The sequence below is a fragment of the Camelus bactrianus genome, chromosome 20 (genome assembly GCF_048773025.1).
Source record: "Camelus bactrianus isolate YW-2024 breed Bactrian camel chromosome 20, ASM4877302v1, whole genome shotgun sequence".
Taxonomy (NCBI): domain Eukaryota; kingdom Metazoa; phylum Chordata; class Mammalia; order Artiodactyla; family Camelidae; genus Camelus; species Camelus bactrianus.
Genome location: NC_133558.1, coordinates 35,443,241 through 35,570,792, shown reverse-complemented (window position 1 = coordinate 35,570,792; position 127,552 = coordinate 35,443,241). Strand labels below are relative to the sequence as shown.

General features: G+C 47.2%; 2 protein-coding genes, 1 long non-coding RNA gene and 1 pseudogene across 4 annotated transcripts; 2 read left to right on the top strand and 2 right to left on the bottom strand.

Moving 5' to 3' along the window:
- Nucleotides 1-10,004: 10,004 nt before the first annotated feature.
- Nucleotides 10,005-10,933, top strand: LOC105083876 (large ribosomal subunit protein uL23 pseudogene; annotated as a pseudogene).
- Nucleotides 10,934-23,209: 12,276 nt separating this feature from the next.
- Nucleotides 23,210-116,835, bottom strand: LRRC1 (leucine rich repeat containing 1). 2 transcript variants are annotated; one of them, XM_074348922.1, is made up of 14 exons: nt 116,797-116,835; nt 75,778-75,895; nt 53,812-53,890; nt 52,491-52,580; nt 49,598-49,654; nt 49,253-49,316; nt 48,494-48,568; nt 46,958-47,102; nt 44,606-44,724; nt 42,748-42,831; nt 34,403-34,518; nt 27,454-27,626; nt 26,501-26,637; nt 23,210-24,704 (listed from the first exon to the last, which is right to left on the bottom strand). In XM_074348922.1, exons 1-14 carry the CDS (start codon nt 116,818-116,820, stop codon nt 24,546-24,548), a joined length of 1,440 nt encoding a protein of 479 aa, XP_074205023.1. In that variant the 5' UTR covers nt 116,821-116,835; the 3' UTR covers nt 23,210-24,545. The 2 variants fall into 2 exon arrangements, with proteins under 2 accessions (XP_074205023.1, XP_074205022.1); XM_074348921.1 differs by lacking the exon at nt 116,797-116,835 and adding an exon at nt 113,983-114,276.
- Nucleotides 89,078-112,986, bottom strand: LOC141574252 (uncharacterized). The gene is made up of 2 exons (XR_012501165.1): nt 90,244-112,986; nt 89,078-90,009 (listed from the first exon to the last, which is right to left on the bottom strand). It is a non-coding gene; the product is annotated as an uncharacterized LOC141574252 (long non-coding RNA).
- LOC123613928 (uncharacterized) lies at nt 114,305-117,774 on the top strand. Its single transcript, XM_074348923.1, has 2 exons — nt 114,305-116,131; nt 117,480-117,774. Exon 1 carries the CDS (start codon nt 114,440-114,442, stop codon nt 115,505-115,507), a length of 1,068 nt encoding a protein of 355 aa, XP_074205024.1. The 5' UTR covers nt 114,305-114,439; the 3' UTR covers nt 115,508-116,131; nt 117,480-117,774.
- Nucleotides 117,775-127,552: the final 9,778 nt, after the last annotated feature.

Sequence of the window (127,552 nt, the reverse complement as noted above, 5' to 3'; positions counted from 1 at the left end):
GGGTCGCCTGACCAGTGCAGAACACATGTTCTCCAAAATCCAAAAGCCCATCATATGTTAAAAAATGAAAAACAAAAACCTTCTTCTACAGAGACAACTCTATGAAATTGGGACAAAAATGAAACTATATTCGTCTAATAAAATCAGGACTTTTTCCCCTTGTTTGGGTTTTTTTTTTAATGAGTTTCTTTTTTTAAACTCAGTTCTTCCTGTTTTATTTGGCATGAGCCTCCACCACTAATCAATCATTTATATCCAATTTTTTTTGTTTGCTTTGTTTGTTGTAACATTTCAAAGTTTTTAAGCTCTTTGATTTTTAAACAACAAAATACATAACAGAAAAAATTCCATAGCACTTAGTCTGCTATTTTAACTCATTTATGATTCTGATGTATTAGACCAAATCCGGTTTAAAGTGGAAAATTATAAAGATCTCTAAGGAATCAAGTCTTGACCTTTTCTCATTTTGGTCTTTAATTTCAATGTTTTAAATGGATTGTCATGTAACTGCAATGCCTATTTTAATACTCATCTGCAGTAAAATGTTTTTTTATTTTCATTTTCACTATAGGTTATTATACGTTATTAAATGCAGTTCCCTCTCATCTTCATGAAGTTAAAAATCATGAAATAGACCCATGGTCTTCAAAGCAGGGTGCACATACCCCCAAAAAAAATCCACCACGGTGCTGGAAAGATGCTAGAGATTCAATTTATTGTCATCATAGCATTTTATACTACAGTTTTTCTATATGTGTGTCTTACGATGGGCAGAGTGCATCAGTGCAGTATGAGGTATATCCTTTATAAATAAATAGACACATATCTATCAGGTCTGCATGCTCAAAAATGATAGAAGCAGTCTTGAAAACTTTAGGCTGCTGACCGCCAAATCACTTTTCCTGGCCAGCCAGCTTTTCAATCCTGGAGCATAGTGCCATCTAGTGGTGTCTGATATAATACAGTCAGGCTATTGGTAATTTTTCTAAGAAAAAAATATTGCTGTTATTCAGATTGCGAGACAAATAATAACGTTCTAAATAAGTGACACACAATTTTAAACTATTAGGGGAAACTATGAAGACAGGGTTTCTATATTTTCCTGCTGCTGCCCCAAGGCTTTGTCCTCTGTCCCCCTAAAGGGAGACGCTTTCCTAAAGCCGCCAGGCTGTCTTCCGTGCCCCATGCATTCTTCTCTCTTCCTGTCCTGCTCTCCTTCCCTCTTTAAATCTCTTCCTGAACACACCAGTGAAACAATGCACCCTCCTCTGTAGTTCATACCTCCATCCCTTAAAGCGCTTGCCCCACTCACCTCTAATGATCTGCTTCCATGCCCCTCCCTGGTCTATTAATTTCTAAAGCACCACCGTCCAACAGAAAGATACCAGGAGACAAAGTTGTGAGTCACACTTAGAATTGTAAATTTTCTAGTATCCACATTTAAAAAAATAAAAAGAAACAGGTAAAATTGATCTTAATATATTATACTTGATGTATTCAAATTACTATCTTTTCAGCATGTGGTCAATATGAAGAATTACTAATGAGATATTTTCCATTTTTTCCTATTAGGTCTTCTAAACCCAGAGTGTGTTTTACATTTACATCACATCTCAATTTGAACTAGCCCCATTTCAACGATGTAATAGCTGCTTGTGTCTAGTGGACTGTATTGAACAGTGATTTCTAAAGGCAGGGTCTGGTACCTCCTTACATTTAGTAAATGCTCAATAACAGTTCATTTGTGTCTTTTTAGTTTCCACGTGTAAGCAATATCATAATACTTGTGTTTCTCTGTCTGACTTTCTTCACTTAGTATGATAATCTCTTGGTCCATCCATGTTGCTGCAAATGGCATTATTTTATTCTTTTTTTATGGCTGAGTCATATTCCATTGTGTATATATATCACATCTTCCTTATCCAGTCATCTGTCGCTAGACATTTAGGTTGCCTCCACGTCTTGGCTATTGTAAATAGTGCTGCTGTGAACATTGGGGTGCATTTATCTTTTTGCTTTGGACCTTTCTCCAGATATATGCCCAAGAGTGGGATTGCTGGATCATATACTAACTCTATTTTTAGTTTTTTAAGGAAACTCCAATCTGTTTTCCATAGAAGTCAAATATTCTAACCCTTAGATCATGTTTCCACTGTTATGACTCCACCTCTGAAGTGTGAGAATGCATCTTCCAAGTCATCTAACCTGTAATTGATTACAGTCTTGTATTTAAAATTCTGCTTTTTGTTTTCCTTTAATTTGTATCTTATAGGATTGGTACCTGGGAATAAAAGCAAGGCAACCTCCTCCAGAATTCTGAGTATGAAACCAGTGATCCCAACAGAGAACAGATAAGGTTGGCATTTTGCAAAAATCATGTGGACACAGTGTTCAGGGCCGTCATGTGCTGACATGCAGGCTGGGCACTGCACAACCACAGCTTGCAGACCTTCCAGAACTGGCAGCCTTGTGGGTTATTACCTCCTAGGTCAAGATAGGGCAAACAACACTGGAAACCAAATCTAGGCCCGGTAGAGTGGGAACAAAGGCTGAATTTAAGGGTGCTGAGATTCCTAAGGAAAAATGTGTGGCTGACACAGGTGGGCCTCAGCCTCAGTCTGGCCTTCGCAACCAGAGGGCAAACAGGTCCAGGGCAGGAACCAGGCCCAGGTTTTTCTTTTTTAGGAAGGTGGGAGTGGGCAGGGGGAAAGGGCTAACTTATTCTGATTTAATTTTCTTTACTTTTTTTTGATGCTTTAGGTGAATTTTATTGGTTTTCTTTCTTTACTTTATTATTGAAGTATAGTTGATTTACAATGTGTGTTTGTTTCTGATGTACAGAATAGTGATTCAGAGATATATATATATTTTATACACACACACACACACACACACACACACACATATTCCTTTTCATAGTCTTTTCCACACATCTAGGTCCTTTCCATAAATTCTAAAAATACTCGGAGTCTTCATTTATCGAGCCAGTCAGTGGATACTGAATGCACTGGGGAGCACATTGGTAAGGAAACATAAAGCACACATACCCTCTCTGCACAGAGCAGTGGTGGCTTTTCCCCCTTTGGCACCATCCCCTTCCTTCCCTGCTGCCCCACACAAGTGGGTCGTGTATATTGACCTACTGAAGACTTGGGACAGAGGTTGGTATGTCACGACATAGAAAAGTTACATCAGAGCATCACCCGCCGCCCCTCCTAAGAGTTCTTCTGTCATCCCTACTACCCCTTGGAAATTTCTACCAACCCTCTTCCCCCTCAGACCCTCGCCTTGTGCCGCGTGGCTGGGCTCCTCCCCCTCTGCAAACCCTTCCCTCCACCTGCCCCTCACAGGGACCGCGAGCTGCTTTCCCCACCTGCTGATGGAGAACTGACAAGTCCTGGGCCTTCAGGCCGCTGTGCCACGCGGTTCTGCGGCTCCCTCCCAGACGTGTATGAACGTGCATCCTCTCCACCTGTGGCTCTCAGCTGGCAGGCATGTTGGCCTCTCCTGGAGGGCTTGTTCAGACAGAGGGTGCGGGGGCCTCACCCACAGAGTTTCGGGTTCAGCCGGTCTGGGGTGGGGTCTGGGAATTTGCATTGGTTAATTCCCAGGAGACGCTGCCGCTGCTGGGGCCCTGCCGCTCTCAGAAAAGCACCGCTTTGAAGGCTTCTGAGCACATTTTCCAAGCAATGGGATCACCTCTGAACCCCTGGCCCTGGCATCAGCCACACAAAGGGAGAAGTGGACTTTGAAAGAAGTCGTTCTCTGTCTTGGACCCAGGCAAGACAGTCTCCCCGGGTAACATTTTCCATACCATCCATCTGCCCCCTGTTCAGGGCATTTCTGTAACAAGGGTCCTGACTCCACTTCTGGATGGCTGACTGCTGGCAGCTCTCACGCCTCCCCCCTCCCTCGCCCCCTTTGGCATCTGAGGAAGCTGAGAAGCAGCCCTGGTGCTCCCTGCCTTGCTGTGGATGGGAGACTCAAACCACAGCATCCTCTCTGCCCCTGAACCCTCCCCCCAACCCAGCCCACTGACCACAATGGAAACCCAGGCCAGGCCCCTGTCCTTGCTATCCCCAGCCATTCTGGACCTGTGCAAGAGGCCTGCCTTGCCCTCCCTCAGAAACCCCGGTTATGTAACTCATAAATGGCCTCTCAGCCCTTCGATGTGTTTATGATGTCGTCAGTCTCAACACCTGACCCAAACTCTGAGCGAGGGTAAGTGAGGGTACATCCCGCTGCTGCAGGATGACCATAAAAATTCCCCCAGGGCATGGGAAAGGCTTTTTCCTTTTCTCTTTATATTTAAAGAACTCAGGAAAAAAGTATCCTCAGGAAAATGTAACTGTGTAGGTAGAATTAAATAAAAGTTAACATACGGAATCTGAGACACCTCCCCTCTCTCAGGCTACTGGAAACTGGGAATGGACATTCCAGGAAAATAACCAGAGGAAATTACTCTGGAAATTCATTCCAGTCAAATAGAAAAGTGCTAAAGATACGGACACCACCAGACTGCCTTACAGGACAGACCACAGCAACCAGCCCCACTCACAGGCACGGAACTTCCAGTCAGTGTAATGCCCTGCTTAAACATGAGCAGGCAAATAAAGATCATCAGACATTTGAGGAAATCATCTGATGTGAAAGACAGAGACCAGAGCAAATAACAAGAAAAAATTAGGAGACAGATACAATGTAGGAGGGAAAAACAGTCTTCACAAAATATCATTAATAGCCTCAAAAAGATGAGAGAATATATTGTATCCATGAAGCAATATGATGGCAGAAATGAAAAACTTACTAGAAGAACGAAATCTTCCAGAAAGTAAAACAAAAAGACAAAAAGATAGAAAATAGGAATAATTAAAAAAAACAAAAAACCTAGAAAAGTCCAGTAGGTCAAAGATCCAAATAACAGAAAATCCAGAAAACAAGAACAGGGGGAAAAAAGAGTTAAAAATGGAGATAATATTTTTTTTAATTCCCCATTAGTTTTCACCTTGACAGGTGCACACAGCTCTAATATAATAGATGAATGTAGATGAAGCTACGTCATTATGAAATTTCAAAGCAACATGAAGGAAGAGAAGGTCCGAAAAACTTCGATTTTTTTTTTTTTTCTGCAAAAGATCAAGAATCAGAATGGTATTGGAACACCCATCAGAAACCCTGGAAACCAGAAGTCAAAAATTACAGGGAAAGCAATTTGAAATGTAGGATTATACACCCCAAACTATTGATTAAAAGTTCCAGTGAAATAAAAAATATTTTCTGATAATGTGAGTCTGTCAAACCTTTTCCCAGGTCCACCCTTCTCACAAAACTACCAAAAGATAGATTCCTTTGGTTTAAGATTTAGAGACTGATGCCCAGAGCAGTGAAGCCACCTAGCTGGGGACACACAGCCAGTCCGTAATAGACCTCAGGCCAAGACAGAGCCACCATCCTCTGAGCCAGCGCCACCCTTGCCATCTCAACTTTAGGCAGATGCACGCGAAGTGATCAACAAATACAGGTGTGTTTCTGTGTATAAATGGAGACAAAACTCCAATAATGTCACCTCCAATGTTAGAGAGCAAGGTGAACTTCTCTATGTTATGCTATCAGACTAAGAAGATTTTAGTTTTGAAACCTGAAAAGAATTAGTAGTTTCTAAATATCTGAGTCCAAAGAAGTCAACTGCAGTGGATAAACTGCGGATCCGAACACACACCACAGCACACGTGTGTGCGTGCCTACACACATGTGCATGCAGACACATGCATCAACCCCCGATAAGGCCACTTGCCATCTACAGTGATGCTTCTAAGTGGCAAGACAGCAACATATTCCTGAATGGATAGCTTTACCTTAAAGGGCTGCTGTACCTGCTTGTCACTCGTCGGGCGGGAGTACCCTGGAGTGTCTCCCGAGACGTGGCTGGAACCTGATCCAAAAGTGCTATACACTTTTCAATCAAAGAGGCCAGCCACAGCCAAAATCCTCACTGTGCCTGTAGCGTCATCAATTTCTCATGAGAACTTTCCAGGGATTTCTTTGCTCACTGCTGTGGACTCTAACAGCCAAGAGATCGTTAAAGGACTGGCTCCTGCTTTGGGTTTTAGGAGGAATAATAAGTGCTTCGACAGCCTCTAAAAAAAGTGAGAAAGGAGGGTGGTAACATTCATCTAAAAATATATTGCTCACCCTGGAGGTGGACAATATTTGAAGGCAAGAGAACAGCTTTAATAGATTACTTTCACTCTTTGCCATATTTTATTCCTGCCCTTTCTTCAGACATTCTAAAGCTGTCAACACATAACCCTCACAAATGGTCCTCCTCTCCATGTCTTCACCTTGTCTTAAGAAAGATGTCTTGCAGTAACCTATAATGAAAAAGAATATGAAAAGGAATCTATGTATGTACGTGTATGACTGAAACATGATGCTGGACACCAGAAATTGACACAGCATTGTAACTGACTATACTAATAAAAAAAAAAAGAATGCTAAAAAAGAGAGAGAGATGTCTGGGTGAAGCTATTTCTTTAGTACATTCAAGTTTAAAGGCTTAACGGTTTTTTTTTTTCTTCTGATATCAAATACAGAGGGGAAAAAAAGTAAAGTGCTTAGAAATAGGATTAATCATTTCAGTAAGCCATTCAAAGAGATGGTGATTTGGAAAGATGTTGCTGACTCTATAAAATTTTTAATCCTGGAGTTACCAGAAAGAGAGGCAATCTACTAAAACAATCAGTAAACAACCTTAAAACCAGGCAATGATGATGATAATAAATAATCATAGCAAAAAAACCTTTTAGGATACCCGGAAAAAATTTTAAATCGCTATTACGAAAGCACTTTTACTTGCAAAAGCGATGTTCTGTAAGAAACAACACAATGTCAACTGACAGTTTAAGACTGAATAAGAAGATAATCTTCTGACTAAATCCTCTGAGGCAAATGCATTGGAAAGTTCAAACTGAACTTTAAAAAAAAAATAGATAATTTTTAAATGCACAATTGGAGCACGCTGTGCATGAATAGTATTTTATCAAGGGATCATTTTTAAATCCTCTGCCTACAAATACTTTTGCCATCATTTGACTCACATTCATGGGGCTTAGTCAATTAATTTAAGTAGTTAAATGGTATTCTCCTCCCTCTCCACTCCCTTCCTGACACCGAGAATAGAAAAGTCCATTAACAGGTCCACCTGCAGGAAAGGGCTTCTTCTTTTTTTTTTTTTTCAATTTGTGCTTTTTTATTTTATTTTTTTATTGAAGTATACTCAGTCACAATGTGTCAGTATCTGGTGCACATGCACGACAGGGAAGTGCTCCTGATGGTACCATGGCAACAGCTTATCAAACACAAAGGGGACCAGTCCTGAGAGAATTAGAAGCAATGCAACCCACACTAGCCCAGGAGAAGAGTAACCCAGCATTGTAACTAGAGGCAGTATTACCATCTCCATAGCACACTTTTTTTGGACTAGAAGAAGCTCATTTCTTTAGTTAATATTTAACTTTATAGCAAAGAGAAAGGCTTAATACTATTTTTTAAAAAACAGTTCTCAGGTGGGAACTCTTATCTCCTCGGCTTCTGGCTTCTGTACTGATTCTTCCTTCCGGTTTGCATTAGCTGAGCTGAGCGTGTCCAAAAAAACAAACCACCGTGAACATTTTCCTTTCCTTGTAATGAGCCCCAGTAGGAACCTGACAAGTGAGCACTTAGGATATTTCAGAAGCTTCTTCCCCACATCCTGGGAGGAAAGCAGGGCAAGGTGACTGACTTTCCCACTCACACGGTCTTACGTGGAGAGTACCGATGCCAGCCTGGGCTGGAAGAGGTTAGGGTGCCCACAAAGGAGTGCCTAATAACATACAAGTGCAGGTATCTGGTGCCCAACACTCTGAGGAGAACGCATCGATCATTCACACACACAAACACACACACACACACGTCATTCTGCCATTTTTCAGATGCCATCTCTTAGAAAGTGTCCTTCAAGGCCATTAAATCACTCGATGACATTTATAAAATGCCTGAAATTACATGGTGTCAGAGAGGACCAGAGAACGTCTCCCCAGACCTTAGAAGGGATAGTGGCATTTCTTCACTCGGCTGGGGTGGCTGGGCACTACCTGTGCGCAAAGCCCTGCCAAGGCTGGGTGACTCAGCAGTGCCAAGGCAGAGCAGGAAGGCTGTGTGGGCCAGGGTCCTCCCACGCCCCCCCACCCCATCAAGGCCCTCCTACCAGCAGACACCCCTCTTTTTACACAAAAACAGTGACGCCAGGGCTCCCTCCAATAGTAAACGCTCAGAGTCCCACCCACAGAGTCATTAACGTAAACTAACGCAAAGGAGGCCTGGCCTTCAGCAACAGACTGGCGATCTTCAGCAAAACAAGAGGAGCCCCAAGCCACAGGCTCAGAGTCGTCATTACAAGAGATTGTCAGCGAGTTAGAAGGACTTAGCACTTCGCCCTCGGCTGTCGCGCATCCCAGGGGCAGTTCTCGCGAGATCGTGCCGTCCTCAGGGCCCGCGCTGGGTCTCTGCGCGCCCACGTGCGCTTCAGCCTCGCAAGGACTTCCGGTCTGTAAGACGTACCCCAGCCCAGTGGTTTTTCAACTGAAGGCCATAGACCCCTATGAATAGGTTTTTAAGAGATTACATTTTTTCAGGACATTTAAAGTTGAATTTCTATCACAAAGGTAATTAAACATGGGTGGTAATTAGGTTTATTTCTTTACTTTGATGGAGGTGCTGGGCATTGAACCCAGGACCTCCTGCATGCTAAGCATGTGCTCTACCACTGAGCTATACCCACCGCCACCCTAAACGTTTTTAACAGAAGCAAGTTTTGGAGAATCTGTGCAGAAACCTAACCACCCAGCATGTCCCAGGCTGGGCCTGTCCCACACTGCAGTTATGATTGTGACCACGACCAGGGAAGGCCAAACAACAACACAGATCTTACTGGGGCTTCTAATCACTGTGATGTACTTCCCCGTGTCTGAACTGTCTCGTGGGGTAAAGCACGGCCACTGGAGTGATGGGTGGACTCTCACGGAAGAGATGCATGCATGTACTTCCTGTCCTGAATCTGGAGCCAGCACACCTATGCAGGTAGTTACTGTCTAACTGGTCAACCATTATATATATATGTGTATGTATATATATATGTATATATGTATATATATACGTATATATATGTGTGTGTATATATGTGATATATGTGTGTATATATATGTATATATATATATATAAAATGTGTGTGTGCATGTGCACGTGCATGCACACGCACATGTGTGTGGAAATTGAAATTGTTAAGAAATTGAAGTGTTAAAGGCAATTTTTTTTAAACTTTTAGAAGAGAATCAATTTATGATCTCAGAGTAAGGAAGGCTCTTAAGGCAAACCATGAAAAAAGAAAAAGCATTGGTATATTTGACTACATTAAATTTTTTAAACTTCCGTTCATCCCGTTCATCAAAGACACCAAAGAAGAGTGAAAAGATAAGCTACAAACTGGGAGGCAACACACTTAACAGAAGATTACAAATAAAGAATAGCTATGACATAATCAGAAAAATAAACCCTATAAAATAGAGCAAAAGTTAGGAACAGGCATTTCACAGAGGAGCAAAAAAAAAAAAAAAAATGCCTGTAATTCCTGAAGAGATGCCCAACTGTATTCAATCAGGAATTGCACTAGCCGTGGAAATTCAAATTCAATACCAGGTGTCATTTCATACCCACCAGATAGAAAAAACTGTAAGTTCTGGTAGTACCAACACTAACCAAGGATGTGGAGGACTGAGAACTCACGCACTGTAGGCATGAGTATAAACTGGAACAATTACTTTGGAAAATATCATGGCACCACCTCGTAAAACTGGACATGCATGTGCTTGACCATTTAGTAATCCTATTCCAAGAACTGTAACCAGAGAGAAACCACTGCAGAGGCCACGGTCAAGACCGATCATAGGAGCCGTATTCATAATAGGGAAAAAATGTCAATGTCTTGATATAAATCAAGAATAGAGCTAATATATAAACAGTGATATATTCATACCATGGAACGTTACATAGTGATGAAGAGACAGCTACGCATATCACCGTGACCGAATCTCAAAAATAAAATTGTGTAAAAGAATAAGATACAAAAGAATACACCCCCTAGTTCCATTTCTATAAAGCTTAAAAATAGGGAAACCTAAATGACGTATTGATTAGTAATATATGCATGTGTGGTCAAATATAAAAGAGAAGCAAGGGATTGAAAAAAGTTCTGGGGAGGGCTTCCCTGCGGAGTGCCGGGAGGAAAAGGCACAAAGGAAATCCAAAATGCTGGTGATGCTCTGTTTCTTGAGCTGGATGGAATGTGGGGCTGAACATTTTATTTCTATTATTATTATTATTCTAAATGAACACCTAGCCTTTTCACGAAGATGGCGGCGAAAGCGAAGGAAGGCCCTGCCCCTCCCAAAGCCGAAGCCAAAGCAAAGGCTTTGAAGGCCAAGAAAGAACTGCTGAAAGGCGTCCACAGCCACAAAAAAAAAAAAAAAAAAAAAAAAAAAGATCCGGACGCCTCCCACGTTCCGACGGCCCAAAACACCGCGGCTCAGGAGGGAGCCCAAATGTCCTCGGAAGAGCGCCCCCTGGAGGAACAAGCTTGACCACTACGCCATCATCACGTTTTCCCCGAGCACCGAGTCAGCCATGAAGAAGAGAGAAGACAACAACACAGTTGTGTTCATTGTGGATGTCAAGGCCAACAAGCTCCAGATCAAACAGGCTGTGCAGAAGCTCTGTGACATGGACGTGGCTAAAGTCAATACCCTGATCAGGCCTGATGGAGAGAAGAAGGCCCGTGCACGCCTGGCTCCTGACTCTGATTCTTTGGGTGTTGCCAACAAAATTGGAATCATCTAAACTCAGTCCAACTGACTAATTCTAAATATAAAAATTTTCACTATTAAAAAAAAATTAATGAACAACTAGATAAACTTTGTGTGCATGACATGTTTATTGAAATGTCCCATCGCTGATGTAAAGGACGCCTTGTGAAGCATCCGGCCCGGGAGGGGCCGGCCCCAAGGGAGCCGCAGCACAGGGCTGCTCCTCTCAGGCTCACTCCGCAGAGCCGCCCTCTGAAGTCAGGACCTCAGTCCCTGGGACCAGGGCTTGCCTATTTGTAACTCCATGCAACAGGAGGACTTACTCCACACACACCTTGTTGTGGAAGGAAGCCGTTCCGCGGGTGCTTTGCACAAATCCAAGGGGATGCCACGGCCGCCATGTGGCCGCCCTCCTGCGTCCCCTGCTGCCCGGATCCCTGGTCCCTCCACCGGCTCCTCGCAGCATCCCGGCTACCGCTGACTCAGAGCGCTTGATCCTCCGCGGCGTTTGCCTGTAAAAGGATTTCAAATCCAGATACTTCCCTAAAGAGATGGTAACATTCAAAGCCAACCTCCTGGGGAGCTCAAGTTCTTTCTGGATGTCCACAGGGTTCTCACAAGCAGGCGGACTCGCAGTCATTACGCTGGCTTTCCTCTCCGAGGGCTGCAGATCCTGAGCCCAGAGAGAGCTGCTGGGGGAAAAGCCTTTCAGGGAGCACGATGAAACATGCGAGAACGTAGTTAGCGAGGAAACAGCCTCCTTCTGTCCTTGTGTTGTATCTTTTTTCACTTTTAGCGAATGCACCCTCATTCCCCAGTTCCTAAAGCCCACCGTTTTGCCTCTCAATTTTCTTTCCTTTAAGTTTGGCAGAAATCGCTAGGAATAATACCTATTTCACACTCTTCACAAGTTAAAAAAATAGGTAGGAAAATTTTCATTGATGTATTAAGACTGATGTGGCAAAACACAAGTCGAAAACCGTTTTTGTCCCCTGCTTCCCCAGGCCCTTTGAAAATCCGGGCTGTCCCTATGATTTTTCTAGTCACTTGGAACCAGCGTGGACAGAGGCGCTAGTTCCTGGAGGAGTAGAAACCAGGAACATACGAGCCCTGGTCACAAGCAGCCCCTTCTTAGTTGGGGTTGGGGGAGGGGGGCAGTAGGGCTGGTCGAAAAGGACTCCCTGGACCCAAGCCAAGTTAGGTGACTGCCATGCACAGGAGATCCACGTTGCAAAGGTCATTCCAGCCAGAAGGAGCCAGAAAAACCTCTCCGAAGGCTGACAGTCCCAGCAGCAGAAGCTGAAGACCGAGGCAGGGGGCCGCTGCATCGGAGTCCACTGTGGTGGCTTAAATTACTTTACGTTTCTCTCTGTCACGAAGGACAACAAACGTGCATGATCCAGGACAGGGGGCAGCAGACTACAGCCTGGCGGCCGAGTCTGGACTGCTGCCCAGCTTGCAAATAAAATTTTAGCAAAGCATACTTCTGTCACCCCAAATCCTCCCAGAGCCCCACGTAATAAGCCGGGTCCTGTTCAGGACGCAGATGCCGCAATGCAGCTCAGAATCCTAAAGCAGACAAGGATGCTCTGCGGGGCTGACGCTAACTGTCACTCAGTCAAGTAGTCTCTGATTCTCCTGTCATGCCCTCCGTTTCTCCGATGCCACGAGGCAGGAGTCCTGTCTTGGTCGATGTTTCTTCCGGCATCTCACAGCCTAGGCCACAACAGGAACTCAGTGACAATCAGGGGGCCGACTGATAAACTTGAGCTGATAAACTCGAGGAGTGAAGCCCGGATTGAAACCTTCACTGGATTCTTTCCGCCAACCAGACCCCTCACCTGCCGTGTTTTCATCACTGTTCCTCGTGGTCTCCCAAGGGTCTCCTCACTGCTTAGACCCTCTCATGTTTCTCCATCCTTTCCTTCCACATCTCCGCTTCCCCCCCATCCTTCCATCACCCTTTCTTGACCTACGGCATCTTCTCCTCTTCCAAACGACCTAAAATCCACGTCGAAAGGTTGGCACGGTCTTTTTAGACTAAAGCATCAAAACAAAATCAAACAAAAAATCCCAAGCCTTTAAAATCAAGATGTTGCTTTTTTTTTTTTTTTTGGAGAGATGTAGCCCCCAAATTCATATACTTCAAAACTCGCATTGTTCAGTTCTTCCATAGAAATGGTTAAAATGGGGAGATGTGTAAACATACAAGCACGGTCCACGTGGGGCCTCCTTAGGGTGGGGTGGATGCTACAGTCATCTCTCCAACGTTTTTCCATTATCGTTTGCTGGTTATACAAATTTTTTTTGCTGATTGAAGAGTGGACCTGTTTTGCATTTTCTAAGCATCTAAGAAAATTGGCAGAGCATTTTTCTCGTCAATTATGATGTCAGATAACTTCAGCTCTGCACTTGGGCTAAAGGACTTTTTTTTTAGCATGAGCACCAGCATGTAGTAAATGCTTGCGTAATGTTGTTATAGGATGTTAAAAAAAAAAAAAAAAAAAAAAAAAAAAAGATGTTTAATTCTTCTTCCGCGGAAAGTCCTTCCAAAAGTAGCGAAGCTCACAGACAGCCGTGTGGTGCACGCGACTGTGACGCCGGGAACGGCTATCTCTGTTTGCAAGATAACTTTTGCCGTGAAGTGAAAATGGCACGAAACAGCTCTACGATTTACTCTGTAAAGAAACAGAAAGCTGAAGGCAAACACTGGGACTGTCAGAAAGTACAGGGACCGAGGAGGGTGGTAAGAGATGTGTGGGGAGAAGCAGGGGAAAGCATGTCCAGGAGAGCAAAGGTGTGCGGTTCCAGCAATGGGATCTGACCCATTAGTGAATCGTCAAATCAACCATTTGGTTGTGACCAGCACTGAAAAGATTGAGACTGGAAATCGTTTCCTGCATATCGTGAAGGATGAGAACTGTATGGGGAATGTTAATTCCAGCTGAGTGTAGGTACCTGTTTGTTGGGTTATTGTGTGAAATGAAAGTTTCCTTCTTAAGCTGCCCACCCAAATGCAGCCGATAGGTCTAGAAAAGGCAAGAACTGAATCAACATGTCCACCGGGGCGTGAGCTGCTGGGGGTAGTTATTTTTGCAAATTTAAACGTATCACATCAACACTTGGAACGCTCTGCCTACAGGACGCTGAACAAGTTCAATTACGGAGACTACAAGTCACATAATGACACTGCTCAGCCAGGCCTAGGATGGTAAAGGGGCCCAGGAGGGACACGGAGGGTGTGCCCCAGCCCCTGAGCAGTCTGAGAGGCTGTGTCCCAGAGCATCCCCAGTTGGTAGAACCAGGGGCAGGGCGGTGTGGGGACCAAGGTGCAGGGTCTCTGAGTTCAGCCCCTGCGTGAAGCCTGGGGGTCCAGAAGGGCAACTGGCTGTAATAAGCGGGCAGACACTTAGCGCCCTCTGGTGGCTAAAGTACCAGCTGAGCCCTATTGACTAGAAGCAGAAACCCCTTTTAACTTCATCAGTTAAAGAGCCGAAGAGTATTTTAAGTTAGGCTTGGAGGGCCAGTCTCCGTACATAAACAAATAAGCACAGCCGTGTGCCAACAAAATCTTCTTTACAAAAACAGGCAGTGAGCCATAGCTTAAGGACCCCGCCCTTAAATATCTTAGTAGAAATATTGTCCAAAAAAAGTTTGATGCTGTTTCCAAATCAAACCAGGGCTCAGAGAAGCACGTCACTGAGATAGTGAGCATACATTAAACAAGTCTAAAATGCACAACTATTTAGAAAGCGTGTGATAAATGATTCGCACCACTCATCAGATCTCTAGGAAAGTAGCGTTTAACGATGTATGTCATTTTGCTTTAGACCACAAGGGATACAATTTAACATTTACGTATTGATGTATGTTTTTTCCCATACCAGTAACCCATTTTGGGGATCTCTGCAGTAACAAGGAGGGAGGTCATGGATTTGGGGAGAACAGAGAGAACTTGGGACAAGGTGACTAAAGCAACTTGACTTTAGCTTCTTGAGACACTGAAATGAGCTGAGCTTCATGAAGGACAGGGATGAGGTTCAGGTTCCTGAAATGTTCAGAGACATCACGGTTGGGAGATTTCCTCCAACAGTCCTGGTGTAACAGCAGATTGTGGGTTTGGAGATGCGGGGCTTCAGTGAGCGTCAGGAACAGACACACAAATGAGTAAGACACGGTTCCTCCACGGGCAAGTCCAGACGTGCTAATACAGTCCCACCACGGGCCCATCAGCACTTCCGGGCTTCCCCTGGGGTGGCAAGCAGAGCTCTCAGTTCTCTGAGCACCTCCTCTGCTCCCACTAACTCGAATCCATTAACAGAGGAGCCTCAAGTCCAGCTAAAGAGACCAGATGCTCCTCCAGCCACCTGTGGGACCCCTGTGCACACACTTCAGGATGGCCAAGGAGCTGGCAATTCCGGAGAGCCTTCCAGGGGCCACCTTTATCCCCTCATTCTGTTAAAAAAAGAGAAGAGAATCTTTTTTTTTTTTTTTAGCATCGATCTCTGAGCTTTATTTATTTTTATTATTTTAAACTTTTTTTATTGATTTATAATCATTTTACAATGTTGTGTCAAATTCCAGTGTAGAGCACAATTTTTCAGTTATACACGAACATATATATATTCATTGTCACATTTCTTTCTCTGTGAGCTACCATAAGATCTTGTGTATATTTCCCTGTGCTATACAGTACAGTCTTGTTTATCTATTCTACAATTTTGAAATCCCAGTCTAGAAAAGAATCTTTGAAGGGAGATTATTCCCACTTTAAAAATGGGTTAACTAAGATGGGGAAATCAAGAAAAACCTCTCAAGGTCTCAAAATTAATTAAGTGCTAGGTTTAAACCTCGCTCTGCTTAACTCTAAACTTTTGACTCCTTACAATACACAGAGCAGTGGTTCTCTAAGTCTAGTCACTGGGCCAGCAGCAGCTGCACCCAGGAACTTGTTAGAAATGCAGATTTTCAGGGGTGGGGGCAGGCAGAGCTCAGTGGTAGAGCCCGTGCTTAGCATGCATGAGGTCCTGGGTTCAGTCCCCAGTCCCTCCATTTAAAAAATGCAGATTATTGGGCCCCAGACCAGCCCCTCCGAATCAGACTCCTGGGGTGGGACCCAGGGATCTCTTTAACACGGCCACCAAGGGGCTCTCGTCCCTGCCGCCTCCAGGAAGGAGAGAACACGGTAGTGGTCTCAGGTCCCAGGACAGTGAGCAGGAATGGGCTCAGCACCCTCAGAGCCACCCCGCGCCACCCCAGGCTCTGCCGGAGGAGACGTGCCGGAGCGACATCCTGTCTGCTGCACGGAGCTGCACGCTAAGACTGGGGGGAAGGGGAGGCTGCGTGTCCCACTTAGGGTGGAGCCACCACAGGTGACCAGCTCTGGGTCGCCAAAGGTCTGCTTCTGCCCGGGTCCTGGGCACACCACCTTCATCTGCTGGTGACATCAACACGGCAGGGGTTGGGGGAAGACAGGCAGTCAGTGATGTGCAGGAATCAGCCCCATCCAGCGGGGACCTCACTCGACAGGTGACTTTCCAGGGGTCCAGGGGAGACCACCACCTGGATGACGGTTACCTCCCATCTGTCAGGCCCCCAGAAGTGCCTCCCCAGGGGCATCTGCCCTCATGCGACACAGCGGCAGCCCTACGGTCTCCTCTATGGTGATGCCCCTGACCCTCAGACATTCCAGAATGATGAAAATCAAGGGCAACCCCCACGGAGCCAACCCAGCCCGCAGCCCATTCCCGAAACTCCTCAAACCAGCGCCGAAACTCACCCCACCCATGATGCCTCGGGGCCACTGGGCAGGACCATACTTCAGGAAGATCATCCAATGCCCAGACAAGTGAGTGTGTTGTTTTGTTTTTCCAAGCAGTGCTCAGCGAGGTTTAAACAAACAAGCCCTCACACCTACGGCTGGGAGGCGGCAGCCAGGTGTGTGCGAAGGGGAACAGGGGACACTGGGCAAGGAGCAAACTGTCCCCCAGGGAGCCCGGTTCCCTCCGATGCTCAGTCGGTGCAGCCCCCAGTGGTCCTTGGGCGCCTCTGTGAGCATCAAGCCTGCACGTGTGACTTAGCTTGAGAAACCCCCTTCCCCAGAGAAGCATCTGTCAACTCTGTAAATCGCGGTGTCCGGTGCGGGGTCGCTCCATCAGACCCTGTGCTCCGGGGTACAGACAGCACCGGGGCTTTTGTTCCCCAGCCCCGCGTGGCGGAGCCAGTCCTGAGCAGAGTGAAACGCTGCTTAGTCACATGGGTTTTCTCTTCTGGCTTTCTGCGTCTCTGATTAAACGATAGTCCCTAAACAGGAGCAACCCTTATTTGTCCAATCTCTGCCAACTACCCTTTCACAGGGAGGATCTTAAGTAATAAATCATGAGTCACCCTCCTCACTCCCCCCCGCCTCACCTTCTGCAACACGGCCAAGTTGCAGCACCACTGATTTCCAAGCCTTCCTTATCTGTCCTTTCTCCAAGGGGAGGCTGTGAAAGGGAGGGTGAAGATCGGTCCTGACTAATGAGCTCAGCCCAGGGCTCCCTGCCAATTTTAGAAACACAGTGCAGCTCTCTCAAGAGCGGGTTATCCAACTGTCCCTTTAGTCAGTGTTTTTTTTTAAAAAAAAAAAAAAGTAATTTTTATCTGGTCACACCCACTAACCAAGTACTTTTTCTCCCAAGTCTATTGAGGATTGCACACAGTTTGAGATAATAGAACAAAGATCCCATGAACACTTTCTTACAGCACTTCCTGTAGGGTGCCATGTGGCTTGGGCACCCGAGATGGGGGTTGCATGGGGGTGGGGGCACAGCATTTGCTACCACAACTGGGTCCCACTCTGCCCAGACGGTGCTAAATTTCACTCAATTCTGTGTCCGTCTTTGTCCATAACCTAGACCTAAATAATCCCAATAAGTTAAAACAGAACCATCACCTCTACAATAAATAGAACTCTAAGTACAATGGCAGCTTCACAGCATTTTGGCTGAGGGTGGTGGGGGCGGGGGGCAGGCAAAGCCAAATAAAGGAGTAATGGAGATCAGACTCTAGTCAACGAAGCTGTGACTCGAATTCCAAATTTGTCGCTTGCTGTTTGATCTTGGAACAAGTAAAGAAAACTGTCTGAATCTTAATTCGCTCCTTGGCAAAATGGAAATGCCAATACCGACCTCATGGGTTGCTCTGGAAAACTGAGACTGTTCAGCTAGCTCACGGTGGGGCACATAGTGAGCGCTCAGTAGACAGGAACCACCATAAGTCCTATTTCACTAAGAGGCAGCCCATCATCTGCTCAGAAATTAAATGCTGGTGCCTCCCAAGGACCTTGGAGGATGGACCCAATCAGATTCTTGCCCAGCCTGAGCTCAAGAGCCTGGGCCTGTCACGGTGACGGCCCTCCCCCACAGTTTAGGACTGCACCGTCTGCAGGAGGGGCATAGCTCAGAGGCAGAGCGTGCGCTTAGCGTGCACGAAGTCCTGGGTTCAACCCCCAGAACCTCTATTAAAACAAACAAACAAAAAATCTGCTGTCCCGGTCTCTCTGACAAGTGGCCTTAGGAAGGCTGGACAGCCACATGTAACGCAATAAAGTTAGAAGACTCCCTCACATCATACACAAAAATAAACCCTCAATGGCTTAAAGATTTAAACATAAGACAGGAAACCATAAACCTCCAGAAGAGGACACAGGCACAGCATTCTCTGATATAAATCTAAGAACATTCTCTTAGGGCAGTCCACCGAGGTGACAGAAATAAAAGCAAAAAAAAAAAAAAAAAAAAAGGGGGGGGGGGACCTAATCAAACTTACAAGCTTTTGCACAGCAAAAGAAACCATAAACAAAATGAAAAGGCAACCTACAGGCTGGGAGAAAATATTTGCAAAAGATGTGACTGACAAGGGCCTTTTTTTCCAGAATATTATAAACAGCTCATATAACTCAATAACAACAGCAGCTAAAAAGCCAACCCGATCAAAAATGGGCAGAAGGCCTACAGACAGCTTTCTCCCAAGAAGACATCCAGATGGCCAACAAGCACATGAAAAGATGCTCAACGTCATTAATTATCACAGAAATGCAAATCAAAACTACAATGAGGTATCACCTCACACGGGTCAGAATGGCCATTGTTAAAAAGTCCACAAACAATAAATGCTGGAGAGGGTGTGGAGAAAAGGGAACCCTCCTACAATGTTGGTGGGAATGTAATTTAGTGCAGCCACTATAGAGAACAGTATGGAGGTTCCTTAAAAAAACAAAAATAGACTTACTGTATGATCCAGCAATCCCATTCCTGGGCATCTATCTGGAGGGAACTCTAATTTGAAAAGATACATTCACCCCAGTATTCATAGCAGCACTATTTACAGTAGCCAAGACATGGAAGCAACCTAAATGTCCATCAGCAGATGACTGGATAAAGAAGATGTGGTATATTTACACAATGGAATACTATTCAGCCATAAAAAATAATAAAGTAATGCCATTTGCAGCAACATGGATGGACCTAGAGATCATCATTCTAAGTGAAGTAAGCCAGAAAGAGAAAGAAAAATACCATATGATATCACTCATATATGGAATCCAAAAAAAAAAAAAAAAAGACACAAATGAACTTACTTACAAAACAGAAACAGACTCATAGACATAGAAAATAAACTTACGGTTACCAGGGGGGAAAGGGAGTGGGAAGGGATAAATTAGGAGTTTGGGATTTGCAGATACTAACTGCTGTATATAAAATAGATAAACAACAGCACAGCACAGGGAATTATATTCAATATCTTGTAATAAACTATAATGAAAAAGAATATTTATATATGCACAACTGAAACACTATGCTATACACCAGAAATTAACACAACATTGTAAACTGGCTGGAGTTCAATTTAAAAAAAAAAAAAAAAAAACTGAGAGACACGAAATCGCATCTCCAGCCCTTCGCACAGCCTGCTGAACGAAGGTCACCGGATCAGGTTCTTCTGGTTGGTCCCCCATCCTGCCAGCTGTCAGCTTTTTAAAAATAAAATCCTGCAGAGAGATGGGAGTGGACTGCACACTCACCAGCTCAGGCTGCACCCATTCCTTTGATCCAGTAGGCTTTTTCCCACCAGTGATCCAGGTCTTCAGTCTACCTGCCCCTCCTTCTAAGCCTCAGAGGTCTCCCTTTGAGAGAGAAGAGACAGAACACAGCAAGAGAGCTGGAAAAGGAGGGAGTTACGGAAATCAGAGGTGAAATAAAGTAGAGATAAGACGGGAAATAAGCCCAATAGACCAAAACCTGGACAACGGAGGACTTGGCAGAGGGGGGACGTTGTGTGGGAACCCAGAGACCTTTTTCTCAATGAGGCAATTAATGGTTTCTTGGTAGAAAGTAGCTTCCCCTTGAGGATAGCCGGTGAGTCCAGTGATGGGACCGAGACCATCGCTAACCTGATTAAGTGAGCTGACCCAACAAATTAAAATTTCCCTCGCCCATTACATACCACACGGGTCTCTAGATAGTAACGCAGGTGAGAGAGTGTTCAGGTGACGTTTGCTCTGCTGGAGAACCTCATTCCTGGAGAACATGACCCTGGAGGTCACACAGTGCTAGCTCCGGGCTAGGAAGTGATGCTAAAAACATCACTGTACCAACAGCAAGACCCTTAATAACAGTAACGACTCACTCCCTGAGAGTGGGAGTCTCCTGTATCCCACTGCATCCTCACTCTCAGCCGGTCAGAGGCATATCACGGCCCCATTTTAGAGATGAAGGACCGGGAGGTTAAGTAGCTTACCCAAAGCCACATGGCAGGACTGGGGTTCACACCTACGTCCATGTGCTTCCAACGGCTGGGCTGTGCTGGCTTTTGGGATTTTCAACTCCAAAGGGCTACTTAAAGGGGATATTCACTCTCTGCTTTTCCAGAGTTTTCTAATTACTTCATTGTGCAGTCTTCTCCTTATGGATGTATTTTACTTTATTTTATTTTATTTTATTTTATTTTATTATTTTATTTTATTTTATTTTATTTTATTTTATTTTATTTTATTTTATTTTATTTTTTATTGGGGGGAGGTAATTAGGTTTATTTGATTTTTTTTTTTTAATGGAGGTACTGGGGGTTGAACCCAGGACCTCATGCGGGCTTAGCACATGCCCTACCACTGAGCTATACCCTCCCCCTGGATATATTTTAAAATACAACTTGGTTCCTTTAAAATGGCTGAGTGCTGATCTTATGTTACCAATTGTTGGTGCTGGGTGATGGGGATATGGGGAGCCACTACACAATTCTGCTTTTGTGTGTGTGTTGCGTTTTTTAATTGAAGGATAGTCAGTTCACAATATTGTGTCAGTTTCTGGCATACAGCCGCATGTTTCAATCATACGTATGACTTCTGTATGTTTTTGATGATCCATATTTAAGTTTGGATTTTTTTTCTTGAATTGGTTCTTTGGAAAGTGGTGTGAAGTCAACACTAAATGCTGAAATGAGATCGCAACTCTCATTGAGCTGCCAGCCCTCCATTAATAAGCAGCTTTGGTGCCGTTCCTGGTCAGACGGTGTTTGGCCCGCGAGCCCGTGGCTGGGGTGCCGGCCGCCTCACCAGGTGAGAACTGGCTGCTCAGGGAAACTCTCTGAGCAGGAAGGGATTTTTCCCAGCCCCCACCCAGTCCACTAAACCTTGGCGGGGGTGGCAGATCTCACCAGAGATGGGGGACCATAGGGAGAGGCTGGTGGGAACCACGTCCTCTGTGCTTCCTGACTTGATGACATCGAACTGCAAAGTTTTTAGATAAAAGATGAGGTTGATTGGGACCATTCCTCCCAACTCTCCAGAAGAAAGCAGAGCATCCAGGCAAACAGTTCTCGTTTCCTTACCTGTCCCTCGTTCAATTATCAATGGCTTCAGTATTTCATCCCCTCTAAATTGTTCAGTACTATTTCATCCACTTAGGTGTCATTTCCTTGCTAAAACGAAGACTACGGGGGCTACAAAGAAGTGAGTGAACCGGTCATACTAATCTTTCCTGCTTTTACCTATCACTCCCCCAAGATAAACAGTTGAGCTGTACAGAGTTCTCCTCCCTTCCCTAAAGGAAGGGACAGACACGGGGCGGGAGGAGCTGACACCTCTGTGGGACAGGATTCCCTAGGAAAAAGTCGGGAACTTTTGGCACTGGCCTCACAAGGGAAAGGCATCCTTTCCCGTCATTAAATTTTCCTTATGACGACAAGAAACCCTGCTCCTTAATCTGTGGGTACCCATTTCCTTTCCTGCATCTGAAGATCCTGGCAGACTCTGTTTTGTTTGTGGAGGTGATGCCACTGACTTACAGGCTGACAGAGGAACAAATTGGTTTTCTCCAAGGAGAAACCTTGACCCTGAAGAACAGAGAGAACTTCTATAGTGGTTTTCGGTTGTTTGTTTTTATATAAAGCCCTCCCTCGGGTTCATCATGGCTCTGGTGGAACAGAGGTAGACAGAACAGTGTGTGTTTACATTTTTCTAGGCAATTCTATGTGCCTAATTATTTGTTTCCCTTTCCGTGGAAAAGGCCAGCAAGTTCTCCAGTTGGGTCTGATAGGTTGATGCTGTTTCCATCATGAAGTCTAAGTCTGTCCCAGCAACCTGAGCGGAAAAAGCATCGTAGTGTCACCCAGAATAAATGACTAAGAGGAAAGTGACTTTTCCCGCTCGAGGAAGTGGCAGATCAACTAATCCCCAAACTGAAAACAGCAAAACAAAACCCAAAAAACTCAGAAACAGAGGGGAGAGGGCCTCTCACAAACACACAAAAGCCAAACCAGTCGACTTCTCTATCAGCCCACGAGCTGGTGGCACCACCTTTATACAGTGAAACAGAATATGCTGGAAACATAGAGATGGAGAAGAGAAAGTAGGTGCCCACGGAGGAGGCACCAGGGGAGAAAACGGACTCGCCAAAACCACCAAGGCGTAGTGTGCTCTCAACTCAATAAAAAGTCCTAGAAATACACACACACAGACCAATGGCCAAAACAGCAAAGGGAACTCAGTAAGTAAACGCATGTTCATAAAAGAAGGTACCGTATTTCGTCAGTTGAAAGCAGGTTTCTAAGGAGTCTGATTGGCCAGTCAGCCCCAACCCAAGGTCACAAACCAGAGTGCAAGGTGATTCTGCCCTGTGTGGGAGGAGGGGGGCAGTCAAGTCCCACAGGACGTTAATGCGAAACTGACTGGTGGTTCAGATGTTTGAGGAAAGGGAGCGTGTTGGTCAAGGACTCGGTGGTCTGCCATCGTGTGAACGTACAAGGTGATAATTCACTTTAAAAAGCAGTATTGCTAATGTCCAGGGTGACTTTATTTCATGGAAAAAATTTTAAAAAGACATCAACGTGATTTTCCTAAACACAGTGGGCACTTTTCATTCTTCTTTTATCACATCATACACACACACAAAAGAGAAAAAAATCAACAGAAATACACCAAAACATACCTCTAGACCCCTTAAATTAGCAGATTTACAATTAAAACTTGAAGCAATATTTTGTTATACTTTGACCCCAAACTCTATTTACAAATTAAATTGCACTTATAAAGACAGCAATGTTTCTAATAGGGTTGTAGGTTATTCTGCTTTATTGTGGTTTTATATCGCGATATAAAACTTTTAAAGCTTTCTTCAATTAAAAAAAAATCATACTTTCTTTTGCAGTACATAATTTATTTACCCACTGCGTTTCTGAGCCAGCTTTCTCTTTTTGTGCTTTTCTGTTTATTTTATTTTACAAATGGCACACGCTTTCTGAATAATTACAGTCAGACGCCACATTCATCATTAAGGGACTCATTCATGAAAAATCAGAGTTTAAGAAGTGAGATACTAGCAGTTAAATCCTTTGGTTCATCTATTTTTTAAAAAAATCAACCAATATAATTTATAAATTGGTGGTAACTCTTCTTTTTGGTTAAAAATAAATCCACTTGGTCGATCACGGATTAAAAGCCAACACTGCTTTAACCGTACCACGTTCCAAGTGTCACCTCACTGCTCAGAGAGGCTGCCGTGTGCAACGGTTTGACAGAACACAGGATACAGTAAGGCACAAGGGAGTGGTACAGATAAAAACAAACACTTCAGGATTGGTTTGGTTAATTATTCTTTTTTCCTGCACAAATGCTAAAATGTGTACCGTTTTCCGGATAAAATAACAAAAAGAAATACATAAATTTTTTTGTTACGAAATACCTATACAAAAATTTTTAATTTACACCATCTGAGCTGCCAAAAAAGGTTTAAAAAAGTATCCATTCCCCGCCCCCCCCCCCCAGACATAAAACTCTCTCTCGTCAGTAGGTCCAAGAGAACTTGGGTTTACAACGCCCCAGCACTTGATGGATGGGAGGGAGGAGGATAGAAATCCCGCTTCCTGCTCTCCCTTAGCCCAACATAAGACAAAAACAAGGGTCAGATGTTTTCAGTAGTGTATTCTACTTATTACAAACAACTGAAGTTTAAGGGAAAAAAAAAGAGGCGAGAGCCCACGGGCGCGGGTTGGAGTAAGGCACTTCCCGGGGGAGCAGCACCCCGACCCGCGGCGGGGAGGTGCGCGCGGTGCGGGCGGACGAAGGAGCGCGGCGGGGAGGGCGCGGGAGGCCGCACGCGGGGCAGGCGCCGCCTACACGGACGTGGTCACCCGGTCCACGGCGTGGTTGACCTCGTTCTTGTTGGAATCCAGTCCTTTAGCAGCGTGCCTGTCATTTCGCAAGTTCTCCACTGTCTTTTTCAGGTTCTTCAGCTCGCCCGGGTGCGGCGTGGCCCGCCTCTGAAGCGTTCTCTGCAAACAGAGAGCGGAGCGGGCGGCTGGGTTTCAGGGCATCCCGGGGCTGGCCTTCCAACGCGGTCTCAACCTCCCCGGGGCTCAGGGCTCAGGGCTCAGGGCGGGGCGGAAAGGCAGGCCTTGCGGGGGCTACCTGCGTTTCAACGGCTCACCAGTGGTTAACCGAGGATGGAGGATCAAAGTGTGTGTAACTTACCTGGTCCAGATGGAAGGGTTACTTTCGGAATAAAGGATCTTTTGTAAAATAGGAGATGAGTGTTGAGATGAAAACAAAGCTCCGTGAACGGTCAGAAGGAAAGAAAAGACTTAAGCGAGACAGAACTGTGGGGGCAAAGATGAAGGGGTAAACAAAATTCTAAAATTAAAATCGCTGGAATGTTCTACTATTATCTGAAGTGGTTCTGGCTTCCTTCAACCCACGAGGCATGGGAGGTGAAGGAACAAGGGAAATGGGAAAGCACTTCTTTTCTGATTTTGCTGCTGTGTTGTATTTATGTGACCTACCAAAGACAGTCTGAGTTCTTCTAAAAGACCGCAGTGCTGGGCATGAAGTAACGGGCGTGGGCAACATTTTAAATATTATGTTATTTAACACGACTTGCTCTTTCACTCCTGAAACAGTGTTTACATTTTTTAAATGGCCTCTCCAGGAGCTTCAGAAGGTTAAAAAAAGGAAGGGCATTGCCGAGGCCACGAGTAAGGGGTGAAACAACCCTGCTCTAAGTTGTGGGGTGAGCAGTAGAGGGTCACAAATGCGGACTTCATTCTGTCATGCCTGATTCCTGCCATGCACTGTACTCCTGCAAATGGATAAAGTCCCATCTGTGGAACAGCTGGGATAACAAAGACTCCAGGCAGTAATTTAAAAATCCACTCTTCGGTTCGGGGGCTGGAAGCACTCCCTCTCTTCTAGGTTATGCTTATGAAAATCTCAATTAGTGCAAGGAGTTTTAAGACGCCAAAGTCAACTTGTAGGAAGGCTCCAAGAGTTGTCGCTGACCCCTGGAGATGCTGGGGGTCTGAGACACACTGTCAGGGACAGATGAAAGGAGGGCTGACTAGTCCTTTCCCACCTGCCCCCGATTTCTGAGTGAAGACCTGTAGGGTCATCCTACTGAGGCCACAAGCTCTCTGCATGAAGGTGAAGGCCCCCGGCTACACGAAGGAGGACAGAGGTCCAGGAGGACAGCAGGCGGGTTAAGTCACATCATGAAACGAGGATGAGTCCACATGGGACAGCTGTAAGCCGGGGGTGGAGGGCGGGAAGAGACTTTGTTCACCCGGGACAACACAAAAGAAAAAATTCCCAACCAATTTTAAGAAAACAGTGGGGGAAGGAGGGGACATTATCGCAAAGAAAAAAAAAGACGCACCCACAAACTATTCAAACAAACAAAAAAAAAACCGAAATCCCATTTGCCCGACAAACATTTGGTGAATCAGGATCAAGAAATACCTAGTTTTCTCTCTAAAATAAATTTCTTTTAAGTTGTGTTTTGTTTTGAATTAATTAATTAATTTTTATTACGGGGGGAGGTAATTGGGTTTATTTATTTATTTATCTTAACAGAGGTACTGGGGATTGAACCCGGGACCTCATGCATGCTAAGCATGCACTTTACCACTGAGCTATATACTCTCCCCCTAAAAAAAATTTCTTAAATGCTGAAGGCAAAACAGAGAAAAGACTATTTGAAAATAAAAGTGATCTTTATCGGATGTGACTCTCCGTCCACCTCGGAAGGCTTTCACATTGTGAACTTCCGCGGGGGCAAAAGTCTCCGTTTCCATACCGTTTCGTTGTCGTCCTCATCCTTCTCATCTTCCACGAATCGGATTGCGCTGACTCTGTTTACCGCACGCTCGTTCCAGGCCTCATCAGAGACGTCGTTCACCAAGCTCTCCAAGGCAGCACAACGGGCCAGGTTCTCTGTCGGACAAAGAACACGTCAGCAGGGATCTCGGGGTCCTGTGACCCGCAAGGCTGCCCTTCCTTTTCAATGATGCATAATGCTATTTGCGATCATAAAATAGCCACTAAATCAACGTTTACTATTTCACTGCAGGATGACGTCGTAAGGATGGAGTTCTTTTTCATGGTTCTTTTTTATACACTCGCTTCAAAAACTCCCTCTTGACAGCTGTATGGCCACGCGTGTTGGATCTAGCACTGTCCTTAGTAACACAATCTGCCGCGTTGTTCCCTTGGGGTCTTAAACGCTTCTCTGACTGGGATCGGCAAGGTGGCTGTGTTCACCCAGAACCTTCTAGCGCCCCTCCATCAAAACCAGCTCTCAGCAAAGGGTTTACGACAGTAACGCGACGTTGAAGTGAATGCTTTTTTAAACCACACTGATTTACAAAACACAGACACAATCACTCCAAACAGCTCCCTGGCTTAAAACCAGTTTGCTGAAGATGTTCAGTACTAACCCTCCAAACCATCAGTTTGGATTTTAAGTGACTCTAGTCTCTTTTAGGAGTATGTATTTTGTATTTTCAGCCTTCGCTCTGAGTCAAAGCCAAAACACTAAAGAATTTCAGACGTTGGTAACAGGTGTGAGCAGCCCATTTTCTGCACAGATGCAGGGAGACCTTCCCAGAAAAGACCCAGCACGACCTCACAGCCGGGCTGGCTCTACGGGCAGACAGACAAAACGCAGCCTCACACAGGTGTGAGAGGTCTTACGGACAGGCATGAGGGCCGCCGGCCTCGCGGCCAAGTGAACACGGTCCTTAAACTCACCTTGGCAAGCAGGTTCGGAAGGCAGCTGAGGCAGTAAGACACAGGTGAGAATCTTCTCCCCTGTGGCGTGGTCCATGTCCTTCTGGAACGTGAGCAGGGGCTGGGACTGGTTGTCCGACAACCACAGAGCCTTCAGCTTCAGCGTGGTCAGGGACAGAGGCAGGTGCAACAACCTAATGTAAAACAAAAGGAGGCATCGGGATCTCAAAATTCGTAATCACCTCAATTCTTGTCCAAATCCAGAAAAAAAAAATTAAAAAGAGCTTCCTGGGATTGGGTTCAATATGTATGAAGACGTCATGTTTACAATAAGACACTTGATTGACTTCACATAGAGATCCTTCAGTCGGTCACTGGGCTTCCCTTCTCTGCCATCAACCGTCCCATTAGCACCTCCAGGCCACAGGGCAAAAAAAAGAGGAAATCACAAAACACACTATTTACTCTCATACTAGGATGTTTCGATTTAAAGAGTAGGGGAGGGAAAGACAGTGTAATTGTGGAAGGACCCAGAAGCCAGAGTTGTTACCAAGTCAGTGGCGACAGCCTCACCAGCAGGGCTAGTGTGAAGCAGAGATGACTCTGAGCAGAGGATCTCAACAGGGGGCCCCCCGGGGGACCCCTGGCAATGTCTGCAGACATTTTAGGGGATGCTGTTGCTATGGAGGGGGTCGAGGCCAGGCAGGATGCTAAATATCCTACAGTGAATGCTTAAGACGGCCTCACAACAAGGGCTTATCCAACCCCAAATCTCACAGCGCCAAGGGCGAAACTGTAGTAAAAACCCGATGTTTCTATACAGGTCTACTCATTCACTCTGCAAACCGCCCAACCTCTGCAGACACCAGGGATTTAAGGTTTAAAGAAACTAAGGCTTTCATTGATCAAGTATTTTCACTCTAAGGATGGCTCCGAGGATTAAGTCAGTCTCAGAAGTGACTCCATCAGTTAAAGAGTAATAAACTAATCACATTCTGTGAATGACAACAGGAGGCACACTTTCTTAAAAGAAATCTCTGGCCCCTTAATTCGATAAGAAGTTATATGACAGCGTGCATTCCTCGGGTTCCTTCTTCTATGATATGGTACATCCGCCACGAGTTAACACGCATGGGAGATCTACCTGTACGCCTCACCAACAGATTCGCACCGCCCTTTCAGACACATGCACCACTGCGAACTGACAGACGTAAGGAAAAATAAACTAGAACCCTACACAGAGCTATGAAGAGAAGCTAGACTCCGAGACTGTAAAACCAGTCTAAGCGGAATGCAAGCACAAGCCAGCGAAGCCGCTTCAACAAACGAAGCTCAGAATGATCAAAGAATGCGTAGGGAGCATTTACAACAAATGCGCTAACAAATGTTTTGTAAGGATAATTAATAGGTTTTGCAAAAGACCTCCAATGCGCTAATGATCGAGATGAAAAAATATTTTCTTTTCCTAACGCTTAGTCCAGTAAAGGCAGACCCACCCCACGCGCAGGCGCTGGGTGCAATGCTGAGCACACACTGCAGTACCTCAGTTAGGTTCTCAAGTCAGTGTATCCACGAGAACTGCGCTTGTTAAAGGACCCTGGAAGAGACTCCACGTCTTAGAAATACTACAGTATTTCACTAATGTGAGCCAAATGGAGGGACAAATAGGTATTTTTAAATCCCAGAATCAGGCCAGTGCAGTGACTTGCTTCTACTATGAGGATGCCCGGGGGGGAGCCGAGGGAGCAGTGACTCACAGCCCCACCTCCCGCACTTGAGGTACTGGTTCTTTGCAGGGACAGAAAGACTAAGTCTGTAATGCTCATACAAATCACTTCGCCCTCTGCCCAAAGGCTGTCACGCACATACTCGAAGGCAAGGAAGTTAAAGACACAAGGCAAGTATCTGCCCGAGGCTGTGACAGAGATTTTTTTTTAAGAACATACTAATACGTGGTGGACGCGTAAAGTACATCAAACTCTTTTATCATTTTACTGAACAAAAGGGCAATTTCTTTAGAAAGTTTGTTCCTGTTTTTTGTTTGCTTGTTTGGTTTTGTTTTTTTAAGGGAGTTAAGCTAACAATCCTCCAGAATGTTTTAAGTTTCAAAGTCTGGGGCAGGAAATCTGTTGTCAGCACATCTACCCCCGGGAACATGAAGGAAAGATAAATCAGGGTCTGAAAGCTGGCACGACACACGGATACTAACACATCGTCGTCACACTCCTCAGACTATTCAACCGGCTTCCCACCTAAACACCAAAGCAAAGGTATCACTAAAAGGCTAAACCGAGCATCAATAATAACAGCTTCTATGAACGACACATCACACAGTAAAAGCTGAAATAAATTACTAGACTCCACAGTGACACATCTTAAAATCACATTCAACCAAGCCGTGTAAGCCTGACGCGCTGTCTCCAACACTGGTTTTCCTGCCAAGCGCTGGTGTCCAGCCTGGGTACGGCTGTTACTGACCAAGCACACACCACACACGAGCTCGTTCACCAGTGCCTTGTGGACAGAGGTGTTCCCTGTGGTGTCCAAGAGGGAAACAGTGTGCAAACAGAGACTCTGCGGGCTGGGCCGGCCCTCCCGCTGACTCACTGTGGCCTGGGGAGAAAAGACACAGACACACACTCCTCTGTTCCTCTGGGGTGAACCATCCCAGACATAAGCCAGCAAACAGATTACAAAATAAAATTTAAAACATATATACACACACACACACACATACACATTCTTGCCTTCCAGCAAGTTAATAATACATTTTTGGTTTTACCCTGGTACCTTCTGTGTTCTACAGAGTCAACCCAAGAAGCCACAGCCCCAACTGAAGACATCTCTGTGTTCCATTTGGAACCACATTCCCTCCAGAAATAAAAAGCCTGTGGTTACTACTGACATCAACAGTACAAAGACTAAAGCAAATGAGCAAGCAAACCATGACCCTCTAGTTTCCAGTTCTATCTGTGACCCACCTGGCCTGCAGTGACCTTCCCCACCTCTGACTCTGAATGACAGCAACCGCTCTGTCCAACGTACTTAGCACTAAACGTGGCCTGCGGGTGAACGTAACACTCACTCGGCCATGGCTGGATGCGTCTTACTGTTGAATGCTTCGTCTGTTCACTGCCTCCTTCTAGAATTTTTAGTTTTAACCAAAGTTTTCAAAAATGTTTAAAGATGTTTAAAAAAAAGATAAAAATAAAAATAAATATACTTGTTAAAAAAATGTTTAAAGATATACAGAGAAAGAGAACATAATAAGTGAAAAATGTAAAAAAGTGTGAAACACTAGGAGTTTGGGATTAACAGATACACATGACTGTACATAAAATGCATAAACAACAAGGACCTACTGTAGAGCACAGGGAACTACATTCAATATCTTGTAATAATCTGTAAGGAAAAAGAATCTGAAAATAGATGTAAACATATATGTATGTACATGTATAACTGAGTTGCTTTGCTGTACACCTGAAACCAACATCGTAAATCAATGACATGTCAATAAAAAATAAGAATTAAAAGCAGATATATATATAGCGAGAGAACATAATCAGTGAAAAAGCATAAACGGTACCAAAATATCTAAAGGGAAAGCCCCCAGTAACCTCAAGTTTCTACTCCTTCTCTCGGGGAGTTACTTTAACATTTCGGTGCTCCGTATAGGTAAGGCTTTCTAAAACCAAAAACTAGAGGTCTGCGGATAGCTCTACACTTGCTCCTTGTCCTGTGCATCATGGAGTGTCTTCCAGGTCCCTGTGCAGAGACATATCTCATTCCGTAGCTGCTTCGAATTCCACCGTCTACTGTTGTGTTGCGTTTTGTCTTTTAATGTTTTTTCCCACTGTACTGACATATAACTGACATATAACACCGTGTAAGTTTAAGGTGGACAACGTGACGATTTGTTACACTTACGTATACAGTCGGCTCTCAGGTCCGAGGATGCAGGACCCGTGGATATGGAAGACTGACTGTACTACGGCATCTTATGTAAGGGATGGGGCGTCCGCCCACTTTGGTAACCTTGGGGGTCCTGGAACCAGTCCTCGTGGATACGGAGGGACCACTACATTGTGACTCGAGGACGTCAGCAGGCTTAGCAGCACCTCTGTGACCTCACTTAATCACCATCGTGTGTGTGCGTGTGTGTGCGCGCGCCACCGTGTTGTACTGTAGATTCCCGGAGCTAATTCACCTTACAGCTGGAAGTTTGCACCCTTTGATCACCATCTTCTCATTTTCCCCACCCTCTGGCCCCTGCAGCCACCACTCTACTCCCTGTTTCTGTGAGGTTGGCTTGTTTAGATTCCACATATCAGTGAGATCATACAGTATTTGGCTTTCCCTGTCTAACTTATTTCACTGAGCAAAATGCCCCAAGGTCTATCCATGTTGTCGTAAAATGGCAGGATTTCCAACTTTCTCAGAGCTGAATAATATTCCACTCCACACAGTCACACACACCCCTTCTTTATCCATTCATCTGCCTTCGGTTGCTCATGCAGTTTCTGTATCTTGGCTACTGTGAATGACAACATTGTGAGCATGGGCGCGCAGACATCTCTTTGCTCTCCCATTTTCTTTTCCTCTCGGTATATACCCGGAGTAGGACCGCTGGATCATATGGCAGTTCTATCCACCCTATCTTCCATGGTGGCAGCACCAATTTACATTTCCCACCAACAGCGCACGAAGGTTCCCTTCTCCCCACATCCTGCCTGACACTTGTTAAATCTCCTGTCTTTCTGATAAAAAGCCATTCTAACAGGTCTGAGGCGATATCTGGTAATCTTTTTAATTTAATTTAATTCAATTTCTTGGATTATAAAATTCCAAGGTGCAAACGATTTCCCTAACGACCACCACGGTTTGTAGTATTTGGTCTTGGTAACACTGCGAGAAGATGCCCTGATAGCTGACTGGGTGCCCTTGGTGGGAGTTCACCTGGGGAAGCATCTGCGAGCGAAGGGCACTGCAGACTGGGCCTGTAGGTAGCTGCTGATACAAGACACCTTCTCTGTTACTGTACCAGGAGGCGTGACGCTCAGTTTCCAAGTGGCATTTTAGAGTTACCTTTGCTATAATCATTCCTATCAAATGTGTCAAGAAGGTTCCCAGAAACCAACGCACCGTCTCCCCGTGCCACCTGCTATTCCTGTATGCTTGAGAGGAGGGGCAGAAACTCGTGCATTTGGTGTGATTTCCCATGGTGTGACATTTCTGTAAGCAAAGAAGCTGACATGGTAAGCCTTTTTTTTTTTTATTAGTTTCTATACTGATACTTTCAATTAGCAGTCATTAAATATTTTAATAAGCTTAAAATCTATACGTACACAGACTAAATGACACACTTAACTGACTCGGACGACAGCACCCGAGCCCAAGCACAGTAAAACCTGAACCTTGGCTGCTTCTGTGAGCGGGAGAACGGGACTTTCATTCAAGTAAAACAGTGTTTACACATCAGAGCCACGCTTCGGCTCCGGAATGAGTGATGCAAAGCCATTCTCCCCAGAGAGGCGAGAACCAGGACCGGTTTGGTGTCACTGAGTTTCTCCTGCTGGCAGGGAGAGCTCAGGGCAGAACTTGCCCTCCTCGAGCTGTATGTCTCCTGTTAGACTTGGTCCAACAAGAATTTCAGCGGCCAATGCCCATCAATCCTGACCTTCTGGTCAACCAAGATGTCCCACAAGCATTAACTTTAAAGAGGTGAGCGTTCCCTGAGGCCACGACTCAGCACCAGAGTCCAGACCTGCTGTCCACAATCCATGAGCAGGAGTGAAAAATCATGGCTTGTGCTGGACCTAAGTGAGCGGCCAGCCAGACTTCGGACACCATCCCCCAAACACTCTTCAGATCACCGGCATTTACCACTTAGAACCCCTGAATCTAGCACCTTGCCCCCCTCCCCCCATCTAACTATATAATGCCTACAAGCCTTTTTTAAATTCCTTTTGGCAATGAAGCCGATGAGACCAGGCACCTTGCAGTGGTCTGCTGGTCATTCTGCAAAACGAACATTTTTTTGCATTTTCAGTCAACAACTATTTGCCTGGCATCTGTTATGTGCCAGGCACCGGGAAGGGACAAATCCCTCGAGGACACAGCAACCAGAACATCTAACTTTAGGGAACTTAGGCTGTCGGAGGGTCACATGCAGGTAAACAGGCAGTTATCACGGAGAGAAGGCTCCCTGGCGAAAAGAGAAGCATGAGTGATGAGACCAGAGGTAGGAGGAAGACTGCGGGTAGGCTCAGCGGGGAGGAAAGTGTAGTGACATCCAAGGTGAAGGAAGGAGTTCGGGACGGCGGAAACACCCCGACCCCCCACGCAGGTGAAGAGCAGGCCTCTTCCAGAGACGGCCGGCGAGCAGCGCATGGTCCTCCGACCCAGGACGCGGGGTGACCTTGGGGACACAGGCTGGCAGCTCTTCAGTTTTTTAGACTATGAACCGCTTGGCGATTCTCACATCAGCCGTAGATCTGTTCACCAGAGAAGCGTCCCCGGATACAATTTTGTTCACAACATCAGGGCGCTCAGAGTCCAGGGATGAGCACCTCAAGATCTCGGGTTGGAATCTAGTTTAAATTCATTTCAGAGGAGGAAACTCCGAGGCCCACGATCACACGCAGAAGCCAGTTCTAAAAGCCAAGGTCAAGCCTAGACTCCCGATTCCCAGGCAGCGCCCTCCCCTCCCATTGCGGGGCTGCCGTCCGGGAAGCCCTTCTCCAGACGTGCTCACCTCAACTGGAAAGGACCCCGTGCGCTGGCCGTCCCTGACCTTCTCCACTCCCTCGGCTCCGTCACTCCAGCTCCCAGAACCAGGACCTCCCAGGGCCGGGGTCCTGTGACCAACCAGCATCTAGTCTCCGAGGGGAGCGGAGGCGAGGCGGCCAAGGCTGGAGGGGGTGGACGTCGGTTTCTCTGTCTCAAGCAGAGCAGCGCAGAACACGCCTACCTGTTGCCCGCCACGTCCAGGACGTGTAGCTCGCTGGCCTGCGACACCTCTGCGGGTATTCGGCTCAGTCTGTTGTCACGCACGCAGAACACGGTGAGGCTGCAGCACCCGCCGATCTACGATGGGAAAGAAAACACGGCTTTTTTCCAGGTTGTCCTGAGAAGTAGGGTTGGGACTGGAGCATCTTTTCATCAAATGGTGAGAAAAGGATGCAGGAAATTATATTAGATGATTCTAAGTCTCACTGATGACCCACGATGATCCACGTAAAGCATACAGAGCACCGAGTGGTCCAGGGAGTTCATAAAAATCTCTGCAACACATTCATTCAACATTCATGTTCTAAATTAAAACCAGAAGATCGACAGTGCAGTTCCACAATTTCATTCTGAAAAGAAAATAATTTTCTCGTGTTGTCTGATGCAACTGCACCTTTTAAATACGTTAACCAGGAGACACAGGTCCAAGCAAATATTGTTTGGAAATAATAATTTGGAGTTTCAGAAGTCTAGGTTTCCAAAGTTAAGCCAAGGATACAAACACACCAAATACACACACACACACACACACACACACACACACACACACGCACACCTTGGAAGACCTGCCCACGACAGTAAAAAAAAAAAAAAAGAGAGAGAGAGAAGCATCTGATAGATGATACAATGCATTAATTTCTACCGTACGTTTTTTACCAGCCTTTGTTCATTCACAACTTAATTGGGTAAATTCATTTTCCCTTTGACAAATGCAAAATCAACCATCTTTCAGCAAAAAGTGAATTTGGTGGGCTGTGACCCACTGCTAAAAGCAAACGTCAACATCTGTACCCACACCAGATCTGATTACCATTTTTTTTTAAGTAAACAATTCAAAGTAAATTGAGCTTTGTATGAGTCTGGTCTTCCCAAAAAAAGCACCTAATCACAAAAGAATTCAATGATTCTCTTGCATAAACTGGCTGTGGGTTCTACAGTCGGGAAAGCTGACCCAAGAGGGTGGAGAAACGGCTCGCTCCCAGACACAACGTCCCGCAGGCCGGGTCCAGCCCCACACCCGCCGCGCACGCGCTGGCCGGAGAGCCACTGCTGGAAAAGGCTCATGAATGGAGCTATGGATGCCTCTCTGACCCGTGGAAAAATACTCCAGGGCCTCCCACCTGAGGAGGCAGAGAGACCTGGGCCTTCAACAAAATCTGAACAGAGCTTCACATCACAGAAGGAAAGGAACCAAAACCCTGGACACCCTGGATCGTGTGGGGACCAACAGGACCAGATTCTCTGTGATGAACGTAGACGGTCCCAACAAAGATCTACCCCCGGGGGGGAGCCAAGATCCCGGGGTAGGGTGAGCATCTGGGTCTGCGAGCCATGAAGATGGCCCTCCTGACCAGCGCACGGCTGAGGCTGGACACGCCTCGTCCTGCCATCCTGGCCCAGCTTTGGGGACAGAGTTTATCTGGACTCCAGGGAGGCAAAGCGGGTGTCAGTCACTCACATACTTGATCCCCTGATGGACAGCGAGGCCCCGGGGGTGGGGGTACACAGCTGAGGCTGCACCATGATTCAGGGCTTCACTTTGTCATGAAGCTGCCCAGCTGACTGTGGGGGGGACCCTGCTGGTATGTATACCATCTCCTCAAAAATCTTAATGAATTAAAGTGGGTCGGGGGGGGGTCTGAAAGGGGTCACTGCGATGAAAGTCCTGGACCCATTAACACCCCTGAAGTCCTTTGAGGGAAACGGCAAGGACTCCCTGGGGAGTGGGTGCGCTGCCTACTGTGTTTACGGCTGGTTATTTATTTTTCCTTTTTCCTTTCCGTTCCAATCTCACACCATTTGAGACATCAGGGGAGGAAGGCAGTTGCATTCAGGGGCCTCCAGGCTCTCTGGGCTGTCAGGGGAGGGAGAGGGACCCTCCTGAGCTGATGCCACTGGCCATGTTTGGAAACAAGGCTGACAGAGAGCCAGTCTGGGCCCTGGCGCTCAGACCACTCACACCACTCAACGGGGCCCGTTCCCAAGCCAGCCAGGAGGGGAGGGCGCAAAGCTCGGGCTTCTGGAAAAGACGATCAGGCGGCCGAAACCATGGTTCAGTGGATCGAGTTCTTTACAGACGTCAGAGGGGAGAGCGGGGCGATGGAAGGAGGGGGGCTTTGGGACGTCACAGACCTGGGGTGGAATTCAGGCTCCGTCCTAGGTTCGGTGGGTTCGGGTTCGGATATGTCACTTCCACAAAAGTCACAATGAGCATTAGATGGAAAGAAACTACATATGTAATTAGCACCCATCACAGAACCTGGCTCATTGCTGCTGCCAGATAAACGCAGCTGCTGTTTTGTGAGAAGTGCGAGTCCCAGGTCCGAGGGATGGACAGTCAACCTGAGCCCGGGCTGTGTTGCCGAAACGTGCTGGGGCCCGGCTCTGCCCCGGACGCACCAGAACTTCCTGGAACGCTGTCTCCCCGACGGTGCATCGCAGGGATATTCTGTGTTCATGGTCGTGAAGGCTGCCGTGAGCTCTGCGCTGCATTTCATGTCAGTCACTTGGCTGTCTCTCTGGGGTTTAGGAGGCAGCGTTTACACGTTCCTTAGGGGTCAGCAGGATAACACGTTTCCATCACTACAAACTTCCAGGCAGCAGAGTCACTGTTGAACAACTTACTGGCAGTTATGTAGGAAGCTGACATTTTTAAACTCCCTTAAACCCCAGGATAATAGCTTAGAGGAGATGATCAGACAGAGTCCATGATTCAGAGAGAAAGCCTGGACCAGGACCAGCACCTCTGCCCATGCTCCGCTCCGCGACGTCCGCCCGGAGCGCAAAGGAACTTTCATTCTCCCTCCGTCTCTTCCTTTCGGTGTCATTCGTAACAGCACTGAACCCACATCTCGTAGGCAGAAAGGAAAATGTACAATAAAGCAAAATCTGGTCGCGATCCAATTTGAACAGAAAGACCATGATGTGCAATTTTAGAAACCAGAGACTAATTTTGTCTTTCCCATCCCTGGCTGTGGTGTATTACTCAAAGGCTCCCTGCTTCAGAAACATTTGGGAAACCGTGCGGCTTTGGGACTCCCCAAATTGCTGGGCCACTGACATCAAAATATCCACTAACAGCTACAGCATTCTTCTTTCCAAATGATTTAAAAAAAATAATTTAGTTGACTGGAAAATAAAAATCACAGAGACACACACACACACACAAGCATGATGAAAAAATAACTCAAACCAAATCCTACCACAAAGGGATAATCAGTATTGACATTCGGAGGGATAAATGCTGTGCATCTGTGGTTATACATCCGCACTTCCACAAAATCGGGCCCAATACTATGATCTCGGCACCTTTGTTCACGCAGAACGTCAAGAATGTCTTCCCACGTCATTATGTTTCTAACAGGATTTTTACTGACCCCATAGTTATTTCATTCTTTCAGCTGTACCACAGATTACTTAGCACATCACCAGTTTAGACACTTCTCATTAGTTGTGCCATTTCTTTGATGTGTGTTCCTGGGCAGGTTGCTTGACCTCTCTGAGTGTGAGTTTCAAAATCTGTTGGATGTTGATAATGAGTGACCTACACCTCCTAGAATTATTGTGACCAACAGACACGAACAAGCACATTATATGTTACTCTTATAACACCTGGGATAAGACAGTACCTGGCACGGGTTCACCATCCCTGTACACGCTCAGCACAGTGCCTGGAACGAGAGATGCTCCTATGCACACTGTGAGAAGTAACCGTGCGCGTGAGTCTTAGTGTATACCCATAATTGTTTTTTCGTGGGATAAATTCCTACAAGTGGAATTACAGAATCCAAGGGTATGTACATTTTCAAAGGGTTTAATAACATTACCACACTCCCTTCCAGAGAAGCCAGAATAATTTATACTTCCCAGATAATATGCACTTCCCTGTACGCTCACCAGTCTTTGCTATATGACTACACTTTTTAAATCTTGAAAATCTGATAGGCAAAAATGCTTTAATTAACATTTTGTAAGTAATGATTTCACGTTCATCGCCATTTCTCTCTCTTCTCCTGTGAATCACTTACTGGCTCTTGGGAGGGTCTTTGCTTGAATTTTTGCCCATTTGTCCAGAGTGGGCACATCTCTTTTCTCAATGGGATGAAAGAATTTCTAACAGAGTGAGGAAAGACATCCATCACGTGTTACACAAATGTGCTCCTCTCCCCAGGCTGTCTATTGTCTTGAAGATCAGAAACCTTATTTTCAACTAGACAAACCCATCAACTGTTTCTTTTATGACTTATTTCCTCTTTCAAGTTTAGGGATAACTTCTCCATCTTGAAACCCAGGCTTTTTTTTTTCTTTCTAGCATTTTTAGGTTTTTAGCTTACATGATCTCTTTTATTGATCAATAATTCACTGTAGGACACCATGGGAACTTACTCCAGAGAATTCTAAATTGTGCTAATAGGAAGGCAGAAAGCTCTCCACAAAAAGAGTACTCTAACCCCGTGGGCATTTCTGAATGTCCTGAATATCTGTGTGTGTTTGATGTTTGCAGATTGCTTGACAAAGAGAAGCTTTGATGACTGACCTGCAAATCGTACCCTGTCTCATTTGGCTGGATAGGTGTGATGTAGTTAGGGTTCCTTTTGTTTTGACTTAATGGAGACAAAAGACTGAACTCCAAACTTGGACACATGCTCCATTTCTTCCAGCCAGCAACTCTTTGTGGTCCAGACTGGTAAGGTCAGATGCGGCTGGGAGGTGTCAGGAAGTTCCTGGCTCTCTTTCGTCTCACCCATGAGCACAGATGCCCACTTCCTGTCTATCCATGAAGAATGATGCCACAGCCCAGCCTCTTCCCCTTAATTCTTCCCTCCACCCAAAGTAGGATTTGGGGAGGGGACCTCCTTATCCCAGAAACATACATAACTTGAGCAACAGGATGACAAACAAAAGACACAAGTCCGTTGTTTGGAAAATCAGAAGCATGCCACAAGTAGCGAATACAGCGAATCTAGCCTTCCCACCGGAGACAGAATTGTGCCAACAAACCAGAATTTAACAAAGGCGGGTGAGCTGCCAAGTTATGCCATTCAGAATTTCTGAATAACTTAAGATGTAATTCTCAGAAAGGCATTCTTTAGAGAGAGAATCATCTGAACAAATCTGAAAAGACAGAACATAATCAAGTTCCAGGCCATGCAGTCAAATTAAAAAACAAACAAAAAAAACACAACACTGAGTTTAGAGGAAAACGTCCAATGTTTTCCGGTGAAGCACATACGAAGCGGCCAGCCGATGGGACTCCGCATGCGTCTGACAGGCAGGATGGGAGTCAGCGGTGCCACTGCGGGCGGAATGATACTTACAAGGCGGCAAGTTTACCTGACTTTTCTAAAGTTCCAAGCGGCTAACAATTAAGAAAACAAGAGACATTCATTGATTTGCAAACGTTCACTACACTTAACGCCTCACAGCACACACAGAATCTGTTATTGTGACCCACACGGCACAAACATTTCCCCCTCAACCATTTGGGGGAGCAAAAACGCAAATAAATGCTGCTCTGGACTACAGAGCTGTGCTATACAACTGACAGTATATGATACTACCAAATGGGGGGGAAAAGACAGAAAAGAACCAACACAGCAAGCAGACTAATGGCCACTAACACGACTATGGATTCAGGGAGGAGAAATGCAACAGGTCAGCGCTTCAGTTCAGGTGGGTCATGTGTGCAACTTAACCGTTGCAGAGAAAGTTATAACGTTTTGAAAGAACAGCATCCAAGCAGGAGCGGGCGGGGTTCGACAGCATGGGTTCGGGCTTGGGGGCAGAGTGCGCACACATGCACGCGCACTCACGTTCACACACACACTCACAGCGCCTGCCACTCTCGCTGCACAGAGACTCCAGACACGACGTGCTGTCTGGACCATCGCCTGAGACGCACTTCAAGGTCAGGAGACCCTCAAGAGGTCTGGCTGCTGCGCCCGGACGATCAGGGGCCCGGACGGTCAGGGGCCCGCGCTGGCCCGTCCTACTGGGCTTCCGCGCTCAGACCTGCGGTGGGACTGGCCATGCTTCCCGGTCTGGGAGGCACGTGTGTGTGAGTGGGAGTGAGACGTCCTGAGTGATCCTGCCTCAGCGGGCAGCAGAGGGAAAGGGCACAGACTTGCTGCCTTTATAACACTATCTAGGTGCCAGGAAACCTGCCATAGTTTCGTGTAAAATGGATACAACATGAGAGCTGATGGATGAACGTGCTTGGAAGCCAGACAGGTCCACACAGGCCTTCCCACGTCAGAAGCTGGAGTAGCGGTCCGTGCGGACGCACCGCGCGCAAAAGACGTGACCTCTCTGATCGGAAACTGAGCCCGCGCTTCCGTCCCCAGGGTAACAGAGGACCGATGCTCGTGTTACAGCGATGGCCTGACAAAAGTTAACTCCTCCAGCTCTCGTCCAGAACGCGTTCCTTCCAGAGACAGGCTGCAGAGGGAGGGATGGTGTGGGGCCGCGGGGCCGCGGGGCCGGGGGACCGTAATGGGGACTCACGTCACACCCAAAGCGCTCTCTCCAGCCTTCACTGAAAATGTTCCTCAAATGCATTCATTTCTAAAGGGGCTAAACTGAAGATGATCTGACCTGTCTCTACTCAGTCAAGGTCCTGACTCACCTCCAGGCCACAGGGACGAAAAGGCTGGGGTCAACCTGTGTCAGCTGAGTGGCCAGGTTGCCTGGCTTAACCATCAAGGGACGCATCTGGAGCCCATTCTACCAACCCCACACCCCCCAGCCACGTGAGTCCCGGGAAGGAAAGCATCTCGTGGGCCTCAGTTTCCTCATCTGTAAAATGAGGACAACCTCGTGACCTCAACAGCTGCCGGGACGATTCAAGAACCTAACGTGCATGACAGCACCAAGTCCCACGCAGGGCTCGGAGGCAGGAGCAATGAGCCTGTCTGACTTCTCCCTGCAGGTGCAGGTGTCCAGGCCGCACCGGTCCATGCGTGCTCTCCAACAAGAATAAAATCAGCCTTCGGGATAGCATGTGTTTTAGTACATCACTTGGAGGCTGGAACCGAAATGTTCTGATGGGCGGAGTCTCTTCCTTGTGTCCCAGTTTAGCCGAGGGGGAGCTTAAGTCTTTCTGCTGGAAACGGTCTTACTGCAACGCCACTGTGCAGATGATGGCAGTGTCAGGACACGGTCACATTTATAACAAACGTCCTTAGGCCTCCGTTCAGGGACACTGGCCTCTCACCTGGGAGAAGCCTGGGTGACCAGGGGTAGAACACCAAGATGAGGGGAGGAGACAGCAGGCCCAGCCAGACACCCTGAGATGCGGCTCTGGGAACAGAAAAGTCCCTCCCATTCCGGCGGCTGGCCGGAGGGCAGCTTGGAAATCACTCGAGGACAGATGCTGGAAAGGGTCGGACAGAGAGATACGAAGGAAAGTGCGCCTGGCCAGTGACCACATCACTGGGGACCACACCTTTCTAGGTGAGGCCTTGGCCGAGGGGAGGGGCTCCCCTGCAGCTCATGTGATGGTGGGGCGGGGTGGAGGGGACTTCAACTTTGTTTTAGGCCATCTTGCTAATAAAAAAGCAAGCTCGGTACTCCCCATCGCCTGGTTCCAAACAGAGAGAGCGCCTTCTTTACAAACAACACAGCCGACGCCTCCCTATTTGCTCTGTCGTGGGTTTCCTCCCCCTCCCCAGTATCTGCACAGTTTCTGCCAAAACCCAGATGCCCCTGAGCCCCACAGCTGCGCCCCCAGGGGGTGGTGACTGTCTCTCCCCTCCTGCCGGGAGCACTGACCGAAAAATCCTAAGAGCCTGGCTCTCCCTTCCGACACCGTCCTCCACCTGCAGGGTAGACACCCTTCTCCCGGAGCTGAGCTCCGCCCGCATGCCTCCTCCCATGAAGAGGCTGCATCAAGGGCTGCTTCTATAACTCCCATGACTCATGGGACAGTTTAACTCCTCATCCAAGTCAATCAAAGCAAAAGCCATCCTCTTCCTCTGCCCGACTCCCAAACCACCCCTTTCTGTCCACAGCGCCACCCTTCTAGTAGGTCAGCCGCAAACGTCCTTCTCTCCCTCTTTCTCCCAAGCACAGTCCGACCAGTCCACCCTTTCCAGCTCCGCTCACAGCCATCCGGACCCACCAACGCTCCTCACTTTCCTGACGATCACCTCCGATGAACGCCTCCCACCACCTCTGCACTCACAGACGGGAGCTCATACCTTGGCCTTCCCCCACGTCAGTCTCGCAAGGTCTTTGACCTTTCTGATCCCTTGTGTGTCATTATTATCTCCTTATGATTATTATTAGATGTATTTTTAAAGCACGTACCTCCTTTGGTAAAGACACTATTTTATTTCTGTCTGCATTCAAGTTGTTCAACTTCTTGAGTTTCCCAATGCTCTTGGGTAAAGTCTGTAAAAATAACATTTTTATTATTAACTTAACACATACTGTGAACATGGCTCCGAGTGAAATGGGTCTTTCCAAGGACGGAGATAATCCAGTCTCATCCAGCAAGGGAAGGCATGGCTCTTCCTGAACATGGGTGTTTGTAAGGCTCACTTAGGGGATGTGGAACCTAAGAGTTTTGCATTTGTGTTAAAACGAGAGTATGTTTGGACGAAATGAAGGCACAGGCCCCGGGAACAGAGAGACACCTAGTGAAAGAGGTAAGGGAGGCTCCTCAGCTCAAGGAAGTGCCATTTGCACCCTCAGGGTTCACCTGTCCCCTGCACTTCCAAGAACCTGCGGATGGTGGCATGGAAGCCTGCAGGGGCCAGAGAGCTGGGCAGGGGGTCAGGGCCGGGGCAGGGCTGCCGTGAGGCCAGGGGGAGAGAGGGAGGGCGCCAGGGCTGGTGCGGGAACCCGGTCCCTGCAGGAACCAGGCTAGGCCCGACACGGACGGGGGCTCTTCAATCCAGATGGAACCCAGGGGTGAAGGTTATTTTTCCAACCGTTGTGACGACTGCCTGTAATTCTACAACCAGCAATGAGGAAGGAGGGCTTGGGCACTCCCACCCCACCTGCCCGGGGGCCGCTGTGCCACCCGAGGGGAGATGCTGCTGGGGGGGCCCCCCTCCACGCCCCTCCACCACCCCCTGTGCCCTTGATCGACTCCTGCTGTCTTTTTCTGCTCTTTTCACCTAAAGAGCATTGCTCGTTCCTTTATAAAGAAAGGAGAAAACAGAAGAAAAAGGAAAAAGGAAAAGTAGGGTAAGAACTAATGTGACACTATATATTAAAAAAAAGGTTTTAAAAAAATCTTCTGTACAGCACAGGAACTATATACAATATCTTGTAATAAACTTTGGTGAAAAAGACATGGAAAGGAATGTATGTATGTACGTGCATGACTGGGACACTGTGCTGTGCACAAGAAATGGACACATTGTAACTGACTGTACTTTAGAAAAAAAAAAACACTAACATGACAAATGAAGATGGAGACGAGAGGATGGAAAGGCAGGAGAGTAGACTGGAGCAAAAACTCGGCTACGGGACAGTTTAAAAAGGAGAAGCAGCAGAGGAAGTGCAGATGGAGGATGAAGGACTGGATGCAGAGGAGCAGCAGGGAGTGGGGGGCAACTCAGACCTGTCACCCCGGAAACCCCACCTGCGCCACCCCATCAGCAGGTGGTACCCACGAGGTCCTCCCAGAGAACGGGGAGGCTGGTCCAAGGGTGGGGCACCTGCAGCTGCCTCACCCAACTTCTGAGACGGGGTGAGGTCAAGGTCGAAGCCATGGTCTGGCTGCCCCTCAAAGAGCAGTCCTCCCCTCAGTGTTCCCACCTGCCCAATTCTATTTCCTTCCCTGCTCTGCTCTCTCATTTGCTCCAGGAACCCAGACAGAATGACGTTCCCTCTGGCCGTCCTCCTCGCATGCCTGGCAGAGACGTCAGCACCTCCCCCGACAGGGCCAGCTGTCCCCGCGCCTCCCTGGACACGCACTGCCTGCCAGTTCCGTCCCGGTACAGTGAGCACCGCTGGGACACACACGCCGACAGGGGAGCCTGCACTCGTAAAAAGGGGTCATCTTTATGTTCCCGTGTTTGCTCCTCAAGTCCCTTTTTCACTTATAACATAAGCCAATGCCCATCCAGCCTTCACAAATTACAAATAAGTCGCACCGACCCCAACCGGCCCTTCTGATGCAGAAACCAGCCCGCACGTCTGACACCACACTCACCAGGAGCCGGTTTTCCGTCAGAACCAATTCGGTGAGGCTTTCACAGTCCCCGACCGCCTCAGGCAACTGGGTGAGTCTGTTCTGATCCACCTTCAAGATGGACAGTTTCTTCAGCTTTCCTGTAAAAGCGTCAGTTAAACTCATTAGTTGTCACTGTTTTCCGATCACCGCTCGGTGTTTCCTCTCCGCATTCTGACTCATTTGATTTCCTCACCCAGCTCTTCACATGACGAAACTCCTCCATTCTCACTGAGATCACGAAAGGTTTGAGAGCTCAAATAATTGGCCAGGAACATCAGAAACAGTTGGCAATTAGTAGCAAGTCCTCTAAAATGTCACTACCTAAAAATATCATCGCAGAGCCAAAAAAATTAAAGAAAAACCAACAGCTGGCTCTTGGTGGGGCTTTAAGAACAGGGGATGATTCCTGCACCGAGAAGAGACAGCTCATCTTACTCTAGGAATCACCCTGGCTCAAAACAAAAGACAGTGCAGTGCAGTTTACTGTATCATGTCACCTACGAGTGACAATGACTCAGTGAGGACCCCTGAGATGAGGTCGTTCCTTCTGTGCGCAGTAAGATCTTACAAAGTCCTATTGAAACTGATCTATTTCCCTCAAAGCAGGAAGAATGGACTCACTGGAGATGCCCTCGGGCTGTGGAGAAGGAGCCTGGGCCTCCCCAGGGCCCCCGCTGAGGGGGCAGAGGAGAACCTGCACCCTCAGATTCTCATTTTCAGCTCCGCTCCTCAGGAGGCTGAGCCAAATGGGCAGCCGCCCTCCTATCCACTGCGCGTGGCTTTCCCAGCAAAATCAGGAAACAGTCTCGATCATACAAGACAACAGAAAGCTAGAGAAAGATTAACCGGCTTTGTGTGCAGTCGCGGGGCATTGCAGGAGAACTAACCCGTTCCCAGGCTCCTTACTTGGCAGAATCGGCACCTACTAACACTGCCCCGGGAGGGGGCCACCAGCGAGGGGGGCCGGGAGCCCGACGGCTGACAGAGCTCGTCCCGACTGAGCTTTTCAATGATATCACGTGGCCTTGCAGCCTCTCCTTGAATACGTCTAGTGACGGGAGACTCACCCCTTCCCTAGGCAGCCCAAACTGATTTAGAACAAGTCTCTTTTAAGCTCTTTCTTCCTTTTTTTTTTTTTCAAATGAGGCGGTGGTAATTGGGTTTATTCATTTATTTCTACTTGGAGGAGGTGCTGGGGATTGAACCTGGGACCTCATGCATGTCAAGCATGTGCTCCACCTCTTGAGCTATACCCTCCGCCCCCTAAGTGCTTTCTTAAATCAGGAGTCATGACCATTTCCTTGCACTTGCCTGAGGTGATCAGTCTGCTCCTCCTCCTACCTGACGGCCTGTCAAACGCTTGCAGCCGGCCAGCCCACGCCTCCTACTCCTCCCCCAGTCCCAACAACGGGACACCCCCAGTTCCCACCACTGCTTTCAGATGCCGTGGACGATTCACAGTGAACATTTCTACCGAGAGTCAAAATCCTCATCCACTTCCACCCAGCCTGGACCCAAAGGCAGTGTCTGCGTCCCTGCCGAGGCGCTGTGATCAGCGACCACATTCATCTGGGCCAAACACACCGGAACGGGAGTGGTGCTTTGTCACACGGCTGCTCCAAGCCCTGAGCATCTTTCAGACGCTCCCTTTGATGTCGTGAATAAAGGTTAAATGAAGGCCAGAGTCTGCAATCCTGTGACAACTTACAGGGTTCAGCACAGTTTCTGACAATTTTCCGGCAGCTCTGTGACAGTGGAGCTGACAGTCCATGTCTGTATCTTCTCTGTGTTTATTTTCTCACCCCGGACTGAGTTCCTTGATGGTAAAGGAAATGTCCGGACTGCTTTGTAAAGGAAACAGCATCGGATGCTTCCAGGAAAAGATGATTCTCAATGTACCAGGGAAGGCTCAAGTCAACACCCCGACTCCCTTTCACAGCCCTTCCCTGGTCGCACGATAAGATCAAAGCTAGTTTCTCATAAGCCGTTTACGATGCTCAGTTGGAGATGTCTTAGTGGCTGTTCACATGCCTGAAACACATTCTCTGATTTGGGCTAATTCCTCCCGAGATCAGGGAGACAGAATGCGGACAGAGGAGACGGGGCGGCGGAAGAGGGGCAGCACCTGAGCAGAATAACACTCATAACTGCTGCCAGACCAGCACGGCAGAAGCACCTGCGTGCAGAGACACCGACCCTGTGTCACACGCTCCTGGCACTCCTTTAAGAACACACGACCAGGAGACGAAAGGGGCTGCGAGCCCAGCTCCCGTGAGGGCCAGCATGGGTTCGCAGCACGCCAGACGACAGCCAGCACAGAGCGATACTCACCAATGCCGTCCGGGAGCACTTCTAGCAAGTTCTGGGAAATGACAAAATCTGTCAGTGAAGTCAGGCCACTGATCTCTTCAGGGAGTCTCTCCAACCTGTTTTCAGAGACATCTAAGCACAGCAGGTTCTTCAGATTTCCTATTTCCTACATCAACGACACAGAAAAGGAGACCTAAGGGCATCTAAACCCGCCACAGCACAGAGGGATGTGTTCACAGGGCTTTTTCGCCATTGAATCCCAAAGCGGTTCTATGGATGTTTCCTCGGTGTCACATGAACAACGTGACCCCTGGCGTGTGCATTTCTCTGTGTCCACGACGTGGCATTTTGCACATAGTCATTTACGGACGTCTGTCCACACATACACTCTTCCCCCTGCATGTCTAACAGCTGACAGTTTATTACGTTCTCAGTAACTGCCTGGCACACCCCTCCCCCCCACCCTTTGACTCTTAAGTAACTAAAAATCTCTCGCTCAGGATTTCTCATAGTTTCCTAGGGAAATCTCAGTGCTCATCGAATCCTTGCCCACATCAGTTGCTGATCTGTCCTTCCCTTTTCCCAAATGCAGCCAAGACCTCAGAAACAGACTCAGATTAGCTCCCTAGCCGCATTAGTCACAGGGGACGTCACAGTCATTCCAGCGCCACAACTGCAACAATTAGAATTTTACTGAAGGATTTTTTTCTGCCATTAGGCTTCCCTGCACCGATATGCACTCCCCTCCGAGGTGCACAGCAGAGCAGAGACAGCCTCTGAAAGCCTGCAACACATGAGCCCCGGAGCCATAGTGAAATATACTCCAACTTCAAACACTGGCTCTAAGAGACACCAAAAAGCAAAATTCAGTCCCACCTGGAGAAAGATAAAATAAGGGGAAAACGCCCCTTTGTGGTTGTCATTGTTTGTTTGTTCAAGTTTCTCTCTCAACTGACCAGAAGGTGGGCCTGTTGGCTGGGACCCCAAAGGTGACCAGGGACTCAGAAGTCCACACGAGACCGCATTTCATTTGGAACCTGGTTCTCATGCTTGGTACCAGTAGGAAAAATGTGAACACTGTGACCTTCCAGCGTAACCGTGAGCAACATTTAGAGAAAATATGAAACAAGAGCTTTGGACACGGTTTTCATGTCAACTCTTACAGGGCAAGACGTGGTCAGATTATCCCAGAGCATTTGGGCACGTCACCAACAGCGGCAGAAACTGATACCATCTGAATCGGGCGTCCCGGTAATTTCCAAATTTTCTGGGCCGACAGCAAGCAACCCAAGCGTAAAGCAAGGACGAAATAAAATGCAGACTTTACAGATTCGGGACATTATCACTATCTTTAGAAACGGTGGGTTGAGGCTTTCGATTTTACTATGGTAATGTGGCATGGGTGAATGCTTGATATATTTTTCCAAATCTGCTTTTGCTACCGATGTTTCGGCTTTCAAGATCCCTTTGATAGAAAAGTTCATGTAGAAGCAGAGACTACATGCGGGTGGGGGGTGTTTTACGTTTTAGGGGCGACAACGTGAAATTACCACTCACCTGAGGTAATTCGGACAGCTGATTTCCGTCCAACCAGAGTTCCTTTAGATGAAAGAGAGCTCCGATTGATTCTGGCTAAAACAAAAAAGATAATGTTATGGTAACAAAGCTTCAACTTTCAGCCTTCCACTAAGAAAGAAAGAATCCTGGACTCAGACACAGAGAACAAACTGCTCCCGAGGGAATACAGGGGTGGGAGGGGATAAATTGGGAGTTAGAGATTTGCAGATATTCACTGAGGTATATAGAATAAACAACAAGTTCATACTGTGTAGCTCAGGGAATCATATTCAATATCTTGTAGTGACTTATGGTGAAAAAGAATATGAAAACGAATATATGTGTGTTCATGTATGACTGGATCAGCATGCTGTACAGCAGAAATTGACACAATGTAAACTGACTACATTTCAATAAAAATATATATACCAAAAAAAAACCCGGATTCAACAGTTGACAGCTGGGTGCCAGGGAGGATGCTGGCTGGTACCTGTCCAACATCAGGCCTCCCTTCCTAAAAGCAACCCCACTGCTCCCCAAGGAGGCCAGCTGTTTCCGCTAGTACCCACTGTCTCCTGACTCTCCACCCCCAAATCATCTTTCTTAACCTGTGTGAACTGAAGCGCATCCTCTCATGCTGCTGAGCTGTATCCGTGGAAACCCTGGTCTACAAGCACCCCTCTATGTCTCCCCCCAAATCTGCTGTGACCATAACTAAGGATGAGGTGCAGTTCAAATCTCTCTTCAGTACTGACTTACCAAATTATAGATTTCATTGTTTCCTAAGTCAAGTTCTTCAAGTCTCCGTAGCTGGGTAAGAGAGCTATTAGTAAAAACAAACAAACAAAGGGAGGGAGCTCTTAGAGAGGATGCAGAAATGCTGAGCAAGATGGTATCCCCTGCTTGGACCGGTTTCCAAAAATAAGATTCATCTGGACTTTCTGGCCATAAATATTAAGGGAAGGACTATTAAGGGAAGGCTGGCATCTTTGAAACTTTCCAAAAGACACAGAACTTCTTTTTGACAAGATACTGCTGTGCCCCCCCCCCCACCCCAACGCTTAAAGAAATTTAGTCAGTGTATTATTTTCCGCAGAGACTCACTCGGGAAGATATGTGAGAAGGTTCTCTCTCAGTTCCAGTGAAGCCAGGTTATACAGACTAGAAATGAACAGAAGGGGAAAGTATCAGGAAAGTTTCTAACATTCTGCTTACTTCACAATATGCACACTGCGCAAGGAACAAGCCCTAATAACACCTCGCACGTCGCTTCCCGGGGCAGAAGTATCCAAGACCACCACCGCCTGAACGCCCACTAACAACATAACCACTACTTCCCAAATTTTAATATTAAAAGTTCAAAAGAGTAGCGTCATTACTCTAAGGCTCCCTCGCTTGGATACTCTGTGCAGTTGACACGTGAACGTTAAGTCACCAGGCCTTGAAAGGGAACCACTCCCAGGACCAAGATAGCAGTCATAGAGGCGCTTCTGGACTTGAGAATGTCAAAAATGTGCAGGAACGCCTTTAATCTCACGAAGCCCTTCTTCCCAACGTTAGTGAGGAGCGGTGCCTGTTTGGAAGCAGTGGGCCCTGGGTCCGGGGCACCCATGTGCTCTCACCAGACGCTGCGCTCACAGAGCAAGGGGCCACTGAAACGCAGGAGGGGTAACGTACTATCGCGCGCCACGTGGTGCCTGGGGCGCAGGGCTGCTTCGGTAAACGGCGGCTGTAATAATGTTGCTTTTATTCTTACTAAACCCCAGGGTGGCACTCTTTGCAGCGGATTCTCCTGCGCTCCGGGTGCAATCCATGTCCGTGAGGAGCACGGTTAAAGGAGACAGATGGGCTCCCCCTCAGAAGCTGATGCTCTGGGTCGCGTCTGCACAGGCAGTGGCAACCCTGCACCCGCAGAAACCGCACACGTCCCAGTGATGTCGGCGCTGGCAAAACGTACTGGTTCAGAAGAAACCTGAGTCGCTGCGACTCCAGCAGGCACCGCACTAAGCTCCAGCCAACCGAAGACGTGAGCTTCCGCTGGTATCACCAGAGTGACGCCCCCACGCGGAGGACTTTCACATGTGCACGCACAGAACACAAGGAGTCAAACCTCACCCCAACCCTCTAATCCGCCCTAATCCTCTGTTCTCCTCCAGCGTAAGAGCCAGAATCACAGGCGCTAACAGAGCTGGTTTCGTAACATCAGCAAATGCACATGTGATTTGCATGATCAGCACACATACACACATAAACCCCATCTGCTTGGAAATGCACTTGAACTATACGATGAAACACACAAGTTCAGTGTATCCTCCTCCAGTTTTAGGAAACGAAAAATGATTTTAGAAATTTAGAAACCGAGTAACAGTTCTCATAATCAAAGCGAGAGCAAACAAATATTTTTTAATTGCATAGTATCTTGCTATCTACACAGACCTTAATTTTTTTAACCACTCCCCTGTAACAGATATTTTATCCTTCAATTTTAATTCCTGGCACATTAAATTTCTATGGAATACCATCAGAATAACCTCCTTCTCCTCCAAAAAATACTATTTTCTATCCTTCCTGCCCCTCCCACCACCAAATGAGGTTTAAAAAAAAAAAAAAAAAACCTCACAAACTCCTGCAGAAAGATACCACAAAAGTTTTTCCTCTCAGCACACTGACCTTAACGTCTCACAGAGTCCCCGAGAGCAGGCACACGAGGGACATTCTTCTAGAAGCCAGAACGTAGGTCAACTGTATTTTTAGGATTCTATTTCAGGGACTGGATGAGGGGTTACTTTAAAAAAAAAAAAATTACATCTGTTCTCCACTATATTTTAAAAATTCCTGCCCTAAACCACTTGGATTTTTTTTTTCCATTTTGGGGGACAAAATCATTAAGAAAGTAAAGAATCAAATAAATTGAAGTGCCCCAAGCAAACAAAAGACAGTACATTATTAAACCATTAACATGTATAAACCTATAAACATTTACAGCAATAGTACTTGACTGGGGAAAGCGGTACTGAAGGCGGGGGGGGGGGGGGGGTGTGGAATTACACAGTCGTAGCAGTTCTGCTATTTTCACACCGGATTCGTCCTGAAGCAATCTCTGGTTACAAATTTCCTTATGGTGGCTGTGCTCCAGAAATTGTTCTAAAACCCTTTCATTTTTGTTTTTGAAACAATAAATATCTTATAGAAATTCCCAGGCCTCAAAAAAAAAGAGTATTACACATGGTAATGGTTTTCAAAAAGATGCCTTAAAAAAAACTTAGAACTAGAGTTATCAAATGACCCAGCAATCCCACTCCTGAGCAAACATCCAGAGAAAACTCTAATTCAAAAAGATACATGCACCCCAATGTTCATAGCAGCAGTATTTAAAACAGCCAAGCCATGGAAGCAACCTAGTGTCCATCAACAGATGACTGGATAAAGAAGATGTGGCCTGCCTATCTATCTATCTATCTATCTATCTATCTATCTATCTATCTGTCTGTCTATCTATCTATCTCTATCTCAGCCATAAAAAAAGAAAAAAATAATGCCATTTGCAGCAACATGAATGGACCTGGAGATCATCATTTTAAGTGAAGTCAGCCAGAAAGAGAAAGAAAAAAATACCATATGATATCACTTATATATGGAATGTACAAAAAAAAAAAAAAAGAGACACAAATGAACTTATTTACAGAACAGAAACAGACACACAGACATAAAAAACAAATTAATGGTTACCAAAGGGGAAAAGGGCTGGGGTGGGGGGGATGAATCAGGAGTTTGGAATTTGCAGATACTAATTACTATGTATAAAACAGATAAACAACAAGGTCCTACTGTACAGCACAGGGAACTACATTTGATATCTTGTAATAACCTATAATAAAAAAGTACTTATATATATATTATTTATCATATACATATATATAACTGAATCACTATGCTGTACACCAGAAACTAACACAACATTGTAAATCAACAATACTTCAATTTAAAAAAAACTTACTTGCCAATATTTTCAGGCAGAGACTGCAATGAGATGTCATTTACAGAAAGACATGTCAAATTCTGTAATTCGGGAAAGCTTTCTGGTAATCTAAAAGAACAAAAAAAATGTCGATATAATTGAAAAAGAGAAGTGCATATATACTAGAGGTATATTAAACATAAATATAATGATTTCTTCTATATGCTAATTGAAATAACCTTCTAAAGTTACACTACATATGGCACTTTTGTCTTGTTTTCCTATTTATAAGGCAAAAAATAACGACTTGGTCTGCCTCGCAGTGCAGGGGCATGATAAATACTTGCTGAGAAGGTGACCCAGAAATAATTAAAGAGGAAAGATATACAAGCTGTAAGAATAAAAGAGAAAAAGACGCTGTGAGCCTACTGAGTGCTCTATGAAAGAAAATAGCTTCTGTAACTGAAAATGCCTGAGAGTGGAAATGCTTCATTGATGAGGAGAAAATAGGCAGAAATTTTAGCCCACAAGATTATAATAAAACACGAGACAGCTGCTTAGTAACTTTTTTTTCCTGTAGCTTATACCCAGAGCAGCGCTATGAATCACTTACAATTGAGCAGCTGACAGGCAATTGCTACTTTCTTAATGTTTTCCTTTTAATTTGATTTAAGATGCCAATCACTTGAGCAGATTACACGTTTCACAAGGGTCTACACAAAGAAATTTTGTATACTTCTCTTAGACTCTACTGAATGGTGAGGTTTCAAAATAAAACTATTATTTAAATACTTACAAAGGAACTTTACTTTCAATATATCTATGGTCGCCAGTATTTAGGGAGGAAAAAAAAAAACATTAACTGAAGGCAAAAAGATCTCATTGCATCTAAAATGCTGAAAGTCGTTATACATAAATCCACTAATACAGAGAAAAGATCATATAACTTTTGTTTTGCATAACTCTTTTTTTTTTTTTTTTTTGCAGGGGATGGTTGAGGACTCCTGCCTGAGTGATAGTCTCTAGATTAGAATCTCTTTCCTCTTTCTAGGTTCCTTTAAAAACAAATAAACAAACAAATCCTCCATTACCATTTGATATTTAATCTAGGTAATTCCAAACTTCAAAGCCAAATCTGGTCCCCACGATTAGTAATGGACCCACCTGGCCCAGAGAGACCGCGGGACCAGACTCTGGAGGGCCATCCCTGCATGGTTCTCCGGACCACACAAGTGCCTGGAATCCACCGGTCAGGGGGCTCACAGCTGAGCCAAAAGCCCCAAGGAGGGGCTCAGGACAGCCCGGTTCTCAAAAAAGGTACCCTTAGTACTACCCACAGAAAAGCAAGCAGAAAGGTTACCTAGTCAGTGGGTTTCCACTGAAGTCAGCGATCTGCAGTGCTTTACAGAATGAGATGCTCTCTGGAATTTCAGGAATATCTGTAGAGGGAAAGAAAGTATCTGTCATTTACTTCCACGGTGGAGAGTTTTCATCGTCCTCACGCTGGACCACAGTCACAAGGGACTACCTGCTGAAGCATGGCATGCACTTCTAAAGTACTTTCCCACGTGTATTTTATATTTGCCTTCCTAGAAGAAGATGAATTCTAAACAGAAGCACGTTAAAGAAAAAGATTAAAAACCACCACCGCCACCAAGTTCTGTCACCTTACCGGAAGTCACTGACAGCATTCCCATTCCCCCATTTTCACATGGTTGTATCAGTACAAAGCATTCTAAAGGATGCATTTTTAAATCATGAATTTTCTTCTGATTACAAACATAATTTGGAAAACCCAGAAAAGTCCTAAGAAGAAGAAAAAAAATCCACCAACATCCCCAACACCCAGAGAAAACGTTTCACTCTGAAGTATTTGTTCATTGTCACGTTGTCACGCGCACACACACAGAGTGTGTATATAAATAGATTATATTGCAAAACACTAGGTTTGTGCATCCCTTTATGTTATTTTATAAACCTTTTCCCCTGTCATTATTCTTCCAAATAGTTGGCTGTTCTCAGTGGCACAAAAAGCCCACTTTTATACTTTCATACTTCATTTAGCCAATCCCCTGTTGTTGGACATTCAGGTTGCTCCAAGCTCCTAACGTTATAATTATATTCATGTCCATTGCTGGTTATTTCCTTAGGCTGAGCGCCCAGACTGTCATTACTGTGTCAAAGGCACTCACATCTCTAGAGCATTTGATAAATACTGTTAAATTGCTTTAGAGGGGCGAGTTACATCCATTTACACTTCGACCAGCCAGTACAAGGTGCCCAGTTCAACATCCTTCCCCTTCCTTTTTTCCCTTACATTTTAGAAACTGCCCAAGTTACTGGTGAAGTAGTCTGGCAACATTCTGTTTTACATTCCTTTTATTAGTAAGGAGGCTGAATATTTTCCCCCATGTTTGCCTGCCACTAAACACTGTGATTTTTGAAATGACCGAAATTGTTATTTTAAATTCCTCTTTCTCTTGGTTTAAAACCTGAGGTTACAGCTTTTTTGGGGGCTTGAAAAGTTCAGCTCATGGCATTTAATTTCGAGAATCTGTTTACTTTGGACCCACTAACATTAAGAAGGGCTAAAATAGGAAAGGTTCTCCTGATCCTGGGCCATTTCTTCCACCAGCTTGACAAATGCAAGTTGAGCCAAAACATACCTAATATTTCTAAATCGGGGGTGGAGAGGAGATGGGAGAAATAAAGGGGGAAATGCACGCCCTGCTCCAACACCACAGAGTAACCAGAAGCTACAGAAAAGCTCTCAGTACAAATTTAAAAGCTGAAAGTATTTAAATTTGTGGTCACATTTGCTTCACACTGTTTTCTGCCTATGCAGGGTCACACAAGGTCGTGAAGGACACACACTACCAATGATCCTAGTTTCATAAATATGATGGCAATATATACACACACAGACACACAAACTTCAACTTTTTAAAAAAGGAAAAGGCAAAAAAAAAAAAAAAAAAAGGGAGGAACGAATGAAGGTACATCCATCCATTACAGGAATGCACAGCTGTCCAGGTAGGTGAGGTTTGCCCAGGGAATGGTGCTGTCGGCCCTGGACCCCCCAACAGTCCCTCCTCTGCCACCACTAAGGTCCCGGGGGGGGGAGGTATTTATAAGACTGAGAAAAGAGAGGCTGGGGCTGCAGCCATGGCCTCACAAGCCAAGGAAGAAGGTCAAGCTGACACTCACACGCACAGAGTACAGCAGCTTTCTGCTCCATCTGAGAAAAAGATCCAGAAAACAGAGAAAGAGGAAAGATGTGTCAATTAGGTAAAGGTCTTTATTTCTCAGGGCATCAGAAACATCACTGAAGCCTGGGAAGACGGGCCCTCCATGGGAACACATGAATAGCGGCTGTAAGAAACTGGTCAGGACTGGTCTGGAGTTAGGGCATCTGAGGACACCAAAAGCAACTGCCCGAGAACAGCGCTGGACTGAGTTCAGACAGAGCTGGCCGAGAGGCTTGCTCCATAGGAAGGTGTCCCCTCCTCAAGCTAACCTGCTTGTATACAAGCTCAGCAAACAGAACACAGGTCTCTTGCTCCAAAGACCATTGCTTTCTACCATATGCCTGTTCCTAACTTGCCTGAAAAGAAGGTATTTGCCTGCAAAAATAAGAGCTTTGGACGAGAAAGGCAATAGGGTCCTGATTACTGGTTTGCTTTAGGTCACTAAAAATAGCAGAACAGAAAACTAAGCAAGCGGAACATTTACGCATCCTTAAGTACCCAGCTAAAATGTCACACCCTCGGGAACACCTCTGGGCCCCAAGGTGGGGCTGGACTCCCCTGCTCTCAGGTTCCGTGGGCTTCACGTTTGTGAAATCTGTCACGGTTCTGATTAGATAAGTGCCTGGCGATGGTCAGTCTCCCTTACTGAACTCAAAGCTCACTGGGGAGAAGGACCACACCTGGCCTTGTCTGCTACCATTTCCCCGAAGCTGAGATAGCTCAGTTGGCCCCACACATACACAGGTTCCACGTTTGGGGACGCAACCAACTGTGGATCAAAAACAGTTTTTAAAAAATTTCCAGAAAGTTCCAAAAAGCAAAACTTGAATTGGCCTCACGTGGCAACTATTTACATAGTATTTCCATCGTACTTACAACTATTTCCATTGTGCTAGGTATTGTGAGTGATCTGGAGATGGTTTTACTGCAGATGGGAGGATAATGAAAAGATGATGCCATTTACATGAGAGATCTGAGCATCCTAGAATTTTTGGTGTTTTTCTCCTTCCCTTTTCTCCAAGGGACCGCCGTATTAAGCTTAAGCAGCCCACAGGCACCGAATGAATGAGCGAGAAACTCACATTACTGAGCCTCTGCAAGGACGGCTGCTCTCTTCATCTGAGCCACGAAATACCCTCCAAAGGGTGGAAATTATCTCTATTTTACCAGTGCGGAAACTGCTCGGTCCCAGCTCACAAGAGCTAGTATAAAGCCTGCAGGTTATTCCCAGCTGAAATCCCCCTTTAACTGCCTTCCAAGGGTTTTGCTCTGGACAAATGTGAGATTTAAGAATCAACATGTGAAAAAATACATATAAAAACCACTTCTCAATGAAGCCAAGGCTGACCACCAACCTCATTAAAAACCTGTAATTAGAATCCTTTCCCCTGCACCCCCCTCTCTTCCCACTCACATCCAATGTCCAAGTCCTTCTGATTAGTCACTAATTATTTTCCCTCCCCATCTCGTTCTGTCCACTCTCATTAGTATCAACCTAGTTCAGGCCCCGACCACCTAGAGGATGACACTGTCCTCTTTATCTGTCTCTCTCTGTATCCCACGGGTCCTCCATCAACTCCCCAAACAGCCAGGAAAGCAATCTGTGACAGTCTTCTGCATTTCCTGGGGCCCTCGGGCAAACTACTTAGCACACCCCCGTGCCTTCATATCCTTATCTGTAAAATGGGTCGTCAACAGGTATTTTTCAAATATTGCCAGCACAGCACACCGTGAGTGCTGCAGAAGTTCAGAGAAGGGGGAAAAAATCAGACCAAGGGGGACACTTCTGCTTTGAACTAAATAAGGAAGAGCTGAGAAGAAGCATGGGCCAGAGAGGGAGAGGGGAGGCCCTGGGCAGGGAGTGCCAGAATTTCAGAACATCAGCACGGGAGCATCTGGAGAGAAGGCTGGAAAGATCTCTTGATAGCAGACGACCAGCTCCAGGCTCAGCTGTTTACCATTAATTTGCTAGACAAGGCGTTTCCTCTCCTATAAACAAGGGGTAATCAGACCTCCAGCTTCTGAGAGTAACATAACAGCACAGGACACGCTGCTGGACCACTTTTTTTATACTGGGTGGGGGGTCAGTAGAGAGGATCACTACTTCCCATTCAAGGCCAAATAATCTGAAGAAGAGCAGTGTGATTATAAACAGCAGCGTAAGTACTAGTGTTATTAACAGAGATGAGAAGGACTGAGAGCGCTTTTGCTACTGTTTTAACCGTCTGACAAGCCATATGATTAAACCCTGAATAAACATCTATTTACAAACAAATACGAGAAATAACTAATGAGGTTCTTCATCTCGTCAAAGAATGTCCCCCAAACTTCTAATTGCCACCGTTCAGCTTAGTTCAAGCTTCTAGAGAAGGTCAAACAGCAAAAAATTTTAATCACTCTTCATTTATCCAAACTGGCTTTGTCTCCTGTATGTCCAAGAATAAAAGCCTAAAATTCGATAATGACAAAATGTCTGAGAATGATTATAAAATTAAGTAATCTTTCCCTACAACTTTCTTAAGATAACGTTTTATTTCAGGCCCACTTTAGGCTCTCATTATTTCTGAGTCAGAATTGCTCTGAGTTAGTGAGACACAATTAAAACATAAGAATGCCTGTAGTTTACCAATAAACCAAAAAGTAAAAATGTTTTTAGTTTACCAAAAAATAAAAAGTGTATAAATTATCAGTATAACCACGAGCACAGCCTGTAACAGAGGACTGACAGTCAGCCCTGAACCCTGCAGCGCAGAGAGTCTCCAGCACCGCCCCGTAGACACCACGCTGGCACCGTCAGCCCAAGGGCTTCTGAGAAGAAAACAGCTTTCGCCGCAGCCACTGTCATTTAGAAAGTGATTTAAGAGGACAGTCCCTGCCCTTCCTGGCACTCCTAGTCTTTTCTTTTTTTTTCAATTGAAGTCTAGTTGATTTACAATGTTGTGTCAGTTTCTGGTGTACAGCGAAGTGATTCAGTTATACACATAACATTCTTTTTCAGATTCTTTTCCGTCATAGGCTGTTACAAGGGTCTGAATATAGCTCCCTGCGCTGTACAGTAGGTCCTTGCTGTTTCCTTCTTTTCTCAGCATCTGTTTTTAACACATCAGGCTGGGATTCCACCTTCCTCAACCCCACCCCTCCGGCCCCAGCATGGGAAAACTCAGCCTGTTCTATACCTCCGTCACTCACAAAAGGGGCTTGGCTTGGCGATTCTTGGCTTCATCCCCCAACCCGGGCTACTGAGAGGTAAGACGAGGTAACGTACAGGGTAACGTGGCAAAGGACACAAATGTAAAGGCCGAGAGGGCTCCCCCCAGATTGGTTTCACCGAGTGCGGGTCACTTGTCATAGCAGCTTGTGGGGTCTGCGGCACACGGCCACCTCCCCTCTCACCCTGACACACGCTCAGACAGGAGGGGCAGCTATCATCAAGGCCTCTGTCAGCACAGAAAGAACTGGGTGTTTTTTTCTTTCTTTCTTTCTCCTATTGACGTATAGTCAGTTTACAATGTTGTGTCAATTCCTGGTGCAAAGCACAATGCTTCAGTCATACATGAGCATACATATATTCATTTTCATATTCTTTATGACCGTAAGTTACTACAAGCTATTGAATATAGTTCCCTTTGCTATACAGTATAAACTTATTTATCTATTTTATATTTATTAGTTAGTATCTGCAAATCTCAAAAGTCTCACTTTATCCCTTCCCACCCCCTACCCCCACCCCGGGTAACCGTAAGTTTGTTTTCTGTCTGTGAGTCTGTTTCTGTTTTGTAAATAAGTTCATTTGTCTTTTTTTTTTTTTTTTTTTTTTTTTTTTTTAGATTCTACATATAAGTGACATCATGTGGTATTTTTCCTTCTCGATGTGTCTTGTTATCAGCATCCCATCTTAGGCAGAGATACGTGTAGCTGCATGAACAGTCAAGAATCCGAGGGCAGAGCCTCATCACCACATGGCTGATGTTAAACCAGATCAGAGACAAACAAAAAGTAAGATGGCACCCGCCAATGGGGCCGTGGCAACAACAGCCCCACGGGGACTGGAACTGGCCTCAAGGAGACCCAGGGCCGGGGCCCCCGGCCACCCTAGGGGCACACGGGCACCAGGCTCTAACCTCCCCGACCTCTGCAGCCACAGTCAGTAAGCCAGCTCGAGACTCGTGCAAGGTGAACAACCTCCCCATTCTTGGTTCATCAAACATCTATTTCTGTTCTACAAAGAGAAGACGTAGCAGACGTTGGCCTGCGGGTAAGCCCGCCTGGGTTTCCTTTCTCACGGAAACTAACCACGTCCACATCAAGCACGTTTCATGTTTAACATCAATACACTGAGGGTGGTGCAGGCGCGAGACACGAGTACAGAGAACCTGGTCCTCTTCCCATCCCACACGGTGCCCTCCGACGAGGAGGGAGGAGCCTAGCGGGTGGACAGTGCTGCTCCACACTGAGCTCTCCTCCTGCTGGAGCCCCTCTGGGTGGTAAATGTGTACAGGGCCAACCTGCCCAGGCCGCTGGCTCCTGGCTCCAGCTGGTCACCCTGGACAGACAGACACACACACACCTCCCTTCAGCCACATACACACTTGATGTTTTTTCACACAACCCTTCTACTTTAGATGGAGATTTGAAATTGCTCCCCAACTGTCTGGTGCTCAGATAAGCCCCCTTTGAAATCAGCTACCTGGCAGGGACTGTCACCACTCCCTTAGACACCAGTGGGAAGTCTTAGGTGTGGGGAGAAGAGCAGGGGACAGACTCAAGACTGGGAAGGGCCAGGTTTAAGAGCAGAGCTTTGAAATCCTGGTCCGTCTGCCTCACGGCCGAGGGAGAAGACAGGCAGATTCTATCGGCTCCAAACACGCAGGAGAAAGAGAGGCCAGAGGAAACGTACGTGGGGAGACAGAGGAGGGGAGACACAGGCCTGCAGTTCCCAGACACCCTGGGCAGTCATCTCACCTAGAGACGGGGGTGGGTGAGCCATCTGAGGAGGGAGGACCCAGGAGAGAATTAATGATGTGCGGGCCGGGGTAGAACTCTGGGGACAGAGCTGAGAGGTCAAGGGGGCAGAGGGGTCACCAAGAGGGTGGGAGGACGTGGCAGCCAACAGGTAAGCGAGATGCAGGCTGGGCCCCAGGAATCTGCTGTCGCTGTCCAGAGGTCGCCAACAGAGTGGTTCGCAGAGCATCAAACCACAAAGGTGGAGAAGCGACGTTCCCACTGGTTCGTGTGGATGGGGGGTGGGGGGTGGAGGCAGCACCTGCCCGATTCTAGTCCGAGACAAAGATGGAGACAAGAGAGGAAGGGGAAGAACACGATTTTCTGATCGTGAAGTCAAACGTATTTATGTAAAAGGGCTGCTGTGCTCTGTCCATCGATTACAGCCCGACTGGGGACTGAAATCTCCTGGCTTTTTACTAACTGACAGTGAGTTTGTCTCATCAAAACAAAGAGCGAGCCATCCCGTGTCACAATCCCATCCAAAATAAACCCTACCGCCCTGGTAATTCCGAATGCCGGCGAGCCTGGGTGGGGAGTGTGCCTTCCGAAAGCTTGGCCACCCGGCGGGAAGAGGAGTTTGCGGCTTGAGGAGGAAACCAAGGTCAAGGGGAAAGGTCATGTTACCATGTTTGGGTTTGATCTTTCTGTCTGGAACGTCTGCGGAGTGGGCCATGGGGCAGACAGAGGGGAATGAAGGGCGCAGGGAAGCCCACGCCCGTCTGCTCAGAAGGCAGCCGGGAGGGGGCGCAGGGAGGCCAAATGTGGGGACATCAGAGCCCTGTCCGTGGGGAGGGGCGGGAGGGGTGCAGGAGCAGCAGGTGCAGATGAGGGAGGGGCAGGCTGAGAGGCAAAGGACAAAACCCCCAACATCAACATCCTCCGTGAAAAACCAGACCTGGCATCTCCGAGGTGATGCTGCGTGCGGGAGGGAGGGAGGATGAGACGGGAGGGCCGCACTGGCAGGGAAGGCAGGCTCCCACCACGCACAAACACCACGAATCCAGGCCCACTCAAAGGCAGGATCCAAACACGATGGGGACTAAACAACCAGCCGTGAACTGCAGGAGCGCATCAGGAGAGATGCTCCCAGACCGCGGTGAGGCCCTGACTGCTCTGACCGCAGGCCCGCTCGGGGCATCTTCCGGCTTCACAGACCCATTCAACCACTCGGCCCCAGCAAGGCTTCGAGTGCCAAAAGGACTGGCTGAAGGCTGGCTGTCTGACTCCAGCCTGCTTAAAACTACCCAGGATTGTCCAAGAAGACTAAGTCTGAACGCATGATCCGTGTCTGCATTTGCTGCCTCGGCTGTTACCCTGGGTGAGCAAGGAAAAAAACAATAATGCTAAAGGGAGATTGTTTTCCAAAGGCGCCATCCCGTTTATTATATTATTCCAACCCCCACGGACGTGCCCAGGAGGCAGCAGCCTTGTAGACAAAGCCATGAGTCCTGCCCGGGCAGCCTTTCCAGTGTCTGCAGGGGAGACAGGGAGAGGCTGTGAGGCCGGAAAGGTTGGCGTGGCCTCTGGGTGTTGCGGGGAGGGAGGTGGGACAGGGGCCCTTTGTCAAAGTTGTATTTTGAGTCTTGGTAACTTGTGCCGGGAAAGAAACCTTCTCGGCCCAGAGGGTTTTCACCTAATTCCAGCCACAATGACAGAAATAACCTCCACGCCTCAGCTTTTCCTCCCCAGCAGAGCTAACCAAATAAACACAAATGTGTCTTGAGATACAAGATCTCCTGTTTTGGAGGGAAAAAATTTTTTTTCACCAAAAAGTAAGGAATAACAGGAGGGTAAGTGTTAGGTTTCATACAGAATGAGAAGCTGGGGGTGGGGGGGACGTGGACAGTGTGACACTCGTCTTACTTGCCCACCTCCCAAAATAAAATATATATGATTCTGCATAATGGCTACTTAAACCTCAAGATGACAGCAACTAAATGCCAAAAACTAAAAATACAATCTTTGTACTTACCAGCTACTTCAGTGTCCCATTTAATACACACGAAAACACTACTGGTCTTTATGCACCAAAATTCTCTAGGGAAATGGAATTCTCAGGGATTGAATGCTTCAATCTGGAAATGAAGGCTTCCACTCTCCCTCAAGGCCTCTCCATCTTCTGAGGCCACGGACCCTTCCCCTCCCCTGGAGTGCAAATTAGCACCTGGGGTCAGGCGCATCCCTTCCGTGAATTCTGTGGGTCTGATCGTCTGCTGGGGTGGACACCCTCTCACCCCCACACCACGCACGGTGTTTTCCAACTGACAGGCTCGACCGTGGGCTGGGATGAGTCACTCGGACTCCTAAAACCACACTGCGGGTAACACAGAGCAGAGGAGCGGCCAGGGGCCTGGGCTGGGGTCGAGGGGACAACACAGATCTGCACAAGCACAAGGAGAGGCCTCTCAGCTTGGATAAACTTGCCAGAGCACTGATTCTCAACAGCTCCTGCCAGCTCTTCCCAGTGCACATCCCTAATCCAAGGCGGAGAAAAGCACCGAGTAGCCCAAAGACGGGGGGTTCCCAAGTTTCACCCAACGGAAGAAAGGCTTGCAGTGCTTACATGATGGAAAGGCTGGGGCCCCTCCCAGCAACTGATTCACGGGGTCTTGGGTCTGGAGGACCAGTCTGCATTTTAATCCGATGCCCCAGAGATGCAGATACAAAGGGTCTTAAGACCCATGAGAAACACTGAGGCATTTAACCTAATTGGTTCTCAGCCCTGAATGTGTATCACAATCAGCTGGGGCCATCATCCCCTGAGATTCCAGGAAGGCGGCCTGGGGTGAGGTCAGCTTTAAAAAAAGGAAAAACACGACCTCAGGTGAATCTGAGACTCGGCCGCTGACGCTGACGAGGCCCCGGCCGTGCCGGAGTGGCTGGTGTGGTACCCAACAATCACCGACGGCTCCCACCCGCAGGGCACCTCCAGGGTGAAGCCATTTTTGCCCTGAGGTGGAAACAGAGCAGTCTGAGGGCTTCCGCAGACTCTGGCAGACAGGCAGGACAGCAGGGGGAGGTCAAATAAAGCTGTTTTGTTGTGGAGTAGAAGATGGGAAAGGAATGGGGGGAAAGAGGCAGGAAAAGGATGGAAAGGGGACCGTTTGAATCTAATCTAACTACCTCCTTCCCATTTTTAAAATAAAACCAATTCTTACACCCCTCTACCTGTAATATCTGGGTTATTAAGACAGACACGTGAATTTCAGGCTGGGCAAAACCCGTTTTCTGTACTTAAGCTGTGGATTTAGCCCACGGCTGAAGCTCAGACTGTAAGGACCCCCTTCTGGCCTAAATACTGTTCAGGACCTCAGCCCCCTCAGGGACTGTGTAGGCTCTGTTAGATTCTTAAATGAGTGACTCCCGGCTCCAATTTAACTTACGTGAGCTTTCCCTGGAGATTAAAATGCAGACTCCGGGGATCGTGCTCTGGGAATCCTAACTGTGGAGTCCTTGGGGAAAGTGGGAAATACGCGATTCTAACAAGGATTCTGAGGCAGGCGGTCCCAGAGCCCACCTGGAGAAGCGCCACCCCCAGGGAAGGAGGGAAGACCGGAATCCAGTCTCAATCTCCAACTGGAAAGAATTCCTGTTCTTGTGGTACCTGAAATCCCCTTTATCTGTGGTCTGATGATCAGCAGGACATTCTAATTTGCTGAACTTGGCCATTTTTCTCCATCCTCCCTTTTACACCTACAAATACGGTTTAGCCCCCGTGGTTGGAAGGCCTCTGGGACCGACTATAGCTTGTGTCTCTTGGACAGGATTCTTCCTTCAGCTCTACCTATGATGACTTAACCCCAGTGCCTGACGTGCAGAGCAGCACAGTAAACGCTTCTAGGCTGTGTGAACTCAATGTAGAAGTTCCTGTGTGCTTCTTTCTAAGAGCTGAAAATGCATTATGAAGATCAGATCACACCTAATGCCACGGCAGTGCTGAGCCACTCATCTCTGACTGGTTCTCCTGCCAGTCATCTCCCGCTTTCTGAATTAATTTTAATTCACGTAATTCAGTCTGCCCCTCTAGGCTTGAAAAAGGGGCTGCAGACCTTGCACCCCATGACACAGCGCCATCCACAGCACTCGTACGAGTCAGTGACCAAAACGGAGGCTCTCCTCTTGTATCGGTTTCTCGCTGAAGTTTAAACAGAAGCCAACGGCCCCAAGGGCAAAGCCTGAGAAATCGTCCCATTCATTCACTCGTTCATTTCTCTGATCATTCATGTAGCTAATAATTAACAGACCCTGGCGGCTTATGTCCAGCTACGTGGCAGAAGGTGAGGAGAAAAAGGTAAGGAAGGCAAGTCTGTGCCCTCCATGATCTCGGGAAGCAGTGGGGAAGGGAGGTACCTTCAGAAGAAGCCCAGTGTGGTGTGACACCCAACACTGGCAACCTCACCAGGGTGGGGAGAGTCTGGAAGTGGGAAGGGCAGGTTGATGACCTAAACTTTATTTGCCTCCATTGACTTTTTACAGTGAACCATACGCTGCTTTTATAATTAAAAAAAAAAAATCCCAAGATGAAATAAACTTGGAAACACAATGGGTCAGTGCAATTACTGAAGGGTTTTAGAAGGAGGGAGCATCGTCTGTGGTCCTCAACACTTAATGTGGAATTACCAGGCGTAAACTGCCCAGAGCGCACTCTGGTCCCAGCCGCAGAATACTGGTGACTGGTCCCCCACCTTCTGTCTTCCGGGTCCGCCTGGACGGCTCGTTCCCATGCTAGACACTGATCAGACACACACACATTATGACCAGAGCTATGAAATTCCCCATTAGTTGTATCATAGTCAGCTGTCCAAGACATACATCCCAGCTTGATCGCTCACAGCCCTTAGACCTGGCAGGTCGGGCAGGAAACTCTGATCGCTGCTGTTTCCTCCCAGAAATGGTGTTTTTCCAGCGTTCCTCTGACCTTGCAAAGAGTCCAGGGAAAAGCACAGAACAAGCAGCGCCGTGTGCTGTCAGCCGCTCTGGCATCGCTTCCGCCGTTACAGATGACCTGCCGGGTGCCAAGTCCAACGGAAACTTCCCAGCCCACGTTTACTGACTGTTCCGCCCAGCCTTCCTGGACGTGCTTCCCGGACTCTGGTTCCCAGGCGAGCTCTCCCGATGCGTCTGTTTCTCTCCCTGCTCCTTCTCAGTCACTCTCTCAAGTCTCTTTTCTCCAGTCCTTCACGACGGTGCTCCCCAAAGTCCTGCCTGGACAGTCCCGTCCAAGACAACAACTCCATCCATTAATCTGAAAGCTTTAGCCCATGAGGTCAATTCTCCGGGATGTCTTCCGTGATGACCCGGCAGCCACTCTCTCGCTCAGCCTTTTCTGCAGTTCATTCAGCGCTACTGACAAACCCTCCCACTAAGCCTTCTCAGAATCTCCCTCTGCATCCCCTTCCCCAGTGATACTCTGCACGCCTCGTGCCCTTCACGGCGGCAGCTTCAACCATCACCTGCACACGGATGACTCCCAAACCTTCCTCTCCTGCTAACATGTCTCCCCTGAACCCGTACATTCAGCTACAGCCCCATTTAGATCTTCCAAAAGCTGGGGGGCGGGGATAGCTCATTGGCAGAGCGCATGCTTAGCGCACACGAGGTCCTAGGTTCAATCCCCAGTACCTCCACTAAACATAATAATAAATAAATAAATAAATCTAATTACCTCCCCCCAAAAAAATAAATTAATGAAAATCAGTGTGTTCATTTAAAAAAAAAAAAAGGCATCCTTCCCTCCACGTGTCCACAAATAAACTCATTTTCCCCTCAGATCTGGCCCTCTCTGGGGTCTCCCGTCTCCCCCATGGAGGGAAGTGGTTGTCCACCCCAGACCCAGGCCTCTCCCTCACCCTGCCCCTCAGTATCATTTTCCCTGCTCCCACTCCCATCCCTCCATCCCCCACAGGGGTGCCAGGCCTTCTGCATCCAGGCTGCCCTGATCAGCCCCGCGCTCCCTGCTGGTGCTGAGTGAGCTGAGTTACTCCCTTGCTGGAAACCCTTGCATAGCGCCATCCCCTCCCCCAAACCAGGCTTTCAAGGAAACACTCCTGGGGCGAGCACACAGGCCCAGCCATCTGCCTCTCTCCAGCCTCGTCTCTTGCCACACAGGATATCTTGTGTTTCCCAAATCCTTTGCACTATTTCAAACCTTCAGACACACACTTGTGCTACATCATCTGCCTGGAAATGTCTCCACCTGCTCCTTGCTCCTCAGAGCTTGGTAAATGTCATCTTGCCCAGTAAGCCTTCTTAATACCCCTCTCCTCCCGGGAATGATGGGGCCCCTCCCTGGCTCCTTCAGTCACACCTCTGACACCGCCCTGTCACCCCAGATGGACTTGGTCCTTCCACCCCTGCCCGCTAAATCTCTGTCACTAATCTGACTTGCCATCCTAGCTCCCAGCACAGCACTTGAACACCTGGTGCCGGTTAAATATTCAAGAGATGAATAAAACTCAGTCTAAAAGTGTCCTGCTCTCTGTCCCTTATCTCAGGGAAGCACACATTCCAGCCAGGACTTCACCAGTGCCTGGTTGTACATTTCACCGTGAACCATGCCACCTTTATTTAGAACACTTCTTTGAGTTTATTTTTTCCCGTTGGATCCTAGAGGAAGGTCAGAGCGGCTGCTGGCACAGCCAAGAGGGATTTTAGAAAGAAGAGCAGCTTCGACTGGCAGGAGGGGAGCACTCCAGAAGACCAGAGCCGATGGCCGCAGGGAGCCCTCTGCATGCTCCAACTGGTCACACCTGCAGGCTGGCTGGTCCCTGGTAGAGCTGAGGCGGGGGCCTGGATGTGGAGTCCGTGTCAGATGGGGAGGGGAGGGACACTCATGACCCACGCGGTTCCGCAGGGTGCCTGCCACCCCCCGGCTTAGCTAGGGCCTCTGCCCGGAGGGATCTCAGCGCCCCTCTCCCGGGTGCTACTCAGGAGGGGGGGGGGCCCTGCCTTTTGTTGTGGCCGAGCGTCAAGTGCCTGGCTCGGGCCCCCCCACGTCTGTCCACACGCCCAGACCCCGTGTTCATCTTGCCCCGCCCCATCGGCCCTGCCTCTTGGTTCACATTCTGCAAGACCATCAAACAAAGGGTGAACAGCAGAGGCAAACGCTCGACGCGTGGACCGCCGCGTGGTGGCACTTGCCCCGAGCACCTTCACAAACAAAACCTACGTCGGGTAAGTACAGAACCGACCGCTTCACAGGCCCTGAAACGCCCTTGAGCGTTTTACGCCTGGCCCGCTTCTGCCCCGGTTCCTTCCCCATGTACCCCCATCTCCACAAGGCCCGGGGCGTGACCGTGCCTCCCTGACTTATTTCGACACAAGAATCCGACATCAGGTAGAGACTTCTAAATCGCTGACTCGCCTTTCGTTACTCTGTCTGGTTGGCCTTTAACGTCTCACATCCTCTGGAAACCTCCCACCTTGCTGGTTACCTGGCCGGTTACCTGGCCGAGGCCAGCCCTGCCTTCCACGCCTACAGCGCCCTGTTGTGCTAAACAGGCCACGTCATGTTTCCCCCAGAAAGTCGAAAAGGCAAGAGTTAGTGATGCATCCGCCTTGTTAAAACATTTAAATGTTTGACAACAATGGTAAGGACGGTGCCCACAAACCTATGTTAAGTAAGTGAAAGCAAGACCCACCGGCCATGAGAGACAAAGCCACACCCGCTTCCCAGGGACCCGGGACCTTCACATTATCTAATCTCTTTCCTCTCCTTTCAAACATAAAACCCTTGACACTCTCAGCATTTGGCTTTCCTTGTTCTATGGCAATACACCAATCTTTTGCCAAGACAGCACAGCAGTTACCCTAGAAGTGTTACCTCGGAGCTTGCTGAGAAAAAATTCAAGTTAAAAAACCTCACGCATCTCGCACAGGTTTTGTGCTATTAGCAAACGGGAGCCCATCCATCTGTGTCTGGCTGTATACGTTTGTATTATGAACTATCGTTGACACTCATAAGCATTAAAAAAAAAAAAAAAAGACCTGGGTCCAAGGCTTTTCCAAACTGAAAAGATTTAAGAATCATAATTCATTATTAGCTTTGAGCAGGTGTGTTAGATTGAGGACACTGTCAATACTTACAAAGCTAATCTAAAACCCCAGCGTTTCTATATACAATCCTCAAGTGTCGGTTCTGAATCCTGCCCCTCGTTCCCTCTTTCCTCCTCCGCTCCCTCATCCCTCTCTGAGACGTGTCTTTTCTGGCTTAATTGGCTCAGAGCACTGTCTGTGCTCACAACAGCATCTTAAGCCGTCGCCATCCTCGTGGAGAGATGCCATCCGGCCCTCGGCTGCCTGGAGACGCCCTGTCTCTTGGCTCAAGCCCGATTCACATGACAAACGAGGTGACCTCAAAATCCGAGGGAAGCCACGTGGCCGCTCGCCCTCAACAAGCACTTTTACAGCTGGAGACTGTCAAGTCGGTACCCAGGTCAACTGCCTAAACAGCGAGTGGAGACTAGCATCCCACGTGTTGGGATTTTGTTTTATTTCAGGAGAGACCGCTGCAATTATTTTTGTGTCTTCAACTCAGCCCAGTCCGTGTAAGTCCAACACTGCTTTGTATTATTTAATAATTTTATTTTGGTGGTAATTAGGTTTATTTATTTTTAGAGGCGGATACTGGGGACTGAACCCAGGACCTCATGCACGCTAAGCATGCGCTCTACCACTTGAGCTACACCTTCCCCCTTGTTTTGGAAAATCCAGCATCTGGCACTGGGCGTAGCAGGTGAAGGCTGAGCGAGTGACCCACGCGGGGCGGGGGTGGGGGGAGAACCCAGACCAACTGAGGAGCTTACTGACCTACAGAATACATTCAGAGGTGTTGATCTCAAACTCAGAGGGCACATCTCTATGACAAACATGCTAATTCAAAAACAGAGGGAGAGAGAAGGTTACATAAACTCACAACCTATTCAGCACAGTCACAATTTTTCTGATAAGAGGAAAGCAACCTCTGAATTACTTAATAAAGAGTAACAATCATTTTTCACTCTTTAATTAAGAGTAACAGCAGTTTTATTAATTAATATTAGATTAACAACAGTTTACTCTGTTACACTTCTTTGGAATTGCTCCCTGAGGCAGATTTTGAGTAACATAAAGGACCGTCAGTGTCTTTGTTTATTTCCTAAATTGGCATTAGGTAATGTTTGGATGTTTTTTAAAATCCAGTCCACTATAAAAAGTGAAACCACTGGTCTGAGGAGATGCAAAACAAACTGAGAGAGATCCAAAACCATTGTCAGCCAAGGCACTGTTGTCAAAACTTCCCTTTGGAGTTAGCAATTTGTATGGAGGGAGGGTATAGCTCAAGTGGTAGAGCGTGTGCTTAGCATGCGCCAGGTCCTGGGTTCAATCCCCAGTACCTCCATCAAAAAACCAAATAAATAAATAAACCTAATTACCTACCCCCTGCAAAAAAAAAAAAAAAAAAAAAAAAATTGTGACATTAATTTGTGATAGATTTTTCAGGTTTATTTGAGAAAATATCACCGATGTTTCTTTATAGTACCAAAAAGGGAGGGAGGGTCTCTTGGCAAAGTGTATTCCAACCCTTTCAGTGTTCTATGCATGCTCACATTTAAACAATGCTCCCTGGAAAAAAACAAAAAAAACTTTGTAGCACAGAAAGGTGATGAGAAAACATGACAGAAGCCCAATTTCTTTGCACCCTTCACTTTGAAAATAATTATTATTGTCTGGAATTAAAATGTGAGCTGCAGGCAATTATCTTTTTTCTATTATTAACCCCTCTTCCTAACAAAAGAGAAGGTAAGGGTTAGGACAGAGAAAGGGCTCATGACAGGAAAGCAGCAGCGTGTGCAAAGGCCGGGGGTGGAAATGACCTGGCTCTCCACCTACGCGGCAGAGTGGCCAGGCACTGTGGGCTTCACCCCGCGTCTCCTGCCACACTTTAGCAGCGACTGTGACAAAGAAACTCACCTGCTAAAACCATGGATTAAGTCTAGAGCGGGAGCAGGTGCTAAGCAGAGCGAGCACTAACCCCGTGGCACATCTGCAGTCTGCAGGGGCTGAAACTGGCTTCTGCCACACTTCTGGTGTGGGTATATGTAGTTATTACAAAAAACAAAAGAAAAAAAGGCTAACTGTTCATAGCCAAGTAGGAGGGCTTCTAGACACACCGGATTCCTTGCTTGCCAGAGAGAGCCTTTTTTCACGGCACACTCAGAAGCACCAAGACTTGACGGTACATCAGGTCGTTTCAGCAGGCTTCCAGATGGCCTTAGATTTCATTAAGCAAACCCACAGCTACAGACCACAGACACTGGTCAGCAGCTTGTGGTCGGACAGAAGACAGCCAGCCCAAGCATTTCGGCAGAGTCGAGCATCTCAACTTGGCAGGACGACCATCCTGCTGGTAGACGAGCCGTCCATCTGCTTACTCGGAAGGGATGTCCGGCTGCCAACGATGATTTGAACTAAAACTATCTTTTCGTTTCTTGCTAACTCAGGTTTGCAAAGTAATTCGCAAGGATTTCATGCGGTCTCCTGCCATGTTTTTTCTGCAGGCAGTATGGTTTGCTCCATATGAGAAATAAACTCACCCCCTCTTTGGTGGGGTTTGCTAACGCTGATCAGGGTCCCCATCACGTCACCCATCCCCACCTCACCTTCACAATTTTTGCCACACTGGCAGAGCACTTGTGTTATGATTTACCTCATTCTTTTCATTTGACTTTTCTAATGGGAGGAAGATTCAAAAATTTTTGAATCACTAATATGAATACAAAGCTATTACCACTGCCAGATACAGAAGATAACAGTGCAACAGAGCATCATTAAATTTTACAGAAAGCAACCCAAAGGAAATACAATTTTTCTAAAGGAAGGAAAAAGGGTACAACTTCCTCACTACAACTCAATATTAAAAATTGCTGTTTTGCAGCACCACTTAAAATGCTCTCTTATAGTGCTCGTGGCATATGCTTCACACTTTGGGGAAAAAAATGAACTAAATGGATAATGACACAGTACTGTGACGTAAGTCAAATTACAGCATAGACTATAAAACTCAAATTACTAACCCTTCAGGCAGGATTCACAATGCATTAGGAAAGTCTGCCCCAGATGCGTGGGTAGCAGGATACTACAATAGGGTAATATCTCTTCTCACATATCCAGAGACCATTTGCCTGGAACAGCTAAGAATCAGTGAGCAGAGAAAACAGGCACAGAGTCCAAGCATTAAAGTGTACACACTTCACCATAGAAAATAGCATCAGATCTTAATCTGAAGTCCATGTGCTTTTTTTTGGCCAGTATTTTAATCACACATTCATGTACTAATTTTATATACTCCCATCATTCTTTAATCTATGGGGCAATACCAGGTTTCTTTAATCCTATATAGATTTTAGCTAATTTGTCTGATTAAAAAAAAAAATAACTGACCAAGTTAGGACATGAGAAGCCGGTCAGTGTCCTGGCCTCTCTCTGGGTTTGCACGGAGCAAGGTCCAGCATCCCACCGGTGGAGGGGTGGGAGGGCGCGGCTGGCATGGAGGGGCAGGTGGAGGCTCCACCCCCAGCCCTCTCTGCCCAGCACATCTTGTCATTCTGGGGACAGAACCGTTCACACTGTGCTCATCCCAGGAAAAAGTCCCCACAGTCTGTCCCCAACCCATCAGCCCTGCCCTCCTCCTCCCCCTCCCCCAGCTCACACTTCTCCTTTCTGACTCCACACTCAATTCTCTTGACTTTGTTCTTGAAACTTCAGAGAGCGACACCACAGCAGTCAGGGTCTGGAGGTCCTGGTGGCTCTTCCTGGCCTGGGAAATGAGCCTGGAAAAACTCCTCTCCTCTTCATTTGCAGGTTTCTTTTGGTGAGGAACAGGAAACTTGTCTTTTCTCCCTCCCTTGAGCAAGGGAATGTCAGGAGAGGCAGAATTTTGCCCCGGGAATGGAAGCCAACTTGAACTTCGTCAGCTCGAGCCTCTCAGGCTTTAAGCTGGAATATCGTGGAGGTTTCCCACCTCCCATGTGGGCAGGTGCAAGGCCGCCGGAAGCTGAGCAAATCCGTGCTCCTGACCACGGGACGCTGATAGGGGCAGGCTGCAAAGTGGGTACAGCTAAGAACTTGCTCCTTGGTGGTGCAAGCAGGGTGGGTGGGCCAGCAGGTGGACCACCAGGGCTGGCATCCCCAGGGAGCTTCTTAGCAATGCAGAAGCTCCAGACCCAGTGCATCAAAATCTCCATTTTAACATAATCCTTTGCTTTCGGTAGCCTTTCCCTCCACTGTCCAGCAATGCTCTCTGGCAAATCAGGAACCCAGGAGGCCAATAAAGAGCCCAGTGTGACAGCAGCCAGCATTGGCTGTGGCCCTGCTACAACCCAGCTGCGCAGGACTCAAAGGAACAGCCTCGGATGATGGAGGAGGCCACCTCTGCCGGGGCTGTCGGCTCACAGGGGCCTCCAGACACGAGCCCCAAACCCTCCCAGATGCCTGCATCCCTGCCAAGTAGGGGTCCTCAAGCTGCCTCTCTCAGGCTGCGGCCTGTGTAACTTTGACTTAACTACTCAGCTGCCTTGGAGATTCACATTAATGGGATTTTATCAGCAGAAGGTGAGAGAGGAGACTCAGGGAGATTGTCCTGATCTGGAATAGCTCAAGACCTGTGTTCCTGTGGGTGAGACTGAAACAGTGACCTTCTTCTGCTCAGTCATCTGTGCGTTTTTTTCACCACTACAAAGAAAGCTCCCTCCACCCCCGCCACACACGCACACACGCACACACACACATGTACACACACACGAGCCAGAGCGAGGTCTGCCAGCAGGGGAAGGGGCGGTTCACCCGTCCTCAGCATTTCTCCAGGAGCCTGATGAAAAGCGGAGGGGCTGCAAGGTCCTTCCCCAAAACTCCAACAACCGCAGGAGGAGAAGCTGAAAATGAGGGGGAAACAAAGGTGGGGGGGGCGAGGTATCCCGGGGAGAGAAAACACTGTGTCCTGATACGACCTCAGAGAAAGCTTTCCTTCTTCCAGCAACGCACTGGAAGGCGTTAAGCGGACACGAGGGAAGAGGCAGGGGGCCCTTCTTCCTCCTCTGAATGCTGGAAAAGCAGCAGCCGCCATGGGAGCCGGTAAAACTGCTGGCTGACGATGCCGCCTGCCCACAGAGCGTCCTGTCCCACCAGCGTTGGTGACGGGGCTGGAGGCTCTGTGTTCAAGCTCTTAGGTTTTCTCTCCTCCCAAATAACTCAGCTCACACGTCTGCTCTTTCTTAGGCTTTACGACTGAGTCAACTGCCAAGACAGGAGAGGGTAGCTGCGAAAACGTGCACCCGAGACAGGGGGACGCAGGACAGCCTCAGCTGCACCACGGGCCTCCGATGCCCGCCCCCGCCACATCCAGGGTGAGGGACACCATCCGTCAACGACATCTGTGCTGAGTGCAGGGCACTGCCTGCCACCATGTCCCAGGGCGGCCACTCTTTAGGGTGTCCCGTGACCTAGAGCTATGGCTGATGGTCAACTTAAAAAAAAAAAAAAAAAGAAAAAGAGCTGGGTCAACCAGTCGTCGTTTAGAGCTGGCAACCAGATGTCCTAGCAAGGGGGTGAGAGGCCACAGCACAGCAGGTCTGGAGAGGCTGGTGCCACATCAGGTCCACGAAGACAGGCCACGGGACTCCGAACATGGTATATGACGTGAGCTCCGTGGCAATGCTTCTAGAATGTTGGTTCCAGCCCCACCTTTATAATCAAACCCCTTTATCTAAGCTGAGCTGGGCCCCTGCAACCAAACATGCCATTGGAAAACAAGCCCCCAAAATCACTTTTTTTCAAACACACTGTAAATCAACTATCCTTCAATTGAAAAAAATTTTTTCCACTTTTTCTAGTACCTTCAAGGTAAGAAATAATTCTCATAAAACGAAAAGAGAACCCTAAGTCAAGAAAGTACGGCTCGGTCTAAAGACAGTTTCTAATTTACAGGATCTGCTAGGTGGCAGGAATTTTAAAAGTGGGGGATAAAATCATTTTTTCTTCACTGCGTTTTCAAACAAATACTGATGGTCATCACTGTCTTTTAACAACGGCCTGCAAGAAAATCCTGCATCTGGTCCTTGGGGTTTCTGTGGAGGACATCAGACAGGAAGGGCCAGACCTAAGGTTCACTGGGAAGAAATCTACAGATTTTTGTAGGAACACAAAACAAAACACAAAGCAGGTGTGTAATACGAGAGAAAGAAAAGGATTATCATGTTTACAAACAATAGGGAGTACATGTGGGCTTATCCTGGGGAAATTAAACCAGAGTCCTTGCAAGCACTGAATTCCATCCCTCAAGACACAGCCTCTGGGAGCTGCCACTTAAACTTAAAGTAATTTATCAAACACGCTCCAACTGGCAGTGGGACCAGCCCACTGGGGAAGGCTCGAAGGGCTTTAAAACACAAGGTTAAACCAGGGCACTCATTTAAAAGTGAAAGGCTAAACAGGATAGAAATACCCTATTGAAGTGCTCAATGAAAAGGAAACATTACAGTGAAATCTGGAAATCAAAATAAACTCACAAATGTGCCACACAAATTCAGGTGGGCAGACCTGACCGCGGCTTAGTTAGAAATAAAAGGACAACACACAGGTCCGTTCACTGCAGGGAGGCGGATGCTCACAGGAGCACCCCTGGTACCGGGGCCACCGCCGGGAGAAAGCAGTCCTTCCCGGGGCAGCTCCCCTGACCTCAGCAGCCCGCAGGATTGGGACACAGGATGAACCACCAGCCCTCACTGTCACACCCGGTAACATGAAGAGGCAAGCTTGTGGCTTTCCCAGTCCACTCTCCACCACTGTGAATCAGAGCAACCCCACTTTGAGAAAGTTGGCGTCTCAAAAACTGTGCCGTGGAATATTGGAGGAAACACCTAAAAGGTGACTGAGCTTTTCAGTATGGCCTTAATTTCACCCTCAAATGGACGGGTAGCTTTCCTGCAAGCATCAGGGGAAAAGCACCTCTGGTAGCACGCAGCCAGCTGTACTTACTGAGAACGGCCCCCGGCGTCAGAAGAAACAAACGGACAATTCGAGTGGAATCTTTTTCTTACCATTCCGGGATACGTCAAGTTCGACCAGCTGCATGAAGTTTGCTATTTCTGGAGGGAGCCGCTGAATTTCATTATCACTAAGTCCAAGCTTTCGTAATTTGACTAGCTGGAAAAATTGCTGAAAGACAAAACAGTTCCATACAGATCTCACATATAGTTGCAATGCAAACTTTTTTGCCCAATATGAAATTTAAAAAACAGTTACGTCTTTTAAAAATGAGGACGGCACCAATATCAATTTCCTGATGTTGATATTGTACCATAGTCATGTGACGATGTTACCGCGGGGGTAAACTGAGTACACAGGACATCTCTGTGCTATTTCTGCAACTTCCTATCAATCTACAATGATTTCAAAATTAAAACTTTTTTAAAAATGAATAACTAACTCAATGAGAACAGTAATTACTCCTTTCTGCTATCCAGTTAGGTGGTGACATTTTCTACTAAGAAAAATTGATGCTAAGACAACATTAAAGATATTTGAAAATTAGAATAAAATATTTTTCAAACATTTTTAAAAGACATTACAGTGCATCAGAAAATATATAAATATTCCACAACCGTGTGGAGGAGAATCATTTCTGACCAATCTAAAAAAGAGCCTGCTCTGGATAATTCCATTAACCACAGCACTCTGAGCACATGCCTGTGGCCCCACACCCTCTGCAAACGGTACTCAAATGGCATTAAAGGAATTTGTAGAGAGATGAACACAGACATAAAAATATGACAACAAGGCGCGAAGGCAACTCAAAATGAGAGGGGACAAGAAGCAAAGTAGACATGCAACAAAATCCTCGAAGCCAGAAAACAGATCAGCAAAGGGTAGCCAACGGAAGAATCAAAACACAGCTGAGATGGAAGCCTGGCGTGAGCAGCCAATCACAGGTTAGGTCCAGGTACTGCTGAAGAAAGGAGATCTGGCTGAAGATGGACATAAGGATGGCTGGTCCCCATAACCCCTTCTCTACCCTGCACAACCAGGCAAGGCACCAGAAAGCATGGCTAAGGGAGGGGCGTGGTACCCTGCCGCACACGGGGGTTGGGGGGGTGGTGTCAGAGGCTGCTCAGTGCTAACAACCCCCCCTCCCCGCAGCCAGGTTCCAGGTGGGGAAACAGGCTCACGGTGCACTGTCAGGAAGCCCCACATTCCAAGCCCCACCCAGGCACACTGGGCTTCCAATCATCTTTTTTTTTTCCCCTTCAAGTGCCTGGATCTCATTTAAACAGGTGAGGTTCTCCTGACGCTGGAGGACAAAAAGCCCTTAACATGCAAGAGAGTGGGTGTCCACACATCCCTCAGAAGAAACAAATACGAGGGCGGGGGCAGGGAAGACTTCATCAGCCTAAAATGGAATGAATACCCAGGGAAATTAGAGACAGAGAAGCAGTGTGATGCTAAGAGGCAAGCTTCGAAGAATAAGCTCTCAGAAATTAGATGCTAGTGCAACATCAATGTAAGAATCAAAAAAAGAAAAAAGAGAGAGATGAAAGATAAACCTAACAAAAAGTCCCTCAGAAAGTAGAATAGAAAGACAATGAGATGGAGAAACAGGAGAGGAAAAGATAGGAAGAGTAAAGGATCGGACCGCAAGGCGCTAACTACAACGAACAGGTATTCCAGAGAGAAGACACAGGGACGGCAGAGGACACGTTTTCCAGTCTGAAAGGGCCCACGACAGGGACAATGAAACGAATGAAACAGAGTACAGAGGGATACCAAGGACTATTATAAAATTCCATGACTCCAGAATAAGAAGATTCTAAAGCTTCCAGAGACCAGAGGGTGGGGGCAGGGGGGTCATAACAAAGGACTGGGAGTCAGAACAGCACTGAACTCAACAGCAGACTTGAAAGTAAGAAGCCAATGGAGCAATGCCTTTAAAAGGCCATGAAAACATTATTCCCAACCTAAAGTTACATACCCAGCAAACTATCAACCATGTAGGGCGACAGAATAAAGATGCTTCCAGACATGCGTGGTTTCACAGTTTACCTTCCGTGCACCTTTCTCAAGAATCCATCACAATGTGGAAGTAAATCTAAAAGGGGGAGGAGCTGAGATCCAGACATCAGAGAACCAGCAAAACAGAGACAGAGGAAATTCCCTGGATAAAACAGTGATGGAATTCCAAGGCGTCAGCAGAGCAGTAGGTCCTAAGAGCGATCAGCCTATATGGAAAAGAATGTGAGGGCTCCCAGAGGGGAGCTCTGGAAAAAAAACTAAAATAAAAACACACGTGAGGGCTTAGCCGAGGTGCTTGGAAGTATCGAGATCTGCTTGGTGATAACTTAGAAACTGAAATGGGGAGGGGGCAGGGTATAGCTCAGTGGTGAAGCGTGTGCTCAGCACACATGAGAGTTCCTGGGTTCCATCTCCAGTACCGCCATTAAAAATAAATAAATAAATAAATAATCCTAATTAACCCCCCCCAAATTTTTTAAAATAAAAAATAATTAAATAATAATTAAAAAATAAAAATAAAATAGTTGGACAAAAAAAAAAAGAGAAATTGAAATAGAGAAAACAAAGCAAGCAAAAAAGGAGAGTTATTAATTCCAGGAAAAATAAATAGTATAAGACATAATCATAGCAGAAATATAAGATTTGGTTGTGAACAATACTTCAATAGTCATAAGATTTTAAGACATATATATTTAGAACAAAATTTTTATTACGTCAATATTGAAAGGATGTGAAAGAAACTCTAAGTGCTAAAGACTCATCTTCCATAGAAGAAAATCAATAAATAGCTAAAAAGTGGGGGTAGGAGAACAAACTGTAAAAGCAAGCCATTTAGGGATGTGGAGGCAGATGTCCGTAGACACACCAAGAGCTGGGGGTTCTCAAAACCCAGAGCCTGGAGTTGGGGGAGGGGGGCACGAGGCTGCCACCCCTCACTGATCCTGATGCGACTTCTTGGATTTTTCAAAAATTACTTGCATATATTACTTTGGTAAAAACAGAACTTGAATTTATAAAGGAAAAAGGCTCTGCTAAGAGTACAGGGCGCTCCAAATGATAATTTTGAAGGGTGCTCGCATTTAATAAGCTTCATCTTTTTTTTTTCTTTTTTGGGTACAAGGGATTGTAACTTCTATGATCAAAAAGAAGTTATCCTCTTTTTAGAAATCACTTGGGCAATACACAAACTGTAACAAGTCTTCAAGTCCATTGACATAAGAACAATACTTTGGGGCATCCATTCTCATAAATGAAATACTTGCAGATAAGAACAACATGCTACAATGCATAATATGCCTTCACATTCTCACCACTAAAAATGAAAAACATGTCAAAGAAGGGAAATGATTAGCATATCACTAGTAATTCACTAGTAAGCAAAGAACAAAATCGATCGCTATAAACACCACAGAACTTGAAAAAGATTTACGATGCAAATAGAATTTAAAAAGAAAACAAGATGGCAGGTACACTATGTGAAAAAACAAGGTGTGCGTGCGGGGAAGGGATCATAGCAGGGCAGGGTTGTGGGAGTGTGGAAGTTGTGCAGGGCAATAAAGGAAAGGCATGAACAACTTTATTTTTTTAAGGGAAAAAAAAGGAAAGACATTTCAAAATAAAATGAACTATGCATCTCAGCAAATGAATGCTACCAATTAGCTGCATATGATAACGAAAGTGCTCAACAAAAGGTCTAATCCTTTGGATTTCTTTAATCGTAGAGCTGAAATTTAATTTCTTAAGGAAAGGTACTGACATTTCCTTAGGCTGCATTATACTAAAGCATTAGCTGACACAAAAGCCATTCAAAAGAGTCACATTTGAATAACTGAGCTTATGCCAATTGTTCCAAGAGTCTGACAGTTTCATAATGCATCCGTGTGTTTACTCAAGCATGAAAAGCTCACTTTGTTTTCCAGGAAAGGCATAATAGCAACAGCACAAAAACCATCCCCAAAGCCATACATTCAGGGACCAGTCAGAAATAATATGAGAAATCAAGTCAATTAGAGACTCAGATCTACAGTGAATAATAAGTTAGGTTTACGTTGGGGGAAATGACAGCCTACAAAGCTCCCCATCCAATAGAAATTCCAATGGCAAGCAAATTTAAGTTTTGTTCTGCATGTTAAAAGCATCCTCAAAGAAAGCCTGTCACAAACACTCTTTATTCAACTGGGGAAGCACATACCGGATGGAAAAACAATCCTCTCTGACAGCATCCCAAGATGAAAACAGTAACTCCTCAATCCTTGTCTTATTATCCTGATGGGATCTTAATTTGGCATCCAAATGCTTTAAATTAACTGTATTCTTATAATACAGACACAAGCCACTAAGATCCGTTAAATCTTCAAGTTTTTGACTTCCTCAGAAAGTCAGGGAAGAAAACTCAACAAGCTTATAAACCCTTCTTCTGGATTACACTCTCTAATCATCTCAATGTCTCTACAACACTGGCACCTGTGTGTATCAGTCAGCCACTGCTGCGTAACAAATCATCCCAAACTTAGTGACTCAAAAACAACACGAGCTTTTTTCTCTTCTCACATTTCCGTGGGGTGCCTGGGCAGTTCCTCTGCTCTTTTCATCTGACCTCACTCATGCAGTTACACTCAGCTAGAGGGTCAGAAGGGGTGGAGATCCCCCCTGGTCTAACTCTTCCAGTCTGGCAGCAGTGCCAGCACCAGCTGGAGCCCCTCTGTTCTCCACAGGCCTCTTTCCTCTCCCTTATGATAGTATGGCTTCTTACACAAAGCTCTCTGAGCAGCGTTTGAAAGGGGCAAAGAGTCTGTGAGGACTCTTGGGGAAATCTGGTAGAGTAAACGCTCTACCACAAGATGGCATAGAATCCTCAGGTGTGCCATGTAAAAACTACACAGATTATCCCAGCAAATTCTATGGTTAATCACAGAGCAATGATTTTTCTAAAGGAAAGTTAAACAGAAAAATACATTAATATTATGAACAAACATTGGTTGAAAAGATTTTTGATACATGAGAAAGTTATAATAAAGGGAAAAACCCAAGAAATTTTCACAGAATATTAAAAAGATCCATTGGCTAAAGCAGAGAATTCAAACAAGCATATCTCACACCCAAATTTGAATTTGAAATGGTTTTAGCAAACACTCAAAAATAAGGACTACTGATGAAATAAGTGTTAATAAGACACTTTTTTAGTGTGTTTTGGTAAAGAAGAGGGGAATGGGTATGCTCCCGGGTGAGTCACTTGACTTCTCTGGTCCTCCGTTTCCTTGTGTAAGAAATAAGCATGACTGGAACATTATGCTCTACACCAGAAATTGACACACTGTAATTGATGGTACTTCAATTAAAAAAAAAAAAAAGAAGTAAGCATTAAATGGTCAGAGGGCTCTTTTCAGTTCTAAAAATATTAGGACTGCATTTCAAAATACCTTCAATGTACCATAAGAAACATGAAAATCCTATTAGCACTCAATATAATAAGCATGATGGTAAAAATGCATAAAATTACAGAAAGTAGATTAGTGGCTGCCTAGGAAACGGGAAATTACTACTAATGGGTATGAGGTTCCTTTCAGGGTGATGGAGACACTCTAAAATTAATCATGGTAATGGCTGCACAACTCCACAAACATCCAAAACCCACTGAATTGTGCACTTCAAATGGGCAAATTGTATGGCATGTGAATTACATCTCAAAAAAGATGTCGAATCATGCACAGAATTGGTAGAAGTCAATAAAGAATGGATCCCTTTTGGTCATGAAAGACTAGGCTAGGGACACACAGACACTTTGATTTTTATTGAAGTGTAGTTGATTTGTAATGTTATATTAGTTTCAAGTGCACAGCAAAGTGATTCAGTCATACAATCTTTTTCAGATTCTTTTCCATTATAGGTTATTACAAGATATTGAGTATACTTCCCTGTGGTATATATACAGTAGGTCCTTGTTGTTTATCTATTTTATACATGGTGGTGTGTATCTGTTAATCCCAAATCCCAAGTTAACCCTCCCCCTTTTTCTCCCCTGGTAACCATAAATTTGCTTTCTGTGTCTGTGAGTCTTTCTATCTTGTAAATAAGTACATTTGTCTCATTTTTTAAGATTCCACATATAAGTGATCTCATATATTTATCTTTCTCTATTTGACTTACTTCATTTAGTATGACAATCTCCAGGTCCATTCATGTTGCTGCAAATAGCATTATTTTATTCTTTTTTATGGCTGAGTAGTACTCCATTGTAAAAAATATACCACAACTTCTTTACCCAGTCATTGTCAATGGACATTTAGGTTGTTTCCATGTCTTGGCTATTGTAAATAGTGCTGCTGTGAACATTGAGGTGCACGTATCCTTTCGAATTGAAGTTTTTGTAGACACTTTTATTTAACTGAATTCCTCTATGCACCAATGAGGTAAAGTGTTTTACCTCCAGTTCACAGATGAGGAAATTGAGGTTTTTGCAACATTTAGTGGCTCCCCCAACACTGCTGCCAGTTAACAACATTCTAGCAGGGAAAATCCAAAGAACAGCCACGTTAGAGGACCACAAAGTAGTAAGTGCTCAGGTAACTCACAAACAAAACATTTGTGCAACTGTATTCTAATTAGCTAAGTGAAGCAAAGTCACAGGAAGGGGGAGGGGGCTGGGATGGGTAACACTAGGATGGCCCTGATGCTGCAGGAAGGGAAAGAACGCGCTAACGAACCCGCATGTAAGTGCACACAGAGGTACTGCAGAGACAGCAGCCCTGAAAAGGAAGAAATCCGGGCAGATAAGACAATGAGTAACTCCAAGAGGATCCTGGGGCTGGAGGAGTAGCTCCAGATAAAACCCTAGGCAACGGGGAAGGCCGAAAGGGACAGGGGAGGCAGCAGGCAGAAATGTGACACAAGTTTATAATATGACAGAGGAAAAAAGGCATAGAAATAGCCGGTGATAACCTATAATGGAAAAGAATCTGAAAAAGAATATGTATATGAATAACTGAATCACTATGCTGTACACCAGAAACTAACACAACATTGCAAATCAACTCTACTTCAATTTTAAAACAACTTTTATTTTATTTTTTTCTCTTTTTCAGTTTTATTATGTAGAATTATTAGTTTGACGGCACATGCTCATTATATTGCATTTACATACATATATACAGTACTCTGCACTTCTTTTTAGTTTACATATATGTACTAATTACTGTTTCTAAGAAGAGATTAGATCTTTAGCTTTTTAAACTTACATAGTTATCAAAGGAATAAAGCCAGCTACAAAATAAGAATCTACAGAAGGCAGTAAGAGTTGCCTTGGTTGCTATAAGCTTTGGATAGTTTTTCAGAGTTCTAACAAACGTGATTTGGACAGCTTTTCTGGATTCTTTTTATATTTCTGTAGAAGGATAGGCTCTTAGACCTACTTACATCACCATTTTTGCTTCTTAATAAACTAATCCATAAGTTTTTTTAAAAGGCATATTAAAAAAAGAAAAAGGCTTGGTCTACTTTTGGAGGCAAAGGAGGAGCCATTACCCAGCAGCAGGGCAGTCCTGGTGGAACTGAAAGAATACGAGCCGGCCCACCCTGGGCTGTCGGACACCACCTGCCCAGGGACCCGCTTCCAAACCCGGCCCTCCAGTGAGAAAGGGAGCACCTGCTTCACTCTCTGGTTGGCACGAGAGGCCCTGCATGTGGTCAGATGTGGACAGAGGATGTGCGGGGCTGGGGTCAAGACCCCGGGCCCCTAATAGAGAGGCAGGTGAGAGACCCAAAGGATGAGACACGTTTAAAAAACTCACAAAACATTTGATTTTAGGGGAGGAATTTCAGAACGCCCATCAACGTGATTTGAGATAAATTAAATCAAAACAAAACAAAGAAACGACCCATAGTCTCCCAAGGCGACACTGACTGGCATTGTCAGTGCAACCTAATTACACTAGGGGGAAAGTGTAATTAGGGGGAAGAAGAAGACGTCGTCTCTCGTTCTCAGTAACGCTTCCGAGGACCACACTGTTTTAAACCACCGTCAAGAGATGCTGAAGGGTTGGCGGGGGGGGGGGGCGCCAGACTCACTCGTTTAATCGACACATTACAGCCCAGAATCCATGTCCAACATGCCACTGCCTGGGGTCAGCCCTGCATCGGGAGTCATCAGGGCATCATATTTATTTTGGAGGGTTTGTTTCAAGGAATTGTCGAAGGACTTTCCCGAAACAGGAGGGAGTGCATTAACAAGTATAGCACCATGTACATAACTGCTCGGTGTACAGATGTGTGTTTATGTACATACACACTGCACTTGGAAGTGGAAGAGCATCTGAAGCTCAGCCTTCAGCCCACTGTGTTATTAATACACAAACTGCTGTCACTGAGGTGCGTATTAGGTGAGGGAGAGGAAACCACAACACTTGTTCATAGCTTTCTTTTTTAAGCAAATTACTTAGTGTATTTTTATGGCAGGAGGGAGAAAAAAATGTTAAAATGATTTCTAATGATGTCAGATATTTAAATGATGACTAATGCATTTTGTAGAAACAATAAACTAATAAATGTTTAAAAAAACAAAAAAGTATATTTATATATACATATTATATATAGCAATTACATATATATATATATTTGCAATATAAAATACATATATATTTGCAATATAGCAAACCCAAGAGAAGAAATAACCCAAACATAGGACACATACCTGCTGAAGCCTCACAGGGCTCCAAACAATTTAAATACACAATTCGGTCTTTGCACAGAGGAAGAGGTCCCTGCGAGGCTCTAACCAGATTTCAGGCATTTAGAAATACAGTGATCACTGTCGACCTTAAAAGTGGAGAAGGGTTTAAATGCACCCCAAAACATTTTCTAATAGATCCCAAACACACAGGAGCTACGACATGTATTTGGGCATTTCTATCATCACAACTTGAGATTAAAACTGCGTAGTTCAGGGACTTCAGTACAAGCGTGTCTGTCCACCTCGACAGGCCTGGGTTCCAACGTGCTTAAAGCTCCTATAAGAACGGCCCATGCATCTTCAAAACAGACTCTCTCTCGTGTTTAAACTTCTCACACTCTAAGTTCACGCCGTTTCCTCCTGGCCGACCCACACAGCCGTGTGAAAAGCAAGATGGAAAAAACCAAGAGCAGATTCCCTAGCAACTCACAAACAGTTTTGCAAAAACACAACAGAGCTCACGCTGATCGCCACACTTTAGTCTCACAAACTGAACTGGGTATTAAATTCTAACGTTAATCCAGATGAAGAACTGCAAACCCCAGGCCTAATGTGGAAAGCTCTCTGAACTGCCCCACTGTCGAAGGAACAAGAGAAGCCATGAGCGCCCAGCGGAAAGTGTGCGACCCCCATGGGCGGCAGCTCCTTCTGATGAAAGGCTTTCAGAGCCAGGAGGACGGGCAGAGCTCTCTCACTGCCACTTCTTCGGGCTGCCCTTTTCGACATTCTTTACATTTTATTTTTGCTGTTTACCAGCAAGCGTGGTGAGAGGCCACCCGGACGTGCCCAGTGTCTGTTTAACATCAGAACGTGCAGGGATGTGGGGCGGGGCCCTGAGGCCCACATCCCGGCCGCTCCACTCGCAAAGCTCGGCATCTGAGGACGCGGCTCGTCCATCACCACCAAGCCCTGCAAAGAAGTCCCAGCGGCGTGCACGCGCTGCTGGCCAGCTGCTTGCTGCCCCGGGATAAGCACTCACTCGGTGCATCACCTAGAGTGCTCGGGGCCGGAAAGCTCTCTCGGGGCCAGAAAGAACACTGGAGAAAAAGAGAACTCCTGAAGGGATCCCAAAGGAAAGTATGAGAGACAGCTGCCTCCCCTCAGCTCCTGGACATCCAGGAGACAAGCCAGAGCTCCCAGGCGTCCAGGTACAATGGCATGAACCATTCCCCATAAGCCCCTGGGGAAATTTCTGCAGGCAGCCCTGGCCTGATGGCTTCTGTGCCAACACTTTCCCGGCCTCCAGCTCCCAGCCCGGAGTCCAGCTTTTTACCCAGATGCACATGACAGAAGGAAACCAGGGCATTCCTTCACCCCACACTACACCACCCATCAGCAGCCCAGGGGGTGCTGGCCTGATCCCACACCACCACCTGCTTGTCTCTCTGGAAAGCACCTTCCACAGCCTGGCACCACTGACTGACCACACAGCAAAAACTTCTTTTAAGGAAGAACATGGCGCAGGCATAGGTCAAAGCAATTTCAGATTAAAATGCTGCATTACCAGAGTGGACTTTGAAAGTCTGATTACAAAAACTTTCAACACTCTTACTTTTCACAAAAGCGGTTCTAAACTAAGAAGCAGCGTCTTTAATGCACCAGGTACGAGGCTCTGCGAACCTCACCTCCCTGAATCTTAAAAACCACTCTACTCCTGGCCGCTACTGTCATTTCACAAATAATGAAACTGCAGCATGGACAGGTGACACACCTGGGCCCAGTTTACACAGGTGTGTCGGCGCCAGGATTCAAACTCACGTCCAAAGTCCCTCCCTGTCTACCATAAACAGCAGGGCCAAGAAGCACTGTGGAGTCTGAAGTCTGCAGACGCAGCTCCCCCAGTTACCGGCTGTCTGTGTGACCTCACGAAAGCAGCTTAACCTCTCTGTGCCCCAGTTTCTTCATCTGTCAGAGGGGGTGATAACAGTCCCTGTCCCTCACAGAATTGTGGTGACACTTACATGAGTGGACACAGGTCAAGCATTTAGAGCAGTGCCTACGTGAGAAAAGTTTAACAAACGTTAGCTATAATTATTACTGTTACACCACCATAAACCACGCCCTCCTGTGTATCCAAGCTACTCAAGCTTTTCAAGTGTAAGAAATTTAGGTCCAATGATAACATCTTGCTGCCCCCGGATTACACCGTGAGGATGGAGTCAAGAGCTAGACAAGAATCATGCCCAGACATTTTAAGACTTCTGTTGTTTTCAAAAGCAGAGAAAGACCACAAACAAAAAGACATTACACACACACACAAGTCAACAGACGGCTGAGACCAAACACTTAAAGGATCTGGTGAAGAGACCTTAAATACCAGTTAACGAGTCCAGTGGCTCCAGTCTACCAAGTACTCACGCTACGATCCAAACACAGCAAAGTAACTTCAAAAGAAGTATTTCCGCTCATCACATCATCAGAAACAAAATAAAGCAGAGGCGTGAACTGAAACGTACACGACAGGGCTGGAAGGATCTGGGGGAGGCTCAGTAACCCAGAGAGTGGAATCCACGTTGGTCCAGACTTGAGGGTGGGCCTAGCCTGGGCCCAGAGGCACACAGGTGGGAGGGGGCCCGGAGGAGGGCAGTGTCCATGGAGACAGCTCTGGAAAGGGGATCCCAGGGGTTGCCCTGGGGCACTGCTCCTTCAGGCTGGCCCCAGGATAACTAGTAGCAAAGGGTCTCAAATAGGTCTCTGCACTCCCTTCCGGGGCCAATAGCCCATGATGCGAATTATGAGAAAGGAAGAAAAAAGAAGGCAGGCAGGTGAGACAAAGTGCCCACGTCTCTTCTCCTTGGCCTTGAACCAAGAGCCTCCCCACTCGGACGGGTGATGTTCCAAAAACACATGTGAGGTCAGAAGTGGATGCTCGGAAGGCACCCCCGCCCACACGGGAGCAGCACTACACGTGGGACTGAGTTGACCCCCAGGAGTACAGATGCATCTCCCCGAAGCCTCCAGCGGCCGACTGGTGCGTGCAGAACCAAGCACGTACTCCGGAGGGGCGCTCCTACCCTGGGAGTGTGTATAACCATCAACATTTCCGTAGGTTTTGGCAGCATATCAAGTGCTCCCTCACATCTCACAACAGAACTGCCCAGTGAGCAATCAGTGAAATGAACTGAACTGAACTTCAGAAGGATACCAGGGCATGTAAGCCACACCTCACACCCAGCTTCTCTGTCTGCAAGTCCCACGTCCGATCCAACCTCTGCCCATGACTTCCCAGTGGCCTGTCTGGCCCCAGGAATCGTCTGCTACCCAGCAGGTCCCAACTGTCCCCAACACCTTTCTCTGGCTACCAACATCTTGCCCCAAAGGCCCCAACCTCTCCTTTTTACCCCATCACCTGGGCAAAGTGAAAACTGCTTCCCAAAGCATCTTGTCTCTGCCCCCTCACCAGGTGAAGACGCCCTCTGTGGTGACAAGTGTCCCTGGGAACCTCCTACAGGTCTGCCACACCCCAGACAGTTGACGTGTCCAGGGACGAGACGCGACGCTGTTTTGACTGTTTTTTTTTTAATAAAGCATGGATTAGAAGATGAATTCCAAGTTCCCACTCGGGATGTCTGGTGCCCAGCTCTGCTTTGCAAGCATCCTCAGCCCCACACCCACAATCCCTGCCCAGGGTGCAGCTTTGCTGTCAAAACACGAAGAACCAAAGCCACGGATTTTAGGAATTACTGGGGCGTTCCGTAGATACGTGGGCTCCGAGGCCCCGCCTCAGACCTGCTAATGTGTGATCTCCAGGCAGAAGGGCTCGGGAATCTGATGGCTGAACAAATGGAAACCAAAGGGAAACTAAAGGAAGAAAAAGGCCCATCTATATACTGAACTAAAATGTGCTGGCGATACAGCGAGCTCCCTGCCCAAGCACGGGCCAGGGGATTACTTACTGCAGTTCCGTGATGGCACTGGGGAATTAGACAGGTGGTTGACCTAGGAGGTGGCAACTTGACCCTGAGATTCTGCAAGTACAGTTTCCCTGTGCCTGCTCTGCGTCCCACTCAAAATGCACCCGGGTTCTGAGAGAACAGCTGGTGATGCTCACTCTGGCCTGTCATTAACTAGCACCACATACGGCATTTGCAAGAGGCAGCGAAGCAACTGGCAGGTTACCAGGGGATCAGAATTCGGCGTCCAAACTCACCAGAATGTGATGTCACAGCCCCCCACCCCACCCCCGCCAGGTGAATGAGAAGAAAAATCAGGAAGCACTGGCCAGGTCAGGTGGCAAAAACGAAGCACGACTTTTCACGGTACTGGAAGGAAGGAGAAAAGAAAGAGTCTGGCCAGGCGGCAGCATCAACATGGCTTTGCCACGAGGCCACTGGCTGCAATACATTGAGGTCTTTTTGAAAGGATTCGTGCCCTCCCTCAGGAGTGACAAGCAACTTACAAATATGGAATTTTAATGGATTCCTATCAGTACTTCCCATGCGATTAGAAGGTTCTTGTTCTGTTTTTAAGTCTGAAAAACAAGTCTCAGGGGAGGGGACAGCTCAGTGGTAGAGCACGTGTTTAGCATGCACGAGGTCCTGGGTTCAATCCCCAGTATCTCCATTAAAAAAATAAATATAAATAAATAAACCTAATTACCTCCCACATCAAAAAAAATTTTTTAATGAAGTAAAATAAAATAATCAAATAAATAAAAGGTAAACCTGACAGACAAGAACAGCATTACAAGCGGGAATGGCAGGTCCTGGTGAGGCGAGGTCCTGGTGAGGCTGGTGTGGTCACCGTGAGCAACACGGGACAGAGAATCTCCCACCTCTCCTGGGCTCAGCCTCCCCCCCCCTCCCAGGAAGGGAACACACTCAAGTCTCCCAAGAACACGCATGTGGATTAAATGTCTGCAAGGGCGAGGACAAGAGGGACGGAGAGTCCTCTGTGCAGCCATCCTGCCCTCCCGGGATGCAGCAGCACGTCCCACCAGGACCGAGGACGGGAAAATGAAGTGAGGGGATTTAGTTACAGTCGATAGGATTTCAACACTTTGCCAGTGGCAGAGGAGGTGGCTGATAATCCGGAGTGAACCACAGAATACTGAACCACCCGTCCACTGTCCATGTGCCCAGCAAGGACCTGGCTCCTGCCTGGCCACCCACTGGCAACTCGCGGTCTCTGGCCACGCTGAGAAAGCCTCGCCTTTACGGCTCCATCCATGTGGCTTACTTGTGAGCACGCTGGAAATGCCAACGATGTGTCTGGCTCTCCAAATGCCAAAGCCACCTTCCTGATGGGGAGACAGCAAGGCTGATGGAATAAGCCTCATCCTCTTTCTCCCTGACCTCTCCCACTCCAAGGCTGGACTTCACCCCAACATACTTCCCCCGGCTTCTTGTGGGCCCTGACTTGAGGGCTGCCCACTGGTTTCAATACTCCAGAGGCAAGTTTGAACTGTGGTGTCTGAGTCTTCGCCACTGCTGCCTCCTCCCCGCTCCTCTGCAGTCCTGCTCTGGGGATCACTGTGTTCTTCTTGTCCAGGAGCCGTCCTGTGTACCTTTACCAGCAGATGAGCTGCTCTTAGCAGGCCCTGGAAACACACAGCTAGGGTCACGACAAAGAGAAAAACAGGCTCTCAATTCATGACAAGCCCAGTAAATTATATCCTGTTTCATGAGTTTCATTTCAAAGTAATCATTGACAAGACCGAAATACTTTTGGTGGGCTCCATTCAAAATGGAAAAGAACAGAACGATCTCACAACATTAAAAAAATTTTTTTAAAATATGTTAAGAGCCTCAAATTAGAAGGCAAAAGCATTAACCTTGATGTCTTTCCAAAGTCGGCCTTGCAACAGGTCGGAGCGGTTAGTGAAAAAAACAGCCCCTTTACAGCCGTCTTTACTTGGGCAGGAATCTGCAGAGAATCTGAGAACGGCCACCAAGGCACAACAGCCTGGAAGAAAGCAGAGAGAGGGGATGAAGAAGGGAAAAGCACCTTCTTAGACGGCCATCAGGACCATCCAATATTCTTGGAGTAAATGAGGATGGAAAACGGGGAGGCACAGCCACCAGAAATCAGGTGGCCCTCCAGGAGGAGGTAGCTCTCAGGACAGAGTCTCTGAGCCTTTCAACACTGGCCAGCCCAGGGCCGAGGGCCCAGGATACTCTGAGAGCCCTCAAGAATGTTCTCATTCCTTTTAAGATAAAAAGGAAAAAAAAAAATAATATAATCCTAATGAATCCAGCTTGGATTATATTCGTCCATTACTGTCATAAAGCATAGCTGGTAATATTCTTACGGAGGAAGGAGCCCAGGACAGTCACACTCGGATCCATCCACGGAGGAAAAGCAGATGCCAGTGAGGCAGACATGTGGGGACCCACGGGGCATGCAAATGGTGCCCGGCAGTGACACGGGTGACCTTCTGCAAGCTGAACGCTGCATCTTCCAAAAGGCACAAAACAGAGGAAAAGAATCATGTGGCTTCCAACAGTTCAAAGAAAGCTTGGTGCAGGTGAGAGATTCTTGAGTGCTCCCTGAAGGACAGAGAGGAAACAAGCTCAGACACCTGGAGAGAGACCGAGGGAAGCAACAGGTCCTTAAGGAGGTCCCCCTGAGTGGCTGCCACCGCGGGATGCGGAAGTCGAGCCCACGGCTCCCGTAACCACGGTACTGACATCCAGCGGTGCCCTGTTCCTCTGTCCCCGGGGCATATCTACCTCACCTCTCCAAATTCTGTTTTATCCAACTGTGATTTTAAAGCCTGGACACGTCAATGTCTTGCCTTTCTTCCTGTCGCATGACACCCTGAATAATTACCTGTGTCCTTAAAGAGAGCACCTGAAATTCAGCACGGTGTGTGAGAAGACCTCTCACGGTGCCCTGCACAAATGCAGAGGCGGGCTGCGGGGAAAGCGGGGAACGGGAAACTGGCGGAACAATCAAAGCCAGCGCGAAGGATGCTGGCCACTGGGCTCGTCGCCCACCTGCAGGAATGACCGCGGGGTACCAGGCTCCAAGCTCTGCAACACTGTAACTAACGAGCTGAAGACACTGCCATTCCTCAGCAGGTGCCTACCATGTGCCAAGCTCCGTTCCAGATGGTCGCCACGTGTGGACGCATCCTTATTTGTAAGACTGGGAGGGAGAGAGAAAGAGAGATGTTTGCATCTCATACCAAGAGAAGAGCGTGGGGGTGGAAGTTCAGAGAGGCCGCATAGTCAGCAGGAAGTGACACCACCAGCACACAGCTGGACAGAGGTCTACGTGCAGTCTCCGGCTCCTGCTTTCCTTCTATTTGGTGACACCTTTTTCTTTGGTTTTCAGGGTCCCTGACACTAGCAAGTAAGTTGTAAGAAAATCAGGTGGGGGAAAAAAATCTCTTAAAAGGCAGCTACAGGAGCCCTATTGGGCTTAGTCTAATTAGATTAAATTTAGCCCCAAGAAATGCGAAGGCTTGCATTTGGACCCTCCCACCCCCAAAATAAACTAAAATTCTGTACAGAATAATGGAGACTAGGCCCAGAGCGACATGCATGAACAAGGCTTGGGGATGGATTTAACCAAACGTGATATAACCCAAAACCACACATATCAATGAAACCCTGAACACGACAGGAACCCAGTAGTTACATGTGCATTTACACGCTCTCGGACTGCGCTCATGGCAGTATTGTGCCCAGAACGGGGGTGCGGCCAGGTCTCTGGCCTGCGGGAAAATCTCATTTGGAGCACCAAGTTTTAAAAAGGTCTCTGGTGAAATGTAACATCTCCTCTAGGAGCATAACTAGGCAGAATAAATGAACTAGAAATGTTTCACTGATGACCAGATTCTACAGTAGGGAGCAGGGTAGATTCCAGGCAGAGAGGATGGCGGCGTGCTTTCCTGCCAACACGAGCAGAGCCCCCGCCACCCCCGTCCCTTCCATCTGACTTTCCATCTCTTGGGTCCAGAGTGGAGGTTCTAGGGTCCTTTACAGATGTGTGAGCAGATAAGGCACCTCCTCAACCCAAGACGAAGTAACTTAGGGCTGTGTAACAGCAAGTTAGACTTCTCCCCAGGACTGACATACATTCAATCAGTAAGCGTTTAGGCACTTCTGGGAAGAGGGGGCAGGGGCACCACCTTCTGCAGGTACTTTTCAAGGCTCCCTTGAAGGACACCTCCCTCCCACTCTTCCTGGCCCTACCTGCCCCAAACATCCACCCAGGCAAGGATAACGAGATGACGTGAAGGGCAACAAAGGGCTGTGTCAGGATGCAAACCCAGCAAAGACGCCCGAACGTCATTCCTCCGCGATGTAACCTCCATCAGCGCCTCCCTCTGCCACCTAACGCACCTTTCTGGCAAGACCCTCCAGGGATCGTCAGACCCTGAATGGTCTCTTGCTCTTCCAGGACCTCAGTGACTTTTTTTTCTGGTCCGACAGTTTTCCTGGGGGAATCTGATCATCGCCCCCGTGGGTCCCTCCTGCCACCTCTCAGCTGCTCAGCCGGCCGTGTGGTACCTGCCCTCCAAGGTCCTCCTGCTCGGTAGCTGCAGGCGGTCAGTGCCTCCCCGCCGACTTCAAACCCCAGGCACACGTGTCATGCAAAAGCAGTTCACTGTCCCACAGGAGTCCCTGCGCTCTGCCTCGGATGGCTCAGACCCCAAAAGATAAAAGCCCTAGTGAGATGAGATTAAGGGAGGATTTGAGTGCCCACTGCCATTTCCTAGAATGAAGGGAGGGAGATTCAGCAAATCACTTCCATGAGCACAATGCCTATTCCAGGAAAGATTTATATGAAAAGAAGAAACTGAACTTAGCAAGTGTTCTTGACTTCGCTCCCTCCGCCCCACCCTTCTCCATGCTTGTGATGCCACACGTAAACACACAAACACACGCAGCCCCTTGGAGAGTCTGTCATTATTCTGTAAAAAGCAGATACTGTACGATCTTCTCCCCATCTTTCTTTGGAGACATAAAAACACATTGAGAAAGTTCTTCCGTGACAACCGATGAATAACGCGCCACCTCATCTTGGTAAGGGCCTCACCACAGCCACGGTGCGCGTACAACTCACTCAACCGCTTCCCGGACAGGCATGGACTTTACTTCGTTTTCCTTTATTTGTTTTTTTCTGTTCCTTTTTCCTTTTTTTTCTTTTTTGCCACCACAAAAAAAAATGCAGTAATAAAAATTCCTCAATCTATATCTTGACACACTGGTATTTCTATTTTTAAAGCAGAATGCCAGAGCTGGAACGGCTGTGCTGAGCTGTCCCATTCAGACAGGGCAGGAAGGCTTCCAGAAGAGCCCTGCCGCTCACAGGTCCACCCCCGCCCTCCAGCCCAAAGGCAGGTTTCTTAAAAGATGATCTGCATTGTTTGTGTGGAAACACACCACCTCTGGTGAGATACTAAGTCCTGGAAGAGTGGCTTTCCCCTCCGAAGGGAAGCGCAGGCCTGGGACGCGGATGGAAGGGGAACGGCTTCTCACTGTGCACACTTTGGCGCTGTCTTAATGTTTTACCATGTCCATATTTTATATATTCAAAATATAAAATGCTCTCTGAAATATCTGTAGACAGTTCAAGAAAATAAGTGCCGGCTGTCCGCAATCAAATGGTGTGAACGCAAAATGCATGGGATGTAGTTTCAACGTAACCGTTCGTGAGCACCTACGTTACTCCAGGTTCTAGGCATACAAAAACTAAGGCAGCTCCTCCCTCGAGGAGCTCCAAGTCCGGCAGAAAGGAAGGCGTTTACCAGGATGCCGGGTGGCAGCCGGGATGCTCTGGGATGAAGGATGCCCCCTGGGCTCCCGGGGGAGCCAGCTGGATGCCCTGATGTGAGGCCCTAGACAGTCGCCCCCTCTCACTGAAGTCAGGGGCTGGAATCTCAGATGTGGTTATGGGGGCAGGGGCTATTTTCTTCTGCCTTGTTAAACATTTCTGTATCATTACAGGTTTCCAAAACAGGCATCAATATCATTTCTGTAATCAGAGGCAGAATAAAAAAAAAAAAATACTGCCCCCCAAAATCAACTGCGAATATTAAAAATGCCAACTCAAGTGAATTTTTTTAGCTTAAAAGATGAAGCACTAATTAAGGTTCTGGCTGTCTTCTCTGTCTTAATCTATTACCATGAAACTAATGTGGTGAATTGCTTGTAAAGGGGAAGTGAGCTGGGGTTTCTGGGGGCTCACACACTGTTTCAGATTGTTGAGCACACAGAAAGCATTCATAAAACGTATGAATCAGAAAAAAAACACAGGAAAGAAGGCTGTCGTCCGGATCCATCGCCCTTCCCGTTAGTCTCCATGAGCTTACTTTCAAAGAAATATTTAGTTTACAAAGAATCCTAGGAAATCATTAAAGTTTTGAAAAGGAACTTTAACACACGATTTAAATACTCTATTGAAATAAAGCTATATTCAAAAGCAATGACTACCAATTTAGCTCTATTTTGATTCTGGTAACTTGAACTAAAAAAAAATAATAAAATAAAATAAAGTAAAATAAAATAAAAAGGGGCTTTTTACTGATTTCTATAGTCACCAGGCACTTAGAGTTTCCATCTCAGTGATTTCTCTATCCCCACCTGTTTCTTTTGCTTAAGATTCTAGAGCCTGTTGGAAGAGAGATGACGGGGCTCAATTCCTAAAATACACTTGTATGTTCTGCTGGGTAATGTATAGAAAATTATTACTGTGTGACAAACAGAGAACACAGATCTGACATCTGTTTTGTAGTCCAAGCCTAAATTATCCCAAATATAATTACCAAGCCAAGAATGAGGAAGCAAACTAAACAAGAGAAAAAAGAAAAAAAAAAACGCGCCCTCTGGTACCATGCTCACCATAATTTACATGCTCAAAATTCTAATAAACAGCCCAACGTCAAAGACATTGAAGATTAACGCCTCTTTGACTTAAAAAAACTGCTTCTGAAACTGGAATTACATTAGACACACCCTCCTGCATTTGCCAAAAGAGCTCACGTGATGAGAGCAAAGCTTTTGATGAGAATTTTAAATGATTAGCAAGAAGAGAATGCCAAGTTACCCCTGCTGGAAAGTCGCAGAGGGGAGCTGGGAACTCCATGCCGCGCACGCTTGGGCAATTGTTAAACCTGCTCACATCCTGGACGCGGGAAGTGGTGTGTTTTGACAGCACCCTGGGCCAAAACCAAGGCATTCTTTCTCCGTGCTAGCACTGAAAACAAACAAAAATAAACCGTTTTGTGAAAAACTGGCCTGCCTGTCTTCCAGGAAGATCAAAGTCATGTTGTCGAAGCCCAGGCTTCACGGAGACAACTGTGCGGTGGGCCCCGCGCCTCCGGGGCCTGAGGACGCAGGGGAAGGAGGGCCTGATCCAGGCTTGTGGCTGGAGATGGACACGGTGATTTCCCTGCAGATACAGCGGGCGGAGGCCACCTCTTAGAGGCTGGAGAGTCCCTGGGCCTCGGCGGGGCAGGCCCGCAGACAATTGTCACCACAGTTCAGTATCCCCAGCGATGAGCACTGGGCCTGAGCCAGGCCTCAGGGACAGCTCCTCAGGACCAGCTCAGCTGTGCACGCTTGTCCACGTGTTTCCACACACGTGTGCACCCATGCCAGTACGTGGGAGGAAGAACAGAGAACCACAGAAATCTCAGGTTGTGGCCGTTAAGGGGCAGAGCCGGACCTACAGGCTGAGCCACCAACTTCTGGGTCACATGGGACAAAGGGGCCCCATCATCCAGCAGCTCCCCAGGGCAGTGGACTGGAGGACAGAGAAAGTGTCAAATGCGATCCTCACCCTCAGGGTTGGCTATATTCCCCTCTGACAAATACATCAGAAATCCAGAGCATGGGTGGAGACCCCTATTTCCAACCCTCAGTGATGAACACGTGCCAAGCAGAGCCGGGTGCTTTGTGTCTGTACCTGATGGGTACCTGCACTCCCCAGATGGCATCACCCATCTCATGTCAAGGACCAGAGAATTGAGGCTCGGAGATGTTTAAGGCACTTGGCAAGATCACATGGCCAGTATGGAGGAGGCAGGACAGGGACCCACCCTGGCCAACCCTGACGCCCACTCGACCAGTGTTTCTCATGGGGTGGCCGAGGGGCCCCCAGCACCACTCACCTGGGGCTCCTGCTGCCCCCAGCCCCACATAATGAACCAGCATTTCTGGAAATACATCTCCAGAATCCGCAGGTCTGAAAAGAACTCCCCAGGTGCTTCTGAAACCGAGTCTAAACCACTGCGGTGCCTGCCAGGGAACAGTTAGAGAGAGCAGCTCGGTCCTGCACCTGACACACGCGAGGCGTGCATGGAGCCTGACTCAGGCGTGCAGGTTAACCACCGTGCGCCACTCAGCCACGTGCACATCATCCGGTGACAGTGTCACCTGGGAAACCCATACCCCGGTGGTTCCCCACCTAGAGCTTCCGGAGCCCAACAGGCCCACCAGGATGGCAATGCAGGTCTCAGAGTCCCTTGCAGGATTTCAAAGGCCAATAGAAATGGTACCTTTATCTCCAGAAGATAAACTAAAGGGCTAACCAAGGTGTCTTTGGAAACAGGACAATTTAGCTGTTGGTCACTTGACAAATACAGTGTGTCTGGATGCAAAGTCTTTAAAGCCAGGCTGCAAATGGAGGGGAAATGGGCACAGACTCCAGGCTCTCACATCTGTGCCCCTCCCCCTGGAGCCACCTCAAGGACCCCTGGCCTCCCGCCCCCCAGCAGTACCGCTGACCCCGGTCAGTGCTTCAGGACCGCATCTCCTCTTCCCACAGGACTAGGGCCCGTTTCAGAAAGATTCACCACCTTATTCTTTATAGTCTTGACTCCTGGCCTGTCCCAAATGTCAAACATCCCTTCAAAAGGACAAAGATTTGCAAACACCAATGATGGTCAGAGCTACGTGGAGGTGGCCAGAGGAGAAACAACGTTCTGAAATTTGAGTAAAACCCCCAGGGTGATTAGCGTGAGGACAAGACATGCCTCTGGGTGTGCAAGGGCCGAATTTCCCCACCTGTAACCTCGACTCACACAGTCAATTCACAGAGTTTAAAAAAAACTAAGAAAACAGGATACACAATTTTCCTGAATCAGTACCCTGAAACACTGAGCTAACATGTTGCATTAACCAACTCACTCGAGCTGAACTCTGGGAGAAAATGAATTGGGGATGGAGACATAAATACAGAAATAAGAGACAAGGGGAAAGGGTCAGGAAAGAAAACGCTGAGGAGAGGCACAAGAGGCAGTAGGAGCCGAGAAGCAAACCAGGAAAAAGAAAAAGAGAAAAAAAAAAAAAACCCAGGATTGAAAAAGAGGGCTCCTCTATGCAGAGGAAAAGAAGAAGGCAACTGGCACTTGAGAAGGAGTTGGCACATTTGTATCAGTCTGCGATCCTCCTGAGCCAAAGGCTTCAGATTACTATCATCTCCTATTAGCGCCAACTGAAAAACTAATTAGCTCATTAGGTCTTTATCTTTAAAACCTCCATCCTCCAAACTCATGTCCAGGAAGGTAAGGCGCTACCAAGACCAAGGGATCCGACGCACAGCCGTCCCCCCACCACCACCTCCTGCCTCCGTCCTAGGGATGTCAAGGGCTTGCACAGCAGAGGGGTAGACGAGCCCACGCAGCCGAATCCAGCCCACGCACGTGATACACATAAGATGTCAACGCCTGAAAATCGGCAGACTTCACCAAAAAAGTCTTGTTTTCCAGGAAAAAAAAAAAAGCACTGAATAAGGTGGTAACAGGAGGCCTCCATCCCCACCTGTGGGTCAGGGTGGCTGTCCTTAGATGTGACATGAGCCCCTCTTGCCCCCCCAGCTTGTCTCAGGCCGGACCGCCCCATCCTGCACTGCCCACCTGCTCCCCCTGCCTGAGCAAGGGTGCTGATCCCAGCGACGGACAAACCTGCTGGTTCCCGGGCTTCTAGGAGGCCGTTGACCCACACTCCCATGTGCGTCACCACCCTCTCCTGGGTCACACCCTGGAATCCTGACCTCGCTCCAAGTGGTTTCCTTTTGCTCACCTCCCACTCCGATGTCCCGATCTGGCTACGACCTCTCCCACGGCCTCCTCCCCGATGTCCCCTGGCCCATCTCCCCAGGCTCAGTGTTCTCATCTGGAAAAGAGGACTTTCAAAAACCCTCTCACGAAGGCTGACCTGAGGACCAGGCAAATCCTGTTTAAGTGCCCAGTCGTGTGTCTGAGACACTGCAGGCAGCCGCGAAAGGGCTGCTATCGGTGTTTCCACACTGTAGCGAGTCCTCCCTCCACGCTTCCAAGGCGAGGGCAGGCGTCCAGCGCGTGGGCAGAGACACTCCCCACCATTTGGCCACTTCACTCCTCGTTCATGCCTCTGCGAAGAGGCAGGACTGATGCCATGTTTTCTCTGGGCGACACAGACCCTACCCCGCACCTGCAGGATTTCACTGACTCGGCCCCAGCCCGCTCAGGTGGACAGCAAACCTCCACCACCATACACTTCACTGGCCGCTGGTGGGTCCCTCTGGAGATGCCAGGCTCAGGCTGCACTTGACAGAGGCGGGACCGCAGTACTGCCAGCCCCTCACTGTACCAAAGTGAGTATCTGAGGATTTATGTATCTCAGCTACTCCCTAAAAATCACTTTTTTCAATGTAACAGACATTTTTTTGAACATTTCCCATGAATAAGGCACTGAGTTCCCCAGTGCCTGGGACAGAGATGCATAAAACAAGCCTCTGATGACAAACCGAGGGAAATAAACAGATACACAGCTAAGTCGAACCCCGATGAACAGCGTGGAAGAGGTGGGACCACAGGGGCTGGCAGAGCACAGGGACATGGGTGTGGTAGCAGACCCGGAGGGCTTCCCAGAGGAGGAGGCACCACTGGAGAAGAGGTTTCCAAGCAGAGCGCACGGCACCAACACAGGCACTGAGTCACAGAAATGCAACAGAGAGGATGTCAGAACGTGCTAGGAGGTCCTCAGCACGTCAGAATTTAACAACTTAGAAACTAAGTCCAATTGGCAATTTAATCTTTGTAACATCCCATTTACCTGGGTTTTTCTTCTCTCACAAATTTTCTCTCATGCACAGTGAAAATAAAACCTAGAGAAACGTCTACATGGACAAGCTTTTCCTTTTTTTGAGAATAACTTGGAAGAGAAATCAACTCTGCTAGAGACGCTCCCTGAGCAGACGGCCCCTGTGTCTCTGGCAGAAGACCCAGGGGGAAACTGAAGAGAGACATCACAAGCACTACTACCATGGATGTCTGCAAGGGTGTCTGCGAGGACCAGCCGGCACTGAGCCGCGCCCATCCCCATCCTCCTCCCTGCCCCCCTAGGTGCCGGACTCTGCGTAAGCCCTTCCCCGGGGTGCCACCCTGCCAGGTCACTCAGGAGTCCCCCCAGCACCCGGCGCTGCGCACCTGCTGAACTGACCCTAAAGCCACCTTCCTTCAGGCCTCCTGACACACAAGACCCCTAAGGGCCTCTTTCACTTCGGCATTTTAGGCTGAGGTGTTTGTTCTCTGCAGCCAAGAGAATTCCGAATATCCTTCCTGTTTCTCCAGGGCTGAACCCCTCTCTCGGGGGAAACGACCGGGAACTGAAACCATGGAAGTGACCCGCCGCTTCTCCTGGGCTGGACTGACTTTGGACCTAAACCTGCAAACCGAAAGAATATGTAAGGTTTTCAAAAGACCGTACGAACTACATCTTGCAAGAAACGACCCTCTGCTCTGTTTACCTTCCAGACATCCTCACGCAGACTTTCTTTGTAAGCAGTAAGTTCTGCGGAGGGGTGGGCACGGGTGAGGTTGAAGAGGAGGGCCGGGATTCGCTTTCCTCTGGCCTCTGGGTGACGTCAGCGGGTCGCTCCCGTTACCGGAGAGAGCCGGCGCACAGATGGGACGCCTCCCCCGCCCCCTGCCGTTCTAGAACGAAGCTGTGGAGAGCCGAGGCAGGTGAAGAACTGAAGCGTGCTACCAGGTAAGGTGAGTCCAGTATAAAACTCATGGCTTCTATTACCCTGATCTTATTAGCATCCATTTGTAAAGGTACTGGAATATGGATGGTTCCAGAAAGTACATGGGAAGCTCTCTGTAATTCTGACTTCGACAGTCAACACTAACACCTGCCTCACCGGCCAATCACCTGACATCACACTTTGAGAACGGAGATAAACAGTGCAACAGCCGGAGGACTGGGGGTGGAAAGACTGTGGGGGCACCTCCTATGATAAACCCAGTGCTCGAGTTCGCTCCAGAAGGTAAAAAATCCAGCCCCAAAGAATGGGTGCCACTAATCTTCTCTGAAAGATTATGCATGAATAAGCACATTAATATTTGGTGACCTAATTCTTACAATGATATTTCAGCTCGGTGCTCTTTTTCTTAATGGTGCAAAAAATAACCCGGGGGTCACAGCTGTCTTTCTGCTCCTTTTTCACAGGGCGGACGCAACTCCCAGCACGTCGGGCGGTTTTTGGTGCAGACAGCGTGGTCTCTGTGTGTTTGAACTTGAGGGACAGCAGCCCCGCGGGCCGGGAACGCTGGTCCACATCAGTCTGCCCCCAGCTCTTCTGTGTACTGCCTGTGAGACTCCAGCAAGTGAATTCACCTCTCTGCGTCCTGGTGCCCTCAGGAGTGTAACAAAGCTATTTACGTAAAATGAAGTTACGTTTGTTGGGAGGGCTGAATGAGTTCACGGTGGGAAGTGTTTGGGCAAAGCACAGTTTGAGGCATGTTACTCAAAAAACATCTGCTGTCTTTATTGCAGTTATGGTTACCCAGGCTTCCTGGCCCAAGGTCCGGGTCTCATGCCCAAACTCAAGTACTGACCAGCCCCTACACGGCTGCAGTATTCCCTTTCCTAGTCCTCCGAAACCTGGCGAGGAATCTGCCAGCCCTCAGCTGATGAAACCAAAAATCTACATCCGATACATCAGCAGGTCCTGTTGACTCTACCCCCACCATAAATCTCATTACTCACCATCAGCTCCTCTCTCCAGGTCTCCCTGCTTCTGAGAACCCTCCCTCCCTCTAGACAAAACTCTAACCAGCCAGCAGAGTGAACTTTCTAAAGCATCAGTGAGATACTAATGGGCTTATGATCTGCCACACTTCCCATGGATGGAAAAACTCCTCCCCAGGGTCTCTGAGCCCCACCTACACCTTCACCTTTATTTCCTGCTCCCTGTCCCTGTCACGCCAGCCACACTGACCTTGTCCAGCCCACAAGCTCACCAAACCCATCCCCAAAGCTTTGCAAGGACCTCCACCACACGCACGCACCTCCTCACAGCATCAGTGCAAAGGTCACCTCCTCAGAGATGCCTTCTCAGAGCAAACAGGAGCCTCTGCTCCACTGCTCTCTGCCGCACTTCCCTGTCTGTGGTTGACAGCTCTCATTACTCTCTGAAATTCTCATCTGCTCATCCACTTCCTGGCTGTCTCCCTTACCCAGAATGGAAGCTCCATTAGGACAAGGCAAGATCTCCACCTTGCTAGAAGGAACCACGCCCAGAGCACAGCCAGCACCCAGGAGTGCGTGGAGTGAGCAGGGGAAGGAGGAGGGTCTGGCAGGACCCAGCAGAGGTCCATCCCCTCCCCCTACTCCTGAACCACGTGGCCCGGGAAGCCCCCGACACCGACACCCGGTCAGGAAGCGAGCGATTAGGCAGAAGAGTAGGAGTGGGCAGCTTTCAACCCAACAGACTCCCTGCAAAGCTACCTCAGGGTGAGGTTAGCCCACGGATGTTCTAAGCATCGGTCCGCCAATTAAGTTTCCCAAAATACAGTCTCTCGGGTACTCAAATCAAGCCAAAGTGCAGTTTCAAACAGCCACCTCCTAACTGCCTGAGTTCATTTACTAAGGAGACAAAGCCCCAGCCAAGCGGCCCGCTTCGCCTCGCTTCTAAAAGCTGGGGAAACGCAACTGACACAGGGGGAAAGAATTCCGTGTTCGAACGTCGCTGGTGGGTGTGTGCGTGTGTGTGTGTTTTAACCAAAGAAAATCTGCTGATCTTTTTGCCCTAATTGGTTCTGGGAATCAACAACTGACCACAGGAGGGTAAGCATTTGGAACAGTTTCTTCTTATTACCGAACCCTTGATTACGATGATTAAGCCTAGCCTTGTGGTTCTGCTCAGCCCCACTGGGCGGCCTCCCGGAGCACGCGCACAACAGGGCACCGCTTCCCTAAGGTTCGCGCAGCGGCCTCAAGTCATAAACTTTCATCAGATTAGCACCCAGGGAGGTCAGAACTCAGAGAGACCTTGAACATCACCGACACCACCCGCTTCATGGCTCAGATAAGGAAACTGAGGCTCAAGAGATTACATGAACTGCCCAAGGTCAATGCCATTGTCGGCCAGAGCAAGGACAGGAGCCCAGGGCTGACGGACTCCAAGGCCTGGACTGTTTTCCCCGCACTGTGACGCCACCCAGACAGGCAAGGACCGCAGAAAGCACGGCCCTCCTTGGAGCAATCTTCAAGCTCTACTTCCCGGTCTGGCCCAAACCCATTTCTAAATGCCCTCCCCAGATGGGCTGAAAACATTCCCTGCATGATGCTGCAAGACGTCTCACGTGTCTGCTCTGTGCTCATCACCCTGTCAGGCCGCGGGAACGCAACCGAAGGAAAGGTGCGTAGCTCTAAGGAACCAGCTTCGACGGGGGACAGAGACCCAGACAAAGAGGTGAGAATAATGGTACTGGTGTCCCCAGAAACCAGAGAGGAGGTAAGAGGAGGCTTCCCACGGGAATGGTATCGCTGGAGCTGTGTCCCATGGGATGCAGACAGCGAGGCAGACAAGGAGGCAGAGAGAGAGAGTACCTCATAGGAGACAGAACACAAAGGAAGGTGCGGGAGGATGGCGCGGTTGGTAACCAGGGGAGCCGGCCGCTGCTGGAGCACAGGTTCCGGATGGGGAGGGACGGGGGACGAAAACACGGCCAGGCTGTCCCAAAAGGGGAGAAGCCACTGCCGCAGGAAGTCACCCACCACACCTGTGTTTCAGACGGATCTCTCCCACCAAGTCTGGAGACCGGATTTGGAGGTGAAGGGGTTTCGGCCTCTTTCACAAAATAGCCAATAATGATGACAAGGACCATCCCTTTGTCCTGGGGGCCTGTCTATGGAACAGACGTGCTCCCAGCATTTTACACACATGAACTCATTTACCCTTCAAACAGCTTTGAGACAGAGGAACTATTACTACCCTCTTTTTACAGACGAGCAGACTGGGGCACAGGGGTGCCGAGTTACCTGTCCGAGGCGTCGCGACCAAGAGGCCCGCCTCCTAAGCAGTCTACAGACTCTCCCGGCCAGCGGGAGACGTGGGCCTGAACCGCCACATCAGGAGGCGGGCCGGGGGCAGGGCTGGTCCGCGCAGTCATCACACCGCATTGGTGCCATGCTGCCTGTCCCCCCACATCCTGCACATTGTCCATCCGCACCCCCTGCTCCAGAAACACAACCCAGAGTGAGGGTCTCTGCTCCGCAACACAGCATCACGTTGACTCACAAAAGCTCCCCGTCTGCGACGCCCGCCCCCACTGCCCGGCCCATCTGAACCTCCCTTCGGTGAAAACCAGCCTCCCCTGAGGTCCACGGCAACTCCCAGTTTGCCTGGCACTGAGCTACGTGAGGAATTCCATCCCGCTCGCTTCCCTGCCCCATTGCAGCCCACAGGCTACTTCAACACAGGAGTCAGATGTCTGTCTTCCAAAGACCTGGAACAAAAGTCTAAGTGCCTGACGGAAGCCTACCCGAGGGTTTTCACAGGTCTACGGGAAGGAGTCCTGTCAAGGAGAAAAGGAGCAGAAATGATAGAACCACCTCCTGGCCTATGTTCCCAGCCCCCGGGAGAGCTCACAGCAGGTGCAGTCAGGACGGGGAGAGGACAGCCCACGTTTTCATACTCCTGTGACACATCACCTTACCTCCCTCATCCTTCATCCTCTAGCTGGGAAGTGGGTAGATTTCCCTAATGGCAAGGCCTCCATTCAACTCTGATTAAAAAAATAATAATCTTTGACAATCTAGCAATATCTACTGAAATTTTTAAAGTGTGCACCCTTTCATCTGACAATTATGCATCTTGAACTTCATCTTAAAGAAACATCTGCAAAGGGACATGTACAGGAACATATAGTCCAGCACGATTTGTCACTGCAAAAAAATAAGGTGGAAACAATTTAAATATTCAGCAATCGGAGGATGGTGAAATAAATCAACTCTGGCATATCCCACGCGAGGGAACTCTATAGCACCAGCATCAGTGCTCAAATACATCTATACGTACTGACGTGGAGATGTCCAGGGCACAGTGTGAAGTTAAAAAAAAAAAGTGGCAAAGCAATTTACATAGTCATTTACATAGGGGTCCTCTTGTCATTTTAAGAGTAATAACTGTATGGTGGCATGTGAAGAGGAAAAGTCTGTAAGAATACCTTCTAAAATCATTCATGTCTGGCTGGAATCACTTGGAGAGAATCAAGGAAAGTGTCACATTTTTTATTCTTTGAATTTTTCGATGCATCCGACACATACTACTCCTGTAATGAGACGAAACAAGGCCACATCATGGTCCAAAGTGAGGCCAGCTGCACTAACAGCACGAGCCCAGGTCACAGCGCCCTCTCCATCAGGTCAGGAGGTCAGAGCCCAGGTCACAGAATCCTCTCCATCAGGTCAGGAGGTCAGAGCCCAGGTCTCAGCACCCACTCCATCAGGTCAGGAGGTCAGAGCCCAGGTCAAAGCACCCTCTCCATCAGGTCAGGAGGTCAGAGCCCAGGTCACAGCATCCTCCCTGTCAGGTCAGGAAGCCTAGGTCACAGCATCCTCTCCATCAGGTCAGGAGGTCAGAGCCCAGGTCACAGCATCCTCCCCGTCAGGTCAGGAAGCCCAGGTCACAGCATCCTCTCCATCAGGTCAGGAGGTCAGAGCCCAGGTCACAGCATCCTCTCCATCAGGTCAGGAAGTCAGAACCCAGGTCACATCCTCAGGGTTCAGCAGCTCCTTTCTGCCCTTCACAAATGCTCCCCACTTCCCCCACGAGTCAGCTGACAGCCCCTCTGATTATCTTTCCCCCAGAAGGGGCTGTGGCTTGTGGAGAGAAAGGCGACTGGAGCGGTCAGGGTGGAGAGTCCTCCGCCATCTGATCATACTCTCCAGGACTCAGTCTGTAACACGCTGCAATTAGGTGTAGCACCTTTTACCCACCACATGTCAAATCTACTCCTTGCAGTTCTCGGAAACAGAAATTAACAAATTTCTCCCAACTGAGTCAAATTCTCCGGAATCTAGAAGCTACAGCCTAGATATAAGGAAATTCCTCAAAATGATGATAAGCAAAAAAAATAATGTTTTAAAATATTCCATCCTACTTCCAGAAGTTCAAAGTACTTTACACTGCAGGCACAAACGCACACACACCCGATTAGACCTCCTAAAATACCACATGCGATAGTAAATTACCATTCCCGCCCACTAAGTAATACCCAGGAGAAAGTAAATGGACATCCAGGAGTTTCTCCTATGCACTTACTAAGCTCTGGCCCGTGATCTCATCACCCCTCAAACTATCACATGAAGGGGACAAATATCTCTAGCCCTGTGTTCCGGACAGAGTCCTAAAATAGGCAAACTTTCTTTAGACTTCTGTGAGCCAAGAGAGAAGCCTGCAGCCTTGTGGGGTCCTCCCCCCAAAAGAGCCCAACACCTCTGTCCAGGGCCCGGCAGGACCAAGGCTGGGATTTTTTTGTCATCACTGCTGAGAAACGTTCACACTGCTGTTCCTGACCCTCCTGGGTAAATATCAGCTATGCTTTACCCCTCAGATTTCTAGTCTGTGTAAAGGATCCTTTTTAAGACAATCCCAAGTGCCGACTTATCGCAGTACGTAAGTTCACTTTCTGGCAGAGAGGATGACACTCTGGAAGCTATGAAGAGGGGCCGAGGTGCCCCCTTGTCCCTGAAAGCCCCAGAAAAGAGGGGAGGAGACTGTGGAAACAGGCTCACTTTGCTATTTTACCAGCACAGCTCAACTTGGTCAAACTCTAGGAAAGGTTTATTAAGTGAGTAGTATTGCTATCTCCTCAAAGAATTGAACGATTTTTTAAAAATGAGATGTCAGCCTCGAGTTGACTCCCAAGTTACTCTGGAAATGAAAAATGCTCCAGGCACCAGTGTTTCAGAGCATCAGCAGAGGATGAGGAAACTGAGGTCTGTGGTCTGGTACACACGTGGTACCCAGACACATTCCTCAGGAAAACAGAACACACTGGGCTACCAGCGTTATTGCGGCTGCAGTTTTATCAACTCGCTGACCATATTCATCTGAAACCCAAAACAAACAAACTGCCCCATCCTGAGCACATCTGGCTGTCCATCTTTCCCCCAAGTCAATGACTACGTACAAAGCTTAGCAAGCAATTTACGAGTTGAATGCAGACACATAACATTCAACAATCGAGGAACATGTGTCCACAAAAGGGAGGTAAATGCTTCGTGCCCCCAGAGCACTGATGCAGACCTCAGGCGGTCCGCACAACACGGAAGCGGGCAGAGAAAGAGCGCTGGACCAGAGGGCAGGAAGCTCCCAGCCTGAACATCCTCCACGAAGCACCTGCCTCGCCCAGCCCACAGGTGCTGTATGGTTCCTCCCACGCAGACCACCACAGGGGCTCCAGACTGCTTCCCCCACCCCGCCCCAGAGCCACCTTTCTAGAACAGAGGTCCAACCTGTGCTGTGCCTCTGCTGACATGCCATCCAGAGGACAGAGTTCATCTCCTTGCCAAAGGGCCCCAACCCCAGCCTCTGTCCAGTCCTGCTCAACCCCTCAGGCATCCTAGCCCGAGCCACCTGGAAAGGACTGGTTTGGGCAACCACGACATGTCTTTCCCTTCCCTTTGTTTTTTTTTTTTTAATTGAAGTCCAGTTGATTTACAATGTTGTGTTAGTTTCTGGTGTACAGCAGAGTGATTCAGTTATTCACATATAAAAGGGACTGCTCCCTACACTGTTGGTAGGAATGTAGTTTGGTGTAGCCACCAAAGAGAACAGAAGAGAGCTTCCTTAAGAAGCTAGGGTCACCATATGATCCAGCAATCCCACTCCTGGGCATAAATCCAGAGAAAACGAATTCCTTCTTTCCAATGCGAATGTCACCCCCTCTGAAGCCTTCCCTTGGCTCCTCAGAGAGCGAGAGACACCTTGGAGGTGTCATCACCTTCAGTGGAGGCTCCTCGAAGCAGGTCACACAGCCAAGCCCCACCCCCTGGGGCAAGTGACACATGGGGCTGGAGGCAGGCGCTGGCCCCACAGCAGACCTCAGCCCAGTTCCTTACACAAGCTTCTGGAGCAACTTCTTAAATAAGCCTCAGCGTCTGCACTGGCTAAACTGGAATTCTAATGGCTAACGTGAGTTGCTATTCCATTTAAGGGAAATAATTTATACTGAGCATTTAATACAATGTTTGGAGCTCAGTAAAATCTCAGTAAGCGGTGGCTATTAGGATTATTATTAATGTGCAGCAACTACTCAATGCTTCTAATCAAAGAGACCTTAATGTCCACCTACCTGGGGGAAATTACACCTCCCCCAGGCTTCAGTCTCCTCACCTGGGAAGTGGGGGGGGGGGTCTGCGAGGTGGGAGCAGGAGAAGAGGAAGGGGGGCTGGACTCACAAGAAACATAATCAGAAAACCAACAGCACATCCGAGAAAGGAGAGCGGCTTCCCAAACCTGAGGAACATGCGAGTCACTGCTCCCAGGGGACAGTGATCTCTTGGACGCCCTTCCTCCTGGGCTTTGCCTTAAATTCATTTTCATTATAATGTTATTTAAGCATGTCTGAATAAAAAGCTAGGTATGCCCACCCTGTGCTTGAGCTCTTATGAAAACAATAAGGTGAAACAATTTAAAAATCTGATTAAAAAACAACAAAAGAGAACTCGGTGTTAATTGCACACGACAGACGATTATGACGCGGTTTTGCATCGTGTGCAAGACGCTACCTGGGGCAGGTTCCTCACAACTCAGGGAGGCTGCCCCACCGCGGGGCAGGGAGATCTTCAGCATCCATCACTCTTGGCAAACTGCCATGAAACCTTAGTTCATGAACTTCCAGCCTTCAATTGACCCTAAAGCATGATTTCTGCGATAAGTCCACATCTGACCCTTCCTGCTTCGCTAGAGACAATCAAAGGGGTGCTCAATCTAACATCGGCACAAAATCCTTATGGCACGACTCATTGTAAGGTCATCTAGATGTTACAGAACCTAGGATGTTTTAAAAATTATTATTTAAAAGAAAGTTAAAAATTTAACTTTGGTTTTAAAAATTAATTTACCAATTCCCAGGAAAATGTCTTCAAAGTCCAGTTTATAAAACATTGTTTCCTCAGGATGGAGAGTCCTTTGAAAACTAAAAAATAGAGTTACCATACAATTCAGCAATCCCACTCTTAGGCACACATTTGGAGAAAATTCTAATTCGAAAAGATACATGCACCCCAATGTTCAGAGCAACACTATTTACAATAGCCAAGACATGGAAGCAACCTAAATGTCCATCAACAGATGACTGGATGAAGAAGCTGTGGCGTATTTATATAACAGGAAGTACTACTCAGCCATAAAAAAGAATGAAATGATGCCATTTGCAGCAACATGGATGGACCTAGAGATGATCTTACCAACTGAAGGTAAGCCAGAGAAAGACAAATATCATATGACATCACTTACCTGTGGAATCTTAAAAAATGGCACAAATGAACTTATTTACAAAACTGAAAGAGGCTCACAGACATAGAAAACAAATTTATGGTTACCAAAGGGGAAAGGGAGGCGCGATAAATTGGGAGCTTGGGATTTGCAGATACGAACAACTATGTATAAAACAGATAAACAACAAGTTTCTACTGTATAGCATAGGGAACTATATTCAGTATCTTACAATAACCTATTATGGAAAAGAATCTGAAAAGGAATATATATATATGTATATACCTATAACTGAATCACTATGCTGTTCACTAGAAACTAACACAACATAGTAAATAACTATACTTCAAAAAAAAATACATAATAACCAACACTGTATCCTAAAAAGCATCTTGTCACAGTATCCAAAAGGAGCTTAGCCATCTCAGCCCTGTTAAGTGCACTGCCTGCATTATCTCTTTAATCCCGGAATAACCATACAAAGTAGGTGCTACTGTGACAGGTGAGGAAAGGGAGGCTTGGAGAAAGAATGCAGGTGGTGGAGCAGCACCTGAACTGACTCCAGCATCCCTGCTTCCCGCTCCTTCCAGCCCAGCCCTAAGAGCACCCGCAGAAGATGGCCAGCCTCGGACAGGACAGCAGGAATCCAGGGGGAACCAGCCAGGGGAGCGAGAGATGGAGAGGAAAGAGGGCATTCTGATGGAAGGATGGCGGAGATGAGAAGCTAAGTCCCTGAATCCGTGAGGCAGGGAGAGCGGCTGCCCCAGCCTTTAGAAATGGAACTGTTGGGGAGAGAAGCCAGTTGGGGCGGGGGGGGGGGGGGCGAGACCTAAACTGAAACATGGTGGGTTGAAAACAAGAGGGGCTTATTCCATCTGGGCATGAGTGTCCTCTCAACAGATCACAGCTGGAGATGTGCAAGTCATATCCACAGAATATGTCGACGACGCATAAAGATTATCTCCAAAAGGTAAGGCGGTCAAAAGTGTCCAGCATAGAAGAGACAGAGAACAGATGGGCAGCACAGGACCTCTGAGTTCTCAGTGTCTCTGTGTCGTTACCAATTCCCACAGACTGGTGCGCAGCCACAGCCAGTGGTGGGAAGGGCAGTCACGATGACTAAGAAACGGGGCCGTCCACCCATGACAGGGTATAAGGACTTGTCCGTGCCACAGGCACTGGAGTGCCCACTGTGTACCAGACACGTTCCTGGGTTCAGCCTCGAACAAAAGCACCCCTGCCCTCAAGGAGCTTATGTGCTGGCTGGGGAGCTGGGCAAGTAACCAAGTGCAGACTGGAGCTCGGTAGTGATACAGTGATACGTACTCTGAGGGCGGGGGAAAACAAAGCAGGACGTGAGAAAGAATGATGGGCAGGAGCAGGTATCTGAGATAAGGTCAGTGGACAGTCATGGGACGATCAAATGAACTCTCACTAAGAGGAGGTGACAAGACGAAACTCAACCTGTTAAACGAGAAAGGCTTGACAGCGTTCACTCCAAATATCTGCTGCCTATTAGACCAGGCGCTGTGACGGTCTAGAGAGGCCATGTAAATGCACGTGTTGGAAGGTATCAGAGAATCAGAGCTCACTGTGGGGAAACTGATGGCATCAGAAACACAGAGTATGTGCAAAAAGGAAGGCAGGGATGGACTGATGATGGAGAGGAAGACAAAACCACTGCACCACTTAGACGACCTCCACTTCTGAGGATGCCTCCAACCTGAAGACCCCCGACTCCATTAAAAGGACCAATGCCGCAGCAGTGATGTGCTTCAGGGCCAAGAAAGAAGCAGAGGAGGAAGATTTGGATCAGACTCAGCAACTTTCATTCCACAGATTAACAGCAGTTTATCCAGCAGGACCTACTGGATGCTGGGCATATGCTCCCAAGGGGGCATCTCAAGGTGCCTCTGTTAACAACATCCCAAAGGGATGGAGGAGGGGAGAGGAGGGAGGATGGGAAGGGGTGGTGAGGCTCTCGTCCAGCTGCTCCAGGCTAAAGGTGAAGGCTCTAAGCAACCCTGCAGAATGGCAGCCTGGAGGCTATCACACGGTGGATCCTGCTGGAGATGGTGGTGCAGGTTCAGCAAAAAAGTTAGAAGATCAGGGAAGCAACCACCAAGTCTGGTAACTGGGGCGCCCACTCCACCCCACACCCACCACATCTGTACTGAAGTCCCCGACTCCCCGCAAAGCTGCAAACAGCTCATAGGAATCACACCTTCCTTAATCTCTACATTCCCACAACTAGCAAATACTGGAGGGTCATTAAATGCTTGACTGCGGCCAAGCTTATTGACGTGAGTCAGACTGGGGGGCTAAGTAACTGAGGGTCTGACGGTGCTAGAAGCGCAGCGGGCCAGGTTCCTGCTGGGCGTCCAAAGTTGTCATAGTTGCCAGACACCTGAAAAGGAGGGTGACAGCGATTCTGCATCTAACTGGCAGGAATTAGCCCTGAAAAAGTCACTTCAATTCTGAGTCTCCGTTTGTGAAACGAGAGGACTGGAGCTAACAGAGGTTGCAGACCTCCAGGGAGAAGGAGGTGCTTTTCACGATGCTGACGGCTGGAGGGGTGTACCCTTGCTGTTGGGGTGGAGGGTGCAGGCTTCCCTTTCGGCTGCAAATGAAGAACATACAGCAGGTATGGCCACCCCCACAAACACCTTGGAGGCCCATCAGTGGCAGGCAAGGGGGTAGGGGTGGGGCTATGGGAGGGGGCAGGGGGCAGGGACAGCAGTGAGCAGCACTAATGAGTTACACACATCTCAGAGGAGAAACAACAGACGCCCAAGCAAAGATGGTGAATCAAACATCTGTGTTTTCAAGGTGGTTGTCCGGAGTCTGCCTTGCACGCACCCAGGCACGCAATGAGTCAGGGACAAATGGATTTTACACAACTTGAGAACTATAAAACTAATTTAAGAGCTGTCAGAGCAATGACCCATCACCGAGACCACGTCTAGCCTCTGAAAAGCTTGTTTATGCCCACATTTACAGACTGTATTTTGAGCTTCTGAGAAGTTTTCCATTTAGAATCAGGAGAAATACCTGACACATCCAAACCCCTAATTTCTCATACCGAGCTGAATTCCCCAACGTTACAGGAAAACCCACAAACTCTGCAGAAGGGAGTGAAAAACCAATCCAAGTCAAAGGGCATCTTCCAGTCCTGCAGAAGGAAACAAACAAGCAAAACAACACCACAGAGAGTACGGAAACGTTTCTAGCAGAACAACTTTTCACTCCCCTCTTTTCACAACTTCATTCTGAAGCCCTTGAAACGTATTAAATTACATATTTTATATTCCTGGCCATAGCCGTGCCTAAAACTCATCACAACTTATGGCAGTAAGTGAGCTCGTGACTTTAAGTCAAATTTAAGGAAGCTAAAGGCCGGATAAAACCATGTTTGAAAATGCCTGCAGAATAATAAACGCTGGAGGGAACTGGATGGCTTTTCTGCTTCTAAGCTAAATAAAGCCTGGGGGTGGGGGGTGGACTTTGCAAAGATCCGAGCGAGGATAATCCCCGGGATCGCACGGAGCAAACCATCCAATCAATTCCACAGAGACCAAGGAAAGTTAATCCAAGGAGAATAACAACACTTGAAAGGTTGAGAAAAACACAGTTCTGCTGTTGAAAACACTCTCCGGCCGGAGAACGCATTGGGGCATTCTAACAAGCCCGAACGTCTGACTAGTGAGTGTTTCTGCGACCGCGTCTGGGCTTTGTGTTAACAAAAAGGGTCCAGCAAGATACGAGTTCCGACGCTCCGGCCTTCAGGGCCCCTACTTCCTGAACACCTTCGGACTACTGCACACCGACTTCCTGCACAGACGGCCCTGGACTGGGGATACCTTCCTCCTTAAGGCTTCCTCAAGCTAAGTTCCCTGGGCAAGCTCGAAGGTGGAAAGTTCGCAGTTCCGGACCCTCCATTAAAGCACGATCAGCATGTGTCGCTTGACAAGTCCGGCCGCAGCAGAGTGATTAATTTACATAAACAATTCTGAAAAGGTAACACATCACCGCAAGGGCAGAAGGCGGCAAGCTGAAGGCGGCCTTTCTGGGAGCGGCGGCTGCAAGGCTGGCCCGCGGGGCAGAGCCTCTGCGGACACTCACCGCGGCTGCTTCCACGCAACAGGTCCACGCAGGCCGGGCCCGAGCGGCGGGCACCTGGGCACCTGCCCACGGCTCCGCGGGCACAGCCCCCCTCCTCCCCCACCCCCTCCGCGGCCGGTCCCGGAGCCCAGGCAGGCCGCCCAGCTACAGCCCTTCCCGGCACGGCCCACCCGCGATAAGGCCCGGAGCACATTCCTTGGAAGATGCCGAGATAGCGCGGCTCGCTCGCGCGCTGCCCACCTCCTCCCCGCTCTGCCCAGGCCGAGGGGGAAACACTCCCCGGCCAGCGGTCCGGGAATGCAGGGCGAGGGGGCCGCCCCGGGAGCGGGGTGCCGCGCTCCGTCCTCCGGGCGGGGAACGGCCCGAGCCACCTGGCTCCCCACCTGCCCGGTCACAGGTGCCGGCTATCAGTACCTAGACGTGTATCTAAACTACTTATCCGCACAGAACGCTTCCCCAACCGCGCAAGGTCTAGAGCCAACTTGGAAAACAGCGAGTCGCCGGGTACAAAAAGAAAAGGAACTTTTCCGGGGGAGGGGGAGGAGTACGGGAGGACGAAGCAGGTGAATGCAGGTAGTGGCGGTTCCTGCGGGACCAGCCGGCCGGGTCGGGAGGTGGAAGAGAGGGCGCGAAGGCAGGGAAGGGGAGAGGAGGCGGCGAGGCTGGCGGGGCTCGGCCGCGCTCCCCCGAGGGCGGCGCGCAGGTGAGGCCGGACACTCACCTCCGGCAGCTCGCGGAGCTGGTTGGAGTCCAGCAGCAGCTCCTCCAGGCTGTGGGCGTAGCGGTAGATCTCCTCCGGGACGTAGACCAGCGAGCAGTGGCTCTTGTCGATGGTCTCCACATGACGGTTGCACCGCCACAGGGGGATGCAGTGGAACATCGCCGCCCGCCACCGGGTCCCGAGCCGCGGAGACCCGGGCTCCCCGCCCGCTCCGCCCGCCCGTCGGCTGCGCTCCGCCCGCCGCCCACCCCGCGCTCGTTGGCCCCCGTGCTCGCTCGCTCCTCGCGCCCGGCTCCGCGCTCCCAATCGAGCCTAGGCACCTCGGGCGGGAGCCCCCCCCCGCGGCCCCGCGCCCCCGCGCCCCCGCCCGCCGGCCGGTGCGCCCCTCCCACCCTCCAGCCGCGCCGCCGCCGCCGCGCCGCGCTTCCTACTCGCCGCCGCCGCCGCGCGACTGAGCATGCGCGCCCGGGGCGGCTCCGGCCCGAGGGCCGCTCCGCTCCGGGTTTTCGCGGCGACCTGGCTCCGGAGGGTCGAGAAGCCCGAGACCCGGCGCTCGTGGCCCCCCGACTCCGGCCGGGACGCGGGGAGTGCCGGGGCTCCGAGGAGGCCACTCAGCAGAAGCCTGGGGCAAAGAGGAGGCGGGGACGAGGCGGCCCGAGGGCAGCAAAACAACTTTGACGCTCAGTTTGACTTAACTCGCTCTCCTCGCTCCCCTTCCCCAAAACCGCTTTCCCTTCCGGGGTCAGGCGGGACCGCCCCGGAGCGCACCTCGCGCGCCGTGGGCGCCCCGGGCCGCGGGATTCCGTGCGGCCCTGCGGGGGCCCCAGCGCCCTGGCTGCGGCTGCCTCGGCCACCTGTGTGCGCGCCGCCCAGGCGGCCCCCGCCCGCACGGCGCGGGGCCCCCCGCCCTGCCCTGCCCTCCGGTCCGCGGGCACCGCCTGCAGGCGGTGTAACACCCTCAGCCACCGCCGGCTCCGTACACGGTAGTAACAGGAAATCCCTCTCCCCAGACCACCGACAGCACAGGGGTCTGCGAGGGTCCCAGACGTGTGCATGCTCCCCATCAGAAGCCCACATGCAAACACGAGCTGGCAAAGCTGGGTTTCTGGGCCTGTTCCAGCCTTGCCAGATGTTGGCCCCTGCTGACGAGCCTGGACAGGTGAGGCGGGAGGAGCGGGGGAGGTGGGGCAGGTCGCGCTGCGCAGGGCAGCTGCCAGGTGAGCATCCCCCATCCGGCGCCTGCGTTTCTGCACCAGCACCCAGTCTCTTGCAAAGGGTAGGTTGCTGTCCAAGAAGGGGTAGCTGGGCAGGACCCAAGAGGCTCACTACTGGGGTAACGACCATTCCTTCGCCCCCGAGTCATATCCCCGGACTTGAGCCAGGACCCTGCACTGCCCCCTCTTCTCCCTGTCTAACCAAGCTGGCTCCTTCACAAAGGCTTGCCGACCAGGTCAAAACCAATCACATTGATGGATTGTTTTCCAGAGTCTACTCCGATTCTACTCCCAACCTGGCTGCCCTCTAGGCCTCACACCTTCCCCTTCCAGTGGCTGTGACCTCTGCCAAGACACCTCCCAGGATCTACACACACACACACACACACACACACACACACACACACACACACACACACACACACACACACACACACACACTCCCCACTACCGCCCCCAACCTGCCAAAGTTAAAATCTGGAGCCACGGAATGCGCATTTCTGCAGAAGACTGAAAGCTGAGTGTAAGGAGGCCTATTTTGGCCTGAAACTAGTTTTTCTAAGGCATATGGGGTGTCAGTTGCAACTATGCACAGGACCGTTTTCCTGGGGTGAATGGGGAGGGGGGCACTTCATCATTTCAACTCTGCTAGGAGAGCTTTTTACTTCCCAGTCAGGGAGGATGGTTCCAAGTACCACCAAGTACTACTCGCACGTGTCAGTCCCTAAATTCCACTGCTCTGCCCACTCCACCCTGTCTTTTGTTTGTCCTGGCTTGAGTCCTACCTTCTCACGGAAGGTTACCTGGACTTTGAACCTGAGCCACTCTTCCTTCATTCCTGCATTCCAGAAACCCATTTTATAGCACCTTTATTGGAAAACTGTGGTTCCTGTCTGAGAACCTGAGTCTGGAATGGCAAGCAAGTCACTAACCTTGTAAGTTTTCCAACTGCTTTAAAAAAAAAATTAATAAAAATTTAAAAGGCCTGGCTCCCTCATCTTGATCTTCTATTGAGTTCCAGAGATGATCACACTAGATTATTTTAATAAACACCAAGTGTATTTTAAAGATATGGCTGGTCTTTTTAAAAATTCAAACCTTATTAAGAATTCCCTATGTGTACGTCCCTGTGTTAGATTATTTTTGTCCCACCTTAATCCCCAAAAGATCGTGACCTCTTGGACGACAGGTACTGTCTCACTTGCTCTGTAGATCCGTGCAACTACCTTATAGGTTTTTTTTTTTAATTAAAATATAGTTGATTTACAATGTTGTGTTAGTTTCTGGTGTACAGCATAGTGATTCGGTTATATATATATTCTTTTCATATTCTTTTTCATTATGGGTTATCACAAGTTATTGAATATAGTTCCCTGTGCTATACAGTAGGACCTTGTTTATCTATTCTGTATATAGTAGTTTGTATCTGCTAATCCCAAACTCCTAATTTATCACTCCCCCCAACTTTCCCCTTTGATAAGCATAAGTTTGTTTTCTTTGTCAGTCTATTTCTGTTTTGTAAGTAAGTTCATTTGTATCATATTTTAGATCCACATATAAGTGATACCATATGATATTTGTCTTTCTCTGTTTGACTTACTTCACTTAGTATGATAATCTCCATCCATGTTGCTGCAAATGGCATTATTTCATTCTTTTTCATGGCTGAGTAATGTTCCTTTGTGTATACATATATACACCACATCTTCTTTATCCAGTCATCTGTTGATTGGCTGCTTCCATGTCTTGGCTATTACAAATACTGCTGTTATTATCTGACAAGGGAGAAAAAAATGAAAACACCTTGTCAACTGGAGAATAGGGAACCAGTTCTTTATCCTCCTGAAGAGATCTAGGGTTTGCCTATTAATATAATTTCTAGTTTCTTTTCCCATATGTAAAGGATTTTGACTCAATTTAAACAAAATTTTAACTACCATAAAAATCTTTTTTTTTTTTTTGAATAGTGCAATTCATTTTCAGTGTGAACCATTTTTCACATCCTTTGGGGCTGGAAAGGTCCAACTTTCAACTCTAGCTCTGCCCCTTAATAGCTTTGTAGAGTTGGACAGATCACTTAACTTCTATAAGCCTCAGTTTTATTACCACAAATGAGGACAATGGTCCATGGGTTGTTATCAGGGTTAAGTAAGGTGATTAAGTAAAATGCTTAGCATAGTGTCAGGCACACCTCTGTTCAGTCCATAAATATTCACCATATACTGGCTGGCCTGTGTAATCAACATCTATCTTTGTCTCTTGGATCACTCACTTTGGAGAAAGTTCCCTGCTGGGCAGCCCAATGGAGAGAGCCGCACGACAAGGAATCCAGGGCTGCTGACGACAGCCAGAAAGGAACTGAATATGACCTCTGCCCACAGCTATGCAAGTGAGTCATCTGGAAAGCCAATGCTCCAGTCTCAGGCAAGCCCTCCAATGACTGTAGGACCAGCCAATCCCCTAGCTGCAACCTCACGATAGGCCTGGACCTAGGACCACTCAGCTAAGCTGCTCCTGGATTCCTAACCCTCAGAAACTGTGTGAAACAATAAACATTTGTCATTTTGAGCCGCTAAAATTGGGGGTAATTTATTACACAGCAACAGATAGCTAATAAATGCACTGCCTGTGCTCCACGCATTGTGCTGCAGATAGGTCTCAGAACTTACAGCCTCAGGGGAGGAGAGTGGTAAATGCTCCATTGGTGGTGGTGGTGTTCTAGTAGTAATTTTTTGACAATGATTGTTGTCATTAATTTTCAAACAATGAAAGTCCAAAGTGATAGCTGGTCACAGGGGGCGAGATGGGAATTCAGAGGTTTCAGCAGGTGGATTTTAAAGCGAGACACCACCACCTATCCCCTAGAATGACTAAAAATAAGAGATTGATGGTCTCAAGCGTTACTGAACACATGGAGCACCTGGAACTCCTGCTTTGCTGGTGGGACTGAAAAATGATAAAACTACTTTCGGAAAACAATGTTTGATAAGTTTTTTATAAGCATATACCTAGTATAATGATCCAGCCACTCTACCCCTAAACATTTATACCCCCAAAATGAAAACATATATCGGTACAAATGCTTATTTACAAATGATAGCAATTTTGTTAAAAATAGCCCAAAACTGGAAACAATCCAAATAGTCATCAACAGATAAATGAATGGACAAAGTATACTGTGTTGAAACAATGGAATAACAACAATAATACTTTACTAATACATGTAACAGTGTAGATGAATTTCAAAAACTGAGCAAAAAAAAAAAAGCCAGACACAAAAGGATATATACTGTATGACTCCTTTTATATATATATAAATTCTAGAAAATGCAAACTAACATTAAGTGGTATAACCTTGATCACTGGGTACCTGCAGTCAGGGATTGGGGAAGAAATGTGGAAAGACTGATGGCAAAAGGCATGAGGGAACTTTTGAGGGTAATGGAAGTATCTTGACTCTGGTGGTGGTTACGTGGATGTATACATTTATTAAACTCATCAAATTGTACACTTAAAATGGGGACTTTTTATTATGTAAAATGTATACACCAATAAAATTAATTTTAGAAGTTAACAAGTAGTACCCGACAGGTGGCTGTAAATTGCTTCTAGAGCTGATCATGTTGTGTTATTTATTTACTGAGTGCCCACTCTGTGCTAGGCATTGGATCAATTTCCTGAGGAAATGGAAAGGGACAAGACAGAGCTTTCAGCCTTACCAGAGGTAGTCATTGAGGAAATTATAACAGTCATAGTAGGAATTTTTTCTTAACCTGAAAAGGCTGATCTTTGTTGTTCTCTAAAGGGTCACTTAAGTGTATATGCAAATCAAATAGGCAAATTAAATCTTATCATATGAAGTATAACACTGGAGGAAATTTGGGTAGGAATCCCAAAGCCCTCTGGGAGAGGGAACACTCTGCTGCCCCAAACTTGAATTTAAGGATATTTTGAAGAGTTTATAGATCCGTGCTGTAAGAGAAAGCCACTCAAATCATTCAAGAAGCCTGAGAGCTTACACAGTCTCATGGGTAAATTAGTTTAGAATTCAAGCACATTTAGAGCCAGAACCGAAGTCACCACCTTAACATTTTTGATTTCCTGTTACTATAAATTAATATTCTATCCTTCATCTCTTGTATTTTATTTGGAAAGTTTAGTCCATTTACATTTAATATAATTATTGATATGTTTGGGTAAGTCTACTATTTTATTATTTGTTGCCTGTTGGTACCATCTGATTTTTGACCCTCTGTTCTCCCTTTCCCACAATCTTTTGAGTAAATATATTTTATAATCCGATTTTGCCTATTGGCTTTTTAGCTCTAGGGATTACAATGTGCATCCTTAAATTTTCACAGTTCACTTAGAGTAAATATACTAATTCATATAAACCCTAAAACCCTTGCAATTATCTATGTTCATCTGATTCTTCATGTTACAGTTTTTACATGTATTACATTTACATATGTTATAAACCCCACAGCAAAACTTTATAATTTTGATTTAAACAGTCATATGTATTTTAAAGAAATAAGAAATCATAACCATTTATTTATTCAGCTTTGCAGGTTGTAATAGTATGTGAACAATCCAAAATTTCACATGACCAAGTCTTTAATCTGCTCCTCCATTGAGAGAAGTTACAAGTGAGCAGTTTGAATCTATCTGCATCTCTGTTTTTCTCAGTCTAGCAAACATGCTGACGATGAGGCAAATATTGAACAACACTTGGTCTTGATGGAAACGCGCCAAACGCTGTCTGTCACGTAGGCTGGCGTAAAGAACTCACCATTTTGCACTGAATTTTTGCATCTGCCACGAACTAGGGATGAGATCTTGGGTGAATCATATTAACTCCAACATTCACTCTCTTTATGTCTGTGAAAGAGATAAAAAAAACGCCACCCTCAAAATGCTGTTGAGGAAACTGGATTAATACAGTGGAAAGAGCTTTCCGTACCGCAGAAAACGGCACCCGAGGCCTCAGTCATTGTCAATCCTCTTTTCTCAGTTACCAGCCAAAAGAAAACCTACCATGTGAGTGCTCTGTCTGGGTAAACAACATGTAAATTGGACTGGGAGAAGTTAGACTGTCAAGCTTTTCAACACGAAAGAAATTATACCAGAGGAGCCCAATAAAAACTCTATCTAGCACCTGCCCCTGAGTCCGTCCTGCGTCTCTGCCTCTGCGTCACCATCCGCTTCTCCAATAAACAGGCACATGGAGGGTGATGCTTAGAGGAGGCTCACAAGCAGCCTTCCTCGGGTCGGGGCAATGATTGACATTTGCATAATGCGTTTCAGCTTAAAGGCCATAATGTACATCATCTCCCTTGATCAGAATACATTTTTAGTCATTTAAATGAACACAGAACCTTCATTTATTGCTTCATTTATTTTTGACCTTGATCCACAAAGGATTTAAAAGAAGATCGTATAGATTATCCTTTTCTCATGTCACTCTTACTTTCTAGTTGTGGTGCCCACAGTATAAATTAAATCATTATGGGCACTAAGTCTTCACTAAAGGCCAAGACCTACTTCATAAAAATAAGAAACATATCGATGAGCAGAACTATGCTCCTTCTAATAAGCAGAGCCATTCAGACAATTCAAATACCACTGTTAAAAAAGTATATTGACCAGGTAACTAAAATAAACCCATGTTTCTCCAGTTGAGTCTGCACCATCCATAAAATGGGTGCAAACTTCATTGGAGAAATAACCCCTTTTAAGCCCTGTCAGAATGAAATGTTTTGAGGTTACTGATAAAGCTTTTTTTAAACTTTAGGTTTATTGCAGTATATTAGACATACAAAATTATAAGGTATGTAAAGTGTATATCATGGTGATTTGATATACAGTGTGAAAGGGTTCCTTCATCTAGTTACTTAATACATCCATTACCTCACATACTTGTCTTTTTCTTTTCTTTTTGGTAAAAACATTTATGTTCTAATCTCATTGCCAATTCTAATTGCACCATACAGCATTACCAACTATAGACACCATGTTTTACATTAGATCCTCAGGCCTCATTCATCTTATAACTGAACGTTTATGCCCTTTAACTAACCTCACTCCATTCCTCCCCAGTCCTCCCCTCTGCTCCTGACAACCAATGTATCGCATTGATTTGTGGGTGTTGAACCATCCTTGCATCCCTGGAGTAAATTCCAACTAATCATAGTGCATAATCCTTGTAATATATTGAGTTTGGTTTGCTAATATTTTCTTAAGGACTTTTGCATCTATGTCCAAGAGGATGGTAGCCTATAATTCTCTTTTCTTGTAGTGTCCTTGTCTGATTTTGGTATTAGGATAATGCTGGCCTCATAAAGTGAGTTCAGAAAACACTCCCTTATCTTCAGCTTTTTGGGAGAGTTTGAGAGAATTGGTATTAATTCTTTAAATGTTTGGTATAATTCACCAGGGAAGTCATCTAGTTCTGGGCTTTTCTTTGTTGCGAGGTTTTTGATTACTGATTCAATGTCCTTGCTAGTATTTGGTCTGTCCAGATTTTCTGTTTCTTCATGATTCAGTCTTAGTAGATTGTGTGTTTCTAGAAGTTTACCCATTTCTTCTATATTGTCCAACTTGTTGATGTATAGTAATTTGTAACGGTCTCTTATGATCCTTTTTTCTCCCCTGTGGTATCAGTTGTAATGTCTCTTCTTTCACTGATAATTGTGTTTTTTGAGTCTTTTTCTTGGAAAGTCTAGCTAAAGGTTTGTTTAACTTGTGTATCTTTTCAAAAAGCCAGCTTTTACTTTTATTGATCTTTTCTATTGTGTTTTTCATCTCTATTTCTTTGATTTCCACTCTCATATTTGTTATTTCCTTCCTTCTACTATGGGCTTTGTTTATTCCTCTTTTCCCAGTTTCTTGAGGTGTAAAGTTAGGTTGTGTATTTGAGTTTTTTATTTCTTACTGTAGGCATTTATTACTATGAACACCCTACTGCCTCTGCTGTATCCCATATGTTCTGGTGTGTTGTATTTCCATTTTCAGTTGTCTCAAATAGTATTTTAATTTTCTTTCAATCCCTTCTTTGATCCATTTTATGTTCAGTAGTATGCTTTTAATCTCCACATACTTGTGAATTTTCCAGTTTTCTCTTTGTAATTGATTTCCAGTTTCACCCTTTTGTGATCAGAAAAGATGCTGCTGTGATTTCAGTCTTCTTAAATTTATTAAGACTTGTGTTGAGGCCTAACATATGATACAAACTGGAGAATATTTCATGCCACTTGAGAAGAATGCGTGTTCTGCTGCTCTTGGATGGCGTGTTCTACGTTAAGTCTGTCTGGTCTAACATGCAGTTTAAGTCCAGTGTTTCCTTATTGATTATCTGTCTGGATGATCTGCCTGTTGTTAAATGTATGAAAATCCTCTACTATTATTGGATGGCTGTCTTTATCTCTTCAGATTTGTTATACTTGCTTTATATATTTAGGCACTCCTAGGTTGGGTGCATAGATATTTATAAATATTATATCCTCCTGTTGGATTTACCCCTTTATCATTATATAATGACCTTCTTTGTCTCCTATAATAGTCTTTGGCTTAAAGTCTATCTTGTTTGACATAAGTACGGCTACCTCTGCTTTTTTTTTATTTCCATTGGCATGGAATATCTTTTTCCATCCTTTTACTTTGTGTCCTTAAAGGAGGTGACTCACTTGTAAGCAGCATGTAGATGGGTCTTGTTTTTTCATCCACACATCCACTTTATGTCTTTTAATTAGAGAATGTAGTTCATTTATATTTAAGTAATTATTGGTAAGTATGGAGTTACTATTTCCATTTTGTTCGTTGTTTTCTGACTTTTCTTTTACAAAATGGCAATAGACTCACAGGCACAGAAAACAAACTTATGGTTCCCAAAGGGGAAAGGAGGGGGAGGAATAAATTGGGAGTTTGGGATTCACAGAATAATCTATAATGGAAAAGAATTTGAAAAGAATAGATACATGTATGCATATGTATAACTGAATTACTTTGCGGTACACCTGAAACTGATGCATTATAAACCAATTACACTTCAATTTTTTTAAAAAAAGGAGTATGATTCTTATTCTGCAAAATGTTCTGCTCGGTATAACTTTAGCAAAGTAAATGTCACAAAGTTCATCATAACTAAATGAGGCTATCAGGTTTTCATTTTTGTAAACATTTCTCTCTCATGACTCACAGCCAGTGCATCTCAGTTTTTCCATGATCACACTGTCTCTTCCCCTCCCTGTGTAACTGCCACCATCAAATCTACCTCAGAATATACACCTGTTCAAAATAATGTGAAAATTAATATATGTATGTATATGCATGACTGGGACACTGTGCTGTACACCAGAAACTGACACATTGAAACTGACTGTATTTCAAAAAGAAAAGAAAAAAAAAAGAACATTCACCTGTTCACAGCCCCTTCTGTTCCTCAAAGGTGGTAAGTTTAATAAAGTGATTGGCAGTCACAAACCACTCAGTAATTGAATACTGCCTCTAAGAAACAGACTCTCAATAACTCATGGAAATGGAAGAACACAAAATTTCAAGTCGTTGGATTTACTTTTTAATCTCCAAGCAGATGATTTTTATATAAAATATGTGTTTTAATATTTACACAGTGAAATGTTAATGTTTATAATACTAACTTAGTATTTATGACATGTTTATCTAGTTCCGTCATACATATGTTAGTATTTACAGAATCTCTTTAAAACCTGAAAGGATGCGACTATCCAATTTGATCTATGTCCTACCCTCTTGGGAGGCTAATGCAATGAGGCAGTGCCGTGACCGAGGGGCAGGGGCAGCCAGCAGGAGGAAGAGGGGAAAGGAGCCGAGAGCAGCCAGAGACGGAACACGGAACACGCCGCGCTGGGGAGGTGGCGGCAGCATGCTGTGACTGCGCTGGAATAATAAACAAGTCGCCTTCCAGGCGTGGGCTGGGAGTGGTATTTACATTTCACCATGACTACCTGCCTGATCTGTGGCGCTCCCAGAGGAAGGAAGCTAGCGTGTGGGTGTTGGGGGGTGGGTGGGCGTCTATAAACCAAAGAGTAGGAAGTGGAAAATGTACCAAGGAGACAGCCCAAGGGGAAATGGTTCTTAAGAAGCAAACCAGCTCAGAGGAAAAGTGTAATTATGCTAGAGTGGGAATTGAAAGGTACAGGTGGTGTGACAGCTGTAAGACTTTGCAAAAGGAGTCAGTATTGTTATTACTTCGTGGAGTCGGCTGAAGCCCAGCCAGCACAGTCAGTGACGGTGCTTAGCAATGTTTTTGTTCCCAAAGTGTGTGAGTCCCTTTCTGTGAAAGTGATGAAAGGCAACTGCACATATCACAACCCCCGGTCTAGCTCTGTAAGACTCAGCCAGGTCGTGGGCAGATTCTCATATCCCCCCAATGACCTCCACGTCTTGGTGTGCAGGCTTTTGTATTAGACACTCCTCTTGAGTGCTGGCTGGATTTATGGACTTGATTCTAATAAAAATGCAGCCAAAGTCATGGGATCTCACCTCTGAGATGCGATCATAAGAAGACGATGGCTCCCATCTTGGGTGGACGGTCTCTCTCTGTCTTGGCTTGCTTGCTCCCGGGGAAGCCAGCTGCTACGGCCTGAGACAGCCCTGTGGAGACACCCTCTTGAGTAAGCTTAGAAGCCGATCTCCTGAAGCATGTCAGCAGCCACGTGAGCGAGCTTGGAAGCAGACTCTCCCCCGGCTGAGCCCGGAGACGACTGCAAGTCAGCTGCCATCTTGCCTGGGACCTCAGGAGGACTGAGCCAGAACCCCCACCCACCACCCCGACCCGGCAAAGCTGTTCCCAGACCCCTGACCTACGGAAACGTTGAGATAATGTTGATTGCTTTAGGCTGCTAAGTTCACGGTAATTTGTTGCATAGTAGTAAGTAACTAATTCAAGCCATAATAGGTAACATAACATAGCTGAGATGCTATGTAAGGTGCAGCGGGAGAGTCAGGGGTGGACAGGAGGGACAACGCAGGCATGCACAGAGCAACCGTGTTGTGCTGGGCACAGAGCCAGGCACCTTGCAGACACATCTCAGGTTTTTCCTGTTACACTGTAACACTGGCATCATCCTCCCCACATTACACAGGAGTCACCTAAGGTTCAGAAGGGTTAAGTAATCTGCCTAACTCTCTAGCGCTAGTAAGTAGCAGATGATGGGTTTTGAACTCTTGGTGTGTGAATGGATACATATATAGGAAGTTCTTGCTGATCGCAAAGAATGAGGAGAGCAAATACTTCACGACACTGGTAACGAGAGAAGATGCACCCGGCTGCACCTTCCAGACCCGTGCCTCACATTTCACGTGGTAAGAGCTGAAGTCGAGTGTGAGAGGATCTCTGTCAGAGCATGAAAGGAGCAACTGCTGGTACAGTGGGGAGGGGACGGAGGAAACCCTCACAAGGGGTACATCAGACATGAACCCCACAGCCTCTCTGTTTCCCCTGGGAGGGCTCAGGCTCTGGAATCAGATGAGTTCAGATCAGTTACTGGCTCCGTGACCCGGACAAGTTACTTCTTGCTGCCATGGTTTCCTTATCTGTACTGATTAAATGAGGCCATGCACAGAAATTGCTTGGCAGAGTCAGGTACAGAGCAAACACTTAATAGATGTTCACAGTTGGTAACACTATTATTATTGTTTTCTCTTCAAATTTGACTTTCTCTTAATAAATGTGTAATTACTCATATTACCTTTTATGCTCATTACTCAGAGTGATATTTTTTTTACAGAGGAAAAAATATTTCCCTGCAATAACTGGGTGAGAGTTGAAGGCAAGAAGGAAAAAAAAAGAAGAAACAGAGACTATGACAAAAGGGCAAGGGGAATAAAAACCAAAGGTCTGCGTTTGTGGGATAACGATTTGGGGAGCGAATGAACAGTGCTGGGAGCAGAGGCAGGGAGGCACGCAGACTCTGTCTGCAGGGAGCAAAGGCTGCATTCTACTCATCTTCCTGTTGTCATAACAGCATCGGGTCCACGGTCACTCCATGAAAGCACAACGACCCCTTTCCTCCTGTGGCGCCCTTTACGCTGTCATGTCAGAAGCCAGAAGCAGAAACCTACTGCGCACCATCACGCTTCCATGAGGGCAGCGTCGCGGCGTGTATGTTATAATAACGCAAGACGGGCAATCAACACGTAACACACAAAGCACAACTACACACGTGAAGTATGAGTGCACGTGGAATGGGGTAGCTGCTAGGCAGTCTGTAAAGCAGGAAAACAGGCCGGAAAGTTGAAGGAGGGTGTAGTGCTACCTGAGGGAGGGTGGTCAGGGAATGAGGGTGCTGGGGCTGAGAGCCCCTCTGTGCCCCCCACGGCCGGAGCCTGCAACACACTCACTGATGCTGAACTGAGGGAGAGGAAAGAACAGGGAGACTGGGTGTTGGTTGCTTTCAGGGGTTCTCATCAATGAACTTCTAAAGTGTAATGGCTATTTCTTTTGCAGACACTTAAAAAAAAATACTAAAAAAAAAAAAAAAAAAAAAATCGTTTATGAGAGTCTGCTTTCCTCATCTATCCAGAATTCCAAACATGCTGTTCTTCACCTATGCTGATCTGTAAGTCCTCCCTGCGTCATCTGCAGGGCTGTCACGGACCACGGAGAGGCACGGAGGAGCCGAGGGTGCACTTGCCTGGCCCTGTGAGGGAGCACCTGTCTGAATTTTGCACCCAAGGCTCCTCACCTGCTTCACCGTCGTCCCAGCCCTGACTGCTTGGTTGATGGGCTCTTTTAATGGGCTAAATTTTGCTTTCGCATTCTGTTGACTTTTTTTTCTTAATGATCCATGCCTATTATTTAAAATGTCAATCAATACAAAAAAACTTAAAAAGAAAGTAATAAACCACCTCCATTTCTACCACCCAGAAATAACAAGCAACTGGTAATGGTAAACATTACAGACTTCCTTCTGTATGCATATAGAGAGACCACGGGGTGGTAGATTATAAGCAATGTGATAGATAAACAGGTAGGAATAAAAATTATTTTATAAAGGTGGAATAATACTATACATGGTATTTTTCAGAAAAAAAGTTAATCTGACTTTGTTTTAACTTAATCAGAGAAAAAACAGGGAAATTAGAGAAATTACTGAAGCTCAGTACATGTTTCTTTACCTATATTAATTCCTAAAAGATCCTTCTAAAATTGAAGAAATGGTTATTGAAATGACTCAAGTTTTAGGGGGAAAGCCAGGGTGGGGAGAAGGGCTGTATTTTCCCAATTTAGAATGTGTATTTGATCAAACTAGGAAAGGCGAGGTGAATAGCACACTGACCCTTCCTCCACACTTCTGATTTTTTTGCTTTGTTTC

What these genes read in the sequence shown, in the direction of transcription:
- LRRC1 (XM_074348921.1), bottom strand. Translation starts at nt 114,141, where the DNA reads ATGTTCCACTGCATCCCCCTGTGGCGGTGCAACCGTCATGTGGAGACC. An exon ending in AGCTCCGCGAGCTGCCGGAG is followed by an intron (nt 75,896 to 113,982) that starts GTGAGTGTCCGG and finishes TTTGTCTTTCAG; the next exon opens with CAATTTTTCCAGCTAGTCAA. An exon ending in ATGAGGACGACAACGAAACG is followed by an intron (nt 24,705 to 26,500) that starts GTATGGAAACGG and finishes CTCTGTTTGCAG; the next exon opens with AGAACGCTTCAGAGGCGGGC.
- LOC123613928 (XM_074348923.1), top strand. Translation starts at nt 114,440, where the DNA reads ATGCGCGCCCGGGGCGGCTCCGGCCCGAGGGCCGCTCCGCTCCGGGTT.